The 142,253-nt window shown below is 41.0% G+C and overlaps 9 protein-coding genes across 17 annotated transcripts in view; 6 read left to right on the forward strand and 3 right to left on the reverse strand.

The window, feature by feature from the left end:
- The first annotated feature begins 6,558 nt into the window (after positions 1 to 6,558).
- syf2 (SYF2 pre-mRNA-splicing factor) lies at positions 6,559 to 44,078 on the forward strand. Of its 2 annotated transcripts, XM_046062756.1 has the most exons (9): positions 6,559 to 6,772; positions 7,664 to 7,781; positions 8,689 to 8,734; positions 33,815 to 33,913; positions 37,222 to 37,347; positions 39,207 to 39,324; positions 41,654 to 41,744; positions 42,375 to 42,473; positions 43,618 to 44,078. In XM_046062756.1, exons 2-9 carry the CDS (start codon positions 7,699 to 7,701, stop codon positions 43,781 to 43,783), a joined length of 828 nt encoding a protein of 275 aa, XP_045918712.1. In that variant the 5' UTR covers positions 6,559 to 6,772; positions 7,664 to 7,698; the 3' UTR covers positions 43,784 to 44,078. The 2 variants fall into 2 exon arrangements, with proteins under 2 accessions (XP_045918712.1, XP_045918713.1); XM_046062757.1 differs by lacking the exons at positions 6,559 to 6,772; positions 7,664 to 7,781; positions 8,689 to 8,734 and adding an exon at positions 33,300 to 33,480.
- Positions 44,079 to 46,991: 2,913 nt separating this feature from the next.
- On the reverse strand, positions 46,992 to 50,165 carry rsrp1 (arginine/serine-rich protein 1). 2 transcript variants are annotated; one of them, XM_046063247.1, is made up of 5 exons: positions 50,002 to 50,165; positions 48,938 to 49,496; positions 48,685 to 48,818; positions 47,443 to 47,511; positions 46,992 to 47,332 (listed from the first exon to the last, which is right to left on the reverse strand). In XM_046063247.1, the coding sequence occupies exons 2-5, from the start codon at positions 49,473 to 49,475 to the stop codon at positions 47,177 to 47,179; spliced, it is 897 nt and encodes a 298-aa protein (XP_045919203.1). In that variant the 5' UTR covers positions 49,476 to 49,496; positions 50,002 to 50,165; the 3' UTR covers positions 46,992 to 47,176. The 2 variants fall into 2 exon arrangements, with proteins under 2 accessions (XP_045919203.1, XP_045919201.1); XM_046063245.1 differs by having other exon boundaries at positions 48,646 to 48,818; positions 50,002 to 50,164.
- A 1,485-nt stretch (positions 50,166 to 51,650) lies between these two features.
- mgst3b (microsomal glutathione S-transferase 3b) lies at positions 51,651 to 53,406 on the forward strand. The gene is made up of 4 exons (XM_046062719.1): positions 51,651 to 51,870; positions 51,994 to 52,116; positions 52,315 to 52,387; positions 53,073 to 53,406. The coding sequence occupies exons 1-4, from the start codon at positions 51,745 to 51,747 to the stop codon at positions 53,171 to 53,173; spliced, it is 423 nt and encodes a 140-aa protein (XP_045918675.1). The 5' UTR covers positions 51,651 to 51,744; the 3' UTR covers positions 53,174 to 53,406.
- A 1,757-nt stretch (positions 53,407 to 55,163) lies between these two features.
- Positions 55,164 to 60,185, forward strand: tmem50a (transmembrane protein 50A). Of its 2 annotated transcripts, none has more exons than XM_046063062.1 (7): positions 55,164 to 55,322; positions 55,884 to 55,989; positions 56,192 to 56,304; positions 56,884 to 56,951; positions 58,979 to 59,071; positions 59,298 to 59,358; positions 59,467 to 60,185. In XM_046063062.1, the coding sequence occupies exons 2-7, from the start codon at positions 55,888 to 55,890 to the stop codon at positions 59,510 to 59,512; spliced, it is 483 nt and encodes a 160-aa protein (XP_045919018.1). In that variant the 5' UTR covers positions 55,164 to 55,322; positions 55,884 to 55,887; the 3' UTR covers positions 59,513 to 60,185. The 2 variants fall into 2 exon arrangements, with proteins under 2 accessions (XP_045919018.1, XP_045919017.1); XM_046063061.1 differs by lacking the exon at positions 55,164 to 55,322 and adding an exon at positions 55,407 to 55,587.
- Positions 60,016 to 63,245, reverse strand: rhd (Rh blood group, D antigen). Its single transcript, XM_046063060.1, has 10 exons — positions 63,074 to 63,245; positions 62,575 to 62,761; positions 62,191 to 62,341; positions 61,930 to 62,077; positions 61,620 to 61,792; positions 61,290 to 61,427; positions 61,085 to 61,206; positions 60,926 to 61,005; positions 60,586 to 60,659; positions 60,016 to 60,390 (listed from the first exon to the last, which is right to left on the reverse strand). The coding sequence occupies exons 1-10, from the start codon at positions 63,222 to 63,224 to the stop codon at positions 60,364 to 60,366; spliced, it is 1,251 nt and encodes a 416-aa protein (XP_045919016.1). The 5' UTR covers positions 63,225 to 63,245; the 3' UTR covers positions 60,016 to 60,363.
- A 1,036-nt stretch (positions 63,246 to 64,281) lies between these two features.
- maco1b (macoilin 1b) lies at positions 64,282 to 77,853 on the forward strand. Of its 2 annotated transcripts, none has more exons than XM_046062846.1 (11): positions 64,282 to 64,736; positions 65,927 to 66,068; positions 67,183 to 67,309; positions 68,695 to 68,818; positions 69,679 to 69,857; positions 70,802 to 71,357; positions 73,218 to 73,376; positions 73,774 to 73,956; positions 74,096 to 74,216; positions 75,270 to 75,444; positions 75,562 to 77,853. In XM_046062846.1, exons 1-11 carry the CDS (start codon positions 64,657 to 64,659, stop codon positions 75,762 to 75,764), a joined length of 2,049 nt encoding a protein of 682 aa, XP_045918802.1. In that variant the 5' UTR covers positions 64,282 to 64,656; the 3' UTR covers positions 75,765 to 77,853. The 2 variants fall into 2 exon arrangements, with proteins under 2 accessions (XP_045918802.1, XP_045918801.1); XM_046062845.1 differs by having other exon boundaries at positions 64,283 to 64,736; positions 70,799 to 71,357.
- Positions 77,854 to 81,335: 3,482 nt separating this feature from the next.
- ldlrap1b (low density lipoprotein receptor adaptor protein 1b) lies at positions 81,336 to 115,461 on the forward strand. Of its 4 annotated transcripts, none has more exons than XM_046062141.1 (10): positions 81,336 to 81,605; positions 96,843 to 96,985; positions 98,081 to 98,193; positions 100,956 to 101,070; positions 102,525 to 102,597; positions 107,166 to 107,261; positions 109,751 to 109,845; positions 110,283 to 110,317; positions 111,012 to 111,081; positions 113,970 to 114,113. In XM_046062141.1, exons 1-10 carry the CDS (start codon positions 81,521 to 81,523, stop codon positions 113,976 to 113,978), a joined length of 834 nt encoding a protein of 277 aa, XP_045918097.1. In that variant the 5' UTR covers positions 81,336 to 81,520; the 3' UTR covers positions 113,979 to 114,113. The 4 variants fall into 4 exon arrangements, with proteins under 4 accessions (XP_045918097.1, XP_045918096.1, XP_045918095.1 ...); XM_046062140.1 differs by having other exon boundaries at positions 81,338 to 81,605; positions 109,751 to 109,884; XM_046062139.1 differs by lacking the exon at positions 111,012 to 111,081 and having other exon boundaries at positions 81,340 to 81,605; positions 113,970 to 115,461.
- A 13,260-nt stretch (positions 115,462 to 128,721) lies between these two features.
- Positions 128,722 to 134,056, forward strand: LOC123979305 (S100P-binding protein-like). 2 transcript variants are annotated; one of them, XM_046063176.1, is made up of 7 exons: positions 128,722 to 128,869; positions 129,952 to 130,025; positions 130,188 to 131,431; positions 131,550 to 131,674; positions 131,927 to 132,027; positions 132,215 to 132,314; positions 132,433 to 134,056. In XM_046063176.1, the coding sequence occupies exons 2-7, from the start codon at positions 129,965 to 129,967 to the stop codon at positions 132,560 to 132,562; spliced, it is 1,761 nt and encodes a 586-aa protein (XP_045919132.1). In that variant the 5' UTR covers positions 128,722 to 128,869; positions 129,952 to 129,964; the 3' UTR covers positions 132,563 to 134,056. The 2 variants fall into 2 exon arrangements, with proteins under 2 accessions (XP_045919132.1, XP_045919133.1); XM_046063177.1 differs by lacking the exon at positions 128,722 to 128,869 and adding an exon at positions 128,985 to 129,134.
- Positions 134,057 to 140,566: 6,510 nt separating this feature from the next.
- Positions 140,567 to 142,253, reverse strand: part of fndc5a (fibronectin type III domain containing 5a) — a 39,173-nt gene continuing 37,486 nt past the window's right edge. Inside the window, exons 4-6 of the mRNA XM_046063341.1 lie at positions 141,692 to 141,781; positions 141,425 to 141,558; positions 140,567 to 140,998 (exon numbers count right to left, since the gene is read on the reverse strand). Of these exons, the coding sequence (XP_045919297.1) occupies positions 140,939 to 140,998; positions 141,425 to 141,558; positions 141,692 to 141,781 (284 nt within the window). The 3' untranslated portion in view covers positions 140,567 to 140,938. The remainder of the gene's footprint in view (positions 140,999 to 141,424; positions 141,559 to 141,691; positions 141,782 to 142,253) is intronic.

Raw genomic sequence — 142,253 nt, forward strand, 5'->3', positions numbered from 1 at the left:
GTAGTCAAGGGCTCCTGGCTGACAAACGCACACACAGCAGCTTTAAAAAAAAAAATCTGTTTCCACCACAGTCTGAGGAATGTTTATCAGTGGTAAGCACACTGCCCTGGAAGCATATGGTGTGGTTTCACTGCTTTGGGTGCACGAGAGGTGAACTTAAGGAAAAATCGTATGATCATAGGAGACCTAAAGGATGGTTGAACATGTGAGTTTCTAGTAGTAAGTCCTGCTCTGTGTTATCCACCTCTTCATCAGATAAAATCACTGATAAGTATACTTGTTTTTCTTTACTTTTGACACCTTCCTCTGAAATGCCATAAAACACATGACCTACATGAAAGCACAGATATACAGTATATATACAGTATACTTAGGTGTACAGTATATGTAACTGCCAAGTTATGTACCAGTAACTAGAGCATTTGACCAGCACAACCAACCAGATCAGCATGACGTGTTCAACCTAGATTTCTCTACTTTCTGGGACACAATTTGAGGAAGACACTCCCTGAGCATGATGGGGTACAAATTGGCACATTATCTTTGGGGCCACACCTGCTTTCATTATAATTTGTATTTCACACTTACGAACATCCATATGTGGGTGTTAGTATTGTCTCATTATAGCCTTTTTTTACACCACACATACTGACGGTGTGGAAGGTAGATAAGTTCACTTACTCATGTACTGGATTTACAGTAAGTACATTTTTAAATACTTGTACTTGCTTTAGTTGAGCATGTAGTGTTTAGTTTTAGTTCATAATGTGTTGTATTGGATTGCATTATGCAGTATCCTAATACCTGTATAAGAAGGTTTTCACTCCCTAACACTGTATGGAAATCACATTTTGCTCATGTAATTAGCCAGTATTTATAAACATAAATATTCCCCCTCTAAATATATATATATTAATGCCATACACTTTGTTAAAAGACTTGTAAGATTGCAAACTCATCATATATACACACAGGCTCCTTGTCTCTGTCAGCAAGGCTTCCAGCGCTCTCACTTTAATGACCCTCACCCCAGTAGGCCTCGTTAACTTCTCCTCAGGACAAATTAGGAGGTGTTACACATGTCAGAGGTCACTCCACTGCTCTCTTATGGCAATATGCAGTTCTCCCAAATTCACAACACATGTTCACATCATCTGTAACCCTAAAAGGTGTTAACTCAAAGTTCAGCACTTCATTTAAATGCCTGGTTACTGCCACGGTTCAGCCTCGCTGAGTCACTGGCAGACAGGGGCAGTTTAATCAGAAAAGAGTTTCTGTAATGTGCTGAAGCCCCCGGTCTGTGACAGACAGCTGTGTGTCTGTGGTTCCGATTAATAGGACTTCACTATCACTGGATATAGGATATTAGCACATGTCTAGTTGATATTTTATATATATTATGATGTATTGTGATATTTTAGCTGCTCTGAGTAATATGGTATTAAAATAATAGCCCCTACATAATAGTTTCATCAGAAGCAGTGTAAAACGATGCATATTCCACCTTCAGCTTTGCTAAAAGGAAAAGCCTTTTTTCTTTTAAATTGTATTGATTTGGTTCACATTGATAAATAGTGCATTAAAATCAGCTGGTTCCAAACCTTTCCAATATGAATCAAATCAAGCACAGAGTTGCTGTTTTCCACTGAAGATTATTAGTGAAATCAGAGCCCACCGGATAGGATTCATATAACACCCGCTCCACTCTTTGGAACAAAGACACTTGTTTATTTTGGTCTGTACCCCGTGATTTCTCGAGTGTAAGTGTAAATTACATGTTGCCACCATTAAATATTAAACCCAATGGAGCATAAATAATTAATGGCATCAATTCTCATGCAACGGTGGCCGAGGAACTGGCCCAGAAAGGCCCCTTACATTAGGCTCTTCTTGAGGTTAGAGACTGTGGCCACCATACCCACTCATTTCTTTTTAGCAGGCATGATGGACGATCGCAGGAAGTTCGTAAAAGAAGATCCCCCCCATCAGAACGGCATCGTCATGGGCAGGGAAAAGCAGACTGCTGAGTGGATGTAAGTGCTTCTTCAACCACAACTAAGTATGTTCTGTGGACCTGAGGACTCTCAAGCTGTGGGCAGGATGGGTATAATGATTGGTTTGGAGGAGAGAATGGTGTGTGTGTGTGTGTGTGTATGTGTGTGTGTTTGTCCATGTTTGTCTGTGTGTGTGTGGACAAAGTGGTACAGGGGAGGTTACCCACATGGCTTCCAAAGCCTGTCAGCTGTTCCCTCTGCCCCCAAAAGTGGTGTGTTTGGGGTGGCTCTGGCATCTCAAAGTGCTACCACTTCAAAAGTTTATTCAGTAAATGGACAGCCATAATTATTGTGATGATAAAAGCTTAAAACCACTGATGGAATTTGATGGTAAATGCCTTTCCTGACATAGACCCAGACAGAAAGTGAAAATGCATATTGTAATATAAGACTAGAAACAAAGCATGATAGTAAACACTGTGTTTATTGTCAAAGTTTGCAAGCTGCTTTAACTGTCCGATAGTGTGCATTATTACTGTACAGTGTACTATAGTGCAGGGAGCTATAAAAGTCTCTCCATACATGGTTCAACAGTGTCTCTCCAGCACACTTAGCCCCCCCGGCAGTAATCAATACAGCTTAATAATAACCTATAATCAGTCTCGTCACGTTGGGAATGATGGTGACTGATAGGCCTCTGCTATCCGCCTGGCGCTCCTGCTGACACTAATGCATCTACTGTCTATGAACGACTGTTTATTACTCAATAAGGACTTTTGGAAAAAGGCTGATCAATAATGAATGGTGCTCCCTTAACTGCGTGCATGGAGGAGGCAGAGAAATAACATGTAAACAACAAAGCATCTTGTCTAATGTGTCGAAGAGTTTTACAACGGTGAGGGTGAAGAGTGTCCCTAAAAATTGGTAACCTACTCCAGAAAAAAAAAGCTTAGTGAAGTTTGTTTGACGAGTCGCATATTTAATAAGATAAAAAATAGTGAAGTGCTCCATGTATTGACCTAAAGCTGTACTAAAAAAAGTTAAAAAATTAATATTTGTAACGTGAAAGGTGTTGCTTATACTGATGAACCCACAGAGAATTATACACTGCAGTTCGTCTGAGCTCTCATATTCTTTTGATTTTACAGTCTGCAACTTTCAGCTCTCGTTTGTGTCGTTTCCAACCACAGCAGGCAGCTGTTTTTAGTGAAAAAGCTCTGATAAAATCACTGTACATTACCTACCCAGCACCAAATGACAGAAGTTAGCAACTAGCTGAACTAAAATGAGGGGGATTAAGGATTTAACTAAAAGTAGTGATGCCCAAATGAAGGATTGTAATGTTTTGGCTAGTCAAGATGGAGCTAGTTCACATGTGTAAACGTTTCATAGTTTACACATCTCAATCATATGTTTTGTATGAAAAGTTTTTCATCAATCATTTTCAGTTATTTTGCAGAGTAACTAGTAACTACAGATGTCAGATAAATGTAGTGGATTAAAAGCACACTATTTTATTCTGAAACATAGTGGATTAGAAAAAATCAAGTAGCATTGATTGAAAAAAACTGGCTAACTGAACTGCTGAGTCACTATCTGTTGTAGAGAATGGGTGAAAGAAAGCCGAGAGCTACGCAAAGTGACAGCAGTGTTGTTATACTGTTTTACAAAGCAACATAGGGCTTGATTCATTTGAACATGACCACCAGTGATTAAGTTAACGGACAATAGATGCTGTGAAGCTGTAGTTTTGCTCTGTAGACCGAGGTGGCCTTCCCTCTAAATAGAGAACCATTTCACATGATCAACACACTTTGATTCTGGCCACTGAATGGTCCTTTTCAGCTGACACTTTCAAACAGCAAGGCGACAGATATATAAAAGCAGCTCTTCAGACCTTAGAAAATATTTTGGGAAACCAAAATAGTCTGGCACTTATGAGAGAGTGAGCGCGCGCGCGAGAGAGAGGATGACACTTTTTTTCAATGTAACTGGAAGGCCGACAGGCGGCATATTGGCCTGTTGAAATCTCATTGGAAGGAGAAAGTGTTTATTTTTTTCCTTTTGGCCACAACTTAGAAACCCCAGAAATCTGCTGTCCTGTCTGCTCCACCATCTGATGGTTCAGTGTTAGCGTCTGCCTCCAGAGTTGTCAGGGTGGGGTTGGGGGCTGGCGGGGGTCTGATTAACTCTAAAAGTGGCTGAGGTTTCCTCAGGTCTTGTTTGGACATACCGAGTCCTTCCTGTGCTGAGCCCAGCCTAACACCAGAAGTAACCCAGTTAGAGCGAGAGGAGACGCCCCGTCGTCTACCCATCCCTGTCAAAATATTTGTTCCACATGGATGGTGGCTGTGTGTGTGTGTGTGTGTGTGCGTCTATGCTCAATAGGATGGTCAGTGGGACTTGTGGCACTCCATGTGTGGGCACTGCCCAGGCTTTCTTTCCTCCCTTTGCAACCACACACACTCACTCATCTCACCTTTGCAGGACGAGTGTATGTCCGTCCCTGTCCACACGCACACACCAGAGTCAGACCACCCAGGCAAGTGGGGAACCATGAGAAGGCCACTTTATGCTCCCAGACAGCCCAGTCCAACCACAGTGGCGCCCCTCTAACACCCATGTTGCCGCTATTACCCACAGAGCCTGTGTGTATGTGTGCGCACATATGCATCTGTCAGTCTATCAGCATGCACTGACAAATGTGTGTGGACGAGGTAGTGACTCTTCTCTTTATATTCTGCTAACCACAGGCTCCAGCACATTTAACTGGGTTAATTTAGTTAAATGACTCCAGTGCAACATCAGACGTTTCACATTTGCTACCTGGCAAACTTTGATGTGTTAGCATCAAGTCCAGCTCTAGCACAATCATTATCCTTGCTAATATTTATTGTGCTGTTGTTTGTTGATAGAAGCAGAATGGGAGACTGGATTGGTCAAAGTGCTGACATTTATGCTGTGCACTTGTGGCTGCGATGGTTTGGTCTGGACTTGTCATGTGACCGCCTCGACCGCCGCTTTGTTCTATCTCTCTCTGTAGACCATCACCAAACCATGATGGAAATTGCCAGGGACAAATTAGCCACATATGCTGAATAATGGTTACAACAATTGATTGGGCACAGCTTTCCTTGGGGGAGTTGTTTTACTGTGATAGAGCATATGCATTTGTGCCTGCAGAGTTCTGAATGATTGTGACTGTGAATTAAGCTTGCGTGCATGCAGAGCAGTGTGTCACATGCCTGTTTCAGCATGCCGGCTGTTGCCAGCATGCTGCATTTGTTTGTGTTTGATTCTTTGTCAGTGATCATCCACTGACATTTTTTCTCAATGCTGTGTCATTCCTGATGAGGGAGGAGGAGACGCGAGGGAATTGCACCGACATATCTGGAAAAGCATGAGTCATTTTCTGTGATGCTTTTCCAACTGAGCCTCCCACCACGCCATGCATGCCATGGCAGCCGTTCCACCTTTGATTAATGACTTCTCCTATTGTCGGTCCTCATGCCTATGATCTTTTAATAAAGTTTGTTTTTACACCCAGAGAGCCGGTTGGACTCACTGCAGTGACTCCTGGCATGGAAGTTGCCCCATCACAAACATTACAGAGTAAAACTGTCAGATTGTGCATACATTTGAAGCAGATATATTAATACATCATTCTATTGTGATCTCTTGCCACTTATTTGATCTGCATTTGTTCATGTTGCATTTACACACTCAGTTTGCTCATCATAACAAAAAATACATAATACCATAACAGAAAGCCTGCATTACAAACTGGACATGTGGAGTTTAATGGTAAACGGGGTCTAATGAAATATGCTATTAGTTTGAATTATGGGAATTGTAGGATCCAGCGGTTTTAGAGTTAGACCCATACTAGGGACTAAAAGTCAGGATATATCTGCCTTTTTGAGAAGTTTCTGGAAGTAAGTAATACTAAACTAATACTTTCAAATGCACCATTAGCAAACAAAGCTTCCACCATAACACATTATTAGAAGCTGAATTTATGTAAAATATTGTATTTGGGGACAGAAAGTCCATCATAGAATGTCATAGTTCAAGTGCTTCTGAAGAGGAGTATGGAAAAGTTCTAAGTTAAAAAGTTAAAGATAATGCTTACAGTATATTAGGTTTCCAAAATTATAGCCTGTTTGCTTTATTTTGTTGATTATGCAATGCACCGTGATTTTGTTTTAAATCATTTTACCACACCAACCTACCAGATGACGTTCCATGTGCTGTGTTTAAAAGTGGTCACGAATGGGAAGGATGACAGTGAAGGAAAAGCAAAGGAAAAATAGTACAAACATGTTAGAAACACTGTTGCCATTGCAGCAGACATGCCAGGAGGATGATGAAACCACCGGTGTGAGCTGTCCATTCAGGGACTTAGCCTCCTATTTATTTTTCTTTCCTGCCTTCTGATTGGCCAGCGAAGGCGTACGGCCAGTGAGCAACAAGCTTCCTCTCCACAGCCCGATGACAGATCTAAAGGATAGTTCCCGATCCCCCTTGTTACAAATAACTTCCTCTGACATGTTTGGGCAGGGTGACAATGTTTTGAGTGAAAACAGCTTTCAGGATTGGATGGGATACAAGCTTTCAACCCCTAGGGTGGGCTACTTCTTCAACTGCTGCTTTATCCCTCTGAAGAGAGAAAACAAGAGGGGCCAGAGAGAGAAAGACAGACAGAGAGAGTCCAAGCAAGGCTGGGATTGAGGACTGCACAAGACAGTGACTCGCCATGAATAAAAGCAGTTGGGACTGTAAGTGTTTTGGCTTTACAATGTGACACAGGCCTGTTTTTTCTCTTTCACTCTCTGTTAGTGCTTTAAAAACAGCAGGAGGAGGGAGGGGACGAGCCGGAGCAGAGGTGTGTCATTGTTGACACAGACGAGGAAGAATGCCTGGACAGTTTTCCTCTGTTACTGTGACTGGATCCACTTCTGTGGTCTGGGCTGTGTGTTCAGAAGCAGTTCCAGGTGGTTGCATGTGATCTGTGTCGTGGGCACAGACAGGCTTTGTGTCTGCACTCTCTCCTCTGGGTCGGAAATCATTGAGCAGAACACGTCCCACTGCTTGGTGTACACCGCAAATCCTTTGTTTTGAGTCAGTGTAGGTATACGAGTATTGTTGCTGCCCCTTCTTTTTTTTAAAGAGTCTGTCACTAATTGACCATTTGCTAAACCCATCCCCCAAACAGCAATTCTCTAAACACAGCTTAGCAACCATAACTAGGCATGGCAGACCTGTCAAGCTTTGAATTTCTCTACATTCAAATGAGGTGTCAGTTGAACCATAGTTCAAAGTGGAGGGTGGTGTCTTTTTTGCCTTTCCAAAAGCCAAACTGAAGTGTAAGGATTGAAGTAAACATTTGCTGTGTCTCAGTTCGGATGCTTAATACACTTCCATGTCATACACTGTGTACACTACGTACTTACTTGTGTAGTGCATGAATTTTTACAGGGTAGTGTTGTCCCAAATCAAACACGACTGCTTCTATTTCTTCTTTTTAATGGCAAATTGCAACCGGACAGAACGTTACTGCCAAGTTAATCCAAAAACATTACTGATGAGCTTCTATCTAACAGCAATATATTGGTACTTAGTGGGAAAAAAACACGTGTATAACTTACATTCGTGTGTGTGTTCACCAGAGCAACCGCTGAAGCTTCCCTCCCCTTCTGCAACGATGCCAAGATGGCGACCAATGAGGGAGACAAGAGTCCACTGTTCCACACTCATTCTTTTGACCGTAATGAGTATACCATCCAGGTACTCATAGTGCACTGCATTTTCTTATAATTGTCATTGTGAATGCAGAAAATTGAATGTGTCTATCTGCACTAAAGTAAGCTAACTAGCATACTGCCTACAGAAGTAGCCAAGTTTTACATATAATGCCAAGGAGCACATCATTAACTAACTTTATGAGGTTACAGGTTACAATTAAAAGCTTTAGCTGACTGTTACAGGCCAGGACCCCTGAACCCAACCTCAACATAAATATGCATCATAAAAAAATCAAGTAGTTGTGATTTGGAGCCAGGAACCCTGCTTACGTAATGTACTGTAGGCTACAACTAGTTTATACTTTTTTAATTTTGGGTGTGGGGTTGCCAGGCAGGGACGGAGATAATTCATTTTAAATGGCATGTTCAATACACGGGAAGAAAGAGGTGCTGGAAAATGTTTGACTTGAACATCACAATTTGATTAAAACGTATTTGTATGCAAAAATAATTTATTAACATGTTCCACAGATTCAAGGGCCTTATGTCTTTAAATGAGATATATAACAATACATGATATTCTCTTTAAAATAAAAATGAGGTATCACTGAAGAATTTTGGTAATAATGACTGGACAATAAACCATCTATCTGTGCCTCATTTCTTGTACATTTCCTGCGTGCAAAGATTCGGATACATGAATGCAGCATTAGAGAACATAAGGAATTCTTGTCATTGAGACAGAGACTAACCTCTCTCTCATATGTGTGAACATATTTATTTGGACACTTCAAGGGCCACTTTAGAGTAGGTGATAACAGACAGCATGACTGCAACAAGGTAGGCTAATTGTTTATTCAAAACTGCTGCCCTATAGTTGCATAGCAAGCAACGGTCAACTCTTTTTTTGTCCCTGTCTCCCTTACACTTTTTCCTTTTCTTTTTATCAGCTGTTCTTTGGGGCAAGTCTTCCTGATCAAGCCCATCGTAACGCTGGTATGTTCCCCGCAATTGCCTAATCAGAGAGGATGGTGAAATCAATGAGGTGGATGGATCCTAACAGGAATCTGAAATGAACACCAGCGCCTAGGATCAATGAGTCTTCGCCTCTGTATGTTTGTATGTGCGAGCGTGAGGCGCTGAAGATGTTCGACCTTCACCAGGACAGCAGTGCGTTTTGCTTGGGCTGTAATGGGCCACTTTTGGGAACTGATAGAGGGGGAGGAAGGGGACGTCAGAAAGGGTGTTAATTAGAGGCCGAAGGTCTGCGGAAGGAGTCAGCCACCACAAGCCACTTAAATCAGAGCACAATCTTTTGAGGCCAAATCAATCTATCTATTGTATGTCAGGACAACTGATCCTGTATGATCACTCATAGCCACCATGAAGGATGCATGAGTTGAAGCAAATGCATATTGATTTAGTCGACGGCAATTGTATTGGAAACCAAAGGCAATAAAAAACAAACATTTTGATGGCGACAGTGGATGAGGGTAGAAACCGGATCTGACATGATAAGATAAGATAAGCAAAAGACCAAAGGAAAACCACATGGATGAGAGGTGAAGAGAAGAGAGACTCTAGAGTGGCTTGTCACCATCTCTTCGCCATCTGGTCCCCATCCACTCTCCCATGACTCCAGTGATGTCACTGAGAGGAGATGGTACCAATTAGAAACCAGACTGAAGACATCTCCGGAACGAGAAATGGGTCTCTGTATCAGTAGTCAGTGGGCCAGAGGCTTAGAAGGATAGCACCTTTGCCACCAAGGTCAGGCATAAACATGTTTGTAGTTATGGCTTTTGATATTCAGTATTGATCCTATAATTGTCCAAAAGAAGGGTGCAAAGCAAATCGTGTCATCATTATTCAACTTTGTAGATAATGGCCATCTGGCTGGGAAAATCCACCACTTTTTAAAGCTCCTCTGTCACCTCAGGAGCGAGACGAGCAGCGCTGGCTCTCCTCTTATTTCTTTATCAGGACCGGAGACGGCTCTAGCGCTTTCCCAGAATCTGTCAGGGCCCGGTGAGCGCAACGCTTCATCCATCACAGGAGCCAGCTTCACAGGCTTTTCATTTTACTGGGGAGGCCCACTTCTGAGGCCAGGCCCATTAAGTTTTCACATTCGTGTCCCAACGCCTGTCATTTGGCTCACATCATCCGAAACACTCTTTCATTCTTGCTGTTTCTCTCTCTCTATACCTCATGTCCCATTTATCTTTATTTCTCAGTTCCTCCCTCTTTGCCCCCCATTGCTCCATCACTTTTCTCACTTCTAATGAGGAGTGAACTCGTTTTGAAAATTATGACGTGATCCTGAGGTCAAAGCTGCAAATGAAACACACGTTTCGGAGCTCACCCAAGACAGATTAACAGAGGATGTACAGAGCTTCCAAAATAAAGGTGCTTCAGTGTGTGCGTGCATGTGTGTTCTTTTTATAGTGTGACTATTAGTTTGCAGTTATCCCACATAAACAGAACATCACGCTGTAATTTCTGGTTTAACAAAACAATCTGCCTTCATCCTCAAGTCACGTGCATACTAAACAAAAGAGTGAGAACAGCGCTGGTCTTCGTCAGCAATTAAGTAGAACAGTTCTCGATCTGCTGAACGGCTAATTGGCCATCTAAACACTATCAGGTTCCTACTATTACTCTATTTCCCTTCCTTAAAAGCATGGCGTGCAGTGTGTGTCGTTCTGGAGGGCCTGATCACAGGCTAACATTGTTGACAGTCAGATTTAGTCTTGGAACAGACCTGATGCCTCAGTCGCTTTTTCCCCCTTCATCTTCTCTGACCATTTAAAAGTGGTTTTGGTATCACTGCCAATCATTCCGCAAACATTTTCCCTAATAGGAATCCGATGACTCAAGGCAATTTATCCCTCATTCTGGCGCTGCCTAAAATTGTTGTGAGGCCACAAATCTGGCATGATAACATTTGGTCTCAAAGGAGGCGAAATGGCGTCTCTGAACTATCCCTGTTATGGGTCTCCACTGTAACACAGTGATGCAACACTTACCCTGAAATACTCTCTTCCAGATTTGTGCCTGTCATGTAGGTACCAAGTATGTCTCATAACTTACACTAAGTATCATTTATTTAATGCAAGACTATGCAACTTTTGAAAAGAAAAATTTATTCAGATGCAATAAAATTTATATTGCTGTGTAACTGACATTATGAAGTCAGTTTGATGACTTGAAGACTCAAGAGAATTTAGCCTAATTGCAAATTCACGGAGTCCTCCCCTGACATACAATATCTATGCTGAATCACGTGATTAAAGGTTTACAGTTCAGCTTTTCTGACCAAACCTTTGAGGCCTAACTTATATATTTAGTCATCTTTCCCACATATTGCTGGCAAAATTGCTGTTTGTTCGCGCACTACCAACATTATTGGTCAATTATAGTAATAAAGCCATCAGCAAGAATGTGTACCTATCACCCGCATGCTTACATGTGCATCTTTGTGTGTGTGTGCTAGTAGAGATACAAAAGCTGTTGAAAACGTTGCTTCGTGGCACCACCAGTGGTCAAAACTGCACAGGGTACTTTTAATTAATTGTGATTTCTTCAATCTCTGTCATCCATTATATGGCTATTTAAAACACATGTTCAGTAGTTGTTTTATATGGCTGGAATTCTGGAATATTAACAGCCATATTGGCCAGAAAGAAAGTCTAGTGTAAACTCTGGTTCAGCCTATTATCGGTATAATCCAGTAGAAATGTATGTAAATGCTGTATTGTAACAAGTAGTATACGTGACATAGCTGTCAAGTAAAGTACAACTGAAAGCCACTAATGATTTTTGAAAATAATCAACAGTTGTTCAGTAGTTTTTATAATTCCTGGAGGTTTCAAAGTCATTAGCACAGAAATAATAGCACAAATTCTCAGCTCATTTGAAAATGCTGGAGGGAGGTAAATTTCACTCTACACCACTGACATTTACTTCCCTCCAGCTCCTTCTTGCAAAACATGCCACACACTTGAGTAAATCCCATGTAGTATTTCTGTAATAGGTGTTCTGATTGTAACCACAGCTCCCAACTCATTAGACGTGAACAGACATGGTGAGGGTTGGGTTTTGCCATCTCATTTGCATGTTTTCATTGTTGTTGTGCCAAGCAGAAATTTGTGGCAATCCACATCAGACTTCCAATAAGGCAGCATTTAAAGTAAACATGCTGAACATTCCTGTGTGTTGTGATTGTGGTGCAGTGTGTTCTCACACGTTCTGTGGCAGCGTTTGAGGCACGAATTGAGCTCTGCTTGTCAATACTCAAGAGTTAGGGTCCAAAGAGAGAGTACTGATTAGGGGTCAGTGGTCTGCAGGCGGTTTATTTACTCATCTCTGCAGCTCGCAGTTTGAAGGGAGGAGCTTTTGAAGTTTGAAGGAGGTCTCTTTGTCGATTTTGACCATTTCTCCTCTCTTATCCTTCTCTGTACCACTCGAACCTCCATCCAGGAAGGAAGCAGTTGTTGTGAAACACTCGGCCGGCTTCCTCTGTACATCATCTATCAGCTCTCTCGGAAAAACAGCAACAAAGACAGAAGTGGTTTTGGACATTTTTCTATCTATCCATCAGTGTGTTTGGGTTATCTTGCAAACCACCAAACATTTAGTGTAAAATATTTTTGCATATGTGCAGCACTTCAATGAAAATACACTTTTATTTAATCTTTCCATTTTGACTCATTCACTCTATCTCTCTCTCTCACAGCTCTTTAAGGTGTTTACATAATGAACATATTGAATTTGTTACTGGGCCCAAGTCTTATTTCCACTTCACTCTGGATAAATAAAAGGATAGACCCTATATTAAAACATATTTTTAAAATTATATGATAATTAAACCAATTAGAAGTTGTTTATGGGCCCGTGCTTGGGTTATGGCCACTTTGGGCATGCCATTGAACAATGTGGATCTTGTTTGGCTGACGTTTGAAGCGGTTTGGCTGTTTGGAGGGTCCTGTTAACTGAGACTTTTAAATAGCTGCTTTTTGAAGCTCTGTCGTACGCTCTGCACTCGACCCGAGGGGGACATTATCAAATTTAACACAAAAACACACATTCTGTTTGTCAGTCATATCCCCTTTACCAACCCGCCCCCAATAAAAAGTCACTGGTCCCTTCTTTCTACTAGAGCTCCACCTACCTTTCAACATCTTCATCCTGACTGGTAAGTGTTGATCGCACTTGGCCATATCTGACATTCCCTTGAAAGGCGCTTGTGAGTTTCATCTTGGTGAATCATATGAACATCCTTGAATCACTTTTAAACAGGCCCAAACTTTGTTAGCACCTTCTTTTCCTCCACAGTCACATTAACTGTTACAATGAAATTTAACTTTGAGAAAGTTAAAACAACAACAACTTTTATATTATGATTATCTCACCTCAGCTTTTAAAGGATCCAATTTTAATATTGAGAATGTCTCTACACCTATTGTCTTGTATCTTGGAGTGGAGCAAAGATGTATGAGAAACCGTGCATCATTGCCTTTCCTCTCGTACATTTCAGAGAAGGCTTTCACAAACCACTGGTAAAAATGTTTGTCTCAAGTTAATGGTTCTCTGCTCACACTTGAGACCAAACAGAACAAACAAAAAGCACTTATGTCAAACAGCATCCTTCATTACATAGGAAAGAGAATGTTTTATTAACTCTAAATAAGCCCCACACCTATCGTAAACACCTATATTACTGTAATGCTATCATTAAATGAGGAAGCCTTTCAGCCTGATAAACAGCAAACAACTCTCCATTTGCCTCTGACTAAAATGATTTAATGGCCAGACTGAATCAGTGAAATTAAGTTGCTGTTTCAGTCCCAATGTATAAGCAGTGTAGCCTGAGCCAATGAGAACTTCCAGTATATTCCTCTAACTCCAGGTAACTGTGACTTCTGAATATTTAGCCCAAAAATAAACATAGTAAAATATTTTCAGACATGTCAAGAATATATCTGAAGACATCAGTAAATATTATTAAAAGAAATGTAATGCCTTTTTGCACACACAGTGCACTCCTGCCCTGCCACACATGGACACGCCCATCTCATTATCACATAAGCATCAGGGCAATTTTAAATTTGGTGGGGGAAATAGATGATGATTAAATATGGGCCAGGACCCAAAAGAATAGGATAGCTCAGTAAAATGAGCCAAAAAAAAAGAGAAAATGATTACCTTTAAAATTATTTTATCAATGGATTGATGGTAAAGGCCAAATATATAAAGATTTTTGCTCTTTTTACCAACATTATATTCATATGTATTCAATCATCTTTGTCTGATAAACTCCATTTTTTCAGTCTCAGGCCTCCATTGGCATAAGGGTGTGACATGTGATCTGTTTTATGGAGCTCAGGTTTCATCAACCCTTTGCCTACGCACCCATAAATCTATCCGCTGCCTCTAATATTGTTGAGTGTTGATGGACGCAGCATCATTGGAGCATCATGCTGCACGATAAGGCCTTGTTTACTTTTGAATATCAAACGACTTATTCCATGCCTATAAAGAACCCACATGTCTTCATGTGTGGGAGGACTCATACCTCTGGTTAGCCATTATCTTACATCAGGTTTAGCATGCTAGGCCAGAACCCAGACCAGGCTTGAAATGGGCGATTGATGTGAAGTGTGTGTGTGTGTGTATGTGTGTGTATGTGTGTGCGTGTGTGCATGTGTGTGTGTGTGTGTGTGTGTGTGTGTGTGTGGGGGGGGGGGGGGGCTTTGTAGGCCGGCTCCATTGGATCGGCACTAGCTGCAGCACTAGCACCGCTAGTCCTGCTCAGGGTATTTTTAACTGTCAGCACTAAAATGCTTCATTCAGCCCCAGCATACCCCCCCACCCACATCGTAACCTCAGCCAGAATACCTTCACTTCTGTTTACACAGCACCACAGGCAGACTTGCCAGCTGTTTACACATGCGCACACACACTCAGACGCACACACACATACTCACACACATACTTAAAAAACGCAAGTATGCAGCATGCTTTTTCTGCTATACACACAGACAAACACTCAAACACAGAACACATCTATGCAAACTCAGTCTCCCTGAAAACATATTCATAGTTTGCAAAGGTGCACACACAAATAGACTCTTCCATTCGTACTGTACACACACACACACATCATGTGATTTGGCCCAGGCCTGTCCCGTCTGTTGGCAAGTTAGAGGAACGGAATGTGTAAGAAACGATGCCCACACATCTAGCAGCCGCCCATCGCTCGATGTTGGCATCGCACACAGTGGGGAAGTGTACCGAGTGAACAGCAGTAGAGGAATGCAGACAAATAACTTGCCTTTATTAAACAATGCTTCTGCAATTAAACTTGCTCTTTCTCACCTTCTGCCTCTCTCCCTATAATCATCTTGTGGAGATAATGGGTGGCACTGTGTGACGAGACGATGGTTATCTGTGAGAGCCAGCCAGAGGGCAATCAATCATTTTGGTGAGACAGCTTTATGACTTCTAATGAATTTCTCCCACGCCACCACCAACGCTAGATATTCAATTGCAGCCAGAAGAAGTTTTTGTCTCCAGGCTGAAATCTGAAGGCATTTGTCTGCCACTATCTGAAGTTGTTCTCTTTTGGTAAAAGAGCTTTTTCTCGGCGTGCTTGAGATCCGAAGTAGACAGCAATTGTTTTCCCACACCTACTGTTCTGAGATGTTTCAACATTGCATCACCCCCTGTGCACAGCTCCCTCCTGGGCCCCTGTGTCTCTCTCCCTCTGTTAGCTCCTGAGTCTGTTCAGTGCTAATGAATGAACGAGGGGAGCTGCGGCTGGGCTTCTCTGTATTTTTAGGGCTGTGTGCCTGTGGTCTATGTGGCCTGTCCCATTCAGTGGAGCCATGGGGGGATATTTTTGGCCACGGGCTGAGTTGAGTCCAGGCCCACACAGAATCGCTGACAGACGCAGGCAAGGAGGAAAGAGGGATGTTTTCCTATTGGGAGGAAACCAGGCCTGATTATGGAGGGGAGAGAGAGAAACCAAGAGAAAAGGCAGATGCGTGTGTGTGTGTGTGTGTGTGTGTGTTTGTATGGAGCAGATGAGGAGAGAGAAAAAGAGATTCTTTTTTGGATTTCCACACCCTTCCTCTTTGTAGCCCACACATTTGAGAGCCTTTTAATTTGACACTTTGGTCTAATGAAGAAAACAAAAAGTGCGTTAATGTAATCCACTGAGACACACACACACAAGGTCAAAGTAACCACACACCACACACGTGTTCACATGCAAAATTAAAACACAATAATGATAATTACTGTAATTGTTTCCCAGTTTTATATTATGTTTTCCCTCCGCAGTTGGTTTAGTTCGTATTAATGATATTAAAGACACCCATAGTCTTATTTATACAGCTCTCCAGATGCTATTTCAGTTGGCTCACTGATTGGAGCGATTTGCATGCTCCATGTAATGTGGATACAGCTCTCAGGCTATGATTCCCCATATTAATATTTAATTGCCATCAAAGTGTGTTTTCAAAGTATAGGGTGGCGCTCCGGTCTCTCAGCCCAGTCACGATAGAGCTGATTCTGGAGCGGGGTGAGGAGCGTAGTGTGGTTGCAAAGAGACGAGTGTTCTGTCATCTTATCCCTCCCTCCTCATGCGCTGGCACCTGTAGCGCCTCTTCAGCAACAGTAAATCACGTGACCATTTCCTCACGAAGAAATCCTAATCCTCGCGACCAGATCCGTCCGGGTGCAAGTAGCTGCCTCGGCCCAAGACATGTTGAAACCCGAGGCGACGGCATTAAGAATTAAAAACGCTAGAAAGTGGTCCCTGTGCGCGCCTTGTTTTGTCATCAATGTTCCATTAGTGTCACTTTATTCCGCGCCTCCCCTCCTTCTGCCCTTAGTGTGTTTGAGTCAATATCGGGAAAGCCGGCCCGTTTCTGCCCAAATGGTTACAAAATACCTTCTTCACGCCTAAAGAGCTGACAGAGGTTATTAGGCTGATCTGCATTCTCAGCAGTGGACAGGGCCAAGCAGATAAATCAGAGCTGCTACAGATATGTTATCTCAAGCCCTGGGAATTTGCTCAGAGAGAGAAAGTGTGGTACAGGCGCTTGTTGAAATCCATTCATTGTTATAAAGCAGCAAATTGAAACCATCTTATCTAGAATAAGTCAAACACACACTGAGACATATTTCTCTCAGGCGTCCTTTCCTCTGCAGTTACCCTGTAATGTCTTGGTTTCAGAGCGGGGTACCTGACTTCCTGGACAGTGGCCTTGGTGTTTAGAGGGCTGTCCTCCAGCAGGAAGTCTCATGGATATAATACCTACGTGTGGCTCCAGCCAGTGGCCAGTGTGGTGATGTTGATACAGAAGCAGACCTGACACACAGCTGTTGTTTATGTTGTGGCTAGCCCAGGTGGACGGGCCACAGCCACAAGCCAACCTAACCCCGAATCCACAGATCTATAGTCCCAACCAGAGCTGTTTTTAAGTCTTTTGGAGGAAGACAAGTCAGTCAGGTCTCTCCCAGTAAGTCTCAAGCAAAGTCCTAACTCCTTTAAAGCAAGTTTTAGTGGAATTTCACATTTCCTGTAAAGCTCTCAATGCTGTCAATGATTAAAATGAAGTCCCTCAAACCCACTTTACTGGAACTTTTTAAAATATATATGCTACACGTAAGTGAGAAGAATGAAGAGGTCTTGATACTTACTGCTCAAACAGCGATGTTGCACCCTTTATTCTTACAGAGATGACTACAGGGTTAAAAAAGAAAGTGAAAATATGATTCAAGACTATGTGTAAATCCAGAATGTTATGTGTGCATATTAAGGTACATGAATTGACATTGAGAACATGAATTCTCTCTCTCTACTCAACCACAACATTGGGCATAACAAAATATGCACACCTTCAGTTTCCAGGTTTCGTTTCCTAATTGTTTCAAGGAGTTTACATGTAACTATTAATTTACTAAGACGTTTCCTGGAACCATTATTATATGTTTATTATATTGAAAGTGGAGTGGACTAGGTGCAGTCGGTAACTCCCAGTTAATTTAGCTTTCTAAGAAAACTCCAGTAATGATAAAGTAGTTAGTTACATAAAAATAAAATAGGTCAGTTTGATTGAGTTCATAAGAAGTTGTTAACGTCTAAAAATATTTACCTGGAAAGAATTTTGTTAGGACACTCGGTTCATAATTATGGCAGGGGGAAGTGAGGCAGAGAACCATTGAGTGATCCGTGTAAGTGAGCTAAGTTTTTTTAAATGCCTCACAAGTTATTAAGAAAAACAAAGCAAATGACAAAAACATCAATGATATGCCAGTCTGTTCAAACAGGCTGTTTTAAAGACCAACCAGACTGCTGTATAATGTATAAAGAGAGGCTGTGCCAGAGCTATGGAGCCACAATGGGAAAAGCTTTTTCACCCTCACTGTTGAATTTTGGCAGATATGCTTAGTTAGATGATAAGACCACTCTCACAGCTATTTGAAGCTAGAGCCAGGAGATGATAATTAGCTTAGTTTAGCTTAGCATAAAGACTGGAAGCAGGGGGGCACAGCTAGCCTGGCTCTGCCCATAAACATTTTGGGTTTTGTGTGGATTAAACAAACAAGATATAGCTTTAATTAGTGAGCTGGTTCCAGTCCTTATGCTAAGCTAAGCGAATCATCTTGCTGTTCAGATTAAAAATTAATTTACAATGAAACTGAAAACTGTATTCTCAGTTAGTGGTTAATTTAAACTCTAATTATTACTACATAGGAAGACTTGTCGGCAACTGATCAAAAGCCCTGACCTCACATCCACAGATCCTTTGGAGGAGACCAAAGAGGTTGGTAACTTAGACAAGAAATTGACTTAATGCTACATCTTCTAAGAAATTCTTACCTACTTTGTAAAAGGATTTCCTAATGAATTATTTTAGAAATTACAGCTTCTCATAAACTCTATCTAACTAAATCTATCTCGTCCATTTTCTGTGTAACTACTATTTGTTTTTATGGCTGTTTCGTAGAACATTGAGGCAGTATTAACCAAATGTGCCTGCTACACTTGTTGGTCATGTTCGCTGTAATTAGAACATAATGGCAGGAAATGTCTTAAGACATTAACATTTACAAATAAACTCCTTTCTAAGAAGTTACTAAGAAACAAAGGAACTGAGAAAATAAAGATGATTATCTGCTGTCTAAGGACAGCTTAAGGCACTGCTCTCCAAGAAGCTTTCAATAAGGAAAATACAATCTTGATATAGTTTTTTTCTGTCATGATATATGAGATTTGTGAACCCATATGCGGCAAACTTCCCAAAACATTGTTAAAGCTCGATGGCTGCATGTACAGTGCATGCATTGAGTTGTACTGATATGCATCTACACACACACAGAGGCAGTAACAGAACTCTCTGCTCCCTGGCCTTGGAGTCATCTCACTACATCAATAAATACAGCAAAATAGCATTAGCAATAATTTCAAGTATATGACCAGGCTCTAATATGATAGAATTAGTATCAGTGTTTTAAGGTTTGGCCATTTAGGTGAAATTCTAAGCCGGGCAGGGAGTAATTTGGACACAGGGAAAATTGATTTTGACCATCAGCACTTTCTCATTTTCAAACAGCGCCTGCGGCTAAATGGGTTAGCCTGTTAAGCACATTACACAGGTAGCTTCTCCTTTCCTCCCCAATGATTATGTGTCCGCCTTGAGCAATTGATATTTCTTGCAAATAAGAAAATTATCATATTCCATGACTGGAAAGAGAGATTAAGGCCTGCTGTTATGGAGTGGAGTCTCAGGACTGAGAGAGGGAGTCCAAGGAACATTTTTCTTTCCTTTTTTTGTGTGTTTGAAGGGTGGGGTATGTGTATCAAATGTCCCAAGCTATATTAGAATTGGGCCGCTGTCAGGCATCATCAATAAAACTATACAGTGATAGACTATAAGTGGTGGAGGGGGGACAATGAGGCATGGAGGGACACTGAGACAGAAGGATGGGCGTTTACTCTGTGCTAAGGCTGAAAGAGCTGGGAATATATACAGTAGGGTGTGTCATAAGAAACCTGTAATTTCTCCACCAAATTGTGAATTGGTCTCATAAGCCATAACTCTAACAAAATTTCTTTCTTTTTCGCTGTTGTGTCTGAATAAAGTTAAAGAAGCATTTCATGCAAATCAGCTGTTATCATTTAATTAATACATTCTTCTTCCAATGAATGACATTTATCTTTCTTTGATCTATCTTATCATCCCAAATAAGCAAGGAAGCCCTGTAATGATCAGTGGGCAGTCACACATTCACTTGGGTCAGTCAGGCACCAAAGAGGCCATGAGGCAGAAGTTACTAGCGATGAGATGTGTGCCATGATGTGGATTATTGAGCCTGCTGCATATCCACTCAGTGGAGCCTTCCCCTGCAGCACTCCCGCCCTGTGGCCTGAGAGGCTGTCTGCAGACTGCAGCTGGAGCCCCTGGCGGTCTAAGTGGAACCACATGGGGGAACCTGATAGTGGCGCTTGGCCAGAAGAGAAGTTAACCTGGGCAGTGTGGCAGGCAGCTTCAGGCCTTTAAGATGGATGGTCACTGCCTTTAGGCCTGACCCTTCTGCATACACGCTCAAACACAATATCATCGTAATGTCATCATACATTCACACATATGTATGTACGCTCATGCATGCCTGAACATAACACTTTCTCTCACTTGCCTTGATGTACACACCTCATCCATCTTACACCCTCTCGGGGGTTTTCTGCGGCTGCAGTGCCCTCAGGAGTGGCCGACCGATAAGGAGCATTTACCGTAGGGCCAGTCGGCATGTGCACAACACCAAACACACTAATGGGAGGGAGACAAAGCCACAGGCCACAGACATCCAGTAAACAGCAGACCACAGTCCACGAGATATATGCTCGCTCTTACATTCAACCATGCAGGTACACCGAGGCACCAACCAGAGTTGTGACTTCCTCAAGTCTTTTGTGTGTTACCGCTTGCTGTGTGGCCAGGGTAACTTGAGTAAGTGTCTGCAGTAGGCTTGTATGCACAAGCAAAGGACCAGCTACTGTGGGATAAGAGTGTCATTAGGCCTATCGCAGTCTTACACCTCAGCACTGTGAAGGATCTTTAATTGGTGGCTCAGTTAATAGGAATAATCAGTCTCTCTCTCTGTCTCCCTCCCTCCATCTAATGTGCTCTGCAGCCATGTGCTTCCAGTTAAGTTGGTGCTCAGCCCTGAGCAGAGGTTAAGTGAAACTACCTGCTCCTCTGTGTCTGGCGATTATTTGCTTTGTCCGCAGCGCTGCCAGATCATAAAACACTTGCGTCCACTTTCCTTCTGCTCTCAAAGTCCCTGAGGTTCATTATTGTTACGCCTGGACGTGTGGCTGTACAAGGCCGCCTTTTTAATGTCATGCTGTGACAGCCCACTGAGGGTTTCACTAACAACACGTACCGCAGGACAATATTTCAACAGCAAGCTATTATGCACTTCAAACCTGTTCCAAAAAGATTTCGCCCCCCTTCATTTACACAATATTGATGATCATCAGTCTGGAAGTGATACAGTAAATAATGAAAAATGAGGTTTCTGCAGGCAAATGGGATGAGACATGAAAGCAGGCTGGAGTGCTGGCTCTGGTTTCCTGTCTGAATGGCTGTTAATTAATGGAGCAGACGAAGGCCATAATTCTTCGCTGGCCCAAGACTGCCACAGTGCCAGGCAGTTTAGTGATCACAATCGTCCACATGCTGCTGGCCTCATGCTTACATTGTTTTAGTGTTGCATTTTTTTCACCTCTATTAGTCTAACCCTAGCCACTCTCTCATTCTTTCTTTATTTTTAACTCACATGTGTGGGGTAAGCAGAAAGAAAGCTAGAGATAGGGACTCTTAAGCTGTAGATCCAACAAAGATCAAACTGTTTTCACCCCCTATCAGTTTGGAAAGCCAGTCCGTTCTAAGTGATTTCCAAAACCGCAGGTGATCCGTCTCTGTCCCTCCCCTTGACTTCATTTGCAGGACTCGAAGATCAAAAGGGCATGCAGCTCTTCTAAGATGAGCTCTAATCGGTTGAACTCCAGCGCAGTCATTAAGTACAGTAGTATGGATGTCTCTGCCCCAGTGCCAGCTGAAAACAGCTCACTCTAAAGTTCTGCTCTCTTTAGCAGACGCCACTCATGGGGAAACATTGGCGCCTCCCATGTACTGTGATTAAAGTAAATGAATGAAATAAGATACAAGGAAATTGAAATGATTAGTTTTATAGTAACCACGACGACTGGCAAGCCCCCACCGCTTCAGAGCAGGAACGATTGAGCCAATAAAGCCATTGCATTCAACTGTAAACGAGGGGGTGGGCAGGCAGGCGAGGAGGGTATACGAGCACATAGCAGAGTAATACAAAAATTACATTGATTATGCATTCCAACCCATGGATTTCTCTATGAAATACGGTCAGCTTTCAAACATGGTTGAACTTAAGGGGTATAGACAGAAATCCCCTAAACAATGTCTGGTTTCGATCACTGACAGACACTGACATTTCTGTCAGGCATGCTACTTCCACCAAAACGCCACTTCAACATCAGTTTTGCTCCCAGTGTTTTTTGGAATAAACACATTTTAAACACAGAATCATGATAGCAGTGAGGGTGAACCAGAATAGTAAACTTGTGGGCCGGAAAGCTAAAACAGCGAGCTGAAAGCCACTATACTATAAAGTTCTGATTAGTTGAGGGGAACTGCAAAGTTGGGTGATAATAGTTCATCACTATGAGCGACCTCTTTCACACAGTATGTCTCTCTTTATTGACTCAATTTCATTCATGTTTCTTGGGGACTTAGTGCCCTTGTTTTGCACTGTCAGCTTCACTCTTCATGGCTGTATTTCTTACTTATTTTTGCATTTTTATACCTCATTCTTCCTCTCTGTGTCGTTAGGCGTGGGTGTAAATGGGACCGCATTCCCAGCGGGGACAGTTAAGTCCCTCACGAGGGGAAGCAGTCAGACCCAAACCTCCAAATGACGAGTGTCGTCTTCTTCCCTCCCCATCCGGCCGGAGCCTGTGAGTGGTGGTTGGTTTGTCCCATCCTCACCACCACTTCTGGGCTGGGGTTCCCCGCTGAGAACCCACAAGCCTGAGCTGGAAGGGCTAGGATAATGAGACACTATGGGGACAACTAAGGCATCTGCCCCTGCTTGAAAGTATGTACGTGAAATTCCCAACCTCAAATTCATTATGCAAATTCAGAGTTTGGGCATTGACACCATTGACTAGCAAATTACAGATATTGGTCATGGTGAATAAGTGGTATATTTCATGGAATATGTTCTGCTAGTACACACGGACTAGCAATTTAAAACTGTTTTTGTGTAGGATAAAGAACGCAGGATCTATCATCTGAATGTCATGTCATTTTGCATGGTATCAGAAAAGGAAATTAAACTGTGGACGATTAGTGTAGTAAATAATGTGTGTAATTAATCACATGAATTAAAAATATCCAGTCACTTGCCCACTCCTCACTCGTATCACAGAACCACCCACACCAACACCACCACTCCCACCAGCACCATCCTCCGCTGCCTTTCTGCTGTTTGATCCCAGGCCTGTGTCCAGCCCCCCAGTGCCCTCTTTCATCCCCCGCCCACCTGGCACGAGAAGAAAGGCTGCTTCTAAACACAGTGCAGAGTGAGCCGGGCCCAGTGGGCATCGTGCCATGCGTACATTTCCACATTCTCTCATGTCTCCCTGTGCTGTGTGTGTGTTTCCTCTCCAGAAGCCATACATCAGCCACTGCTGGGCCTGCGACTCGCCTCGTCCTGCCCTGCTTCTTTTCCGCCTCGCAACACGACTACAAAGCCACAGGGTAAATGGCAGGAGTGGAGACGCTGTACAGCATGACGAGAAGAGAGGGGAGTGGATATTTAACATGGAAGTATTAAAGTGAGCTCAAGTAATAAGGGCATAGTCAAAAGCTCTCTAGTGAATTAAAACATTCAGCTGCACCAGTGAGTGCCATGCTTTGAAACGGAGGGAGGGTGTGGATGTCATGGCTGGTTGCCAAATTGGAAGCTTCAGGGCTTCCTACTAGGGCACAAATTGTCACATGCACCAGTGGCCAAATCCAAACCACCATGACCAAGGGTGGAAGTGACATCATTCTATGGCTTGGCAGACAGGGATGATGGCATTATAATAGCGATGGCGTCGCACTGGAGGAATGAGCCAAGAATTGGTTAACCACTGAGGAAAAGACATGGGGTGCAATGAATGACAAGAAAGGAAAGGGATTATTTGTCTTGTTTGTCAGGTGAAGGTTAATTGATCTTGTTTATAGCCACGCTGGCAGTGTGGCTCTGGGGATGGCAATGTCAGTCAGTTGGTCTGCCGTTTTGGTCCAGACCTAAACATCTCAATAACCGTTAGATGGATTGCCCTGAAATTATGTGTAGACATCAATTAGGATGAATCCTAATGACTTTGGTTATCCCTTGACTTTTCCTCTAATGGTAACATGAGGTTTTGAACAACTACTGGAACATGAAATTTGGTACATACATTTCATGTTTCCCTCAGGATGAATTGAAAATATCTTTGGTGATCCCTTAACTTTTCATCTCAGGTCAAACTGTGTCCAATCCTTTAGTATTTTGTCATAAACCAATGACATTCCCATTAGCCTCAGATGAATTGTTTTTAGTGCTAATTAGCAAATATTAGCATGCTAACATGCTAAACAAAATGCTGAACATTTTAGCATTGTCATTGTGAGCATGTTGGCATGCTGACGTTAGCATTAGCTACTAAGAACAGTCTCACAGCACCACTAGCATGACTGTAGACTCTTAGTCCTGTTCACAAAACAATGTTAATATTTTTTATGCATTACATGTGGTAGGACAAAAAAATGTGTATCATATGTCGTATTATATGTGTATAATAAAACAAAAAAACAAAGACCTTTCCTAAAGTACATATAAAAGATCATATCAATCAGTTAATTGACTTAGTAACTATTAAAATCATATTAAGATGCTAGAGAAGAAATGTCTATTGAAATACCTGACTTATAGTTACAATTTACATACAATACAATTTTACAGCAGCCAAATCAAACAGCACCTCTTCTAAACACCTCTTTTAGGATTTGCTCTCAGGACACTAAAGCTCTATGCTCAGCACTGGGGCTTTCAAACGAATGATACTCCCGAAGCATCCTGAATGTGTGTTTATAAACAAGACTCAATATTATTGTGATGTCTGAGCTGAATTCGATAGATTCCTCCTCTGTCAGTTGTGCTTCCGCTGCAATACGATCCGAAATTACATTCAACAGCAACAGGAGACGGGCAAAGCTCATTCCCTCTCTCTCACTGCCGTAGCGCTCCTGCTGCCTCTCTAACTTCATCATAGGGGCTAGGCGGGCCTCGCGAGGGGCCATGGGAGTCTGAAAACACCCTGGTCCATTACTCAGAGTGAGATGCTAACCTGGAGTTAGAGTGTCTTGGCTACCTCCATCAGAGTCCCATGTCTGGCTAGAAGCATTCCCTCAGAGACTTTTGGCTTTAATGGACTCTGCTAAACGCATTCTCTCTGTATATTACCTTTAGGATTGGCCATATCTGGTTTCTGTATACTCTGTTTACATGTGGCTCAAGCTTGTTCTGCCTAATGCTTCTCCTTTTCTTTCATTCCCGTGTTTTTGTTAGTTCTTGGTGGATAGCTATTCTCTACAAGATGTAGAAATGGACCTCCCGTCTGAATTTGCGCTGAATATTTTCCACGGCGCCCTCACTTGAAACCGTTTGCCTGTCCTGTTCAGCACTCACGCATGTGAGTCTGGTTTTAATGACTGCGAGTCACCCACAGACCCGTTATAACTTGATGGACCAAATAGTGCCAATACCACACTGGAAATTTTTACACTTTAAAAAAGCCTATTCTAACACCAGTAATTGCTTTTGTCATTAATTGTACTTGGTTGTCATGGTTTGGTTGCCCGCCATGGCTCTGTCCTCCTGTCTTTCCTCTTGTGCTTCTAGTTCTGATTCATCATTTCAGTGTGCACACTAACCTCTCCTGTCGTCTCAGGCGTGCCATTCTTCACCTGCCCACCAGCCGTCACTATTGATTTCTAGCCTCAGCTCACTCTTCTCCTCATCAACAATCAGTCCAACATTTTTTAAAGGTAAGCTCATAACCAGTCCTTACTAGGATGTCTCTGTCACATCAGTTTTGTGTTCTTTGTGCTTTTCTGCCTGACTGTACCTGACCATCTGCCTGCCTAAGTAATCAGTCACACCAGAAAGCGGCACTATGAAATTAATTTGTGCATAAATTAGGTAGTTCTGGATGCTTACAGGTTCAGCGGCACAACTAATATGATAGCTTGCTCCATTTTTGGACTGGATTTCTCTAAAAGGTCATTAAATATCAAAGTTCTGACTTCATGTCAAAGATGTATATGTGTTGTGTTACCAAGATTTCTCCTGAAGTTAGCATGCTAATGAGCTAGCCCCTGCCCGTCATGTCTCGTAAAATCACTTTGTACCATAGTACAATAGTATCCCACCCCCCACATAGTTTCAGCTGGGAGTGTGCAAGTGTGAGTTTGCTACGTTACACAAGCTATCTTAGCATTTTTAGTCTAATAAATAAACAATACACTCACAAAATGTCAAGAAAGGTTAAATTCTTAAACCTATCCTTATCAGACAGAAGAATATAACCATTCTGAATTCAAGTTTCTCTCTTTCAACAAACTAATTGCCTTGTTTGGTGGAAATAAATCCTTGAGAAAATATTCTGGCTCGCTGCCTCTCTGATGTCCGACCTCCCGCCTGAACCTGCCCTGTCTACGTCGTGCCAGAAGTCAGAGTCCTGGTCGGAGCCGCTGTAAATCACCTGTGTACCGTATTCCCTGTCATCAAACTGATCTCTGTTGGTCTCAGAGGCCGGGGTCGATCCCACATCACTGGGAGGCTGCTGAGCCCAGTTCCATTGCCTACTCCGGTTCTGGTGCCCATTCCAAACTCAGTCAGCTAATAGGACTGCTAAGTTAGCTGCACGACTAACAGATTGTACTAAACCTTTGTTAATGGCAATTCCGTTAGAATTAATTATATTATTCTGCTCTGTTTCTGGAATCATCATTTAAACAGAGCTGTGAACCAGTGTTACAGTGTTTGCACAAGGTCTGTTTAGTAAGTGTTCTTACTGAGCTTTGATGTCATATGATTTTCATCATGTTCATGGAATTTTCCCAGTTGTCATAAAATTGTACAAAAAATCAGAGCACTGCACTTCATATATGATACGGAATATAATAAATAATAAATAATCTTGAAAGCTTCAGAACAGCACAGCTACTAAATGGACTGTGTATGAGTTTTTTTCTGAACTGCTGTTCCCAAGGTCAAGAATGAACTTTTAAACTCAATTTAAGATTTTGCTATGGTTGCAAAATTTGTTCAAAGAATTAAAGTAAAATAAAACTTCTATGACTTATCTGTGTCACGGTATTACACTTTCTCACATTGCAAATTCTACTTTGACATTATTCCCAGGGGAAAATACTCTCCACCTTGAAAGTGACTAAATTAAGATTTTCTGCCTCACAAAATAAGTTTGTTCATGAATATAAAAGACCTTTTTGAGCTCTAAATAGAGTAAATCATACCAGCCAAGAAGAAAGAGCTCATTTATCACTCAACAGTTCACAGTGTTGTTGTTGTTGACACTTGTTTTTAGATATTTGGCACTGGTTTGTTCATCATCAGATTTGGAATTAGATCATCGGCGCCTTGAACTGCAGATGAAAGGAGCCACTGCCGTTTTTGTGCTAAACAGATTGTTAGTTCTCAGAGCACAAAATTGGGTGGGAATGGGATTCACTTTGTGTGTGTTTGTGTGTGAGGCTGCGTGTGTACATGATTGTGCTCCCCCACATGCATTTTAACACGTGTGTGTGTCTGTGTGAGGTTACTTGATCTGGCATCTGATTTTGCGTGTCAGGCCGGGGACAGATAGGGAAGCCTGCACAGCTGCATGTCCGGAGGCTGTTGACTGGCCTCCTCTTATCACAGCCCGCTACAACAGCGTATTGTGTGGCCAAGTGAGAACTTTACTCTCTCATTAAGGTCACTGGGTAATAGGATGGGAACTTAGAAGCGGAAACCCATGACACTCTTGGGCCCCGCTTAAGGGAAGACACTCGTGTTGAACTTGTGTGTGGGTACGGTGGTGAACAGATGCTTCACAGCAGATATGGAGCTGTGCGCTTTCATATGTGGTGAGAACTTACATCCATTGGTGATTGTGGCTATGGGAAACAGAAATACAATTGCAAAATTAAGAATAAAAATTAAAATGTGGCCGCTTTATTTAATATTCCCACTCAGATGTAATAGAACTGTCATTTCTGGTAAAATATCTGGGATATGGCTCCCTCTTGTGGTAAATGGGAGTTTAATGGGCTGTAGGAGAAAGTGGCTTCAGTCACTGCTTGTTTCATTTCAGTATACTTCAGGATGAACACAAACACTTACCTCTGATAGTCCCACTTGGCCCCTTTTACCGGAATCGCTCAAAGTTTTTTATTGCGTCCTCTGAGTTTATATTGTTGTTCCACTTTAATTTTGATCAGTAATTATGATCATAAAGTTTGTGGATCAGTCTGAGTTCCTTTGGATGACAACTCAGGAGACATCTGTGTGCCCGCAATGTACGGGCCGTGGAGCTGCTTTCCCTGTGGTTGCTGCTAGTGGAAAACCCATAATGGCCTTTAATTGGGACTTTAATTGTGTGTGGTGGAGCAAAAGCATCGACTACAAAACTGGTGGTATTTGAGTGCCTGCATGCGTCTTTTGTGTAAGTATATGTGTCGCTCACCAAATCCTCTTCCTCTGTTGGCCTACGGATATCTTCAGTTGGAATCAGAGCCACTAGTGCCGTGTCAAATCATATGCTTCATGATCTACATGATATTAGCATTGTTTTGCCTACAGGGAAGATGGTAGTTGGTGAGTCGAGCTCAATAAGGACACACTTGGTATTTGTGCTGAAACAAAGATGCTTTTGGTGTAAGGTGTTTTTGAAGGCCTCACTTTCAAATAGCTCTATATTTACGCCATCCATCCATGAACTTTTGATGTGTCAAGCAGCAGCAGCAGCTAAGAAATCACTGGAAATCACTGGGAAAAGTACTAGGGATGGATGATGTTGTGTGATGATTTGCTGTGAGGAATGTTTCAGCTGAAACTTTTCTTGATGACATATGAGACATTGTAATTTCCCCCTAGAACATGTATAGCTACAGTAAGTATTTATGATTCTTTTGGCAACATTGCAGAGAGATGCTCTCTGAACACTCCGAAGTCTTATCATCGTATATGTTACGTTAACAAGCCTGCTATCCAACATTGACTAGATAGGACTGGGGGGCATGTCAAAGAAAAAAAACAAGGGAGAGAAAGGCTGTAGGGGAAGAGTAGTAGAAATGGGGTGGAGAAAAAGGTGGCAGGGCATGTGTTGAACACACAGAGAAGCAGCAAAAGAACAAGAGGCGTAGTGCAGAGAGGAGGATGAAGGAGGGAGATGAAACAGGACGGGTTGTGCCTGTCATGATTATTCTGGCACCAGTGGGAACATTTGGATGAGATGGAAAACAAGACGCCATCTTGTGTTCCATTCATGTCTGCAGCGCCTTGGCCTCTGTTCCCTATACATACGCACATTCACACAAACGCACACTGGCAGAGCGAGGCAGGAGCTTGTGGTTCCAGTCCAGTGACAGCGGCCTGTAGTCAGGGTGGCGACGCTTCAGGAGTAGCTCCTTGTATTGGAGAAGCATGTTTGTGTTGGCCCTGAATTAATAACTTTTCATTTAGCGCGGAAATGACAGGAATAGTAATTAAGGAAATGGAATGATTTTATTGGCCATGATGTTTATATTAAGTTCCAGATGTGAAGCAGCTGCTTGCGCAGCAAGAGGCCCAGCCCTCCATGTTCTATAATCTAGAGGAACTGTTATTAAGAGCAAGATAACAGTGCCAGTTAAATGTATATCAGTGTGTACAAACAACATAGTATCTCATTCACAGCATGTAGCAAACTGAACTAATATAATGTCCGATTTGATTAATGGGAGATGTCATGAAGCACCATGAGGTCTGCTCTGTATTTATAAATGTGCCCCTAAAGTGCAATTTATTTGCAGATATAATGTTACACTATTTCAGGCCTGATTTGCCTGACTGGAAAAGTTAATATTGAGGAGTGACAGTTCAGCATTTTTGTGTGGCCCCAACACATGTGAGATCCACATTGTGCTGCATTAAAGTTCAGTACCCCTTAAATGGCAATGACAGCATTGCTTAGAGCCTCACGTTGCCTGTCACAAAGCCAGTTTGGATTTCAAATTTAGATCAAGCCAATCACTAGTGTAACTTATGATGAGCACTAGAACATGAATAAACAGAAAGACTCCTTTGCATTTGCCTTCACCAAGCTATTATTAAGCTGTATTTGACTTCCTCTTGACTGGTTTCATCTGTAATGTAAGTTCTGTGTAGCTGTTCAATTATTTGAAGCTCCATTAACTGTTGCTGAAATGGAAGCTACTAAACCGTACCTTGTGTTAATACATGACATGAACATCAAATATGAAGTAACAATTGTTACTACATAAGTTCTTCTTCTAATCAGCTTTCTGTGCAAGCAAAACGTGTTGGAGCTTCCAGGCCAGTGAGTGAATCCACCCTGAGGGGAGTTTGGTTAACAAATGAGAATACATGAGAACTGTAAAGGGTGTGTAGACGACATAAACAAAGAGATGAACAGCTGTTGAAGAAAAAAAACACATCCATAAGACACACTGTAAACGCTCATGCTCATTTGGTATTGATGTCTTGAAATTACAAAGTCATATACACAACTCTGAAAGTCTCTCTTCCTGTTCTGCACGCTGCTGTTGTAAATTTGGATTGACTACAGAGGAAATGCTCCTTTGCTTCATTCTCTTTTTTTCCCGTTACTTTTCTGTTTCTCTCTCTTACTCATTTGAGGGTCATTTATTATGAAGATGTTTGCTCTTTTGCATGGCAATAGTAGAGCTCTGCCCATTACTGTAGCCAATGATGTTTTGTTCTGTTGTGATGTGCTCCCATCTGGTTTCCAGTGAAAATGCATCACTCCATTAACATTGCCTGTGATCTAGAGGATGCTTTAATCTAAGACTATAAACTCCACTTAATTACATCCTCCAAAAGAGCTCTATTAGTATAATGCAATCAAACAGGGAGCACATCCATTTTGGCAAGTCACACATGCTGAAATGGCTCTTGAAAGTGTTTACTTTCGTCTTCTGATCAGATCATAGAATCATATCTGGAGGTCCTAGGTTGTGTTCCAAGGTCCTAGTTGATACTTTCATTTCGAATTTTCAATTCAATTTCTTTGCAGCAAAAACCACCATTACAATTACGTTTAGGGGAGTCTAAACAGACTCTCTGTGTGGTACACTTATGACTTTATGCTTGACCTTTCATGCCTCTCATTATATATCCTCCAGTCATATTCATAATTGCTGTCTGTGTTCATCGTACCAGTATCCATTAGTCTAGCAGTATTTTTTGATGAATTTCAACTTCAAAGGAAGCAAGATGGCCGGGTTTAAAATTATACACAAAGACATTACTGTAAAATACAAGATGCCTGGCAATTACTTTTTCCACGGTGCCATGATAAAAAAGATCTTAAATGCACAGAACTGATGCAGCATTACAGCAAATAAGCAAAAAGCTCCATCTATTCTCATGACTGGGGAAGGCCACGGGCTGATGGAGGGACTTTTTTTTGCTTGTGTATGACAGCATCTCATCTTACATAGTGCTAACATCATGGGACCGTAGGGTGTCCTTATCATCAGTAGTTGCCATTATTTGCAGAACTGTTCCACTTGTTGTCAGTACCTATACAATAGTATACTAGTTACTATACTAACTGTAAAAAACTTCAATTAATAGATTTTATTTGCTTACTGAACTCACCCTGCCAATGTTTTTGGACAGGCGTTTATTTGGGACAGGCCTTTAATTCCTTTGCCATGCAGGTAAATCTGAATGAATAGTACTTTAGTGCTCATTGTTTCTGTAAAATTGGGACGAGTAGTTATACCAGTAAATTCTTTTACGCCACCTCTTTGGTACTATTATAGTAGGTGCCTCGTGTTCTTTTGTAAATGTAAAACTGATGCTTTAGACTTTTGAAAGGCTAACACATATTTCAAGCTGTCCTCATATAATTTGCATGTAGCTTCCTTTTTATGGTCCCTTACAGGGCACTAGATCTTTCTGCTCCTGCACTTTTTTAGAACATAAATTGACAGTGTTGAACTATTCACAAGGTCATTCAAAAGGGAATAATGTCTGAAAAGCTGAACACGGCGTTATACATGATGAATAAAGGTAAATAATTTGGTGATTAGATATAGATGTGTCATAATTCTGAGGTTTTCAAAGTGGGAGGCGGGTTTCCCCAGTGGGGCTCCAAACTGTGGGGAGGCTCATTGAATGGAAGTGAAAAAATACTACATTAGTTATCAATAGAAGATCACATAGAATAGCCCATGTGTGTGGTTTGGCTAATGAGATAGTTCAGAGATACAGTAGTTTGGGGGGATGTTAACTGACTTTTCCACTTTCCCAGAGTCAAAAACTAATAAAACCCTGACCTTCTTATTTATTTGATGTAGACTTAAGTTATGTCAAACAGTAATATTTGGTTATCTTGGCAAAATTGTGCCTTGTGAGGTTAAAACATATTTCAAGCTGTCCTCATGTAATTTGCATGTATTTGTGTTTGCATGAGGCTCAGTGAATGGTAGTAAAAATTTATTACATTAGTTGTCAAAAGAAGATCACATCGGTAATGAGATAGTTCAGAGATACAGTAGTTTTGGGGATGTTTACTGTTTTCCCTTTCCCAGTGTAATACATGCCTGTCCTTTTTAAGTATTCGGTGTAGTCTGAAGTTGATGTGAAATAGTAAGCTAAATTAAGCTATCTTGGCACAATTTTTGAGTGTCTATGTGATCAATTAACATAATCAGGAATCAGGAATTGAGAGAAACTGGAGGTAAACTACTGTGAGGGGGCACTTTTTTACAAGCTTTGTCTGAGGGGAGGCCCACAGTCTCAGACTTTGAAAACCCGTAATCTACAGCAAATATGACAATAGCAAAATCCTTAGGTTTTGTCTTCAGGTAAAAATAAAAGATTTCTCTGAATGTGAAAGAAATACAGTTCACATAATAGGACTGGTGTTGAAATTACTTTTCAGTCACGCTAAGGACGAAATTAAGTGAGTGATGAGTGAAGTCTTTATGAAATTTATATTCAGGATATATTAGGATAAATATTATTATATAAGTTCTGAGGAAAAACCTGTAAGGTGAGCTTACTAGGCAAAACCTGGCAAAGCTAATTTTTAAAATGTTTTTGTTTTTTTTGTAATTTCAATCCATTTAGCAGAAAACTGCTCCAAATGAATATATTCAGTCATGTCTGGAGAAAGAGCTGGAGCTCTCCAACAAAATAAACATTTATTTATTTAGACATTTTCTGACAAAACAATGAAATCCAACGTTTATATTTTTCGTAATATCCGGTGTGAACGTCAGACATCCTGTCTTCTTCCTACGAGTAGCGATAGCACAACAATGGCGTCCTGTAGTGAGGTTAGTACTTTCTCCATTTTAATGTGAAATTACCCAAAGTATTTGATGCTGTGGCAGATTACAGTCGAGTAATATGATTCCTTAGAGAGCGATGTTTCATTTTGCCGGCGGAGTTTGAGTGTCTGTTCCACGTTTGTTTACAATCTCATGTTGTTGTGCTAACCGGCCTAAGCTAACCGATGTTAGCGAGTGCTGAGTAACGTTAGCTCGTCACAGACTGAGACATCCTTTTCCTTCGCTGTATATTTCTGCCACACATTTTCTGCTGTCTTGCCTTTGATGCAAGTCTCGTTTTAAGTCGTATTTTCCATAGTGATAATGTCGTTATTTCCAGGAGTCTGTTACAGCCGCTGGAGAAGAACAGACGGACGCTCTTCCGTCCCAGAAGAGAGAAGCGAGACTACGAAAATTTCGAGAGTTACATTTCAAACGGGTGAGTTGTTTAACAGTTATCAATCTTCACCTGACTAAAGCTAGCACATTTACGTTATGGAGATAAGTGTACTTTCTAGTGCTGCCACCAAGTTGTTTGGCTTTGTGATGGTGGTAAGCTGGACACGCAGCTGTGAAAAACACTGTGAACACCAGGAGCAATGTTAATGTTTTAGTGTCAGTTCAAGAAATATTAAAGAGGTGGTATTATGCACATTTTCAGGTTCATAATCCTATTTAGGGATTGTATCAGAACAGGTTTACATGGTTTAATTTTCATAAAACACCATATTTTTTGTCATACTGCACATTGCTGCAGCTCCTCTTTTCACCCTGTGTGTTGAAGGTTTCGTTTTAGCTATGGAGTGATGGGCCCAATCCCAATGTCCCCCCTAAACCCTGAACCCTCACAGACTTTACTGACGTCACTTGGAAAGTGATTGAGTTTAAGAGGCTGCAAGGGCTCAAAATACAGGAACAGGACAGCCCTTTGCCACTTTATCATAGGGCTGGATGATATGGCCAAAAATTATATCACAACAAAAAGTTTCATATCTTTCGATATCGATAATTATCACAATAAGTATCAAATAGTTTATTCTTTCAAGTTTAAAGGCTGATTTTTGCTCCTGAGTGAAAGTTGAAGAAACCTGATGGTTAATTGTGGTTTAAACTTTTCTTTATGGTCAACACTTGATGCCAAACAGTGGGTCACATCACAGATCTGAGATAGAACATTCAAAATATTTATGATAAAATCTTTGTCAACAAATATCTTTAAGTAAAATTAAGTAAAACCTTTTTCAGTCCTTTTCCCTCAACAGAATAAACATCTTAAGAAAAATTAAGTCCTAATTCGTGTATGATTCAAGTGAATAAAATCATTTATTGAATATTTATTGAACATTTGTTATATTGTTATTGAAAAAAATTATATTGCGATAATTATTGTTATTGTTTTATTGTCCAGCCCTACTTTATCATGTTACCTTGACGACGCTGAAACACGTTGCACATGTTTTATTTTATGTTTTTGCCTGATTTTTAAGTCCTGCAGGCTCTTGCCCTACAGAGTGGAGGAGAGGTAAATGTCAATATATATTTAATATTTTATTTTATTTTTAAAATATTTTATAATCAATACACTATTGTTGGTCAAACAGCATCATTAAGCAAAAACTAAAATAAATAGTTGAATAAACTAAGTGTGTAATAAGGTGATTGCATTCCTCTGACTTCATGTGTTCTATGGACCATCTTAATTTAAGAAAAGTTTCAACAATTTTAACATCAGCGTAGTTGTTTATGCTTGTTTGTTTACTGTTTTCTTCTTCTCTTATAACGCGAATTTGCCGTGATATTTCTCTCGCTTCCGGGCTTCCCCTGGTAACCCCCGTGTTTCATGTCATACCGCTATGAACTGTGGGCAATTCCCTCAGCCAAAGTCTGCAGAAATGCGGACTTACGAAAAGGGTCTATAAAGGGCTCAAAATGTCCGCGAGAGAGCCCTCGTGCACTTGACGATTTGACAATGGGACGGTCCTAAGCCCTCACGGACTTCCCGGGAACACGCCTCAAAGTCTGAGAGTCTGTGAGGGTGGACATTGGGATTGGGCCATGCATCTTGTCTGTAAATGATCTTGGCTGGGAGTTGCACATGCGCAATTCCTAGTTAAGGACTACTAGCCAATCAGAAGCAGAGAAGGGCGGGCCAATGAGAAGCCGGTAAACAGGGCTTTGTTTCAGCTGAACATGTACCCAACCAGGTAGCAACTTCCTTGGTTGGAACTATGCAGTTGCAACGCAACTGTTTCCCAAACCCCTAATTTGAACTATGGAGGTACCTAAGTTGGTAACTTACATGGTACAAACAATCGTTAAGCGACGCAGCTGTTCCCTAAAACCATAGTTCCGACGAACATTCGCACCAACTGTCGTAAGTTGCATAGTTCGAAGTACAGCTCCTGACCTGTGGTTAGAAGCTTAGTTCACAGTGACTATGTCACAGATAGCAGAAAATGCAATGTTAGGTGGATATAATGTGTTTTAAGCAGGCAATGTTAGATAATCCTGCTGGACAAACATATTTAAGGTGAAGATATTTTTAAATGTAGTTGTAAAAGTACTTTTAAATGTATTTGTCGGGTCATGGGTAGGGTTGCATTATTTCAGTACTAAGTAGCCTATCTGTAGACCATCTACGAACAACAGGTGTTTTTCTCACAGATTACCCATCTGTTCACAATAACTTAATTTAATATTAGTCACCCAGTACAAAGGTTAAAGGACAAAACGGAGAATGTAAAGACAAGACTTTTATTATTACCTTAATGTAGGCCTATATATTTCCAGGCCTCTAAGGAAGATGGGTGTTCTCTAGTCTTCATTACAAACATAAATATAAAAAGGGACAGCATACAATCCATGAAAGTACTGTAATGAATAAATCTGAGAGTTTTCATTGCCTTTATAACAAAGACAAATAGAGAACTCACGGGAGTCGAACCCATGTCTATCTCAATAGAGAAAATACGTAAGCTCAGACACTTATCGTACTGAGCTATTCTCAAGACCTAGATATCAGCTGCGGCCAAGATAGATCACGATAGTGTTAGTGTTGACACGAAGATACTTGCAGATTAAACCTGTAACTAAATATCTTGTAATCGCAAATAGTTAAGTTTTTCTTGTAAGTTATAGACTATATGTAGGCTAAATAAAAGGATTAGGTTATATATTATTTATGTTGTTGATTTCATTAATACTATTGTTTTTTTCTTTTTATTGTCGGTATGACTATGATATGAAAAGCTTAAATAATAAGTTAGCATAATAATGTCACTTAATATTGGCCACAACTGACATATTTAGGCAGAATATGACAACGTTTTGTGAGTTTCATGCTGTGAAAGTTAGACGAAGACACCTGGAAACATGTTAGTTCAAATTACATGTTAGTTCAAACCACTGTGGTACCAACAAGGTACGACAGTTTTGGGGAAACAGTCATACTTCAGATGTTTGTTAGTTTAACGATGCATCGTACGGGAAACGCACCCCAGCTTGGCAACATAGACTGGATCAAGAGTTTCAGAGTGGTGAGTTATTAATCTGCAAAAAATGTATTTTCATCCATAAAGTTTTAACTGAGCTCTGTCTCTACATCACAGTAACAACTTTGTCCATTGACTGCCTGGAGGGTAGCTAGTGTTTGGAAGGGAGAGGAGGTGTGTGCTGCAGCGTTCAGGTAGACCCCCTTGCAAACAGCTGCTTGTACAACATGTTGACATCCATTATTTTCCACTTTAGAATGAAGCCCGCAAGCTCAATCACCAGGAGGTTGTGGAGGAGGACAAGAGACTGAAACTCCCCGCTAACTGGGAGGCTAAGAAAGCCCGGCTGGAGTGGGAGCTCACAGAAGATCAAAAGAAAAAGGTATTTGAGTTTAATATTCGTAGTAACTAGAGCCCGACCGATATGGGTTTTTGGGGGCCGATGCCGATATTAAAGTGAAAAAGAGCCGATTTATGAGCCGATATTTTGATTTTAAGAATGATTTGGATAGTAGATCCCTTTACTGTATAAAGTACAGTTAGAACAGGCCGATATTGAAAGCTCGCATGTACGTGGGCTATAAAAGCTTTTCCTAAATTATTTATGTTAATAAAATCAATTACAGTTCATAAAAAGTGAACATGTAAAGAATTGCACATAAATAAATATTTGTTGCTGGAATGTGCAACTTTTTCAGCCGTCTGTAAACAGACAGTGAGAGAGAATAAGCGTGCCTATTTCACTTTACACATAATCTGCCATAATTTCAATGTAGCACATTCATGTCTAGTTCATCCCTTTACCAGCACTCTTCTAACCAAAGCTACGTGAAACCATTTAACCACCATCTGTCTAAATCATGCCGTCTATGATGCAGAGACCTGCTGTTGAATGCATCTAATACAACGTGACTCTCATCAACGAGGACCTGCAACTTTGAGATTTCATTTAATTAATGTTATGACTATAACCAGCGCCGCTCTGACTACAACGTTTCACATCTACAACGTCACAAAAAGAGGAGCTACAGGAAGCCGTGTTTGATTCTTGTTTAGCTCACGTTTATTTACATGTCCGCTCTGGTTTAATCATTTCAGACACGCCGACTAACTGCAGACAGGCGGCTCGCAGATATATTTAGAATAGGTCAGAAACTATAGTTTAACAGCTCATTACGACGTTGGTGCTCCTCCACTGATAAACACGGCATTAGCTTTGTGGCTAATTTAGCAATGGGCAGCGTTAGCTGCTGTAACGTTACATCATTTTAGAGAATACTTAGAAGTGATGAACTACAGACAAATGTAAACCGTTCACTAGAACAGCCACACTGTTTGAGAATAAATCTACAGTTACGTCTGTCAGCAGCTTCCAACACCCAGCTACTATAACATTAACCTGCTGTGAGCTGCTAGGAAGCCGGGGGAGTGCAGTGAAAAACGGGAGGGTTAGCAAGTCATAAATGTTTTCAGGAGAGGAGAAGTGACTGGGTCTGTTTTTATTATAATTATTAAAGTCATGTAATTAACTTGACAAAAGACCGACTCACCGCTAACACACCCCTCTGCTGTTTCTAAAGGCTGCAGTAAACTCAGGTAAACTCCGGTCAGCTGATTGTTTTCTTCTGTGGTTTTTGTGGCGGGGCAGTGTTGCTAACAGGGGAGCTGCAGCTGGTCACCCTCTGGTGGGCAAACTATGCAACACCCATGACATGATTGAAGGATCTGACTCTATGTTTCTTGTTTAATAGTCATATATCTGCCGTTATAAACGGCCGATGACGAATAAAGGCAATCAGCTCATATCGGCCGATAACATCGGCTGGCCGATATATTGCTGAAGGTATATTGAGGAAGGTTACCTTGGGGATAAATTGTCTGTACCGGCTATACTGACTGACTGCAATTTACATGCGTACAGTCAGAGCCTAGATTTTATATTAATGCTCCCTCTAAGAGAAAAATAATAATGATTCAGTGGGTGCTCTTGGAGATCCCAAAAACCTTCACCAGTAAATTTTGAATATTGCCACAGACCTAATCTGGGGACATGTCTGTGGCGATTCAGTCGCCTAGATCATTGTTATCCAAAGTGGGTTAAAATCAAGGGCAACTGGACTTGTTGTTTTTAACCCACCTTGGATAATCTAGCGACAGGTTACTCATGAAATATCATGTCAAGTAGTCGGATACATTAAGTCCAGCTTTGTGTGTATTAAAAAACAAATAATTGGCTGTCAGGAATGTGCTGCCAGAGGGGAGGACTATGACAGAGTGAAACTACTGGAAATCACTGCTGATGATGCAGAGCGGTGGGAGAGGAAGAAGAAGAAGAAGAACCCAGACACAGGATTTGCAGGTTGGTGGCATTTTTTCCAGTTAAGACAGACATGGATTGGTTGCACTTGATTATATGGTACGAGACATGTCATAAAGCGGGAACAAATTCATTAGTGAAAAACTAATTGTCGGAGTTAGTCAGCCTGGTCATCTTTTTGTGTGTTTTTAACTCAAAATATAAGATCACAGGTGTGTTCTCAGATTAACTTTAGTTTATTACGACACATACCATGAAAAGGTGTTTTGTCATCTGATAAGTCCTTAAACGTATTATACTGTTACTTCAGCTGGACTTCGTGGATTGTATTTCATGTCTCACCAGTACATTCAAAGTGCAGTGTGTAAGATATGGCCAGAATATCTGTTTAAGCATTTAAAAATTAACTAACAACAACAGAATGTGAAGAAATAACTAACATTATGTCAAAGATTTATATGTGTTGCAGAAATATCTGCTGAAGTTAGCATGCTAAAGAGTTAGCCTCATCCTGTCTTGTAATGCCACTTTGCACCTCAAGAGGCGATTGTCCGATAGTATAGCTCAGGCCTCCCCCAAAACCATCTATGTTTGTTGGTCTTTCCACCTTTCCAGTAACCATCAACTCTGTTGGTAAAAATATTCTGGCTCTACTTGTGACTCTTCTCCATCGTCCCTGGAGTCCTGGTCAGAGCCGCTGTAAACCACCTCTGTACTGTATTCCCTGTCATCAAATTGGCCTCCGATGCTCTCAGAGGCTGTGTTTGGTCCCGGTTCACTGGGAGGCTGCTGGGCCTGGTTCCGTTACACGTAGGTTTTGATGCTCATTCCAGACTCAGTCAGCTAACAGGGCCGCTAAGTTAGCCGCACGGCTGTAGTTAGCTGCAGTTGTGACCTGATATGGGATATGCTGCCTCTATTTTTTTTTTTTTTTAAATTGTGAACTGGTGAGGTGGAGAGTTGGGGCTGCCCCTGAATAGTCAAAGATTCGATGCTTCGATAGGCAGAGCCTGATTTGACTGCCAATCTGTCGAATCATCGCAGCAGCGTTACGAAAGGAGGATCCACATAGAAGTAACATTTTTCTCCCAGTATGTTAATATACAACCTATTATGATGTAGATATCAACATATAATGCTGTACATAAAAATGGGTGTATATGTGTGTGTGTGTGTGTGTATATGTATGTATGTGTGTGTGTGTGTGTGTATATATATATATATATATATATATATATATATATATATATATATATAAATAAATAAATAAATAAGTGCATGAATAAATCCAGAATTGTAATCCTTAAGGTAGGGAGTGTCAGTGCGGGTGTGTGGCAGAAGAGGAAGAAAGAGGTGGTACACGTGACTGTCAGGGACAACCCTATTGAGAGTAGTCTCAATTCTTACACATTGTACCTTTTAAACAACACACACATTTGTGCTCCCATTTAGTCTCACTGATCAGCATGCACACAAACATTTCAGCCTTGTGGTGGTAAGAGGAATAAGGCTGCCATCTCTTGATTATTCACCACATGCTGCCGCCAGCTGTGTGACTCAATTAAGCTCGATGTACAGACAAAAGACTGCGTTCTTATTTGGCTTTCTTAAATACTTTTTCAAAATTTAAAGCAAAATCTACACTGATCTCTTTATCGATCTAGAGGAAATTTCTGTGCCTTTTGCACCTCGTGTGATCCAGGTTGGCAGTCATTATTTGTATCACACTGAAGTGGGTTTCACATGCTGATTGCATTGACTGGAGAATTTTAAAGTCACGTCAGCAAATAGCGATTGGATCAAAAGGCTTTATTTTTAGGCATGAGTAACCCAACCCCTCTGTCACGCAATAGAACCTGAGTCTATTCATTTAGTAAAAAGTAATTTAATACAGTTTACTCTAAACAAGTGGTACTCCGTGATTCTTGTCTACCATTCTGTTCTGCTGTGCCATGGCATGTGACCACTTGAAGTATTCCTACTTTACTTCCTACTTTATCTCACAGTGAAAAGTTGCTGCCTAAATCCTCCACAGCAGCAGCGTATAGGGCAACACTGGTTGCATGTAAGGACCCCTTGGGATATTAATCTCTAACTGTTCCTGATTTAATCTACTGAAAGAAGACTTGCTGTGTCTCCTAAATATGGCTGCCATCTGTTGTATCAAAACCTCCACTGAATTAAAAACTCTGGGGAGAAAAGTATCACCAGAGGGGGTTCGAGAGTGGAAGGGAGGAGGAGAGTTGCCTCTTCATCCCCCTTAACCAGCCGCAGGTTATGTTGCTCAGTCTTGTGCCTGCTTGCTGTTTGTTCCAGTAATTATAACCCAGACTGGGTTTTTTTTCTCTCTGTCTCACACAATGGACTGCAGGTTATGCCGAGGCCCAATTCCGACAGTACCAGCGACTCACCAAGCAAATGAGACCAGACCTGGAAAGCTACGAGAAACAGAGGGAGGAATAGTGAGTCAACCCTCAGTCCCATCTTCCCTTTCTGTGACACTACTGTATCTGCGCAGCGCAAGAGGAAATGTCCCTTTTGTCCCTGCGTAATACCTGCCAATTTAAATGTTATTTGTGGTGTTTCATGAAGACCCCGATGAAGGCTATAAGCCGAAACAATAAAGTTATTTCTAGATTTTTTTTTTGCTTTCCCACTAACAGGGCCATAAAAATGATACATGAGGACATCTCTAAGGATCCTATTAAGACAGTCACTGGGAAATTTCTAGTGAAGTAAAATAAATTAGTAACAATTTGCTTTGCTTTCTGCATGTTAACTTCCGTACCCCCTAATTTGCCCTGGGGTTAGTGTTGACATAGCTGCACACTCCGAAAATAATTTAAAGCTTTTATATTGTAAATAAACTTTGGCATGCACGCTAAGGTTAAAGAGTTTGGTGCCTGCGGATTTTTCGCTGTTAAAGCTGACGTGGGCTGAACCGTGAAAGATGCAGCGACACATTTCCCCTGAAGCCACGTTATCTTCTCTCATTGGGACAACGATGGGATAGAAAAGTCCATTTTAAGTATGTTAAAATGGTGATTATCTGTGGTTTGTGTGTTTCTAATTGCTTTGCTGGTGCTCCACAGTGGTGAGGACTTCCACCCCACATCCAATAGCCTGATCCACGGCACCCATGTCCCCACAAAGGACGGCATTGACCGCATGGTGGAAGATGTTGAGAAACAGTAAGTCAGTGAAAAACAGACAGTAGAAGAGAGACACCATATCTTGCCCTGATCATCCATTAATTTATTTTCACTCTCAGCCTGCCCATTAAGTATCAGCCTGGCCCACTGGGCAGACCACTAAGGTGAACCTTCTGTTGCCAGTGAGAAATTACAAGAAGCACTCGACTGGGCTAACGGGCTAACCTCCCATGATGGAGATGTTTGACAAAATAATGAACTGTACACAAGGCAGGTCATATTAGTCATATGTAAAATATTCCTCTTGACTTTATTTAAACCTGTGTGATTTTAACCTTGCTAATTATGATTTGCTTAAGCAATTCGAACAACCCACATACATTTTTTTATATGTCTCAGAAAGACTGTGGGTTCAGTCAGATCTGCACTGCCACTACCACAAACGTAGCATGCAGATAGGTCTGGGAATAAGAGACCATCTCAGTTGTAATAAATGATATGTAGAAGAAGTGAGTCTGTGACCTCTTTGCCAATTTGGAAGAGGGGGATGTTTTGTGTGAATCGGAGCCCATCTGACATGAGAAAGTCAGCCCCAGAGTGGAAATCCTGATTAGAAGGCAGTTCATTATTATCTGCATGGAGTGATGCTTTTGTAAGTGGGTGTGTGTAGATGGTTTGGCAAGTCCTTATGAAAGCCACATATAAAGTGCTATAGAGGCCACTATAAAGACACAACATAAAATTATGAAAAGGTGACTTTGGTGTCACATTTAACTGACTGCTACTTCAGACTGATCAATTCTTCGCTACAGAAGTCCCTTTCACCTTTGATTGCCCTGGTCTTTCCGTGAGCTGTTCTATATTTGGGACAGTCTGAGGCTTGTGTTAGAGATGGGACTGTGGGGCATTAGACAAGGATTTCGTTGCCAGGGTATGACGCACACAACAATGCTTTGAAGACGCAGTGAATCAAGACTGGGAGCTCACAAATTGACAGTATTTTCCTCTTGAGTATGTATGTGTGCGTTAGGTTTTCCATCGCCACTCTCCTTGCCAAATTTAAATACAACCCGCCCCCAAAATGATTGCCTGTAGCCAATTACTGTTATTGGATATGCCATGGATAGTGGCCATGCTCTCTTGTGAAATCCTCCCCTAAGCCGCCTCTATTTGCGATTGTCAGGATCGAGAAGCGGGCCAAGTACAGCCGACGCAGGGCCTACAACGACGACGCGGACATCGACTACATTAACGAGAGGAACGCCAAGTTCAACAAGAAGGCGGAGCGTTTCTACGGCAAATACACAGCAGAGATCAAACAAAACTTGGAGAGAGGCACGGCTGTCTAGTGGGTCCAGTCTCCTCAGTGGACGTGTTCACTGCTTCTGTTTTCTCTTCATGTAGGAGACGTGGATGCAATTCACAGTTCTTGCAGAAAAACAGGAATACAAAATTTGTATTAAAAGGTAAAATGGACTTTGTACTGTCAGGTGTGTTTTTTTTTTTTTTGTTTGTTGTTTTTTCTCCATCCTAAAGATAATTCAATTATTTGTAAGATGTGTAATGTGTGGTGTTCTTTGTACAGCATTAGAAGTTATGATTATACTTCTTTATTTTTAAATAAACGACTTCCAATTATCCGGCTATCTTGCACACTTGTTGGTTTTTCTGTGGGTTGTTCTGCGTGTGGTCTCATGACGGGAGACATTTTGAGCGTGAGAATGAACTACCAGCACACCTCAGGGCATGTTTAGCAGAAGATGCCAGCCCAAAAGAATTTTAGTGTAGGTGCACATAGAAACAAGGACCAACAATAGAGCAATTCAATTTATCCACTATCACCGACATCTCTGTTTAACCAACTTGCCCCAAGCTGCGACATGAGCAGGAAAGCCTTGTGACTGGAGAAGAGAGAAGACAAGAAAACAGGTTCCCATGCAAGTCCACCATTCCTGTGTGAATGTTGGGGCATTGCACCCTCTACAGGCACTGATCTGTGAAGGCAAAGTCATACCAGAGTTGAATTAGTTATATTCTGTTTTATATAGATGGATACTGTATATAAATAAATCTGGATGAGTCCATCTTTTCAGAATAAATTTATGGGATGGCACAATGATACATTTATGTCAATGGTTGTCATAGTGGGGTCCCCAGCAAAAAGGGAAATCAATTGTTATAATTCCATCCACAATTAACACTGAAAGAATGTAGGTATGTCCAGGACAAAATGGGACTCACGTTACCTAAGCAACGGATATGAGAGAGGATCATTACAGAGACCTGCCCCGTCAACATCCTGTATCAAGCGGGCGGCCCCGTGTTCCGAGCTGTCAGCGCAAGACTCCAACAAGATGAGAGGAGGTGGACTCTTGTGTTTTATGTCAATGATGCTTGGTGCTAAAAAATGTCAGTGTTTTCGAAATGTCAGACTTTTTATTTGTAGCTGAAAGACATTTTTATCCTCTTGTTGCTGCTGTTCACATTCAACCCAGACGCTAATTCAAAAAATGCACTGCAGAGCGTTCAGGGTGTAGAAGTGCAGCCTGTGTGTGTGTATATATATATAGTATATATTATATTATTTTATGTTATTTATTTTATCCCAATATTTTAACACAGGCTAATTATCTGTTACGGTCTGTGTGTGTAGCATAAAGGGACTACAAACTTTTCATTATACAACCTTTATACACATTCTGTAATAAAACATCTAAAAGCAAAAATCCTATTACATGGGGAGACAAAATTTTATCTAGTGGGGTTCTGTGGTCTAATTTGTGTCAGTGTAGGGCTCCTTGTTGTGAAAAAGTTTAAGAACTGGTTTATGTTTTGCTGATGAAGGGTGGGGGAGGTATTCGATATCTGATTCTGCTCTAGAGCCATTAGGGAGTGGATCAAGTGTTCAGGTTCATGATATTTTTCTAGTCTTATCTGATCAGCCCGAGGATATTGGCTTATTCACTGTTGTGTCTCACAGATAACCTGACAACTTTGATTCTTTGAAGGCCAAGTGCCAGTTGAAGTGTTGCCTGTGAGGCAAAAATGGGTATGATTTAAGGCTAAACATAAGAAAATGTCTGGATAAATAACCGTTTGTCAATGGGTGAGTTTCTCATAGACACAAAAGCCTGCAAGAAGCTAAGTGGTGATAATTGTTTTCCTTTTTATATATAGGACTATACAAAACATAACTCCATGCGTCATATGAGAATGACAATACAAACCTGCCTGTCATCTCTGCCTGGTAAAACTAGAGAGGACTGTGCTTTGTTTGCATATTATTCTTGTGTATCGAGGAAACGGTCCCATCTCCCTGCTCCAGTATCTCTCCTACTCCGATTCCACTAAGACTCACTGCACTATGTATCTTATCTCCCATCAAAGTGATTAATCAGAATTACAGGTCAGTTTACAGCAGGAGACACGCAGTCTGGCAGCCAGACCTGTTCAAAACTGTGATTTTACTTTTATTACATCAGATTGTGACATTATCTGAATATCAGCTTGGAAAATCTTGATTCAATTGTATTACTCAATAGATAACTTACCTTCTAGCAATAATTCACTAGTATTTTTAACATATGCCAAGAACCCGTCAAGATTAAAACACACAAGCTTAAGGGTAAGTAAGATGCCACAACAGCAGAATATATCAGGTTACTCAAGAAGGAACATGTTCAAATCTTGTGGAAGCAGATAGCTGATGGTGACTGGGGCAGCGATTCCTAGACGTGGTTTGTTATTTGCAGCCGACATTTTGTTTTGTCATAGTAGGAAAAACACAGGTGTAATTAATGACCCTGCTCTATTCATGGGTCCTAGTAAGCACAATAATGCACTATAACAGGTCCCTGAGGCTAAATGGAATTCAGCCATGATTAATTTTATTTACACCAGTGCTTTTCCTACTGTGACATGTCAAAATGTCTTCCATGAAAAAGGCTACTGCACAATTTGATCCAGAGAGCAGAGCCAACTACAAATCATGAGAACGGTGTGGCTCTACTGTGGACTCTACTGTCTGAGATATCATGGTTTCTTATTTTCAACACTTCAGTACTGTAATACAGCAATGTATGGATCATAATTTTAATCTTTTGGGGCCACTGCATCAACGACTTTGCCATTTTGTGACACCTCATTTAAATCACCACACAAATTGGAGATGATTCAGAGGTCTGGAAAGAGGCAACTGCATCCACCCATCTATTTAACATCTGTGAAAACATTAATCATGCATAATACTGGCACCATGTGGTCATCAAAAATTGCAGCTGACATTTTCCACCACATTGACTTTAATCGCAACTTTAACGTTGTGTATTCAGGCACCCTTAATCATGTACCCTTCCTTACCCCACTGGAATATCTGAATACACCATTTACGTTGCTCTAGTACCCAACTAGTAGTATTGCTGTATGAATAGTTACGTTTTCCTCTACATTTAGTATCTGATGACTATTGGAAACTTCCCCTCAGGTTTTCAAGCTCTTAATGGAGTTATGGAGTGCACCTCAGTGATTTATGAAAGTAGTAAAAACAAAAACCCCCACTCTTATCAAATAAATCTTTATTGAATCCAGAAAAGATCTCAATACACAACAAAAAGGTAGAGGGAAAAAAAAAAATCCCACCTGAAAGAACTCGTCACTTCTTCTGACTTATCTGAAAGAAAACCACCATGAAACACATGTACAAAATATTTACAGTATTTACAGTGTCCATGTACTCTGCCACACTAGTGTGACGTGGAGTATGTGTGTTTGCGTGCGTTGGTTTGGCCAGATTTCACAGGAATCCAGTGGCCATAGGGCTTCCTGCTTTCATAGATGTCCACTCTTGGAGTTACCTTAGCACAGGACGGAGCTGCCACTGCAGGTCTGACCACAGAATTCTAAGGGGACAAGATTAGGACAGATGTTAGAAGTGTTTTTATGGTGATGTAAAGCAGTGTTGGTTGCTAAACAAACACTTTAGGGGGAAAACGCAAATTAAGTCACTTACATTAATGCTGAAAGAAATCTTTTTTGGGGACATCGTTGGGCTGGACATATCAGGCTCCACATCACTGCTCTGTAAAAAGAAGAAGAAACCGGTAGTTAGTTTCGGCTGTGTAAAACTGATTGTCAAGTGAGCTTTGACAGTTTGTGAAGTTCATATGTAGATTATAGCTTCCATTACTAGTATAGCACTTCTATCGCTTAGATTAATTTTTAAGTGTTAGCTTCAACAAACTGTAGCTCTCATGCACCCTCCCCCCAAAAGGCTAGGCTCGACAATTAAATGAATGCATCAAGGACAGACCTTAACAATAAAAGCAAAAAGGTATATCAAAGTAAAAAGGATGTTTGTCTACAGTGGCAGAATGATGGCGACGTAGGTTTCCCAGCCCCTCAGCACACGGCTCATGTACCAACTTATCTTTGACATACGGAGAGGTGTTCTTCATCTGTTTTTAGCTCTTGAGAGGAATAGTCACTATAATGCAGTCCACACGCCTGCGCTCCATCAGCAAGTGGAGGATTCTGCTAAATAACGACCCATTTCAACTGCAAACATAAATACATTTGTAATGTCAAAATTCTACTGCCTATCTCTATAAAGTGGAGTCAGTGTAATACAATCTGAATTTCCTTTGCATCATCTATGTGTGTAGTTAGCATTTGTCTGGACTCTGTGCATCATATCTAAAATGTGATGTAATCTACATTGTGTGTGCTTAACTGCAAACCTCTAGTTGCTAAGCTAAAACATTGTGAACATTACAAGAGTTCGATTAACCTTTCACACAAACACATTGTCGTCACCCAAGTCACATGACAGCCCTTTAATCCCAGGTGCCGATGAGTGAAGGAGACCACTGTCATGTAATCTATGAAGACAGGAATAAATACAGAGAGTATGTGTGTTCCCTCAGGGGTCCAAAGGTTAACACAAGACAGGAAATTCAACACAACACTGTATACAATACTGTGAGTCCATTACCCATGAGGTAAAGATGCATTAATGATCAGTGCATTTTTTGTGTGGTATGATAAATGACTAGCTATCCAACATTCCCAACACCCTCTAATTTACATGTAGTCCATGATAGAAGGAAGGGGAAAAAAAAAAAAAAAAAAAAATACCTTGTATCTACAACCAAGCCTGATCTGTAGTGTGTGATGTGTTCCTTGTGAAACTGACATTCACTCTCAAAAGACCCACCTGTGACAAAGTCCTTTCAGGGTCTTGCCTCACCCTCACCTCTGGCGGTGCCACCCATTTGGACTCCAGCTGCTCTGACAGGAGCGGTTTCACACTCTCAGGAAGTTCCAGCTTCTCCACTCCTAGGATCTTCATAGCATTGGCCTTTGCAGCTTTGAGGAGTTCCCTTTTATCTGGGGAACACAGACAAGTTTTGAGAGAAGATTTAAATTATATAATTCGATATTTGCCAGCTTCAAAATCTGCCTCTGAGCAATAAGTTACTATTCCTTGTTTTATCAAGTCAACTTACCATCCAAACTCAAACTGACAGATCGACCTGAAGATCTGGACCTTGAGCGGCTCCTGTAGGTTCTGGGTGGGGATCGGGTAAACCGCCTCGCTGCCGTCCTATACCAAGGGCTGGAAGACCTGGAACGGGACCTGTAACGTCTGTGGCGCGAGTACCTGTCTGATGTGGGTAAACGGCTGCAGGAGCGAGACTGGGCCCTGCGGTGGTGTGCTGGGGAGTGGCGGTAACGGCCACGGCCATATCTGTGATGGTCGTCACAGCGACAGCGGGATGAGCGTCTGTGGCAACGAGGGTGAGAGCGGGACCTGGAGCGAGAGGAGGACCTGCTGCTGGATGAAGATGATGTTGAGGAAGATGGAGACCTATAACGTCCCCTGTGGCTGTCACGTCCCCTGTAGCGGTCAGAGACGGAGGAGCGGCCGCTGCTCTTGGATCTGGAGCGAGAAGACGCAGGGCTGTCCTGGTCAAAGATGACATGGATGCCGTCACTCTGACGAGCTTGGGCCATGTCAGAGAGAGTGTCTTTTCCCTTGGCCATTGTCTTGCTTTCTGGCACAGGCTGAAATGGATACAAAAGTCTGCGTAAGTATTTCGAGAATAAATTTTTAACAGTAATTAGTAAACCTTTGATGGACTGACTCCATGTTGGCCTAATAGCAATAACGTGCGTCATTACATGTTTTAAAGAAGTGCTTTCATAATCTGCCACACCTGTCTGTCTATGTTTAAGCCTGTGGCTGCACATAAGTTGTTTTCTCAGTGCTGCCCCTAGCGAGCAACGTTGCTGAAACTCGGCTGTTGTGTAACTGCAGTTTCTGGAAATTTCCACAATGACGCAAGCTAAAGATAGCTTGACTAGCTTGTGCTAAAGTTCGTTGTCACTCCAAATGAGTTAATACTCAATTGTTACGTTTATGATGAAAACACTATTGACAAAAAAAATTAAAACTACATGTGCAACACTTTAATATTCGCAAAAGCAGATTAAAAGCGACGTTTACACGTAATTGTAGATTGGCAAAACAAAGTAACGCTAATGCTAACTTAGCTGACGTATTTCTTACCAGGTCGAATTGAATCCTTTGTTCTGATAACGTCGAAATAAACGATGTATGTCGAGAAAGTCGTCCTCTAAAACAGATCACCAGACATTAACTTGTAAATCATAAATATGTTGCTCTCTCCTCTTCGAAGTTGTAGCTCGTGCCGTCGTCCCTCGAATGAAGGAGAGGTCGGTGGAGCAACTGGCTTTAAGCGTCTCTGGAAAATTCCACTCACGTGATGTTGCGGACGATTTGGTTCTTTTGAATGAGTCGCGGTCTTAATGACTGTTTGGTACGAATGAATCGAGTTCATTCGCTCTGGGCTAAAGTTATTACTTTTTAATTTCCACAATATTTATTATCCAAAAGCGACCCCATGTACCCTCATTATCTACTAATATCTACCTGGTTTAGGGAATTAAGGAAGCCGATACCACATCGGCTCGTTCAGACTCGGAGTTGTTCAAAGCAATCCAATCATTTGGCCCGACAGAAACCAGCAGAGAAGCAGAAGAGGTTGGATCCACTTTTCCAAAACAGAAGAAGAAAAGAAAATGTGCTATAATGCTGAAAAAACCTTCACTGTCTGTTGTTTCTTCACACCTGTTGTGAATCCATATATTATATGTCCCACATAGTGGAGATAAGAAAAAGCATGTAGTAACGCATGCATCAGTAGCTTCCTATCATAGACCGTATGATCAGTAGGCATGTTTGAGAATCAGCTTTATTTGCAGGTATGTGTACACATACGAGGAATTTGACTCTGGATCGTACATTGCTCACGATGTGCTTAGTCATACAATAATAAAATCAGACAGAGACTACCATATACAGAACACATAGGCTATATAACCTCCACACTATAAAGAAAAACAATAGACAGATCGAATAGTGTCCAAAGGATGCATATGATGGTGGCTGCAAGTGAAGCCGCAGTTAACCTAACATCCTTATATGGGCTACCCTTCTTATATACAGTCTATGGCTTCCCATAAGGCTACCATCTCCTCTTATATACAGTCTATACTTAAAGCTAGTGCTCTCCCCAGCTGAGACTAGTCGTCTTGATTTGACAAAACTGATGGAGTGAGGGAACACAATCTGTGTTTTAAAAATGCAGATATACAATACCATTAACAATGAATCAATTTAATGCACATTAGTATGGGCAAACCATAGACTATATGTAATAGATAAGAAAACAGAAGAATTTCCTTTTTTCGTCAGCTGACCTGCATTTCAGACAGCGTTTTTAAAAAATCATAGTCTTTTGAGAAAGAGACCCTGAGCAATCAATCAGTTTTAATTGTAGAAAAATAAAATGTACATATAGGCTACATGAAATTAATAATATTCACAATCCATATACCTCAGACAATACAGCATTAGTAATTATTTAAACTTTCTTTAATTTTAAGCCTAAACATAAATAATTAAACATTTTAGTTATTATGCTGAATATGCTTATTGTTATGATGATGATGATGATGATGATGATGATGATGATGATGATGATGATTACAATTATTGAGGGACGTAAGATGGGGGAATTGTGGGCTGAATTTGATTATGCAACAAAAAATATTTGTGGTATTGCCCTTTAAATGCAACCAAATCAGGCAAGCGATCTCGCGATCTTTTATGTGAGTTTACTTTGTTGCTTCCTGCTTATCCAGTGGGCCATTAATATATAACCTCGCTTATCGTGTTGGTTGCTCGTCTCTGTCCTTTGATCAACGCAGGAGAAACTATCGTGGAGAGATGGACGTTCTGTCTGTGTTGCCGTCCAGCTTTGGATATGTCATATTTACCTACCTGTACAGCTGGATTATGCTGGGGTATTTAGCAGTCAAAGTCGGAGGTGCCAGGAAGAAGTACGACGTTAAGGTAACATTAGGTGAAATTTCACTGTAGTGGAAAAGACTGAAAACAAATAGGGGTAAAGTTAAAACTGGACGCTTATGAGTGTTTTGGAAGCGTCATAAGTCCGTGTCTCTGGCTACTTTGCAGTATCCCACCATGTACAGCGACAAGGAGCAGGTTTTCAACTGTATCCAGAGAGCCCATCAGAACACCCTCGAGGTTTACCCTCAGTGGCTTGTTTTCCAGACCATTGCAGCTCTTGTCTATCCGGTATGTATATTTTATTACAAATAGCCACTGATTGGTTAAACATGTGGGAGGGGCAAGCAGTCCTTGTGATCTTTGGCATAAATTCCCTGACAGAAGATAAAAAGGCCAAAAGTCAGTGTCACAGTGATAAAGCATATTTTCACCAAACTGTATTTCCCTGCTGTTTGTAATGCTTTTTTTCTTTGTTCATAATCCCAGTTATCAGCATCTGTGTTGGGTGCTATTTGGGTGACCAGCAGGTTTTCCTATGCCTGGGGCTACTACACAGGAGGTAAGCCTGGCAAAATGTTAATGTAATGTGGACAATGGAGGACAAAAGCACCAAAGCTCAGTTCACCCACTATTTTTATGTCAAATAGGGTTTAAACACATAATCAATTTAAAAGACATTATTTACATATACTATATATAATACCATATAGAAGCTCTTAAGGAAAAAAATAGGTAGTATAATCACTTGTAGCCTACTGGTGGCTGCTTTGTACTGATCACTGACTGACTTACCACTGCACTGCTAGAAATTAGGTAGGCCTAGGTGATACAATTCCATTACTGAACAGTTTAATTCAGTCTTGGAAGGGAAGAATTAATTTTTAATTTCTTCATATAATGCTCATAACATTGTAGCAATAAAAGTGGAAAGGCTGCAGTCCAGGTGTCACAGAGGTGACAGTATAGGGCTTGTCTGAGCAATTTTATTGCCCCTCACCTACTTTTGTTTAATAATTTACAAAAAATAGCATAACGTAATGGAAGAGATTAGATACATACGTCTGTGAGGTCTAAATTTTGGTAATTGTTTAAGTTACCTGGTTTCAGATCAAGGAATACACTGTTAATGCATCTGCAAAATATTAGGTGTTCAGAATTTAAAACCAGTGTGCATTGTATTCATTGTTGTTTGATATAAACCTGCTTTGAAAGTTAGCATTGTCCTGTTTTATGTTTTATTCCAGATCCAAGCAAGAGGATGAATGGTGCCTATGGCTACATTGGATTATTTGGTGTCATCATTCTGTCCATATCTGTAGCCTTGCAGTTGCTTGGAGTCTTTTAAGATAGTTGGTCATCTTGTACTTGCCCTTCTGACGTTATGTCATGGCTTGCATGGCATTTTCAAATGTATCCGCTGTAAAGTAGTTGTACAAGTGCTTAAATGCTCATTTCAAATTATGATGCTAAACATTTTTATATAGACTACTAATTTGATACTTTATATCTTTATATGCCAATATCTGTCATGAATGTCTACTGCATGTAATCGTCCACGATAAAGATGATACAGCTCCACATGTGTTCTCTATAGTGCTCTGTTCACAGCTGCGGGGATTACCATTGAATAATAAAAGTTTCAGCAGCAGGCATGAAGACACCATGTGACAGACACATGATGTTTCAGGCACAAATCTCCCATCAGAGCATACAGCAAAAAGCGTGGAACAGAATCATTCCTATACACATGATGTTTAAATAATTTGCTTATGGTAAGCAAGAAGTCAGCTTATAGTTGGTTCATTTTGGGTCTTTTCGTATATATGACAACATGTGGAAGAAATTTAAATATTTTATGAATATGTTTGTGCTACTAGTTTGTCATTGTTATAGAATATTCTTAGAGGCTGATGCAACAAAGACAGGTCTAGCTTGGAGTCATAAGCTGACCCTACAGGTGTTCATTGACTTCCAGCTCTAGTTATTTCTCTCATAACTTTCCTTGTTAGGGAGGCAACAGTTAAGGTAGAGAAAGTAGCTCGGGTGTCAGGCCAGCATATATCGTTCTCTGTGAATCTTACACGGTTGAGTCTTATAATAATGTTTACAATAACTTACAGACTCCACAGAGAGGACAACTCTTGGATATACTGTAGATTCCAATATGATATAACATTGGAGAATAAACATCATCAGATAGCCTAGAGGTGTTGTTCTAAAGATAACCTAATAGGGAAACACACAGGAAACTAGGGGAAAGACAGAAACATAAAAATCCTTCAGATTTGTTGTTGCATTCGCCATATTCACTTGTTATATATGCTGGCACTGTATCTGCTCGGCCAGGCTCAATAACCCATGCTCTGTGAAGGGTTCATCCGTCTCCAAAACTTGTTCACACCTGGAGCCTGGCTCACAATATTTCTTCAACAATTGATAGATCACAGGTCTGTTGTAGATATGAACTCAAACAAACAACCGCCACGCTGAGGCTGAGCAGCCTATTTGCACAACTGACATTACTGTATTTGTAAAGAGCACAATAATACTGTTTTAGGCTATAGCCTGATTATAATTTGAACTAAAGTTAGCAATATTTTATATACAGTACTGTATAGTGTATTTTAATTATACACCATGCAGTCAGTTAATTTGTACAGTAATTTAAGTGTTTGAACCAGCTGTCCATTTCATTACTTTAAAGAAATGCAATAAATATACAAATGTCAATTCTCATCTCATATCTCATATTTATAACTATTTTATTATAATATAATTTTATTTATATTTACGTATTTATTGTGTTTTCCTTGTGCTTAGAAATATACTAGTTTCGTGACAAATGTACTCGTGTATTCTTTTCAGGCCCGAGTCCAGCATGTTTTGCAGTAATAAAGCAAAATCGTCAGAAGTAAATGTGAAAGTAGACGATCTCTACAAAATGCTCACCCACCGCGCTCCCTTCATGAACTAGTGCTAAGCTCGTACCTTCAATGTAATGAACCGTATATACTATTTGTGCGCGGCTATTTTTATTTTTAAAGGATTTTCGTTGGAAGTAATTAACTACGAAGTCGGTTGTGTATAGTTTGGTGGGTGTTTGTAACATAGTTATCTGATATATTAATAACGAGATAGTTGTATCAAACTGAAGAAAATGCGCAGGCAGTACGTTGTTTTAAAATGTATAGCTTTTAGTACGAACCATTTATCTAGTGGCGCTACCCACATGTCATATATAAGTTTATGAACGTATTAATTTCCGTACCGTACATAAAGTTACCAACTATAGAACTATTTAAGTTGGCTATGTGCTTGTGGTGTCGAACAAGCCGCCATTTTTCCCACAACACCGGAAGGCACCAATATCAACAGCGTCTCCGAGGTTCCCTCATCAAATGGGTGTGGATGAACTGCGCATGTGCATGACCAAGCTCTTTGGGAAGCTAAGTCGGATTTACCTAGGGGGTCCAGATCAAAAACCGAAAAAAAAGGTAAGAATCCCTTTGAATGTGACATTACAGTCAAGTAATGCTGTTAGAGAGTGTGTTTTTGCTTGGTGCTACCGTTGTCGTCTCAGTCATGCTTTTATTTTTCGCGACTTCGTAGCGAGCACAAACCTTCAAGGAAATGTTTGCTAGTGCCAAAGCGATGAACAAAAGAATCCGACGACACATCCGCGTTGTTTTTATCTACTGTATGAACACACTTTATGTTTTTACAACTATATAGTGGATACCTCGACAGCCTTGTTCTCGAGTAAGTTAAATGTCACAGCGCTTTACTGTAAAGATGTGGGTGACTTGGTGATTGATAGTTGGTGCGTGATATATGAGCATCATTCTGACAGTAACGTTAAGGCAACAGCGACTGCGCACAAACATGTAACGAAACCTTTTTTTAAGAGTTCTGACATCAGTTTGAGGAGCAAAATAAGTTGGCAACTAGATTGTATGTAACGAACATATGTGTTGTCGAGATGACTGGGTATTTCTATAAAGTTTTTGGTGTTGTTTTCACTTCTACGCATTGCTGAACCTAACGCCCTTTCCCAGAGTCATGTCGGGGTTTCTGGACGGAATCCGGTGCGGAGACTGCGAGTGCAATGTGGACTGGGGTGAGAGAAGAAACAGCATCGCATCGATAGCTGCTGGAGTTTTGGTATGCCTCTGATTTTCTCAATTAAGGTCAGATAGACTGGTCTTTTGCAGGAAATGTAGGCTACTCTAATTTTTGTTCCTTGGTTCTTTGCCTCTAGTTACTAAGTTAATTATTAGTGCAGACAAGATGTAGATTTATTACACTTTTGCTGACGTGCATGTTCATACTTGCCACTGAAAGTTAGCTGTGGATCTTGTTGCAGTTCTTCACTGGTTGGTGGATCATCATTGATGCAGCAGTGAAATATCCTGACGAGGGAGAGTTTCATCATGCCTATCACACCTGTGGGGTCATCGCTACAGTGGCGTTTCTCATGTAAGTCAGGCTTGTTGACAGTTACCGTCACAGGAAATGTTAGATTCTTCAGTTTGTCTCAAAAACTCTCGCCACAAGGTTTAATAGTTTGATGTTTTTTAAGCTTAAAGCCCAATTTCCAGGCCTTCCTCAAAGTATGGAGTTTGTAATGGAAATGCTATAGTGGTTGTCATGTGACATAAGTATAGAGTTTCAGTCATGTGATAACTGGTGGTGATATATTGGGAAGGTGGGAGGTCGTTACCCCAGTCTCTGTTCAAGGATGGTCTCTCTGGTGTTGGATGTGGATGGCCTCCTTAATCTTCTGACTCCTGGTTTATGACTTTGAATCTTTCACAGTCCATGCTGTGAATGGTTTTGGTCCGGGGTTCACAAACAGGTCTTATCACATGCTTTGAAATTCCATATTTAGGTCACATGATAACGACTAAGTCATCTCCATGATAACTAAGCAACGCCATCTGCTGAAGAGGGTCATGACTTGGGGCTGAATGCTTCGGAAACAATCAGGTTATAGTAACTTGCTAAGCAGCTTCTGATACGTTTGAAATCATTTTCTATCTCATCTGACCTGTCCAGGATAAATGCTGTTTCAAATGGCCAAGTGAGGGGAGACAGTTACAGCGAAGGCTGCATAGGACAGACAGGTGTGTATGATGGTATACACTTTCACCATTTCCCCTTCATAATGATGGTTTCCTCACTGGATATTTTAATACTGTCACATCGGGTTTCTCATTATCTCTGCCAGTCTCAACTTGGACCAGAGCATCTGCAGATTAATTCCATGTCCTATATGTTATGATCCATTACAGTTAGGCACGATACGAGATGAATAAATCCTGTTTTTGTTTATCTTAACTGTAAGGAAGCATGGAATGACATTTGAGTGAGATCCAAATAGGGCTGAACGATTTAGGGAAAATATCTAATTGCGATTTTTCTGCCAGATGTTCTGATTGTTTTTTTTTTGTTTACATTTTCTTTATTGAAGTTTTGCTAAAGTTCAATATTCACTGCTAGTCTATTTTTGACAGAAGACAAGCCATGTCAAGCAGCACAAAGCAGATGAACCAGGCAGAGAGTCAGACCATAGACTGTATATAAGAAATGGACGTAGTCATCGTGACATCACCCGTTGGTTTGTGGACTGCCGTTTTGAAGCCTCGAGTTTGGCCGATGGGTCGCTGTCCTGTGAGCTTTTGCAACCAGGAAATGCCCAGAAGTGACGATACGGCGGAGCTAACGGCCATGTGCGGAGCTAGCTAGCTAACTTGCTTAGCTAGGTGCAACTGTAACTCACGTTAACTGTCATTTTAACAGGGCTGATAACTTTGTCTAGCGAACAACAGTCTTAAAACTAAATGTACTCACCAAAGAAAGTCAACAGCCAACTCCTAATAAGCTTTTTCAACGGCGCTGGTTAAATTTACAAAGTGCCGAAGGTACGAGTTGGCTCTAGCCGGATTGACAGTTCGCCATGGTAACGACTTGTCAATCATAGATAATCCCGCCCTGAAACATACTCTGTCTATTTTAAAATAAATGGGACCATTATTTACTAAATCAACATCATTTTGTATTGAAGAAGACTTTAAACTAGTGACTGAAACCATAAACTCATTATGAAAGTGTTTACTGAGGTAATTATTCAGGTGAGAAGTAGGGTCATTTTCCCATTATCTCTAATGGAGCCGGACTTTTTTTTTTGCAACCAGAAGAGTCGCCCCTGCTGGCCGTTCGATAGAATGCAGGTTTCAGGAACTTCCGCGTTCGCATCAGATCACTGACTTAAAGCTTCCCGCTTAAGTCAGACACAGAACCGCATAGAGAATCTGTTTGATTTTCAAAATAAAACGCACACCTTGCTGACTCACGATCGTACATTAACAATAAACACAGTTAAAACAGACAATTTAACTACGTAGCCTACTTAACCATAACAGAAGCATAAAAATCAAGGACAACTGAACAAATAAGCAAAATCTGAATATGTCAGCAAAATCAGACGGGCAAAACGCTCTTATTCTGAAGTGCTCCAACATAGCCTGCAGAGAACGGAACGGGCTCACAGAGAGCTGTTATCCGTAGTTGAAGCACACAAAATGACAAATGTCAAAGTGCAGTCCAAATGTGTCCATTCCTCGATTTCATTTTTTTTTATTCCTTTAGTCTATAAGGGTCCACGGATCAAAAGAATCATAATGGCTTTTCACAATAATTACTCCAAGTTGTGAAAACTTCGCTCACTGTCTGCTAACTTCTATCACACTTTTCACTGCATCCTGCACCTGCTGTTGGAAATGCTTGTTTTCATTACCTTGCTACCTATAAATTAAAAGTTCGTAAGCTGTCTGTTAGAGCTAGATCAAATGAATGATTTGTAATTGATATGTTATTTCATTTTTATACAATTTTGTGCGAAAGAAATTAAAGGCTTGTCCGATATGGACGCCTGTCCCAAATATAGGCAGGGTCAATTCAGGGATATTAGCAAATTAAAACCTGTGCTATTAATCAAAGTTTTACAGGATACAAATAACTTTCTCCTTGGGGGCTGTTTTCATGTGTTAACATTAACATTACAACGTACATGCAGTAAAAAACAAACCCAAAAAGAAGTGCTGTGTGTGTGGTCACCCAGAAACCCACCCTTTCTTATCTCTGCTTGCAGGCGCTCGAGTGTGGCTCTTCCTTGGCTTCATGCTGGCTTTTGGCTCCCTCATTGCCTCCATGTGGATTCTGTTTGGAGGATTCGTAGTGCCTCGTAAGTCCTGTTTGTCTGGTTAGCAACTTGCCCTGGCCGCTCAGTTAGCAACAAGTGTGTTGTAAAAAAATTTGTAGAGACTAAAGAGTATGATGCAATAATTAAATATACATATGCTGCAATGTCTATGGTGAGCAAAATGTTGCACAGTCCAGTCATGAAAAGCTTATTTTCTAAATGTTGTATTATGTAATTTTGTAACCTGTAAATCTGTTGTCTTTTGCAGAAAAGCCTGTTGTGTACCCTGGTATTGCTGTTTTCTTCCAAAATGCGTTCATTTTCTTTGGGTAAGTTAACAGTCCTCAGCGGCGTCTTACGTCAAACCCATGCTTACACTTGAGCACAGGCAATTTGTGGAAACATTTTTCTCACACTTCCTTTCATTTTTCTATTAGGGGTTTGGTCTTCAAGTTCGGACGTACAGAGGATCTGTGGCAGTAATGGACTCTGTGTGTCTTTATGTCCACTGTACAACTCTGCCTTCTATATTGTATTACACAATATGCTTTAGTGGCTATTCACATTATATATAAACTTTTTTAGCTTTCAAATTATCATGTTTAATTTATATTGTTTGCTGTATAATGGCTAAATCATAACTAAGCACAAATTTTCATAGGTTCCTTGAAAGTTTGAATATTTTGTGGCAGTGGCACATCTTTAAATGTGTCTGTTTGCACCCAGACTGTGTAGCCATGTTGTTATAATGGTTTACAATGTGTGTGTATATAAAAACAAAACAAATCAACTGTCCAAATTTCTTTTGGGTATCCTTACTTCTATGGCATCCTTTACTTTGAACTGTGTCTTAAGTGAAAATAACATGGTACATATTGAGGGCAATAATTCATAATACTGTACACATTTACTGAATGTAACCATATGGGGTTGTTTGTATTTTTCCTGAAATAACACAACGTGAGCTCTGAAACTTGGCAGTTATCTAGATTCATTATTGAAGGTTTATTCGCTCACATTGCTGACATGAAGGTTTCAAAACTGTAGGATGTTGTATGTGTACTGGATATTTGTATTTGACTGTAACACTTGTTCATTTGCTTGTATAACATCCGAACCATGTGTCTAATAAATTAGTCTTATATTCATGCTTCCATATTGATTGTTTTTTTGTTTTGTTTTTTTACCCCCCTCATCCCACTCTTGCACATATAAAAACATCGAGCTACTTTGCACAAAGTACGAATAAGTGTATGAAACTATATACATTGACATGAATGAACACCAAAAATAGTTTGCACTTCCAGGGTCAGTCTTCTTCTTTCTCCGTGTTCTTATTTGCGCACTGCCTGATGGGGAAACTGCAAAACATGAAAATGTTTTTTATGAATTCACCTTGTTGAGGTATAGCACAACAAAAACCAAGTAATGTCAAGTGTGTTACTTTTTATTATCACTATATACAATTAGAATAAATAGCATCTTTTCAATGCAAATATAGAATTATCTTCTGCTGGACATTTGGTTGTAAGAATATAAAAGACTTGATTGCCTACCTCCCAGAAAGCCTGATCGTCAAAACATTTCTTGTCTTGGGGTGGTCTCCAGAACTTCCACTTGAGTATGACCCCTATAAATATAAGTCATTATGAAAGCTCACAAATGGAAAACATACTGTGTAATATGGTATTCATCTACATCTGTGGTTGTCAACCTGTATATTGTTGCAGGATAAAAAGCTGGATTTCACTAAAATACTGAAAACCTCAAGTAAAATGCTTATGTTTTGTCAAATGACACTGTTAGTGGATCTGTTGCTATAGAATACTTGAAAATGGACTTTCTGTCTTGTGCCAGGTTGTTGATAATAGAAACTTTACTAGAGAGAAAGCTCACCTGTAATGATTCCCATGGACAGACTTAGAGTGATGGTGATCAGAAGAGTATAAATGTGAAATACAGCAAACCGGATTGCCCTACGAAACAAAGGACCAGTTACACAGGGTGTCACTTTTTTGTGCGTGTGGGTGTGTCATGTGACGGTTGCATTCTTACGTTGTGTGATCGTCTTTAATCTGTATGAGGAGATGTGCTAGCCATCCCAGTAGACCAGGGAGTCCATGTGTGCTCAAGATGGCGCAGGTGTCATGGCACTGAAATGCAAACAGCATGTGGATCTGGAAAATAAAGAGTTTATGAGCCCCTGTGGTGTGAAGATTATTTCATCAAAAGGGGTATGTGTACATGTGGGGATCAAAACCTTGAGATACCGGAACCCAATGGTTGATACAACTGCAGCAGTGAATCCAATTGTCATGGCCTCCCATGGCTGATGAACCGCCGACATGGAAACCCCAACAGCAACACCGCCAGCAAGCATGCATGACTGCATATGGATCTAACGGAGGAGTGAAGATATATGCCCCATTATAGGCTAAATCATATGTCATGCTACCAACTGTACTGATTGATTAGATGTTCTGGGTGGCTTCCATGGTAACAGGTAGGAGTCCTTTCACTCCAGCCCATATATGACTCTGTTCATGATAGAGTATAATGTTGTGTTAACAAATCAAGTGTCATATCCTACCGGGTGGAGTTTTCCCTTGGGACTGGAGAGCACGGACACGGCAGCTGCTGTAACAGCACTGACAGCCAAGGCAAGGTAGGTGCTGCATATGGCCGCCAGCTTTGTCCCAGGTGTGCGATTGTCCACAAGGACTGAATTAAAACTGGGCCAAAACATCCAGAGAAACACAGTGCCTAGAGAACAGAGGATTTCTATTGAGACTCTGCTCTAGTGAAGGGTTTTGATCTTAAATGTCCAGTGGAAGTATAGCCATCCCACTTGCTGCACCATCCTACCTTTAAAGGTAACATCAGAAAAATAGCCTACTTACCCAATGTGGAGAATAATCCAGTTTTGCTGTCAAATTTCTCTTTTTCAAAACGCTGCTCCGATCCTTTCCTATGCAGGACCCAGGTCAGCATGAGTCCAAAGAAGGCCCCAAAGATGTGAAGCAGCATGATGCCGTTCAGAGGCTGGACCTGTAGAGTTAGAAAACCATAAATATGAGCAAACGTCCAACAAAGATCTAACACAAGTAGAATGTACTGAAGAATTAATATAAGGGTGAAACACAGGATTCAAAGGTGCTTACCTTCAGCAGAGTCTGGAGGAGCCATTCATTCAGCACAAACCCTGACACCTCCAGCAAGGCGATGAGGATGAGGTGCACAGGGTTGGTCTTCCCCATCACAGCTCCAATTGAAATGAGGGCAGAGGCAGTGCACATCTCAGCAACTACTAAGCTTTATTGAAACATTATTTGTAAATTAGAGCTATGAAATACGTAGCCTATATTATGTTCCTAATATATTCAAAGTGTTGTTGATGCTGTTGAATGCATCTCATTTAAGTGGCATTTTCTTTTGCCACAGGCTGTAGATACTGATTAAGGACAAATGGATTCAGTAGATATTTGTTCAAACAGATGTGTGTCATCAAATTTTAAATGTGGCAGATGCCGCAGGTGATGACCGACCTTCTCAAATTGATCGGGATCTTTCCTCTGTGATACCAGGACTCAATGCCATTGAGTATGATAGCCCATTGGGTGGCAATGACAGCCACAAGGAGGTTGAACCCAGAGCCACTGAAACCATATCGCACTAGAAAAGTGCCTAAGAAGCCAAAACCTACAATCACCATCACATTCACATCCTGGAACTCTGCAAGAGAAATAAAGTAGTAGGTTTTGAAAACTCACATGAATCACTATACAGTCTTATACAATACTGTCACCCAATTTTCAGGAGACAAGCCCAGTCATCTGCTCCTAAAGAACTAGCAACTGTAAGAGCTTATCAGTGCCCAACAGTAATAACTGCAGCCCCTCCCCATACTCCAGGATTCAAGTATATAACTTTGTTATGCTTTCTAAATAAGCAATATGAAGTAGATATTCGAATGAAACATGAAATATCTATATTTCAACAACTAACTGTCTCACTCCCTCCTGCCCCTCCAAACTCACTACTTACCTGGGTAAAAGCTGCTGAAGGTAATTCCATCTACTTTTACATTGCTTTCGATCTCAATGTAAAAGGCATATATGGCAATGAACCCTATCTGCAGAAAAAGTAGCAAAGGTGTCAGACGGGAGCGCAGACTTGGTGCGTACTGAGGACCCATTGGAGATGTTTGCTGCGCACTTCTCTTCTAGCCAGGTACAAACTAAGAACGACCGGTCCACCCAAAACAACCCCACCACGGTACCCACCGCCCATACACATCACCCCGCCCCCTCGGCGATACACAACCACCCACAGTGAAGCATGTTTAGCCTTGAACAGGGCACAACCCAAAACACATATTTTCATTTCAATCAGCTTGGCTGTGAAAAGTCTGTCTTGAGTGAAGGCTGAGTTTGATGCTTGAGGAAAAACGCTTTATTCGCGGTTTAGGTCATTAAAAATATCTATACATAAATGTTGATTAGCATATTTAAGTGCAATCATTATAGTTAGAATGCAAAAAATGATCTCTTTGTGGCCTGTTTTCTAAGACTAGGCTATAATATAACCATATTTATACAACATCGACACTAGTTAAATTATTAGGCTAATTGAAACTTTAAAAGTCTATGTCATTAAATATATTCACAGACCGCAAACATGTATGAATTAGTTTTATATATTTGCTATGAACATGTTAAGGCCACTGCAGTTAGTCTATAATAAAAAATAAGTTTTGTTTAAATTTTTTTTTAAATATGCCATATCTTTATTAAAAACCCCTCTTCTTTTTACATTTTTGTCATGCCACTTTCTTATGGCCCTAAATACAACGGTAAACAAACAAAAAAACACAGGTAAAGATAATCATATTACAAGCAAGGATAACTGCAACACACACTTCAAACTCACGCGGACGCGTGCGCAAACTATGCACAGATTTTAACCTGGTAACAAATCATAGATGGCATAAAGGCCGTGGGGCAAGTCTGCCAATGAACCACACACAAAGGCCCTGATATAAATAACCCCCGTATGTTGGAATGGGTGTTTTGTATCTGGCACAAAGGGAATTTTGTCCCAAAGACTGCATAATGTTCTGCTCATAATAAACAAAAGGAAGAAAGCTCCGAGGAAAAAAAGCCCGCCTCCGTGATCAGTTCATTGGTCAATCAGCGATGCCCAATTTGTCCACAAACATCTGATTGGTTTAACCGGGAGAGCTTCCACACACAGCGGCCCTCGCCTCCTCGCTCTCCCCTGTTGTCTTTGGCGGAGGAGAAGTGAGCGACCGGTAACGGCGCAACATAAATGGCTCATCTCTGTATCCGTCAAAGAGAGAGGCCTCTGCGGATCGATTGATTGGATATACCAGCTGTCTGACAACTGGACGTAAAATACAGCGCGATTTGGGCTTATTGAGTCTGCGCTAACAGAAAAAGAGGAGGTTCCCGAATAGAGTCCTTTATTTATTTCTTTGTTTCCAGCGGGGAAAAATAATAACAGCGAAATATATCACAGGCACTTCATTTATTATCTCTGTCCGCATACACAAGAAAACTGGATAAGATTACAGTGGTCACTCGAAGGCCAAAGCCAAGGGGAGGAGGATGAAGCGGCGCAATGCGGACTGCAGCAAACTCCGGCGGCCGTTAAAACGGAACCGAATCACTGAGGGTATATACGGCAGGTAACTCATATGGAGCCTGGCGGAGGGTTCGTCCTCACGACACTTGTGGGGGGACACTGAATGGAGATGCTTGTGGCTTGAGAGCTGCAGAACGTGAAACTTCATAACGTTACCATTGATGTCAATGAACTGCCACCGCTAGCTAGCTTATTAACCTAGCTAGCTGAGCGTACTGTATGCTAGCGGTATGTTTTCGTAGTATATTAGCAGATAAGCTAGCTGTAGGGCTAGGCCCAGAAACAGCCTGTGTTGAACCATGTCCGAAGGTCTCTTTCACAGTAACATTGCTGTTTAAAATAAGTTATAACGACGTTTGGATACTAATTAAACAACCCTGACTAGCTACCGTTTGCCTACGCCAGTTGTCATCAGCTAGCTGCGTCAAATTAGCCGGTAACTTACGTTAGCTAGCACCACAGCAGCTTTGTCTGCTCATTGCCAACTTCTCTACATGCGCCTTACTTATTAAGTAATAGTGTATATTAACATTAACTTTAAACATGATTTGATAAGACTGCAGTCAGTCTGACTTCTGACGTGCTTGTGTTGCACTATTCAGTTTGGACAAGTTGAAGTTGCTTATTTGTCCTTCCCTACCACTCCTGACAGGTCCTACCTTCATGTGACTTCCTCTGTGTCTGATAAACCAAATGTTAAAGGCCATTACTTACACACGTGGCATCTAGAACTAGGGATGTAGGGCAGTTCTTGAATTATTGAACAGGTGCCCCCATCACAAAACAGTCAGGCTTTGAGATCAGAGAACACCCCTGCTGTGTCATTTTCTGTGTCTCAGTGCTCTGACAACAAAAAAAAAGTCAACTGCGATCAAATATATCTAATTCTATCTATCTAATTACATTGACATGAATTGAATGAATGGCACTAGGAAAGAACCAGCAATATTACACATGCAAGCCTTGAGAAATAAATATACTGTAGTTTGGCACTGTTGCCACATGTTCTATGCAGCATCACATGAGAACATATCAAAGCATTTAACCTGTCAAACAATGACACTAGACTCCAGACAAACATCTTACACATATATTGACTGTTGAGGGTAGAGATGAGTTACCATTCTTGTTAACACATATTGCATTGCCAATATAAAAACACTTGTGAAAGTTGTAGTGCATTTGTTTTCCAAAACATCTTGTGTCATACAATTCTTCTCTTAATTTCTTTAGTACCTTCCTGTATCTGAAGTTCCTGGTGGTGTGGGCACTGGTGCTACTGGCAGACTTTGTGCTGGAGTTCAGGTTTGAATACCTCTGGCCATTCTGGCTCTTCATCCGGAGTGTATACGACTCCTTTAGATACCAGGGGCTGGTGAGTGGCTATGTCTGGATTTTTATTATGCATTCTTAAAGGTGGAGAAAGAGCAATGTCTCAGACACAGTCATCTTTTGAACCTTTTTGTTTTTCTCTGCTCAGCTCTGCACCTTTTTGAGATGTTGCACTAAAGTAAGCAAGTGCAGATGTGCTATAATTATGAACATTCTGATTTTCCTATTGAGATGTTTTGAATGTCTTCAGTACCATAGCACTCCTGTCACACTCACTGCATTTACATTTGACATTAAGTGACCAGGTTATTGTTGCCCAGAACAAGGAAAGTATTGCTTTGACAACAGTGTGGTTAAAGGAAACACATCGTGCAGCATCTTTTTATCCAAAGTAATTAAATCCAAAATCAGACTAAACCTAAAATCCAAATAAGAGAAAAGGTCATAGCTGAACTGTTATTGGTTATTTGTATAATTCTGACAAATGCACACAGTAAGACAAAAGTGTGTCTTATACTTGCTGTTGTATCACTGCACCTTCATACAAACATCTTGTTGCTCTAGAATAATTTATGAGTAACAATCTTAAGATATGTCAGTGTTGATTAAAAGATGTTATTTCTTGCCTCGTCTGATTTCTCCTAATAATTTGATTTCTTGTGTGCATTGTGTACATTGACTCTGAGAAAGCCAAATCCCAAACAAAAGGAGAAGAAACATATAGTATGAACATAATGGACATACTACAGATCTGATCAGGCTTGCAGGTCGTCATTGACGCTGGACAGCTTGTTCTTATTGAAATGCATTGTGTAGGTGTGTGTTTGTTGGTGTGTCTGTGTCTCACGGAGATGCAGAAGGAGAGAACCAAACATTTAATATTTGTAACTGTTTTTGGTATAATTTTAAATTGAAATACGGAGGTTAATCACCTAGGACCACATCACTCCCATTATAAATGTTTAGATATGGCAACCAACCCTTTTTATGAACTGGCGTCCAATAGCTTACAGCTGGCTCTTAGCCTCATTTTTTTTTTTTGTCTTTCGTAAGGGAATGGTTTTGAGCATGACATAGTAACAACTACAAACAACCCACGTCTCTCTTTGCTGCATGTGTTGATGGTTTATCATAACCATCTCTCCTCTCCCCAACAGGCCTTCTCAGTATTCTTTGTGTGTGTTGCGTTTACTTCGGACATCATTTGCCTCCTCTTCATCCCAGTGCAATGGCTATTCTTCGCTGCCAGTACCTATGTGTGGGTGCAGTATGTTTGGCACACAGGTAAAGCCATCCAATGTATAAGATGTCTTGATGTTTGTTAGTATAAACACGGCAAATGAGAAATTTGCACATACCGGCACTTGATGATGTTTTGCGAAAGGCTCATGGTGTAAATCAAGAACACAAGATACCTCGTGGCTGTGACCTCTGTTTTGTTTGCACTGTTTGTGACTGTGCAAACAAAAGAAGGATGTAAGAAGCCTTATGTGTATTTACATGATGGATTATTAAGATAAATAATTCTTTAAAGTCAGAGATCACACCAATTCTTAGAACTTGCACTGTTTTGTGTTGTTCTTCCACTTAGTGCTTCATGGCAAAGTAGGTGTGAAAAACATTGTGCAACACCCATGCACATTGTGTTATCTTATTTACAAATAGATGGCCTGCTTCTTAGAAATTTGCATGGTGTGTGTAAGTGAGCTGCACTCTGCGGATTAGTTGTCAGTCTGATTTTAGCGGTATCCTCCTGTGTTGACCAAAGGCCAGGTGTCAGATTGAAATCCTAGTGCCAGCTGGGGGAGGGAGAAACACACAGTGGTCCTCAGTGGCTTTCGGAGTCCTTCAACTTCGCTCACCAGTGACATTCTCATTCATAGGCTGTCACAAGAGTATTAATATCTCTTACCACTCCCCAGCCTGGTGGTGAAAGTGTCTGAGTTTATTGCAACCAAGGAGACAATGGGTAGTGTCTGTCCTGACCACCCTGTGTGCTCGGTGTTATTGTGGTCTGTAAATGCCAATACAGAGTGTTGAGACCTTTTCTGACCATGTGTGAGAGGGACAGGTTTCTATTCATCAAATCTTCACACTCATGACTAAGTTTTGTGAAGGTGTATACTATCTGCTGCTTCATCAGCTGACATGTCACATCACCTGGTGAATTTCAGTGGTATTTTGGATGGTGGGACCATTTTCTCTCAAACTGCAGACAAAAATATAAAGCATTAGGATAGCATCAAGAGCAGAGGATGGACTCTTACAGCAGGGGTATGACAAGAGTCCATAATGACCTTGCCAATGTCTGTATTTAAAAAAAATTAATTTGGGAGAGTCAAATTGTTTTCTACTGGTGAGCACTAGGACCAAGCTAGTAGCATTTGGCTGCTAGCAGGGCTGGGTTTAAATTTTTCCTCAATGTTTTTCTGTCACAAAAATAACCTTAAACTCATTGTTGTAAGAAATAGACATATAAGAACTTTGCCTGAATACAGCACAAAATAATGATTGTCTTATGAAATGCAAAGTCAGCAATGACCAAGCATTCTGTGCCAGTTTCATTGGGTTTTAGTACTTATTGCTATGGACACAATTCAGGTGGGACTCACAGTACTGATGTTCGATGCCCATTAATAACATGCTTTTGTTGTTGTGTTTTTTTCCAGAGAGAGGTGTCTGTCTGCCCACCGTGTCTCTGTGGATACTCTTTGTTTACATAGAGGCAGCCATCAGATTCAAAGACCTAAAGAACTTCCACGTGGATTTGTGTCGTCCTTTTGCTGCACACTGGTGAGACACTTGTCTTTTTAACTGGAGGTAGTGGAACGCTGTGCTTGACAGATGTGCTTTGTATGCACCATGCAGCATGTGTCAGCATGGTGCCGAGGAATGGTGTGAAGTAAAGACAACATTATATTAACTAATCTAAATTTTCACACAGCCTCATTCATTGCTACAGACTACATAAAGTCAATAATGTCACATGATGGGCCACATGTGGTGGGCCACATGCCTGTTTTTTCTTCCCTTTCATAAATTTTTCCATTTTATGTCAAAGCTTCAAAGAATTTTATTGTGCAAGTACAAACTATTAAAATGGTTACCTCCTTTAGCAGGAGGCAGTAGGTGTGGATACATTTGCTGTGCCATTCAGTTTTGTGTGCCACTGAATTTATTTATTATTTATTTAGTTATATTAGTCATAAAACTGTATATATTGTTACATGTTATGTGTGTTTATTATTGTGTTATTATTAGTTTCTGTGTAACAAACTACAGAAAAATATGTTGGGTTTCTCTTGGATTCATCCCAGGGACTCTTATTATGAAGAGGCATTATAAGGTTACAGTCTAAAGATTTATGAAAAAATCCTGAAAGAGTTTAAAGTAGCACCTCTACAGTGTAAAGGTCTACAATTTTAATCTAAGGTGCCTTTTAAAACCGTCGAGCTGGATTTGGATTTGACAGTGTTAACCAATATTATGCTGTGAAGTTGGGCTGTTACCATACATAATGAAGAATGAAAAGTGATTGATAAATTAAGTGTGTTTTTGCAGCAGTGTTTGCTTGATCAAATCAATACTTTGTGATTATTATGTATGACCAAAGAGTAGACTTATGAGTGTACTTCTTGTCTCCATCTCTGTAGCATTGGCTACCCAGTGGTCACGCTGGGCTTCGGCTTTAAGAGCTATGTGAGCTATAAGATGCGCCTCCGGAAACAGAAGGAGGTGCAGAAAGAAAATGAGTTTTACATGCAGCTCTTGCAGCAGGCGTTGCCTCCAGAGCAACAGATGCTTCAGAGGCAAGAGCGAGAAGCAGAAGAAGGTAAGATTCAAGCACACATACATGCATACTGTATGCATATATGACGCACCTGGTTCAGGAAATCTGAGGCTGACATACACTATCTACTATGACTGAACAATAAAATGACATTTGATAAATTGGACAGATTAAAAAAAAAAAAAAAAAGGAAAAAAAAAAGAATTTCTTTGTTTTAAAAAGATCTGCTGGTCACTCTTACCTGCTGATGGAGATGGCAGATCAGGAGGTTCTGAAAAAGGCTGCAGTGCTTGTTGGTGATACAGAAGTGATTTGGTCATGAAAGTCTTGTGTGGCACTGCTCCAGTAATGAAGTGTTGCCCTTCTTTTGTTATTTTGTGGTACATGAATGTCTGATAAATACAGACAAGGTGTTTGATTTATGTCTTAATTTGTGTAAAGTTGGTTAAAATCATAATCATCCGTAACTTTTTTTAGATCTTGTTAGGCTTTGTGTTTGCGTCACAAATCTATTTAGTCAAACAAGCCATATTACTCCAACATGCTTTCCCCCCTCTATTTAAAGTCTGTGGTTGTAGGCGCACCTGCCTCACAGTTTAAACAAACACACTAAGCAAATAATGATCATAAGAGTCTCTGGTCATTGGGTGTGATTAGGCAAAGCTCTAATTCTCTCACAAAGTGAGAACCAAGGATTTTTCACAAAGAGAAACAAGAAAGATCACTTAAAATGCAACACAGCCTTGTGGATGTGTTGTGCAGCTGTAGGTAAAGTCTGGCTGTTTTACACAAGTAACACTTAAGGAACAAGTGGAATCGGCTGTCAGTGCTCGCTCACACTGGTTACATAAAGTCAGGTTTCAGATATAAGATATGGAGAAATAAACATTCGTCATGAGATGATAGAGAACTTCAGGAGACTCTCATGGCAGTTGTCATATATAAAATGTGAATGCCCTACAACTCCCTTTTTATTCATACAGCAGCAGCAGCAGCAGCTAAAGGAATATCTGAACTGGACACACCTCCAGTGTCACAGAATGGCGCCCCAGCCAACAAAAAGACATCGGCACCACTGCCGGAGTTAGAGTATAGAGAAAAAGGGAAAGAAGGAAGGGGCGGCGGGGACGCTAAAAAGCAGCACAACAGCATCTTTCCAACATCAGTGGACTCTAAACTCCAGGAGATGGAGTATATGGAGAACCATATGAACAACAAGAGACTGACCACAGAGCTGGGCAGCACAGAGAATCTGCTGCTTAAAGAGGACAACAATTCCTCCTGCTCCTCCTCATCCTCATCCTCCTCCAAAAACTACAAAAATGCTAGCAGCAATGCCGCCACGCTCAACTCCTCGCCCCGCAGCCATAGCACTACCAACGGCAGCGTGCCCTCCTCTGCACCATCATCATCCTCTTCCACGGGGAAGAATGAGAAGAAGCACAAGTTAGCTGTTGGGAAGGGGACTGGTGGCTCCCACAAGGATCCCACAGACAACTGTATTCCCAACAACCAGCTGAGCAAGCCAGAAGCACTTGTTAGGTAAGAACCACATGCTCATACTTATTCATCTAGACACATTGCACATACACATTAAGTATACTATGCTATAACATACTAACAAATAAACTACTGACAAAAACCTTGTGGTTACATATTATGAAATTAACAATTTTAGGAACTTAAGCCTTGCCTTGAGTGTGAGACCAAATATTGTCTCAAACTCGAGCACTTTTTCTACAGACGTGTTGAAGTTAGGGATGTCGTGGTGGTCTTTGATCCTGATACTGAACAAGACAAATTGTGCTTTCCATTTCGCTGTTAAAGCAGACCTGCATTAAATTTAGTAAAGTAGTCTAAATGTTTGAGTAGCTCTGCGTTAGGGTAATATAGCCTCCATCACAGCTGATCTTCTGATGGTTTCCTGTAATATTTTGTAGCATGGTATTTTGTATAATATCTCTGGTCAACAGGGTCAGTGTGTATCTGATGTGGCAGAAAGGTTTGAACAGGATTTGGACAACCTCTCATGTCAAGCATGAACAGAACACTTGAGTTTAACCTACTTTATCCAATAGCAGTACTTTCTAAGCTTGGAATGGTTTCTTTTTCTTGCATTACTTTCTGCTTCATTCTGGCATATCTTTAAGTGACACTCATTGGCCGGCTGCTGTTTATTTTATGGTTTCTTTATTTTATGCTTCATAAATCCTAGTGTTTTTATGGTATGCTCCGGTTACATTTTGACAGCTGTTGCACCTGGAGCAAAGAAAGGACCAAAAGGAATCGTGCTTCACAGGATATAGCCCAAACAGATGCATCAAAAAGTGCCTGAATCAGCCCCTGTTCTGACCGGCTTGTGACGTTCTTAGCTGTGCCCAGTCTAAAATGGACACAGAAAACCCATATTGCAAACAGATTATCAATAAGAGTGTCTCTTGGTCAAATTTCAAATTTGGTCCCGCCTTCAGCTCTCATCAAAACTTCATGACTTGTATGGTAAACACTATTTTCTAGCACGTGTTACACTTTGTGGATTTCTGTCATTAGGGCCTGAGGATGAAACGTGTGAGGACCCTATTAAAACTGAAGGAATTCCTTTTTCTCCCAAATGAGTCGCATTTTTGGTGGCCTAAACGTGATCAAAAACTCACGAAATGTTGCACAAAATTCAAACGTGGTGAAAATTCAGGTGTAATATGGTTGTCACGCATGGGCATGACAAAATGGCTCGCTTGCACTCCCTAAAAAACGTTAAACATTTCAACAAAATGTATGTATGGCAGATGTATCATGTCCAGACCTATTAAAAAAAAAAAAAGCCTCAAGGTGCGATGACCCTAAACCCACCAGGAAGTCCACCATTTTTAGTTTAATGATAATTGTTGGTCTTCTATGGGGTCTGTACTTTAATGAACTCCTCCTCTGATCATCTTCAAACTTTGTCGTGCAAACTAAAGCCACTGATGATAAAAAGTTGTGCTGTCTGAGTTTCCGCCAAAGGACAGTCCGTGGCGTCAAAAATTGATGATTCGCCATGAAACAGGAAGTAGTTACAACTTAAGTGAGCATCTGCACCAAATTCAACATTTTGGCTCTTTGCAGCGCTGACTAAAGACATGCATGCTGGACTTAACATAATGCATGCTACGCTTCAAAACTTTATCATGTCACGTGACATTAAAATCTCACGGGAGCAAGGTTGCTGCAATCGCTGAGTCCGGAGACCGCAGTGACTAATATATAGAGAATAGAAGGGCCTCCCCTGCATGTAATGATACTAAGGTATGACATTACATTGAATGTGCACTTTTATGCTTTTTATTTTTATAGATCATGTTGAATGTCCTGTATGCAACATGTCACTGTGTCTCTCCTCTGTTCATTCTCCCACTGGGACAGATTGGAGCAGGATGTTAAGAAGTTGAAGGCAGACCTTCAGGCCAGCCGGCAGGTTGAGCAGGACCTGCGCAGTCAGATTGGCTCGCTGGGCAGCGCTGAGCGCTCCATACGCACTGAACTGGGCCAACTGCGCCAGGAGAATGAGCTGCTGCAGAACAAGTGAGTGAAGCTACTATTCACCCGCACTAGTGATCCCTTTGGTTTAGGATCACTGCTAATTGGGGCAGTAATTATCATCCATCAGTATGAAATAACACTGTAGGAAAAAAGCACTTGTCAGCAGAAAAATCATTAGATAAATGTTCATTTCTGATCTGGAAATGAAGGTCCCTCATTGGTGCAGACTTTTCAATCTCTCTTTACTTTCAGTTTCAAAAGGATGACCAGATGAAATCCCAAAATACCAAACAATTTGGAAATGCTGCTTAGATAAATTCTATACATGTGAAACAGTGATGGATACATACAGTACTAGTCAGAAATACTGATCCTGCCACCCTGTATTTACTGTTTGATAATGTGCTGTTCTTCTATCTGTGTGTCCGCTCACTTGTAGGCTCCATAATGCTGTGCAGGCAAAGCAAAAGGATAAACAGGCAGTGGGCCAACTGGAGAAGAGGCTCAAAGCAGAGCAGGAGGCTCGAGCCACCGCTGAGAAACAGCTCGCAGATGAAAAGAAGCGGAAGAAGTTAGAGGAGGCCACAGCAGCCAGAGCAGTAGCACTAGCAGCAGCTTCCAGGTAGCCGCACACAGCTGACATATGAATTTAGTTTTTTTCTAACCGTTTTACTCCTGACTTGTCGTTTGTGTCTTTAAAGTTATGCTTTGTTATTAGCATCAAATAAAATTCTGAACTTTTTTCCCCTTCATTCTCACAGAGGGGAGTGCACAGACACGCTGCGGCGGCGAATCACTGAATTAGAAACTGAGTGTAAGAAACTAACAATGGATAACAAGTTAAAGGAAGACCAGATCAGAGAGCTGGAATTGAAAGTTCAAGTAAGGATATTTATTCATTCAATTTAATGCATTTGTCTCTTTGGTTATTCATGTGTAATGCTTTTTGCCAGGTGCAGTAGAGGAGGTGTGTGTGTGTGTGTGTGTGTGATGTCAAATGTGCAAATTATTAAGAAGTTTTTTCATACTGCTTAGCGATTCATGAAAGTCTGGATTCCTGAAATGTGAACCTATTGCTCATGTACATTGCCAGTTCTGCATATGTCACTGCATGCAAACAGCTTTTGCAATGTGGTGGACCAGAGCTAGTGCTGTAGATAAATGTGACAAAGCTTCACACAAGACAGAAGTGATGCAGTAAAATGTAACATGCATATGCATATATCACGATGGGGCATTTCTTACAAGTTTTGTTCCACATGTAGTGCCCCAGAATTAGCTAATGCCGGGGTGTACAAGTCAAGTGAACACAGTGTAAAAACTGTAAATATTCAACTTGTTCATGGCAGCATAGACAATTTTTCTAATTACTTTTTGTCTCAAAAAACACCTTAATTTAAGACATACCACTGATGAAATAATATAACAATCTGGAATTGATAAGCAGAATAAGACTTTCTAAAATGTAACTATATTCAACTCTAGTGTTAAGCTGCACGATATGGTAGAAAAAAAATCACATTGCATTTATTTTGACAGATATTACAATTTGCGATATGATTCAGGATTAGAGGGAATAATCATTTTTACATCACAATTTTAAGTTTCACTGAAAAAAACTACAAACATAGTTTATTATATCTGGAGAATGGGATTTGTAGGCAGGGGCGTCTCTGCAGCACTACAGTACTTCATTATAATGCTGTTATGTTACACATTTTACAGTTGTAAAAAAAATAGAAATTTTGATTTGGATATCGCACTTGGCCATATTGCGATTTTGATAATATTTCTATTAGTTGTGCAGCTCTACCCTAGTGTTTGTAGAATGTTTTTTACTAAACGCAAATGTCAGTCTTTATTTATGTCAAACAGAATTTACATAGTGCTGAAGCATCCAGCCACAGAATGTAACTCCCTGTGCCCATCTCTCAGGAACTTCATAAATATAAGGAGAATGAAAAAGACACAGAGGTGCTGATGTCAGCGCTGTCAGCCATGCAGGACAAGACCCAGCACCTGGAGAACAGCCTGAGTGCAGAAACCAGGATCAAGCTGGACCTCTTCTCTGCACTGGGAGATGCCAAGAGACAGCTGGAGATTGCACAAGGTCAGCCTGATTTCCATAAACAACATATGTATTCACACACCTACAAATATATCTGGGCTTGTACCACATCCTCAAAGTTTTACCTTGTGTTTGGACTGACATGTTATCTATTTTCAGGTCAGACCCTGCAAAAAGACCAGGAGATAAAAGATCTGAAGCAGAAGATAGCCGAAGTGATGGCTGTAATGCCCAGCATCTCCTACACAGCCGACACCAGCAGCATGACTCCTGTGGCCCCCCACTACTCCTCCAAGTTCATGGACACCAATCCCTCCTGCCTAGACCCCAACGCCTCAGTTTACCAGCCACTCAAAAAGTGAACGCTTCGTCCCGCCCCTTCCCTCCCTACCATTTTTATTTTTGCTGCAGGCCCCACCACCTTCCAATCTGCTGTCTGCGGCTGAGAACGTTGTTTTTCTTGGGTTTTTATTTTTCTCTTCGCCAGGTCAGAAGGATGTTGTATTGTGTGACTGTATTTGTTGTAGTTAAAACAAAAGACAAAAAAAATCAACTTAAAACGGACATCACATGTCAACTAGGACGTCCCGTTTTTTTTTTTTTTCTCTCTTAAGTGTCTAGTGAAACCTCACAGAATCGGGTATGTATCTTCATCTCAAGGGTGTTGCTCTCCCTTTCCCGCCACCACCGAAACCACCTGCAAACAGTTGCCTGCTCTTTGGTCCTGGGGAATAGCTGCTTTTTTATTTTAGGTTGATTTTTCCCTCCTAAAATTTGGAAAATGGAGGTCTCCTTTATCATTCAGTCATTCAGCCTGACTTGTATCCAAATTTCTGTGACGGATTGTTTTCTCCCAAGGTGTGGTGACATCTGTACAACCAGAGGAATGTAGACTCTCGCCCTGGTTATGTTTAATTTATTATTTTTAAGACACCAAATCAACCCTGCCCTTAGCTGCTTTGGGGTTTGGTGGTAAAATTTTAAAGTGTATTGTGTGGTTCTGTTTGTTCACTCTTTAAGACCCGAGTGTTGATTTCTACAGGCTGAAAGTGTTGATTGCAACAAATTGGAAAAGATCTTGTGTTGTAAGCAGAAACCTAGACCATAAGCCGAAATGAACCCAAGCAGCTCCTAATGTTCTGCATCAGTGAAAACAGTAGTCTGGTTCTCCCAGTGTTTGAGTTGAAGACAGTCCATAAAGAGAAGTCTGTGTATGTAAATGTACCAGCTTCCCAGTGCCTTGAGTTGAGGACATGGATTGAGTTTGATAATGAGATACAGCCCAACCCTTCTGAATTAGTGGTGAAGCATCTGGCTAAGCTGGAAAGGATAAGAATTTGACCTCGCTGAGTGAAGTGGGACTGAGTTGCCTTCAGACACTTATTTGGTTTTTTGGCTCCGTACTGATTTCCAAACCGGTAAAGAAGCAGATCCGTGTCCACTCGAGGTCAGCTTGGTCCCATATGTAAGTTACATTTAACAGATAAATTAGATACCAAATCCAAGACTTTTCAGTGTACTCCTGTTTGCCTGTTGTCAGTGTGTTGACATGTTGTTAGCCACCACAGAGTCTACTGCACACAGGTCTCCGGCTCGTCACATGTCCACTCGCAGAAGCTCATCTCCCCCAGATCCCTCGGTTCAGCTGCTGCCCCCTTGTTTCTTTTTGATTTCCTATTTTTACAAGTTGCACTGTAGGAAACACATTCTGTTTGAAAGGGAAAACTGTAAAGATGGACAGTGCAATGAAAACGAAGCTTTGAAAATGCCAACTTTGATGCAGCATTTATTATTTAATTGATCCTACACTTCAGTTCATGTGCCAAGACTGGAATGCTTGTTTCTCTAGTAGCGTGTTGAAGAATGTAATGCAAATACATTGGCTGACGTGTTTGTCAAATATCCAGTTGAATATCACTTAATGGAAGTTTCTGTTAAGCAGGTAAAGAAAGTGGTCACCTGTTTGTAGTAGACTGCGTAGTTAAAAGTAAGGGACTAGAAAGTCAAGTTTCTTTATGTGAATGTTACAGTATTTGCAACTGTTGGGCAAGTGGCTGTTTTTAAAGCGGCCGTCCTTCCTGTTTGTGGTATTATTGTTATTTTCTATCAGGGAGAAAATCGCTGGAGTCTGATGTGGTTTCGCCATCATCTGAAATGGTCGTGTGTGTGTGTGTGTGTGTGTGTGTGTGTGTGTGTGGTTTTCACCTACTGTAAGAAGAAGCTTTTTCTTTTTTGGCTCAGATAGTCATTGGCTCCTGCAGGGGGGAAATGTGAAAATTACAGTTTTAGTCAGTTGTTTGGTCGACTGATTGTTGAAAGTATAGAGAAATGGTTTTTGTTTTTTGTTTTCTATGCCCAGTCACTGCTCTGTTTCTCCCCAGGTCTGACCTTGGCTGTGCTCTCGCTCTGTGAGGTTTACAAGGAATAAACTTTTTTTTTCTTGCAAATTGACTTCTCTCTGCTTGTTGCCTTTACTCCAACCATATGTCTAGATATTTCAAAAGAACTCGTCAGGTTTGACCGAGTTTGTTTTGTTGTTTTACACATTAAGTTCAGTTTATTTGCTGTCTAAACTTTGTCATCTGGGTTAGTTCAGCTTTGGCCTGCTTTACAACTGAAGTTGTGGGGGGTTTAAAAGAAGTGGGAATTCAAGAGGCAGGGGGATGCATTGAAAGACACTTTTGGTTTGCATTATGGGAAATGTAGGATCCAGTGTTTTTACACATACAAGACACTACAATTCAGGATATCTCAGCCTCTGTTGCTTCAATATTGGCTGTTCTTTTATTAATCTGTCCCTAGCAAGTCCCTAAACATGGAAGTACAATACTACAACGCTGGAGTACCCAGAACCACAACTCTTGTATTTCTTGAAGGAAGTTCCTTTTTTATTGAGTGTCTTGGCTCTAATTAAAGCCTTTGCTACATTAGTGTAGTTGAAACAAGACAATATATTAAATAGGTGTTGTATTCAACTGTGAATATTTGCCAAAAAACTAAAAAAAAACAAAACATCTTAAAACAGTTCCTAAAATAGTTGATCTTAATTCTGACATTGGAGATTAAATGCACCATCATATGATTGCCACTAGGAGGCAGTGTATATATACACAATAGGTTAAAAGAAATAATCTCACACTGATTATTAACTGTCAAGAACCACTAATTCCCTCTTTTTTTTTATGACCAGAAAATCCCATTTAGCGCTGACAAAAAGAATTTATGAATAATTTGTTCATGCTAATGACTAATCACAGCTAGTCAAAACGTGATGACCACTAGTGCTCCCACAAAGCTATCCAGCAGCATTGGGCTGGGAGGTAAATGAAATTGGGAGTGTGCACCATTTAAATAATGCCAGAGAGGAATGGTAGTCCTTGATGTGAAACCTGAGTATTTAAAAACACCTTTCTTCACTCCCCTCTTTGTCTACTTTTCAAATTTAGAAAGCTTCACCATCAGGAAGTTTCTGTACTCTGCTGACCTCTGGGCTTGAGATTTCAGTCCGTGATGGAACCATAAAAGGGAGCAAATTATGGGCTGCCACACATTTTGATATGAGAGATAATTTTCTATCTAATCAAATGCACTTGGAATTTTTTGGGAAAGGAGATAAAGAATCCCTTTGCCAAGGACACTGAATTTCAATGCATGAAAGAAGCCCCTCTGCTCAGCATTCTGTCACATGCCAGGCTTCCCCCAAATACGCCTGATTAACCTGTGCAGCGAGACAAATGTGCGTAAATCTCCTCGCTTATTTTCCCTGCATTAACCGGTGCCTGGGTTGGGGCATAAATTTGTGTTACACTCAATCCTCAATATTTTATTGCGCTCCTTGTTCCTGTTTGGCATCACCCTGTTTGGCAGAGTCAAGCATGTGGAATTAACAGATTATAATAGGTCCTTTCTAGCAGACTACATTTGGCACAGCTGTACTCGCAGTGCCATTAGGCCAGCACATCTACGGTAAATCCAGCTGTTTGAAGAGAAGAATCCCTAAATGAGAAATTCCAGGTATAGCTCTCCTGATTCTCTTGACCCACTCAATTAACATAAAGTCAATGGGCAATTTTCTTGGTAGCAATACACCCCCCCCCCCCCCCCCCCCCCCCACACCTTTATACCTGTCCCTCCAGAATACAAGGACGTGGTGAAACAGATAAAAAATTTATTGGTTTCATTAAAGCGTGTGTTTTTACAGTGTGGGTGAATAGATGTGTTTATATACTATACAGCCACGGGTATACTCCCATGTCTGATGCTGTGAGCCTGCGAACTTTTGTTTGTCTTGTGTATAAATAAATCGTGTATTTCGTCTTTCGTACTCCTCTTCACATTGAAGAATCATCCCTGTTGAATGTTGGGCGACCTGCTCACGTGACCCCCAGCCTTCTCCTTTATGTGCAGTTTGATCCCTCTTCTCTTTCCCAGCAGAAACTCATTGATTTTTCATCCCCAAACACACTTACTGTAAATATTACCCATGTTGCTGCTTTAAAAGAATGTCTTGCATGCTTCAATAACTGCCAGATTTACTAGTAGAGAGCGCACTCATTTGTCTCAAGCCTTTCAGTGCAGCGTGGTCATAGCTGCCAACAAAGAAACGTGATTTAAAAGGAATGCACCTGCCTCCATTCAGAGGAATCGTTTGGTTAACAGTGCTTCACTGATGAAGTGATAATTCTCCCTTGGAATAATTTTTTTTTGTACAGAGGCTTCAGATTAAATATAGTGGTGATTTTGCCTAATATGTCCTCGGGATATATTAGCCTGTTGCACTTTTGTATCTGAGTTTGACATCTCCTATGAAATCTCGTACTGTGACATTTTTGGAAAGCCATTCTCCTGAGTTATTTGATGGGTGATGATTTAAGCTCAGCGAAACTCAATACAGAAATTGGGTGTGGCATGATTTAAAATGTTTTAATAATAGATCAAAATACAAGTTTCGGCACAGACATATTTCCTACTTTGAGGATGATTTTCACTTTTCACACAAAATGCTTATTGTCACAAGAAGAACAGTCTGCAATTAGCAACACTACAATATAAATCAAATAATCTAAATAAGACTAAGTTACTATGTGCTATGGACATATTTTGGTTGATACTCTAAAGGTATTACAGTTGCATGATGGTGTTTGCTAAATTGTATGGCATATCTCACTAAACATAATCTAACTGTCTCCTTGCATCACCGAAAACGTTTTAATGCTATATGGGACTATACTGGGACTATAAAAATTGGATCTCAGAAAAATTACAACAATCTGAATTTCGAGGAGAGGACCCATAGGGCCTTCCTCCCTGCAGCTGTTCACTTGAATTATGAGCCATCAGAACACTTGGGCAGAATATGGGGGATTGGGTTACATACAGTAAAGCAAAAGTAATATTATATTAAGTGACAGGCACTGAAAATTCATTTTTGAGACAATAAATGGGACTGTGGAAACAGAGGAGTAGCTTATGTCTTTTAACCAGCTGCCATAAGAAAAGCATCCACAACAAAATAATATAATAATAGATAATGGTCAGAAGTTAGCTCTACCAATGATGCATAATATGGATTTCGCTGCTATATCGACCTAAAAAGGTGAGTCAGGCTGAATTGAAGTATTTCCCTCCAAACTATATCTGGTTTTCACAGTACTGACATTTCCACCTTAACAGACGATGGATTTTAGGAGCGCAATAAAAAGAAGGCATGCGTGGCTACATTAAACGTGAGAGGTCTAACCACAGCCCGTGACGTGACTACCAAATAATTTGTCACAAAAGGCAGCGGGAGTAAATCTGTACCGTTTAGTAACAGGAACAACAGAAACAGCAGCACCGCCCGCCCAGGCTGCCTGCCTTGTTGTTGCAACAACCTCACTGGCGTGATTCCACAACTGGGCGTCACGCGCACATTATCCGGTTAATTTACATACATAACGCCGCCCAGGAGGACGAACATGATAATTCGCCATCGATTGAAAGCTAACAGTGCGGAGGGGAGAAAACACTAGCCGAAAAAAAGTTTGGACGGGAGAGGGCTGTTTTAAACCAAGCGAAGTGTTTCGACACAAACGAACAGGCGCTTGTCGGGCTCTTTGCCCCACTTTTGGATTACGATATGGACGCTTTGAAATCCGCTGGAAGGGCAATTATACGGAGCCCCAGTATCGCCAAACAGTCGTGGGGTTCGAGCAGACATAAAAGTGAGTATTCAGCTGTTCAATACATTAATACGAAGGCGTTAGCTGGTGCTAATTTTGCCAAAATCAAAGCTAACTTGGCTAAACCAAGCTAGCCTCGACAAGGAGCTAACATTACAACCGGCGTGTACTTAACGTCACTTTACAACTCGTCTGCGGAGGTCAGCAGCAGTTGTTGGGGACAAGATAGCTGTCAGTACGGGGGGTGTTTAATAACGTGAGACTTAGTAACTTAATAAACGAACAGTTTCAGATTAGAACGAGCATTTTAAGTCGGAAATGTTTTGGTTATGCTTTCGAACTTGACGCTCAAAGTGACAGCAGCGCCCCGCATCTCGAAAACTGACTCCTGTTGAGGCTCTCTTTCTGCGTACAGAGTAGCAGCAAGTTCAGCCCCTAAAAACTGGTTCTCTCCGCACATCTTAACAAGCCGAATGAGCTGCTCGCTTTTTTTGTCCAGCCGGACCACAAAAGCAGCCGCATTTCACGACAAAAGTTTGAGAGTCCTGTGAAATCCTGTGGTTGTCTGCCACGTCACTCTGCCGACGGACACGGCTTTGACCTTTACACCACGGGCTCGGCGGGGGCCTGAAACACTGCGGGGTGGACTGTTCGTGGGGAGAGAAGCAGGGGAGTCACGAGAGTGAAAAGATGAGTGGTCTTCCTCCTGGCACGGCTGCAGGCTACAAGCCTAGCAACGCACTGTTGCTAGGCGAAACACTGAGGGACAAAAAAACCGAGAGGCTGTATTTAAGGATATAAGGAGTGGCTGCGGTCTGAATCCTATAGAGGCTGCAAGTCCATGCCAAGCTCGAATTAGGGTTTAATTATCACGATAGCCACCTTTTAGATTTTACTTATATATATATATATATATATATATGATTCAGCTGCTGCTTGTTTTGCACCCTCAATGTGTACGATCATCACCCAGGCAGCTGAGCACTGACTAGCGGTGCTCTCACATGTAGGCTGAGCCACACAGACCCTTTTATGTTTCCTTACACAAAGGGGGAATGTCCCCTACTCCCATGCCCCCCCCCCCCCCCCCCCCCCCCCCCCTTTATTTTTAAAATTATTATTTCATAGACAATAGAGCAGTTGGTAGCAAGATGTCACACGTGCCAGACTGTGCAATCCATGCTTTGTTTTGGTTTCTCTCCTCTCTGTGGGGAGTGATGCTCAGTACAGTCCCTCCACATCTGTCCTGGTAGTCCTTGCAGAAGGATAGCGACCAATCAGTCCCAAAAATGCTTGGAGCTCAGGCTGATGGTGATTCTACATTCAAAACCTGAGGCAAAAGTCATCCTTCCCCAATCCCGCCTTGCTGCTGCCCCCACAAACTGACAGTCAAGCGAAGAGACTCTCACCCCATTTTATATTTATCTGAGGTTCCTATTTGGATTATGGTCTGTGAACTGTTCATTTTTCCTTTTTTTTTTCAATCTGATGATATAATTATAGGCTTATTGTTGTCACCAGTGAATTGCAAAGTCATGAGTAAAAAGCAACTTGTTTCATCTTGTAGTGTCAGTAAGCTCCTGCTCCAAGGTGGACCCTGTTTTGTTTTTTTAGCATGAGGTGAATCCAGATACTGTTGTAATTTAGACCACAGAACACAAATTGTAGTAATTCCTATAATAGTGTGCCTTCTGACTTGGGATGTGGAGCTCAAAAATACAATATGCCTAGATTTGACAGGTCCATAATTTGAGGCAAAATTTTGCCACATGTCTCCCGTAAGACTGCCTCTCCCCTCCTGTGTGTAGGCTTGGCCTTGTCAAAGCAGCTGATTCACGTCTTTGGCATGTATTGGCACTGCATTCCTTTGTTGGCTCTTAACAGGTATCGTTTTTGTAAAACTGCCCTGTGTCTTCTCTTCAATGATCACTGCATGTCAACATTTAAAGTAGGCTGACATTAGAGCCTGCTTTGCTCTATTTACCTTGCTTTTGCGGTTCTGTGCCTCTGCACAGGCAAGAGTGTGTCAGTTATGTCATTTCCTGTATGGTTTTTGAACAGCTCAGTTGCTTTTGGCAGTCTGCCTTAAATGTTTATCCACGCTGCCCTCCCGTTACTTCCCGAATAGTTCCCATTTTGAGGAGAGGGATGGGAAGGTGGTGGTGGTGGGATGTAACGTCAACCATCTTTTTAGGTCACGAAGGTACTGTTTATTTTCTTTGCCAATGTGAAAAGTGTGGGAGGCAGAAAATCCCTGTCTGCATTGAAGACAGTTGGTTCCCTCCCACGTTTCTGGTCAAGGAGCTGTCTTCTGCAGGGTTGTCAATATTGAGGCAGCTACTTATCAGGATGTCAGTCGATCCATGCGGAGGGCTAATGGGTTTATGGCATAGGATCTTAAACCATTCGTACTGCATCGTATTTAACACCTAGATGTGTGTGCCAGTGTTGATGATACTGTTGTAGTTGGCGTAGCTGGTGACTCATTTGCATTTTGTACAGAATTCAGATAGCGTCACTACAGTGACAGAAGTTGGGGTTGGTGTTAGATATGCCATAACGCTACAGATGGAATAATGGTTAATGACAGTAGCTCTTAATGACCTTTTAAAAAAAAAAAAACAATCCTAAGTACAGACATTGTGTGGTCTGCACTGGCCAGTCCCCCTGCACCTCTGGCCCTGCCTTGGTCAGTCAGCACTGTGTCCCCTTCACAAAGTCATCCAAACGGGACTGCCAGGCTGTAATGGAGATTGCTTCCTGCAGGATTTCTTTATGGATTTATGGTCCTGTTAGATCTTCTGTATCTGTAAGCTGCTTCTGTGTGTGGGGAGTCACATGTGAGCGTGTGTTTGTGGACAGAACTGCACAATCATGCCTTGTCAGTGTTTCTCCCTGAGGACAATTTTCAATCTTGTGGGGAAATGAAATGTTTTACTTCCTATTGTTTGAGCTGACGCAGCGGGGGAAAAAGTAGGAGACAGGATCAGAATTGTTATCATTACACCAGAAACTGCCTCGGCTAAGTTAAGGTGTAAATTGCAGTATGATGAATTTGTGAAGCAAAAGCTGATCTATTTGCACCTGTTATTCACTTTGCTATAATGCATTCAGTTACCTGTGATTTAGAAAAAGGTGCATCTGTTATAATTTCAGAGTAAACACAATTTCCCTTTCTGTGTAACAAAGTTAGCTCCAAAAGACATCTTACAGTTAAAAGAAAAACACATTCCTGGCAGAAGATAATTAAGGAAACAAGCCCCTACTTGTTTTTCAAGGAAATATACAGAACATGTTTTAATTTGCCTCACTTTATCGCAGTACTTTGAAAGACTGTGCCACCCAGTGAAACCAGAAGGGAAGTCTGGGCCGGAAGCACAGTGGCTAGCCAGTTCACCTTCGTGGTAAGAAATAATTGATGTAATCTCCTTCAGCAATATGTGTGGACATATGATCAGTGTGTGTGATCACAGTTCTTAAACTTCATTGTCAGTAGGGAATCTTGGTGACTAAATAAATGCCATATGAGACTTTTACAGCAAGGGGAAGGCCTATAAATCCTAAGTATATTTAGACATCTATCCCAGCCTGGTTGGCCTTTAAGTGTCCCCAGCAATTACAAGTCCCTCCCTTTTAATCTTTTAATAATATTAGATGGTACTGCAGTCATGTTGGACAGCATTGCTCTACAGCTCCTAAAGCATGAGCAAGACATTACCGGGCACCTTCAGTAGTAATAGCTATCTTTTGTCTAATTTACCAGTCAAACTGTGGAGGTTTATGAATGTCTTTTGGGTGTTTGGTCAATAGACAGGAATGAACCCCCCCCCCCCCACACACACACACTCGCATGTAATTCAGGTAAGACTTGTTCTGTTTTAGCACCCGCTCTCAAACTGATTCATGTTCAAAAACTGGTCTTTTCTTTTTTCTCAAGGCCCCACTATATCCAAGAGCTATGACTTGGAGACTATGACTGTTGTGGCAGTGGTGGTGAAATCATATGAAATCTCACACGACACACCCTTTAATCTAAACTACAGGGGAATTACTTTTATTAATGGAATATTCCTTTAACCTCCTCATTGACCTGCCTTTCTTGCTTCCACCTGTACGTCTGCCCCTGCTGCCAAAATGAAAAGTTGAAACATGTCTCTGCAAAGAAGCACATAATCATTTTGGAGTAAAGGCTGCAGAGAAGAGATCTGCAAGAGGGATTGTGGTCTGTGGTCCTGTGTGTCAAACACGGGTCTGGTTGAACAAGAAGGATATTCATCAGCCCTTGGGGCGATATGTGACTAAACAAAATTAGTTTTAATTTTATGCTGTTATTATTTTACTGGTCTGATGTTGAGGTCCTTGTAGATACTCTCCACCTGAGTCAGGCTGGGTCCAAATTATATTCAGTTGAATTAGTTCCAGGTAGGGTCCCATTTTATTGCTTTAGGTCTCAGTCTGAAACCTAAGATATTCATTTTACTAACATATTTGGCAAAGAAAATCAACAAATCTTTCACATTAGAGAAAGTTGAATAAGACGGTGTTTTGCATTTTTGCTTAAAATAATGAATCATTTTGGCTGTACTTTTTTCGCCTGTTGGTGTTCAGTCTCTATTTTCACCTTTTCCGGTCAATCACATTTACGATGGCGACCTTTTCTGACAGTTTAGTTGTCGTTTAGATCGGGATAGGTTCTCCACAAGTCGGCTCTCACTTTTAAAAAATAGCTTCATTTGAGTTACAATAGAAACGAGCTGCTCCTGTTTAGTGCTTTAAGGATGTGTTTTATAACCCTTGTTGAGAGTACATTCTGGCCTCAGCTGGCCCAACAGCCGTTAATCCCTGACTGGCACGACCACTCATTTCTTCTCCCTCTCCTCACTTTCTGTCTTTGAGTGGATTTAGCCAATACTGAAAGACACGTGTGTCTCAATGTTATGACTTAATCCATAACTATAAGACTCTTATCTGCTGCAAATCCTTTCCTTTACCCAACTGGAATTGTTTTGGATGGTCATCAAATTAAATACTGATAGTTACGCAGTCATGCAACACTTCCTGTGTATTATTGGGAATGCTAATATTTAAGAATATCCTTGACCTGCTGGTGTGAAAGATGAAATTAAAGGCTCACCCTGGGGCTCATTGATGTAGGGGGGGAAAAAAAGAGGTCACAGGCTGCTGGGCATAAAGGATCCACGCTCACTGTTTGTCTTACTTACTTTTGTATCGATTGCTCCTTTTAGTGAACTGGCCTGTAGTTTGTCTCTGCGGCCATTTGTATCTAATGCTGTTTGTGCTCTTGTGTATGTCACAGACTTTGACCTGGGTTTTTACAATGATATGTAAAACATGTCCTTTCCACAGAAGCAGCAGTTGAGAGGGGGAACAATAGTACTGGATCAGTCTTTGTACCAGGCAGGGACAGACAGTGACAATCGCCTCGTGTGGAGTAACACACTATTTCCCTTTGACTAACACTCAGCCTTTCTTTTCCTAACAATGCTCTTTTTCAGCCTTTTCCTGCAAAGGCTGTGCATCTTTTTTAGGAAGTGGTGGCGATGGTGCTCGTCTCTTACCTGCACTGCAATCGACAGCTTGAACAGAACACATGAGGTTACATACAAATACAGTACATGGTTACAGGAGACTCAACCACAGAAGATAGGCCGCAATAGAAATGTAGGACTTAACTTTTTTGTGGCATAGTTAGAGGTTGTCCAAGGCGCTCTCTCAACAAACTTTGTGCTGTGTCTCTGTGTATCCCTCCAGGCGTCTTTCCTCATCTGAGTCAGCAGTTTCTAAATTAGCCCAGAGTGTCGTGATTGGAATCTAATAATGCTGGAATAAGTCTTTTTCGCACGTGTCTTGTCGTTGTGAGATAAGAGAAGGTCAGCTCAGCACAGGCCTAGGTCAGCTGAGGCCTTAAATAGCTAAAGATACATGAGTAAATTTTGCTTCAGTGTTAGGTTGCAATTCAGCTATTACATTATACTGGGAACTATTGATCTTTTAGACAATCCCTTTGTTTTCAAAGTTCGTCTTATTCCTCTGTGCTATAGACTTCCATTGTTGTCCAAAAGCTATTAAAAACACATCATTGAGCCACATTGTTGCACTGGGTGACATGTTCCTTCATCATGATGAACATGGGTACTGTAGTTTATTTGGAGTTGATTCCAAACACACCGACCTGCTGCTGGAAGTCCTCGCACATGAATCTGTCTGCTGTTGAAAAGAGTCCCTGACAAATGTGGTCAAACTGCATGTTTTCTTTAAAACTACAGTGCCCAGTTGCTTTAGGAAATTTTTTCAGGGATATTGTCTGTTTGCTGTTTGCACCCAAACATGATGGGCTTGTCTTTGACATCAGGTGGTTCCCTTTCACTGCAATTTATTTGGGTTGTGAATTACCCATGACTTGCGTCCCTAGGGAGCGGATTGTGTTACCTCTGTCCATAGTTTAACACTGATCCTCTGAGAGGATCACATGAAAGGCAGCCAGAGTACACACCTTTTCCCAAGATCCCAGAGTGACGCACATTTTCCAACCAAAGCAAGAATTTAGACCCTGTTAACTTGCCAGGTTTTGGTGCTTGTTTCTTTGTTTCACAGCTAATGGGGTTTAAAACAACACAGGCCCTAGTAGAAATTTATTCATTTACCAGTGTTTAACAGAAGGTATACAGGTGGTCAGGAGTGTGTCCAGCCAGACTGAAAACAATGAGTCATTCACAGTTAGGGATCCAGAGGGCTCAGATGAATGCACTGGGATTCTCTCCTCTCGCTCATTCACTGCGACACCACACGCAGAGCTCTCAGAAGCTCCTTTCAGATCTCGATAAAAGGGGAAACTGTTGCAGCAGCCTCGACTCGTGGAGCCCGCTCGAGATGTGGAGTGTTGGTGGGGCTTTGACTGTTGACCTGAACGTCTTTATTTGTGTTTGTGTGTTGAACCAAGCTGGGCCACAGTACTTCTATTCCCCCACCCCTTCCCTAAAATACCCAAATAATCATTCACGACAGACCCGGTTGAATAAATATAAATGCTGTGACGTAGTGTGTTAACACTGCAGTGGCTTACTCATATACTCACAGCTTTACTGTATCACTTGTATTATGTTAGTAACAAGGATGTAAAAGGATTTTCCCGGATTCTACTAGAACATTAACTCCTACTATTTGATGTGATTCAAAGTGTGTAAAGTCACAGTAGGTCTGACTCAGTCACACCGAAGTCATGTGACATGCTCAGCTTTGTCACCTTCAGATTGTTTTTTGTTTGAGGAATGTGTCACTGACTGGGTGGAAGTGTGGGCCTTTTCATCTTTAATTCATCTTTGTCTGTCCTCAACTGTTGGACGATCAAATCTTGTTAGAGAAGCATTTTCATCCATTTTCAAGCAGTGAAGCACTATTAATGTTGGCTGGAAGCAAGCTAGACCGCAGTGATAAAACGACTACGTTGTCAGGATGGCACTGTGGTGATTTGTGTTTTTATGCCTGAATCTCTGCGTGCACATCTCCCTCACTGCCAGCCCCAGAGTATTAACTCCATTATTTAGCCTGCACTCACAGCATAGCAGAGCGCTCCTGCTGTTTCCACGGTGATTCAACTGTTGCATCCCCTCTAATTGTCCATTACATTTGTTTTGTGTACATATGTGAATCTACAGGAGGAATTTGGCTAGTTGCCTTCATTTGCATAAATGTTTCCTGGTATTTGGTTTATTTCATGATTACCTCACTTCCTTTTTCTCTTTTATCAGCTTGTTCTTCATTTATGAGTGTCCCGCTGCCTCTACATGTTTTGTCTACATCTGAATCCCTGTCTGTCTCTCTCATGGGGCAAAGCCACGAAGAGCAGATCTTCATATCACTGTCACTGGCTGTTTACGGGGAGGGCGATAGTGATCCTCTCTGACCATTCCTTGTCCAAATCGCGTGCTTCATTTCTTCTATTCTGGCTTTGACCAGAATACCCACCAGTACCCCTGCTCTGATGCCGCACAGGCTCAGCCCTCAAATCCCTTTGCTTATAATTCCTGAGACCTCTGTGCTGTCTTGCGTTTCCAGATCTCTTGTTGCATCAAAAGGGCCCAACTGCCTCTGTAGTTTCATCTTCATTAAAACTTCATGAGAAGTCCCAGCTTATCCATAGACTCAAATGCTCAGATGTTAAAGTAGAGGCTAAGACCTTTCTAGCGCATTTTCTTCCACAACAGTCTTGTGTAACCATCAGAAAGGTTCATACCATTCGCTATCGATAATTATCACGATAAATGTTAAACCATTGTTTCTTTAAAAGGCAGATATTTGCTCCTGAGTGAATTATGGAGAAATCGGAAGGTTAATTGTGTGGTTAAACTTTTCTTTATTGTCAAAACATGACAAACACTTGATCACTTCACAAATCTAAGGTAGAACATTCAAACGAAAACTTTTAAACAAAGATGATTAGTAAATCTCTTTTTCAGTCCCTTTTTCCTCAACAAAATAAATATCTTAATAGAAATTAAGTGCTAATTCGTTCATGATTCAAATGAATTGAATAAAACATTTAATATATTTAATATTTGTAATATTGCTATTGAGGAAAATTATATTGCGATAATTAGCATTATTGTTTTATTGCCCAGCACTAGGAGAGCCTGCAGATAACTGTTAATAGATGTGTCATTTTCCATATCAGAGAAGTCTGGCAAAACAGATGTAATGGGAAAAGATGGTATGATGTGGTGTAGGCTCAGTCTTGAATAATTCTCTTAGATTTTGAGAAGGTTTTTATATTACTTTCCTTGAAGTGGTAATTCAGTTGAAACGTGTCATCACAGATTTTAGGAACTTGAAATGTTGGTTTAACACATTCTGACATTGTCATGCAGTCAGTCTTCGTGAAGAAACCTTATTGCTTTAATGACCTCTTATCGCACTTTTGTACAGGACCATTTAATCCAGAAGTCTGATTACTGATATTTTTTTTTTTTAGCCGTCTGCTTTTTACGCTCTTCTCAGTTGACAATGTGATATTGAGGTTTTAAAGGTTTGTAGACTGGTACTACAGTTCAGATGAGGTGAACTGCAAAACGAGGAAGAAGGTGCATTTACTTTCTTTATTCCTCTCCTCCTCACCTGGCTGAGCCTTGCCAGTGGAGTGTTGAGACTTGTCTGAAGCAGGAGAGGACAGAGGGGATGGGAGCAGGTTGCCATCTGACTGGCAGAGAGGACTTCACACTGGCTGTGTGATTACAGGTTGAATCTTGTGCTTCAGTGAGTGGCTGCCAGTGGGTTTTTATCAAGGGCTGTGAGTACGGCACCTCTACAGTTATGCTAACTGTTATCACATCACAAACTACACATGAAATATCCCACTAGAAAGCTAATCGTCTGCTTTTTAACAGCCAAAGCAGGAAACGTATTTCAGCCAATCGTGTGGTTCCCCTGACGTAAAGGTCTGTTACACTATTACTGTGGTAGAAGTGACTAATGCGTAAAGTATAACCCATCGGGAAAAAATGCTTTTTAATATTAATAATACTTAATTTGGGGCAAAGTTGTCAGACTTTTTCAGCGATTTTTTTTTTTTTTTTTTAAATTAGTTTTTAGTGGTGATTCTATTCATGTAGTTTTTTATGTCCCGGTGACCAGTAAAACTGCAGTTCTGGCAATCTCCCCATTCATTCAGATAGGAGCCTGGTCTTGTTACTCTGAAATAACGGCCCGGAGGCATTGCCAAGATGGCTGCCGAGTGGCATGACTTGCTTATAAGGACTTTGCACATACGATGAGCCAAAGAAATATGACATAGTTAGTACTAGTAGTTAGCACTATTGTGCAACATTAAAGTGGTTATATTATGCTCATTTTCAGGTTCATCATTTTATTTAGGGGTTGTTTATCATTTCATTTTCAAAAAAACACCATGTTTTTTGTCATACTGTACATTGCTGCAGCACTTCTTATTATGATATATACAACACTACCAATACATTGGTTCCACCAGTAAAATGCCAAGTTATTTGCCAAGATAAGGCCAATCTCCTGCGGATGATGATGGATGTTGGCAAAATGCATGGGCACCGTGAAACGACTGCAGTGGCTGCAATGTTTTCCTTTGGGGCAATTACGCCCGTCAAAATTACATCAACAATTCTCGCTCTGAAATCTTGTGAGAGGTGAGTTGTTGGAGGAAGACGCCAGTGGAACCGTGAGTCAGAATTGAGTGGAGTGTTTGAGTAACCTGCTACCTGTTGTGATCGAGTAACCTGCTACTTCCACAGGACGCGGCTGCACCACGTTTTGCTTGCGCTGCAGCTTCCGGAGCTAGTTGCGGCCATTCTGGACAGTGCTTTGTCTAGAATATTTTTGATGGAAGCCACGTGAAGCAGCACAAAGTAGATCAAACCGGGCAGGAAGTCAGACACAGAAACAGCATACAGAATTTGGTCAATTTTCAAAATTAAACACCCTGTGCAGACTCGCGATTGTAAATCAACAATGAACAGAATTAAAACAGACAAAAAAATAAACCATTTGACTTCGTGGGCTACTTTACCCATGGTAGAAGCACCAAAACCAAGCCCTAATTACCAAATCAACAAAATCTAAACATGTCAGCAAAAATCTTTGATTCTGAAATGCTCCCTATGGGATACGCACTCATGCAGAGAACAGAAGAAAACCAGGTCGCAGAGAGCTGTTGCAGGTAGGCTCAGTAGAAGCACAAAAAGGACAAATTAGTAACAAGCCAGCAACTTGATCCGCATTTGAAACACCTCCCATTGAAAGATGTTACCAGGTGTCCCTCATAGGGATGCTCTCCATGATGTTGTCAGACAGCTGGTATAATAGTCTCAGCCTGTCGTGACAAAATTAAGCACTTTTTGTTGATGTAATTTTGACGGAAGCAATTGCCCCAAAGGAATACATTGCAGCCGCTGCAGCCAGTTTGTAAATAGCGCAGATTACAAAAGCTTGTTGTACCTACGAGACATGTCAACCCGAAAATATGTGAAAATAGGGCCCAGGTTTAAAAGCACCAAAATTACCCTTTTAAGTCTTCCAGCTTGCTGGACGAATATTAACTATGTTCATGAATATGTATGACTAGGTCCAGGACGTTTCAAGTGTGTTTCCACGCAGATGCCCGAGCAAAGAAGATTGTTGATATTCTGTTTGAGGGATTTAATACTTTATTTAGAGGACCAACCTTTTGTGCAGAGTCTCATCTGAGAGTTAATCCAATGTTGACAGATGCTGGGAGTGGTAAATTCATCATTTGGCGGTCAACCAGCAGATGTTTATTTTGTTCCCTTTCACTGAATCTTTTTCCATAACACAGATTCTTTCTCGTGTGTGTGTGTGTGTGTGTGTGTGTGGAGGTGAGCTGGGCAGCTGTAAAAAGTTTTCCTGAAGATCTGGGTGCAGATGTGAAGACTTGCAGAGCAGAAGCAAGAGCGAGACCAAAAAACCCCACTTACTCATTATCCACATTATTCTTTGAAGATGATTGGCTAAACAAACCCTCACACATCTTACACCCACTGATGTTGGTAGGAACTGCAAGCATCTACCTGCCTCCCCAGTCCTATCCCCTTCCACCCAGCAAACATCAGTGCTCCTCTGCCTGCTCTCTCTGGCTCATTTACTGACAGTGTCACCCGGGCGAGCAGCGTTCATTGACCAGCCAGAGCTCCAGCGTAGCCAAGAAGCCTTTGAAGTTGGCTCTAATCAGCACCGTAGCTGCAGCTGAGAGCCGCCATAGAGGGGGCTGAGGCTGATGTTGGGTGGGGGTTGGTTATGTGAATGCAAATGTGACCAATATGAAAATGGATTATTATTCCATACAAAGCTGCACTCTGGGTATATGCACCCATCTAAAAATAGCCCTGGTTCATGAGTTGCTCATTTGAACTGCCATTTTCTTTTGAAGAAAGCTCTTTTTATTGCTCACTAAATCTGCTACAGTGAGTTATTTCCCCCCCCCCACAATATTCATCTATTTCAAGCAGGCTGGAGTAAAGATTTCCCATCATCTGCGTGTTCTGGTCTTACAGTAGCTATCTCTGCCGGGCCACAAGCCCACTGCTGCAGCTGTGTGCAGTATGTGAATGACATCTCCCCAAAGCCCTGAATCACTGAGAGCATTTTCAAAGCACATCGGACAGATCGTTGAAATCTAGTGAAGCAGACCTGTCATCAAAGTTTCCCTTTTGTAAACACAGGAAATCTCTGGACTAGGTGTTCACGGTTGCTTTTACAAACACGAGCACGCACTAAAGGTTAGAAATGTCATGGTAGCTGAGGTCAAGCCTGCATTATCTCCAACATGTTTCTGTAACTGTCTGCAAATGTCCTAAGTGGCTGCTCCTTGTAATGGACATTTATAGTCCACTTGGACCACTTGGTAACTTGATTTAGGTCACAAATAGTAGCTAATGATTCCTCACCGCAGATTATATTACAGTGCTACTTATCTAGGCACTAATGTAACTACAGGATCAGCAGAGGACAGCCTGATCTCTTCCCAACACTTAGGAGCTCCAAGACCTTGACCTTAGAGTGGGCGTTCACACTCAGACCCACCCTTTACTTAAGTATGGGTTTGGTTAGAGCTGCATTTAGACCATTATAACCACTCACGGATGGCTTGGTTTGGCTGGAGAAGAAAGAAATATTATAGGTCTGCCTGTGCTTTTTTGTAAGTGGTTTATGTTCCCTAAAGGATATGGGTTCTTAAGCCAAGAGATAGTGTTCACAAAGTAGAAATGCATTCAGAAAGCTTTAAAAACACTTGACTTACTGGGCTGACTACTGGCCGTAGCAGTTATAAAAACACTTTGAAGTCTTTTATTGTACATTTAGTTTATTCGGTACATTATTTAATCAAATTTATCAAAGCTAATAAAAAAAATAAAAAAATGAATGTATTGTTCAATAAAAGCTTAGTTTAAATAAGCAAGCTACACCTTACAGTGGGTAGAATGGGCTTGTTAATTTAAAAACCGTGCATCTTTTCCTAAAAACTAAAGCGCTCGAGCTATGAAGGGGTAAACAACATAAATCTTTATTTTAGTGCTATCGCATTAATCAATTTCAATGTGAATTAATCCTGTCGGTTGTTTTATTGGTCTGTGAATTGATACAAATGTCCATCACAATTTCTCCATGCCCAGGTTGACACATTTGAAGGTCTTGTTCTGTCTGTCCTAAAAGCCACCACCCAAAAATAGACTAAAGGAAGAAGAAAACCAGCAAATATTCACATTTGAGAAGCTAGAACCAGTGATTTTATTTGGGATGTGTGCCTGGGGAAAAAAACAAACAAAAAAAGCGATTATCAAAATTGTGGTTTTCTGTCTATTGATTAAGCAACTTTAGTATAAGATGGATGACAGAAGACTTAACTATTATATAACCCAGCATTTCAGACGCATGAAAGAATTGTAAAGCACATGAGCAGAACCTTTTTAAAGCTGGCTGCGGATCTCCTTGGACAAAAACACGGTGGCGGTGACCACAGGATTCTGTTTAGATCACCCTGGAGATAATGGGTACCAGGAAGACCACCCAGGAGGAGGGGCGTGCTGTTGATTGTGTTTTCTGATGGACCTTTTTAGAGGCTAACAAATGGATATCCCTGCCCCCACTCTCTATCACACCTCACAGTCCATAAAACCTTTATTGGCTTCAAGGAGAAGTTAGCATGTTTATTGTTGGTAGAAATTTTTGATGTATTGTGTGAACTTCTGAAATTGTGTTTCCTCTTTGGCTGTATCAGAAAACTGTTTATGCAGCTGGTTCCTCATTTACCCATGTTTGGTCTGTTTGAAAGCTGCTGAATGTTGAAGATCTAGTGTGAACTGTCAGCATAATTCCAACATGGGTCTTAATGATTTGGCATTATTTGAAAGGCAGGTTTTTGTGTTTTTTTTTTTTTTTTGTATTTTCTCTGACTGCTCCTCTGTAGTGTAGTGTTGTGACCAGGCAGCTGGCTTCATACTGATATAATCTTAAGAGAAGGACATCGCCTTGAGCAGCTCACTCTGTGTTCTTTTGATAAAAAGAAATCAAAACCACAGCCTCAGTGTTTTATTCTCCCCCAAAGAATTACAATATTGAGTCCTGGATACATGTCATTCTCTAGTACGCTGGAGGAGACAATCTTTTATGAATGACTTTTCCGGCGGTAGTTGGCAGGATTGTAAATGAGTTCTGGCAAACAGTCGAGAGAGAGCAGTTTTATCCTTCGAACATGTATTTGCGCCTAGTTTAAAATAGTAAAAGCATAGTTATTCAAAATACTACCACTGATTTTTGAAAGTCTACAATGGTTTTAGCTGCCAAAAAAGCTGCATAAAACTTTCAACCTCACAGCAGTGACTACAGCTCCTTCTTCACAGTTAACGTCTTTAAGAGAAGAGACTGTTACTGTAAAGTTGGAGCTGTAGTCACGGCTGTAAAGTTTTGCTTTAGAAAGTGTTGTATTTGCTGCCTGGGGTGAGGGGGGAAAAAAAAATAAATAACAAGCTGCGACTCTGTTTCCAAATCCAAACAAAGATGGCATCCAAAAATATATTTATTTTCACTTATATTTGTCTATATTGATGTTATTTCATATTTTCATACATGATAATGAGTTTTATATTTATTTTTTAAGTACATGGTTAGAGTCTTTGAGGGTGGAGCTACCTTCAGAACGGCAGTAAGTGTTGGTAAACAGCCCTCTAAGTTTTTAGGTATCCTATTTCTCAGAAAAACAGATGCTTAGCTCTGTGATGCGAATGTAAAAGTTATACATGACTGTCTCAAACTGGAGCTAATATGTGCTAACATTGTAAACCCCCGCTACTTTCCCCTCACTTTACAATGCAGTCCAGATTAGCAGAACTCCAATTCAGAATGCCAAAGAGATGAGCGGCCTTTTTATTCAGATTTGATAGAGAAACGTTGGCGCTGTATTCTTTATTTTAACAGTAGCACATTTCTGATTTATTTTAGCCAGTGAAACATGCATTCCATAAGAGCACTTGTTTTTGCCTTCCTGCAAGGAGAAATGGCAAAAGCATGTGTTCATAATAACACACACCCAAAATGAGGTTATGTCTTGGCTGCTGTTGTAGCTGATGCTGCTGAGTTGACCGTCCTGCAAGTGCTGAGAGAATGCTGTGCTGTACTGACACATGTCTGGCACGAGGGCCTCTTTAGCCTGCCTTACAGTACAGCATGCAGGGTTGGTGGTGAGCGGAAGTGTCACTGGTGCGTGTCTCTCATCTGCAGAGCTTCCAGAGAACTGGACGGACACGAGGGAGACCCTTCTGGAGGGCATGGTGTTCCAGCTGAAGTACCTGGGGGTCACGATGGTAGAGCAGCCTAAAGGAGAGGAGCTGTCTGCGGCTGCTGTCAAGAGGATAGTGGCCACGGTGAGAGGCAGTGCACGCACTCACTCACTCACTCACTCACTCACTCACTCACTCACTCAACTAGAATACCTTAAACACAGGGCACCCAGAACTTCTTGTCACTGCACTGCAAAAAAGTATTCCCAGAAAATGAGTTCCTCTCAAGCACCTAGAATGCCACTTGGAAATCGTGGTCGTCTATAAGTTTTCTCCTGTGTATGAGCTGACTGACACCTCGGTGAAAAGCGACTGGTTTGACGCCTACCCCCCCCCCCCCCCCCCCCCCCCCCCCCCCCCCCCCGAGGCCCAGGCTGACATTTAGAGGAGGATGCAATTAGTTTGGACACTGTTGCTGAGTGTATGGCTCAGCCAGCTTTATCATGGTAGAAAAGGCTTAATGTTATTGGATCTGGCAGCTCAGTGGATAATGAAGTTAGCGGCGGCAGAATGGTGGGACTCGGGACACGGTGATGTATGGAGAAGAATGCAGAGGCTCTGATTGGGCCTAATCTGTTGGCTGCCCTTGGTGTCCCTTTGAAAAGGATGTTAGACTGCTGAATGGGATTTTTTTTAAACATGTCATATTGTGTAATAGGTGGACTTGGTGTAAGGTAATATTTTGTCCAGCAATAGTTGGAATAGATGTAATTTACTCTGGATTGGATTTCTCACTCATACACATGCTTGGTGGAGTTAAAGTATATTTATTCATATTTGTTTGTGTGTTTGGTTTGACAATGCCAATGTTTATTGGCATGTGCATATTTCCTCCTGTTAATCAAGCCAACAGCTTTACAGTGTTTGGTCCTAAGGTCTGTCACATCTTCAAGGATGTAACTTGATTGGCATCTTTTGACCTACAGTCTAAATTCTGTGAAAGCTTGATATCAGGAAATTTGCATTGTAACTTGATTCTTCTAGTATATCAGTATCCCTGGCATCACTGGAATTTTATTGACTGGACTGATTTTAAAAAAACCTGTAGTCTGAGTTGCAATTTACATAAATGCAACGTTGGCCCTTAGCTAGATTCATTTTTCTTTTTTAAATCTCTGTCTTTCCCTCTTTTCTCTTGTGGCCTCCACCCTTTCATTCTCTGTCTTCACTTCCTTCTAGGCCAAAGCCAGTGGAAAAAAACTCCAGAAAGTCACATTAAAGGTCTCCCCACGAGGAATCATCCTTTACGACAGTGCCTCCAACCAGCTGATAGAAAACATCTCCATATACAGGTCAGTCCTTCTCTTTCCTCTGTTCCTAACGCATTCTGTGTCCCTGACTCAGTCGGGCGGCCCCAGTTATGACATACTTTAACCCTGAGCTTGTCCCTATCACCAACACTAAAACAAAAGTTGTTATTCCCCCTTTGCTCTCATCCATCACTGGATGGGTGTGAGTGTAAGGAGGTGTGGTACTTCAAACTAACGTAAACAGTTTTTGTGTGTGTGTGTGTGAGAGAGAGAGAGAGAGACTGTCTATCAGCAGTATGTGTCATCAATCTTAACTCTCTTGGGAGCATTACAACAGCTGTATGTCTGAGCTTGACACACACACACTCACTCACTCACTCACTCACTCACTCACTCACTCACTCACTCACTCAGATCTGACTTGCCTGCCACAGCCTGCACACTTAAAGCTGCCTAACCTCCTTTGGCCTTGAGCTTATGAGCCAAGCTTGAAGCACTTTTCTAAAATTCCACATTTATGGGTACATATCAAGGAGAGATGGGACGTTCCGTCATTTTTCCAAGCATGAATCGGCTTATGTTGAATATTTTCTTCTAAAAGCTGGCAGATTGAGGACAAAATCTCAACTGTTGACAGTTTACTGAAGTTAACCTAGAGCAGTTTGACTGACAAGCTGTCTACCACTGACCATGTTTCTGGCTTTCCAGTGTCACCGTTGTGTAATATTCTGTCTGAGTGGTTTCATACCACCCACCGGCTCAATTTTGCATCACAATTTCTCAGCCAGACAGCATATGCATATCTATATTAAAAATCTGGTTTCTCCAGTACAGGGCTGTTTTTTCATTTTTTTCCGATTTAACCTGATGAACATTGCACACGAGTCCATCAAAGGAGGGGACAGGCAAAATGAAAAACAACAAATGTCTTACCCTTTGATCAAATTTTAATTGATAAGTTGTGTATGTAGCTATAAACTTTTAAATGCATCCAGACACACTGAGATCAAACATCAGTTGTAGGATTTTCTGTGCACTGATTCAATGTTCAACAATTGGGGCTGCAGATAACAGTTAATCCGATGATTATTGTTTCGATTCATCATATGGTCCGTAAAATATCAGAAAATATGGAAAAATAGCTGACCATCAGTCGAATAGTTAATCCAGTGGCTGTTGTTAATCTTCACGTTTTAGAAGCAGGAACCAGAGAACCAGAATTGTCCATTATCAGTTCCTGTTTGTAACCATCTCTAAATTACTTTTGATTCTGAAGAAAACAGTGTCTTTTTTATGATTCATCAGCAGTTGTATGGATGTTTATTTATCTAGCACATCAGAGATAATAATATCCTCAGGAAGTGTAAATCACACGGCTTTGACTGAGTTAGGACTCTATGAAGAAGTAGCTTAAGTACCTTAATTGTCTCCATCAGCTATGTGTCACAGCCGATGCAGCTGCTTACCTTGTTGGTAAAGGGGCTAAATGAGCAGGCCAAACTTCCTGTTTTTCTTTTTTTTTAGAACACTGTCATCATCGCCTCATGTCTCCCTCTGTGCCCTCCCTTCACTTCTATTGCACCTCCCACGGGGGGCCAAGCTGCGCAGTTTGAAAACCTACAGATTGCATACATCCCCCCTTTTTTGCAATGCATCTGCAGTAAACTATTAGTAACTACTACAGCAATTAAAAGGCAGACTGCGTGAGGTGAGTCCAGCTGCGACCTCAAGATGGTGTGAAGACATAAAGCACCTGGTTGTATCTTGCACCTCATTGGAACTCTCCTCCCCAGACATCTGCTAAGATGGACGACCAATAAAAGAAATGGATTTGCCTAGACATCCAATTTCCCTGACGCCCTCCCTCCCAAACATTTGCCCGTAAATCTCGGTTGTGTTGTGCAGACGGCAGCTGTGATTCTTAAACCTTTCCAAACTTTTCCTCTCTCGCTATTATTTCTTTCTTTATCATTTCCGCACCTTATATTTCTTAGTCATTAGTTAACAGAGTGTGACTATCCCACAGTAATGTTGGAGCACATTGCTGATGCTCAAATGAGAAATGAAGGACAGATGGCAGACATTCATTATAGTCTTCCTCCATCGTTTTGCTTGTCACACCCCCACTGGCCAGTGTACCCATCACTTTGGTGTTAGGGTAATGACATGGTGATCAAATAGTGGGGAAAAGCTATTTGTGGAGCATTACAGCTTAATCTAAAGCCCTACACTGCACCTGAGACTGAAAAGCAAGACTGATACCTCTCTCACATGCGTCACAGAAGAAATCTCAGTGTAATAGATGACCTTCTACACAGCAGCAACATAGGAACACTCACCTCTGTCTGTGAGAGCCTTTTCATGTACCTTACAGGGGCCAGGCTCCATCTAAAAGCTATAATTTAAAACTGTGTCTAGGTTGTTAAACGGGCGGGACACAGTGGGAGTGTGATGTAGTAACTTGTTTCGAAAGGAACGGCATCCCTTTGGCGAGACGGCACAGATGTCCACTGCACACGTGTTCAGTTCAAATTCATGACATTGTTCAGCTCAGTACCTGCACACAGCTGGGGTGTGTATTTGATCATGTGCGGAGTGGTGAGCTTGTGAATGCCAGGGATTTTATTTCCTTATAAGAGTTAAGGGAAATGCTAGATTGAACAGTTTGAGTCAGATTGCTGGACTGGCTTAAGGGCTTAGTGCAGATGGAGTAGCACGATGGCCCCACTAGATCTGTAATGACTCTATAAAGTGTGTATTTAAGTGTGTTCACATCTGTCCCCCCCCCCCCCCCCCCCCCCCAGAATATCATATTGCACGGCGGACAAGATGCACGACAAAGTGTTTGCCTACATCGTCCAGAGCCAACACAATGAGACCCTAGAGTGTCATGCCTTCCTCTGTCCTAAGAGAAAAATGGTAAGTAAATGAGTGCTTGCAGTATGTGTCTCTGAGACATCTACTGTGTGAACAAGTAGGCTGCTTAAACAAGGGTCCAATAACTTATTCATGTGAAGTGACCCACCTTCTGTCAGTGGTCACAAAGAGTTTGAAGCCATCTGGATCTTAATATTAGATGTAGTATTTACAGCTCTTTCCATTTCTCATTTCTAATTAGGGAATAATTGAACATTTTAGGCAATGCGTTAATTTTATTCTCGTGTCTGTCTGTTTAAATATGAAGTTTCAGCCAGCGGCAGGTTAGCTTATCTTGGCACAAAGATTAAAAACTAGGGGAAAGGGGTCGCCTGACTCTGTCCAAAGATAACAAAATCCACCTACCAGCAGCTCTAAAGCTTACTAATTAACACGTTGTATCTCGCTTGTTTTAATTCATATGACAATCGGAATGTAAACAAGTTGTGCTGTTGTGGGGGGGGGGGTTATGTGCTGGACTATGGCAGAGAGCAGTGACTTCCTGGAGTGTCCACTGGATGTCTGGAAACCTCAGTTACTTGAGACTTGAGAGTCTTCATGCACCTGGCCAAGAAATAAACCCCGCCAATAACCCCTAATAAAACCACCACTTGTTTTTGCATTTTGGTTTTTGTATGGAATAATCAACTTAAATAAAACATGTCAGTTAGTGAGCTTTAGAGGTGCTGGTAGGTGGATTTTTTTTTTCACCTTTGCTTCCAATCGAAGCTCTATAGACGTGAAAGTGGTTCTGATATTTTACTAACTCTCAGCAAGAAAACAAATTTCTCAGAATCTTAAATTACTCCTTTTTAATGTCATTAGTTACCTATAAATAAATGCATAGTGACATGAGGCTACAGGCTGTAGCTACAAATATAGACTACAGATTCTTTATGGTGCAGAATTCTGCATTCAAATATTGGATTCATCCTTTGCTCCTGGCAATCTGTGGAAAAGCACTTTATGCAGATACAGTGTGTTGCAAAGAAACCTGAGAACAACTCCACTATCACTTTGAGCCACACTTGTATGTATGCAAATGTCCAAATGTTAAGTCAGGAAAAAGACGAGGAGTGAGAACAAGAAGAGTGGGGATGCTCTCATCCCTCTCTGGCATTCTCTCCATCCCGGGAGGTTTGCTGAGAGAGTGAGCCACTCCCTCCTTTTCCTTCCCCTCACTAATTTAGCTCTGGCCAAAAGGCCATATATCCTACCAGTTACATAAACAACTTGTCATAGAGCTCACCCGTTTCGCTTCCTCCTCTTCAAATGTCTGTGAAGGAACCATGTGTTGGTGGTCAGTTCCTGTCTTTATCAGGGTCCTAGCTCCTCGAGTTTCGTGAATTGTCCTCCCGTATATCAGATGCGTTATTCAGAGTATTATTCATCATCCTTTTATTCTTTCACTTTATCACTGTCTCACTCTTATCTGTCTCTCTGCCTCCTTCCAACAGGCCCAGGCGGTAACCCTAACAGTGGCTCAGGCTTTCAGAGTGGCGTTTGAATTCTGGCAGGCTGCCAAGGAAGGTACGCATGGTCACCCCCGACGACCAGAGGAGTGTGACGGATGAGTGAAAACGTTCCTCTCTTTGCTGTTGCTATTCTCTCCGCTTGCATACATCCTTTACCTTCCTTCTTAGTGGCTAAACAATGATCCTGTCTTTCCCTCTCAGCATGGAAATGTACATTTTCTTGTGTCTTCCTGGTGACGGCCTTGACGCCCTCTAGAGGGGCACTATTCTACTGTTCCTGTCATTCACTGTTGTCCTTCACAGACCTACGCACATTTACACACACACATACAGTAGATGAATGTCTCCATTGATTGAACCAGCCCACCACCCCTCGTGGTGGTTAAATCATTGCCCAGACAGCAGAGAGATTGTTTTAGTTTAGTGACACCTCTTTATTATAGGCAACTTAGTCATGGTTAAAGACTCATGTAGGTATCGATATAGGGAGGAATTAAGGTTAGCCTGGGGCAGAGGTGGAGTGACTTGAGTAAATCTTCTGTTTCCCTTACAGTGAGAATAGGAATGTGGGAGCTGGGTTCTTCCCTGGTTATATCTTATCTTTACTGCGAAAACTCTCTTTTTCTCCTCATTAGTTTTATGTTTTTCAGTTTTTATGTAAAAGTTGTAAAAAGCGTTCAACCTCCTTAAATGCATTAGCACCTTTTTAATAGTAGACTTCAGTGAGGGAGATCAGCAGACAGTGCGTGTTCAGGCTCCACCGTGGACACAGCAGGTAATCAAAGCGCAGTGTGAGGCTGGTGTCACACACATTCTTTTGTACAGCTCAGCAGAACATGCATGTAATTTACTGCATGTATGACTCCAGAGTAAATGAGCAGTTCTTGCCACATAATGTTGGTCTCTGCACCCGCCCCCCCCCTATCTTCTTCATCTTTACATGTGTGTGTTGCCTTGTACGTGCTCTTTGAATTTTGTGATTATCCATTGTTGCTGTCTGTGTTGTTTAGCACCTGGCGTCTTCACCTCACCTTCCCTGTCGAGTTATTTTCTTTTCCCATCGCAGCGCTCGCTTCTGTTTTTATTATAAGGAGCGAGATGGGTGAAGAAGAGGAGAGCGAGAGAGGGGGATGGTGGATGAGGAGAGAGGGCAAGAGAGCATGAAAGGCGGGGCACAGAGGGGTGATGGGGGGGAGTGTGTAAGAGAGAAAGGAAAATGATTGTGCACGTGTGTCAGTGGGAGCTCAGCCCCCCTGACAGATTCAGTGTCAGTGCCATTGATCCTGTTTCACGCGAAGGCGAGCTTATTTATTCAATTCATAGCAGCCTTTTTTTTTATTTACTCCACATTTCTACCCCTTCTTCTACTTCTACTTCTTCTGTGGTGTTTAGGAATGTTTTAATGTGGCCACATTTTCATTTTGGGGAGGGATTATTTTTTTTTTTTTTTTTTTTACGAAGGCCACAGGCTCCTTGTCTCACGCCTCTTCTTTTAGTTGATTGTATTTATGAGTTGAATATTAAAATCTGCAGCCTTGCGTGCACTTTCCTACTCTCACTGTTCTTCACCCCTCCTCGTCGTAATTTTCTATGAGGGCCCAGTAACCCGTTTAATTAGCGAAGCTGTTTTCTTTTAGTTCACTACGGTGTCACTGATGAAGGAAAACTGATGCCTAGCTGGTAGGGGTTATGCAGGGGAAAGGAAGAGGTAGTTCTCATGTGGTAGAGAAGAAGAGAGAGCGATACGGAGGGGGAATAAATCCTTTCGTGTCTGTTTCATTGAAGTTACAAGCCCCCGGAGGATCAGGGCAGGAAGAGGGGTCTATCTACTGTATGTCTGTCTAGTTTGCTGCTTCTGCTTCTTACAAACTCTCCTCCACCACCCACAGTGGTTCTCCACAGCCCACCACACATTCCTGACCCACATTCCTCTGTATATTTCAGCTCCCATCTCTGTTCATAGAATATTCACTGTAAACACCACAGCTAGCTTTGAAGTGGTGTATCTTTAAGTTGCTTCCATGTTTAGCAGGAGTTAGTTGCTCAAGTCAGACTGAGAACTACTCACTGGAAAAGCCATGGGGGGGGGACAGTTGCCCAGGGAAATGTTTGTAACACCGCCATCACTAAAATACCTGGGCTCATGGGAGATGGCATGATGAAATAGAAAAACACCTCCTTGCTGTAGGCAATTCTCTTCAGGATAGACAGAAATGGATATTTAATCTGTAGCCACAGTGTTGAAAGCCTGAGTTACAGTAGGTGTCTTCTTCTTATCACGCTTGCTCAGAAGGCTCATGTTTTCTTGTGACTTTCTTGTGATATTTTAGTTAAGGCAGAGATGGGTGTTTATGTATACATTTGTGAGGTAGACTCAGTTGTTGTTGTACATTAAAGAAATATGGGCCCATAGAAAATCGCTACTAACTGGCCAAATGTTTTTAGAGTGATGCATTTTGGTCCTACTTTGAGGACTAGGGGTTAAAGCATTTTATTAACTTTCTTAACTTGGGAAACCACTCCTGTCTCTGCTGATATCTAGGAGAGCTCCAGAGGAGACCAAACCTGCCTAAGTAGGCAGGAGATGGCATTCAGGCTGACACATTCTGTGAGGAGAGACGTTTTGAAACAATATTCTTACTGACAGATTGTTTTGACAAAAACTGAGTAATATTTCCTTGTGCACATGGGAAAGAAAGAGGCTGTCCCTACAGAAAGTGATCCCAACAACATTAGACTTGTAACAAGGAAAATACAGCTACATATCAACTGTTTCTGATTCGGATTCTGTCAGAGCCAACAACTCCAGCAGTAATAAATCAAACTTTGATTGCGCTTCTGTGCCTCATAATGCACATGAGGGTCCTCAGTGAGAGCAGACTAAAACTTATTTAAAACTTATTTAAACACAATCATGTCCCCCTGGCTAGATGTCAGCTGCATAATGAAGGATATCTCAGCTTAATTAAAACGGGTGAAATATTTTTATGTGCCGTATATATTATATTATTTTTAGCAAGGCTATTTCAGATAGTAGTGGCCTATAATTTTTGAATGAAGACAATACACAATATGACAACAGAAATATATTGTTGTCATATTGATGCAGTGAATTTCCCAAGACTGTGTGACACTGCGTAAATAACAACTTCCCCCCTCATGTTGGACACATTAGTTAACAAGGGGTGTATCTGAAAGATGAATTGGACAGTGGAAGAGAAGATCCCATGTTTGTCATGGAGCGGCACACCACAGTGCACAGAGGGTTTGAAACGTGTCTGTGAAATATGTGCAAGATAGAGCATCACCATTATAGGAAGTGTAAAATGATATGGTTGGGTTGGTCTATTTCCCACAGCTGAGTGAAATTACTTCCTATTTTAGGTTGCATTTATTGTTTACAGCTTACTAATTTACATGTTTGTAATTATCTTATAATTCATGTTATCATCATATTTTTGTATATATAACCGTAGTAGGTAGGGCTGAACAATTAACTAAAATATTATTGACATTGCAATATGGCCGAGTGCAATATCCAAGCCGGGTGAGCTGCAATTATATGATAATGGTGAAATGTGTTGCAACATACCATTATAAATCAAGCATTGTTGCAGAGATGCCCTGGCCTGCAAATCATATTCTCCAGATGTAAGGGAACTTGCTTTTTTGGTACAGACCAAAAATCACATTGTCGTCATTTTTATTCTATTTAATTTTTTTCTTGTGAAAGTTGAATTAAAAAATTCCCATAAAATCGTGACTCGTATCGCAATATTTTTTTGCATCTCGTTCAACCCTAGTAGTAGGTTACCTTAATTATTTACCTACACGCACACAAAACATACACATCATAAAGTGATATTTTGGCATCCAAATTGCAATTGCTTTACAATATGTCATCGTGATTTCTACTTTGCTGCTCTGAGTGTAAAACAGCAACGTCTCACCCGCTCCTAAGAGTAGTCCTGTTCCTTACTGAAAGTCTGAAAGTCAGTGTAGGAGGCTTTATAGATTAGTCTCAAGTCCCACTCGGCTGTAGGAGTGTTTTTAAGTCCTAGTTTAACTTTCTGCGCAATTCCTAGGAATGATTCTGAAATGCTTGATAGATCTGGGCCCTGAAACTACTCTACTCTACTCTTGAGTTTAAGAGAGCAGGAAATACAGTGAAAGCTGTTGTCAGTTGCACTTGGTGACCTGCACTGTGTGGAAAACCTTCTTCCTAGCAGGTGAGCATGTTTGGAGCGAGCAGAGCTTATTATCCATCTGACCCAGATGCTATGCCCACTCTATTTAAATGCTGCTGTTCCTGTACTAACTGCTGTATTGAACGATGATGCGTGTTACAGTGTTCGCAGGCCCTCTAGGTTTCTGCTGGCAGATGGCATGAGTAATGGCCTAAACCTTATCTGCCAATTTACTGCCGCTAATTTGTTTACACACATTATATGCTTGGTTAGTGAAACATTTAATACCCACATTTTCAGCCGACAAGTAAACCGTTCCTTTAGCGATGCACGTCAAGGGCACTCACCCTGTGGTTACAGGTTCCTGAATCATAGATTCACAGACTGCTCTTTTTTCTTTCTGTCTTCCTCAACCCCCCTGCCGTTCCCCACACAGAAAAAGAGAAGCGAGTGAAGTCAGGTTCAGACGGAGAGGGAGCCAGCAACTCCCAGTCGGACAGCTCGGCCAGCCTGGGCAGCCTGAAGGGAGGAGGTGAGTCATGTCACCCATCATTATGTCTTTCTCTCTCTCACTCTCTCTGACCCTCTATGTCACAGCAGTCGTAGCCTAAGGGGAAGTAGGAGTGTTCAGCCACTTGTCAAAGGTTTGCTTATATTGAAGCTTTATGTCATCTGACAACAATCAGCGTTTTCTAGGTTATTTTTTCTTACCAACATTATTACAGTGAATAGCAAATTATATTTTTAGACGATTATGTAGGATGATGATGATGGCAACGATGTTGCTGTCTTTAATTTGAAAACATTAAGCCCCATTGGCGTGTTGTAGAGCCATTAAAAAGATATTTTGTTTCATCGATCCCCGTGACATTTTATCATAATGAGAGTTGCTCATTGACAAACTGTTAATGTGTTTTAAAACTGTGAGAGAATACGATTGTTTGTGTAAAAAGCAGGAAGGAGGCCTGCATTTTCTGTGACCACATTGTTCATCAGATTTACTAAGATTCCAGGACTTGAGACTCACGACATGCTTTCTAAACATGCGGCTGACCTCCAGTGAGCCAGACAACTTAACCCTAAAGGCGTTATTAGCTCCATGTATTGTCCACAGCCTAAAATACAATGAGATGAGGAGTATCCTGTTGCCAGTGGCACAATGGCTGTGTACACTTATTCCTCATAATGCTTTCTTCTTAGTCTGTTTTGCGCATACCTTTTCCCCGTCCCACTTCATATGCCAGTGGCCTCTGTATGTACCATCATCCTTTCTGTACTAGAGGTTTCAGTTTGAGAGAGAAGCACTGCTTTTAGCAGGCAACATCTGAAAACATCAGCTTTGTACTGAGTCCCCCCCCAACCTCACACCCGCCCCTACCTCTGCCTGGCCAGGTGGCCTCCAGCCAGAGAGGGATCTCTCTAAATCTGTTCTGACACTTTATTTGGGGCTGTAGCCCTGAATGTGTAGTGTTTTATGGCCGACACAGGTTTCAAGGATGATCCGCAGTGAGAAGACCCAACAAAGTAGGACTTGGAAACAGATTCTGGCGGCAGAGAGGCTTGGTGTGCGTTTTTGGACCAACATTATCCCACTGACCATTTGGCGGGGTCATTCGGCTGCCAGCGGATTGTATTTCTGTGAAGCAAATTGACGTAATTGTACAGCGGAGTAGTACATGGCAGAAGCTTCTGAGTGCCTTTTGAAACGGACAAGCATTTCTCTCTGGCCAGAGCTTTTCACCGCTAGCCCTAAGGCAGTGATTGGGGACAGCAGAGCTTAAGAGCTATCGGAAGGTTACATTTGTGTACCCTTCACTTTGGCTGATCAAATGACATGCCACTGAGTCAGGGGGAGTCTCAGGATCAGTGGTGTTGTCAGGGGTGAGTCAGCTTTATTCACGAGACATGATCCTTTCAGTTCTCCCTCCCGGTGCCAGGCCTCTCACAGTGGATACCAAATATAAATGCCACTTCTTACTGTGTGACCCTGATTGTTAGTGGACTTTGCCTGCATGAAACTGATCATCCTTTTAATCTACTCATCTTCACAGGGTTAACTGTTAGAACAATTATTTTCATAAGTGATTCATCTGACGATTATTATTTTCTGAATTAATCAGTAGATAAAATGTCAACAGAAAAGTGAAAATGCTCATCACAATTTCCCAGAGCCCAAAGTGACATCTTTCTCTGGCCAAATGTCCAACACAATCATAACTGACAAAGAAAAACACAATATATTTGACATTTTTGCTCAAAATAAAACTGAAACTTTTAACCGGTTATAAAAATATTTGCAGACTAATTGTCTTTCGATCAGTTTAGCGACTAATTGTTGCAGCTGTTGTTAAATATGCCAGCTGGGTGTTTCCTCCCAGAGCCCCACTTCCACCTTAATTTAGGGGGCTTTACAACAGTCCCCTGAACAACAGTCCCAGTCACACAATACTGCCTTCTTCATAACAGCAGAATAAAGGCCTCTCTGTTGAGGAGAGCGTGCATGACAGTGAAGTTGTGGTAGCATTAGAAGTGTCATGGAGTTTTCACTGTTCTACTAAGACTAAAGACTAGACAGAAATTAGTGTTGACACGCATTATTGATACACATTAATCATGAGGCAAGGCCATTAGGAGCCAATCCCATTACAGATCAGCGGTGTCGCCGTGGTTAAGCGTGCAAGTCAGGGGGTTACCGTGTGCTCACTTATCATAAAGTGACAATACACAGATGGCTGCATCGTGATGTTCCACTGAGATACGTTAGCGGCTTAAGAAAGAAAAGTGGACCTCTACAAATGGTATGGACATAGACGTGCATGCTGCTGTTTCTGTTGCATGGGAGTATGATGATTACAGGATCCAATCAGATGGGTACTTGGAGCATATTATTACACTGTTGTCTCTGGGCTAGGGATGTAATCTAAAACGTTGAGTGTGGAAGGTTGCATTTATATGGACATTTTCTAAAAAGTGGCGTGTGTGTGTGTGTGTGTGTGTGTGTGTGTTTATTTCGTATTACAGAGGTAGCCACGGGAAAACTTCTGGATTTGGCAGAGGGAGCCAACGTGGCGCTGGTCCACTCAGGAACAAAGCAGACCGACTCGGATCCCTTTATGGTGCATAATCACGAAACAGAGAACAACAATACTGTATGGGTAAGACAAGGGTTGGGCTGGTCAGTGAGTTTCAGCTGTTTTAGCATGATAAGATGGGAAGGGAAGAATGCCATGCAGGAAACACTGATTAATTAGCCCAGTGATGTACTGTACCTACTATATTCAGAGAAGTGAACTCTACAGTTATACCGCTTCTATGTGGACTTAGACAATAGCCTATTGAACAGAACTGGACTCATCAAGTGGCCACATAGTTAGAGAGGGTGTCGGCTGCAAGTAGCCTAGATTAACCTCATTTTAGGCTTGAGAACAGTGGCAACAGGGTGACTGTGTGCATGTGTGAGTGAGTGTATTAACATCTTACAAATAAGCATTGTTTACTTATCATCTCTCGACACTTTTGTCTTTAACCAGTATGTTTATGTTGTATCTGGCAGGAGTTGGAGGACGGTCTGGACGAGGCTTTCTCAAGGTGAGAATCGGTGTGGATTTGGGTTTTCCCTAAAGCTGGGGCTCTGCTAAAAAGCCACACAAGCTGCTGTTCTGGAAATAGCCGCCTGTGGTTTGGGCCGCCCTTGTAATAAACACTCCCTCTCCCTCTGCTCGGCTCGGCCCGGTGCACTCCCACAGGCAGGAGACAGGCTCAGCTTACAGGCCCGGGCACATCCGACATCCGCCCTGAGTCATGCTGCTGTTGTAGGCTCCGTTTACCATCATGTCAGGCTCACACACTGATTTCCTGAACTCAGAAAGCTTCTGATCACAAGTGGATGTGGCTGAGGAACACATAGTTTATGATTTATATCCCAAACCCAAAGTAACTTATTTTGCGGTGTAAAATTCCCATTGTAATAGAATAAAAGCACAATGACAAGAATCTGCGGTCAGGTCTCAGCATTAGCAGGTTCAAAGTCTATGCCCTCAAACTAATCAGAACTGAGTCCACTGTGATTAATGTTTGAATTTAGTCTGTATCGGCGTGTGTAATGGCACACTCCGATAAGTTGTGGTGGTCTGCAGCAGGTTGCAAAGTGCAACTGTTAACAGATGTTTGTTTCGGACCACCACAGGGACTCGTTCAGCACTTTGTTGGTGCGTTTATTTCCATTGGCTCTGCTTTTCATTCCCTCTGTTAATTTGATGGTCATTCTCTCGCTTTCTTTTAGTGAAAGGGAGGATAGGCTTCACGGTCTCTGTAATCAAGCGCTAAGAGGCCATTTTAGCCCGGTTTATCAGGTGATTATTTTTCTGCACACACTGTAATTACACCCTGACGCCGTTAACCTCCTGCTCTGTGATTAATGAGGATGCTCGCAGCATAAGCAGAGATGCATCCACATGTAGATTTCTGTAATGGAAGGAAATTCAGGGACCCGCGAGCAAGGTTGACGTCTTTGTCCACCAGGATTAGCTTATTGTACTGGTTGATGTTGGTGTCACAGTGGAAGAGAAAATTAGAGACACTTCCTCATTCTGTGAATGAAAATGTTACAGAACAGCACACATAGTTTTGCGTGAGACTGAATGAAGCTCCGGATTAAGGGATGGTTTATAGTTGAGTAACATAAATGTGCCTTGTCATCACTGTTCTTTCTGAGTAAGCTCTATCTTTCAGGAAAAAAAAGACTATAAACAGCAGAGATCCATGGGTCAGAGGGTGTAACTTCTAGAGACACATGCACCATACAGTATACAGCTACTGTGAGACTGGGAAAGATTTTATTTATTCTTTATACTTTCCTTGTGACACTCCTCAATTTGATCAAAGTACCCTGTATGTAAATATCATAGACACGGGCTCCTCCCTCCCAACATAGAGATCATGTAACAGGCCAGGGAGTTGTGGGCATCACAAAAACATCCCTCCCTTACTGAAGCACCAACATTTTTATTATGAAGGTTGAAGTGACTGTTACTAAGTTTAATTCATTTTCATTTTTTGATGAGTGACTATTAAATTCACTTAGATGAGCCGGTTTGTCACTGTCCTTTTCAGTATGAACTGCAGATAAATTCAGGTGAAGATCGTTTGTGTTGCTATTAGAGAGACTGCACTGCCACCTGCTGGCGGAGTGTTGATTACTGATGTCGATGCCTATGAAGTGCCTGTTGATCACAGTGGGGAAACAGTCCAGTATGGGTTCATCCCAAGTCTCATATCATATTTCATTGCACCTCAATCCTCGCTTGAACTGGATGTCTTTTTGTTTCGCCGTTTTTCTTCCCAAAGCTCTTATTTCTGCTACAAGAGCAGCCTTCACAGAAGTCTTTTACACACCACCTTTTTGGATATCAGTTATTGATTGGAGGCTGCAGCTGATTGGATGGATCTGATGCATCACAACATCACTGGAGTTTCATATCAGATTAAACGCCATGATCATATTCTGGGTTATTCAATAATCAATTCACAGAATATCCATAAATACAGATGCAAACAGTGAATAAATAATAGAAACACATTCTACCAGTAGAAATGATCCTATGCTTCTGAGTAGGACACAGTATAAATACACAAGTTGGTCTTCATGTGCAGGTGTTTGTTAAAGTTGGTAAAGGTTGTAGTAGTGACAAAGAGACTGCACTGCCACCTGCTGGCGGAGATGATCCATGTTGTAGATGCTTTAGAAGTGCCTGTCGATCACAGTGGGGAAACAGTCCAGTATGGTTACATCCCAAGTGTCTTATTTCATATTTCCTCGCTCCTCAATCTTTGCTTTAACAGGTACAAGTTGTTTTGGCCCACCATCTTGAAGGCCATCCCAAAGCTCTAATTTCTGCTAGAAAACATGCTGCTCTGTCAGTGACTGTGCCTTAATTAGTATTAGGACAGATCACAGACTCCATCAATCTGTGATCAGAAACAGACGTCGCTCCATGTGACACTTCAGAGCAAAGGGCGTCTGATAGTTCTAAAAACACAATTCCTCGTTTCTTCTCCCCTTACGCGGTTTCCTTGCGTCTCTTCATGCGTCCCCGGTGGGAGGGACTAAAGCTGATGATACACGGGTACGATTGCTCTGAAAGTTGCTCTGTGTATCATCAGCTTAAGAGCAAGGAAAACACACAAGTGAGGGAAACATGGATGCAATAAAGAGACTTGGGATGTACCCCAGTATGATGTATGTATGTTTTCTTTCCAGCAAAGACTGAAGAAAAATAGGCATGTTTACTAATAATAATTACGGTCAACCCTAATGTCTTATTTTGGTCAACTCTAATCATAGTAATTTGGACTAAAAGTCACACTGGCCATATAAACCCATTCACATTATCACAAAGCTGTTCAGAATAGTTCCGACTTTAATTTTTGCCTGACTTGTGATGTTTCCTTTGCACCCCTAGCCGCAGTCTGGATAGCTTTGAATCCTACTCAGGTAACGATGTCATTCACTGGATCTAATGACTTCCACCTCATTCTCCCGTAGTCTACCCACTATTCACGCCTCTGCCTCATCTGTCTGGATATCAGTGTTCAACCAGGCTGATTAAGACTCATGTAGTTTCATTTTTTCTTTCAAGGCCACATACCATTAACAAGACACCAAGGGGAGAAACTCCTCCATGTCATTCCACAGTTTGATCCACTCCTGAGCTTCATGTGGCAGGTTCACTGCCGCAGAACCTGATGTAGTCTGCCACTGTGTACACGTCTTCATCACAAATGTTTTGTGTGTCCCCGCCTCACATCCATCAGATTTGCTCCCCGTTAGTGGCATGCCAGTGGATGAGATGGTGTGTGTGTTAACATGTAGGTCTGACATGTTAACATGGTGTTTAAAAAAAAAAAAAAAAGGTTTTGGACGTGTGTTAGGGCGGCTTCATGTTGCGTTGCCATGAATAGCTCACATAGGGAATCATTTTATTGCCACATGTTGCTTTGCTTTTTTTAAAATTATGATTCTTTTCATTACAAGTAGAGATGCCACTGTGTTCTTCTGTGTAGCCTATGTTCATGTCCATAAATTCTATACACACTATAACCAACGTTGTTCACTAAGTTGTTCACAAGCTTTTTGTGTAATGAATTGTAATTAGTAACATCTTGTCATTAGTTATCTTGATCACTACCCAGGTTTCCTCGTAGCAGCTAATAAAATGTCTCTTTTCCTCTGTTCCTCTAGACTCGCTGAGTCTCGCACTAACCCCCAGGTCCTGGACATTGGGGTAAACCCTCAGGACTTCAACACTGAAGAGTGCCTGTCCCCAGGCAAATGGGACCAAGAGGACTCAGAGTTCCCTGCACAAAAAGACACTTTTGGGTTCTAATGTGAAGCCTCTGCCAAGAAGGGAAAACGGAGAAAGACGAGGGGAAATGGTGGAAACTGGAGAAGTGACAAAACGAACATTTATGGCATCAGTAAGGTTTCCCGTCTTCTCCTTGCTGCCAAGTCCTCTCAGTGCTGCTGTCTAGTGGCTCTCTGATGCTCCTGGATCCACACAACCACAGAAGGACAACATGAGCAGGGTTCTCACGGAAAAGGCCAAAGCAATACAAACCAATTTATCCCTTTTCTATGAAAAAACATGCAGTCATTTAATGTTTGTTACAGTCAGTGTATTACTTCCTTTTTTGTGTATGTTTACCTGTTCACTGTTTGTAATGTGTTTGTGGTATGTGCTTGTGTACATTGTGTTAAAGAAAGTGTGTGTGTTTGTGTATGTGTGCGGATGTATAGTATATAAATGTACAAGGTGAGATATGAGAACTATGACGTGAGTTACGTTTGGAACAGCTCATCAAGGTAAAGGTCATCAAGGGTACTGTCACATATTTGATTTACTTAGAGATGGAGAAACTGGATTAGAGGGAAAAGTCAGCAATGAACAAGTTCCCATAAAGTTACTACCTATGTGCTTCAAGAATTCAGCCTTTTTCTGGGCTAAGCTTTAAAAAAAAATTGTGTGTATGTTTTGATCAAAGAGTGTTTGTGTGAAAGTGAAAAAGAACAAAATGACAATCTTATTTTTTTTTTTCTATTGCAAAATCTATTTTTGCACTCAACATTCATCCATTTTTAAAAAGCACATATTTCATATAAGGGAATTTTAATGTCCATACGCATCAAACTTATTTTTCAGGCTTATATACAGTGCCTCTATTCAAACTCCCACTTGGACTTGTTCATGCTTTATTGTTTTACAACTTAGAATCACAGGAGCATTCCTGATGTTGTATTCACTGTGATGTTGACTACAGTCTTGTACATCTCAAGATTTCCCAACGTTGTAGAGAACTGTGAAGCCCCCTATATCACCACATTTCAAAGAAAGCCAGTCATGTTTCCCACTCTGGCTCATTGACAAGAGTTTGATGGGAAGGGAAGTCCAGAGTTGTTTTGTCTTCACTTCAACAGTACAGTCTCTTTTTTTTTGACCATGTCAGTAAGTTTCATTAATCAACTGTGATTCAGTGTTGGAGCAATAAAACATGAAGTCCAAGGGTGTGAATGTGTTATAGCGGCACTGTACCGCTGTATGTTAAATTATATTGTTGCATTGACTTTGCTAGTTTATTATTTTTTTCCCGGGGAGTGTTCCCAGTGTTATTTTTGCAGTTTGTTTATGTATGAATTTAATTTAATTCATTAAATAACATAAATTTCAATCAAAGTGTAACAGAGTATGTGTGATGTTTATTCCAGAATCAGATTTGCCAGATATACCGCTTACTCCAAAAGCATCATGGTATCACTGTTACCTCTTTGTGAGTTTCTTGCATCTTTAGTCTCAGTGCAACCAGTGTACAAGCTTGGAAGAAGCACTTTTAACAGTGAAATTTTGTTTGAAACTGTATTGAACCAATGAAATTAGACCTAAAAAGATAATTAAATGGCGATGAAGATTAAATTAATCAGCAACTACTCTGATAGTTCATGTTTAATTTTTCAAGTAAAATGTCAGATATTCTCACACAGTATTCACATAGGGATTAAGGCAATGCAGATCGTAAGTTATGTTCTTAAACTTGAACTGCCTTTTGTGCTTCTTTATTTGCTGTATATGTACATGTTTAACACCAGTTCAGCAAACATAAATGAAAGATATGCACAAACAGGCACATGAGATCCTGTTGTTGTTTTACAATTTGGAAGATTAATAGCTCTTCTGTCAGTTTATTAGTGTTATTATTGACAAACAATCAATTCATCCTCGGGATTCTCTTCAGTCGACTCTTCTTCACTTTAGCAGGTGCATGCCAGGTGCTTCATCAGGTGACCCATCAGCGGCTGATATCTCCTCAGCTGGACCGTTACGGGCTGCATCTTAGCTGACAGCATGGTTCCTCTTCAGCTGAGCCAGTAGTGTCTTCATCACCAGCAGAGCTGCTGCTCCGTCAGGCATGTTTGAAATGCCGTCAGAGGAGCGGCTGAGCCTGCGGCATCAGAACAATATTTAGACTCCTCCTCAGCCTCGTTGTCAGGAGTTAGTTACTCCTCATCCATCTGGCAGACCTTCATTTTATCGATGTATTCGTCCTCACTGAGTAGAACATGACAGTCGATACTAAATAAATCTATCCAATCACGAGTCTGACAGACCTCTCCCATAGTTCAGACTCAGGGCCAGTTGCCATCTGGTATTCCTTTGAACTCTGCAGGAAAAAAAACATTCTGCTACTTCCTAAATGTTTTAACCATTTAAACAGTTCAGCCACCATTCTGAGCAGCCTAAGTGTTGTTTCACCTTGAAGAACGTGTCGGTGTAGCTGCCAGCAGGGAGGAGGTGGTCAGCTGGCTGGCCCGGTATGTCTGCATTACTACTCATATAGAGGGTGACGTCCTACATCAGGTCTGTGGTATGTCAGAAGCTGTGCAGTCAGATCCAGATATAATGGGTTACTTACCACCCAGTACTCGCAGGGTGACCCAAACAGGTGGTTGGTCGGTGAGAAGGCGAGAACACAGCCAAGACACCGCATGTCTATTGCCTCAGAGACTGGGGAGGCAGTCAGCAACCGCAGGGACAGAAGAGGAAATGCAGAAGACTAATGGTGCGTTCCAGTTGTACTGTTTATTAATCATTAAAATACCATTAACATTAGGAGAAAAAAAAAGACAAAACATGGTTTGTATGAAGTCATAAATTTATTTATTTAATCAAAACCATTAATCAGTGTTAAGTTTCTCAGGTGAATAAAGCTTAAGCTACTTAAGAATTTGAAAAACGTTTTTCAGATTTCTAATATAAGCCAACTGCAAGTGTGTGTTTCTAACACACATCCCAGCTCAACAAAACAATACATTTACACATCAGGAGGATAGCGTATACAAGATCCATACTAGACATAGTGAGCTACCCTACCCTAGCCTTCAGTTTGTTGTTGTCAACATTGTGCCATATAGTGTAACAAAACACAACAATCTTACTACCTCAAACGCAATAAAACACTAAATTAGGGAATAAGGACCTTGATCTGCTCTCTGATATTAATTCACATTTAACATTATCCTGTACCCTGCGTCTTGGCCACAGAGCTCTCTAAACTCAAAATCTCCTTAAAACAAATTCCTTTGTGGTATGCAAAGCGTGTATGGTTGCTTCCATGGTGTTGCCGCAAATTTCTTTGCAGCAGTTTTGCCAGCCAAGATAATACGACATAAAGAATAGGAAAGTTGTATCCCGTTTCATCACTCAGTAGCCTAGTCTAGATTAAATGCAGGGTGAAAATGTCCATTCTTTCCAACAAGAGCCAGAAATCTGTTGACTGCTGTACAAAGAAATGAATTGATCTTAAATAGTGAGACGAAGAGCAAATACCTGTCAACTAAGCACCCCCCCCACGCTAAAATTGTGGTGATCACACAAAAACATGCTCCCATTATTGTGCACTTTTATCAGATCAGCGGTCTTCATTAAACAATACAATTCACTACTGTGACATTAAACACAGCACGTGAGGTTTCATCAACATCCTTTTACTTGCAGTTACTCACACCACCTTGCATCAGCACGTGACGTCAACCAGACAGCAAAACTATGTCAAGTTTGCATATGTAGTTTCTTGTTTATATTTTCTAAATAAAAGCAGAGAATTAGCGTCATATGGACTCTTGATAGTGCACTATAAAACATTAAAACAGTCAAGGCACTGAATGCGAGACAATGAGACATTAACAGGAGAAATTCTGCGCGTGTTCTTTGTATGTTTACTCGGAAGTGTGCTGGATTTAAGAGAGCGTAGCCTGCCCACAGATAGGCAGAAAAACTTGACAGAAGCAGCTGAAGAAAAACATAGACACGGTCAGTTGGATAGCAAGGACGCGAGGAGGATGCGTGTCGCGGCGTGGTGCTTATGTTTGTGTAAGTAGCCAAATGTTTCATTTAGTTGATTAACTGAAACCAACGCATGTCCCGTGCACAGCAAAGACAGTTGTTCAAAGTGAATCCGCTAACTCAGAGTTTCTGACTCAAAATTGCACCACTCGGTGGGTCATATCTAACTCAGCCGTGAGGAAACTGCTGAGTTGTTTCGTGAGATCGTAGCCTACACAATGCCTGCTATATAAACTGTTATTTTAAAAGGAAGGTTTTAGCGACATTTTAGCGTTTCAGTTAACCGCTTTATTTAAAACTTTTCCTAGGGTCCAATGTCACCTGTAGTGATTTGGTAAGCAGAAGTTTGTGGAGGTCTGAGTGTATGTAGCGTTAGATTTAGTATTTTCTATGTATGTAACTTAGGCATATTTACTGTATGTCAGTATTTCCTTTGTAACGTTTCCCGAGCCTAAAATATCCGGATAAAGTTCTTTATTATTTGTCAGAAGCGATCACAAACTATTGGTAAGAAATGTTTTTGTTGCTGGTGTTACATGTTCGTGGTTTAAACCGCGTTCCTCCGCGTTTGTTTAACAACACTCACGCGTGGGCTGCCTCAGCTTTGATTCCCATTCATATGACAGCGTGCATTGCCTCATTGGTAGCGCGCACACACCCGGAAACACTACACTCTCGCTCGTGTCTCCGTCTTTTTTTCAAATCACACGAAGAGCTGATCTTTATAATAACCTCATGGATTTGTAACGTAGAGGTTTTCAGGTGTTCCTGGAGGTTGTCTCTGTCTGCTAGTCTCTCTCGCTCTCTGTATAAAGATAACTCTTTCCACCAGGTAAAAAGGACCGGCTGAGCTATAATCTTTAAATATAACCCTCAATCGTGAATCACTCTGAGGCATAAAGAACCTTTAAGTTACAAGGCTGAAGCTGCAGTCACCTTTTTGCAAGTGCAAAACTGCATTGTTTGGGTTGTACTGTCTATTTAATTAGGAATTTCACCAGGTAAACACGACGGGTGGGCTATAATCTTTCAAATATAACTCACATGAACCACACATTTAAGAGACTGTGCGTGCTCCCGCGGGCAAAAACCAGTTTCTGGCAGATGAATGCTTTTTAGTGTAATTGGTTCATCTGGGCGGCCCTTATTCGGCAGTTCAGTTGTAATAGTGAAATGATAGGAAGGCTTAGAGGCAAGGCAAGCAGTCCAAACAGAAATATCCATAATCCTTTAACAGGACCACGGCAGGAAAAGGTGCTGGCAGGTTCAGATTCAGGTGGAAGAGGCTGAATGCAAAGGCACAAAGCAACACTGACAATCTGGCTACTGACAGGGGAAAGGGGCTGCTACGGACAGTATAATGACATGGAGAATTGAGAAACTGGAGAGAAGATAATTTCACAAACAAATCTTGCTTCTGGTGACATATTTGTCTTATTGTCCCCAGGCTTCCTGCAACTTTGCAGTGCACTGAACATTAACTGTACAGTCACTGATGATGACCAAACAAAGTACAGCATCTCAGATGTGTCTTGGGTCTCAGATGCCAAGGCGATGAAGTGCGAGTACTCATGGACAGGTGTAAGTAAGACAAGACACAACAGCCCACTGTTTCTGACATGATACATTTTCAGTTGTCCATATTTCAGAAAAACCCTATTTTAACTAATAACATTATTATTATTATTATTATTATTATTATTATTAGTAGTAGTAGTAGTAGTATTAGTATAAGTATGTTTAGTATAACATTGTTCTATTCTATTTAAATGTGCTAGTAAGCAGTGCCACTTGGCCAGCTTGCACAGTAGCAGGGCCCAAGCACAGGCTCATCTGAATGACTCATAAAGACATTATGTTAACTTGCCGTGTGATGGCCGAACTTGTTACACTGTATCCTCGCTGCGACAGACATGTGCCTGAGAGTTTTTGTTAATGATTTGTGTTCTCTACTAATTAATTTTTCCTATGTTCTATGTTAAGACGCAAGTGATTGCGAACCAGAATGGAGAAATGCCTGAGCTGGTGTTGACAAACAACATTAATACTCTTGTTATCTTGAAGTGCCTCGACAACATTGTCTTCACACGAAGCTGCGTCTCAGAGGTATACACTTTTAATCTGAAACAATATTTTGACCAACTTAAGGCATGAGCTCTTTTTATGCAAAAATACAAGATGTTAAAACAATGCAGCAAATAACTACTCTCTGAATTTTAATAATAATATTGTGTTAGGAGGTTGAACAGTTAGATGAAAGTTTCTTTTGGCACTATGGATAAGATATGATAACTTCATCATCAGACATCAGAGGTCCGAAAAATGTAAAGCCAAAGACATAGATTTAAAAATGTCGTTTTTCTGCCAAACTCCAGACAATAACAATCTCACTGTATTGTCCCTTTTGTTTCTTCTCAATAGGGGACAGAATACACAGCCAACTGTACTGGTGAGTATTATTTCCTGTCAGAGGTAACGCTGTATGCAAGGGGTATTTTAAATTATAAGTAGATTGTCACTGTAAACATTTTGTTCAACCATTTACCTTGTGTAAGATTGTCCCGCTGTATCGTTCATAGTCATAGAAGATAGTTTTCCTTCATCTAATTTGAAGTGAAATTTGTATTTCCATTTTATCTGATATAATATAATGATATTCTGATATAAAAATGTCTTCTTTTTACAGTCAACTGCACTCTAAAGGCTCTCAGACTGTCTCAGAAAGACAAAGGTAGGGACGAAAAGTCATAAATGATATAACATAATAATAATCCTTTGTATCACATATGGTTTACATCCTAGAACAGATGTCAGTTACAAAACAATTCTTACAGCAACAGCTATTTATAAAGAGATAAGAAGCATTAGCCATTGTTAATGTAAGATTATATCATGTGTCTGTACTTCCTGTTTGACTTGAAGTGACAGTAGGGCTGGACGATATGGCCAAAAATGTTATCACGATAAAAAGTTTTATATCTTAATATCAGTTAATTAATTAGTTGTCATTTCAAAAGTTACACTGGCTTTTCCAAACGCAAAGAATGCCTTTTGTAGGCCTGGGGCACCACTATTTGTCTCACTATGTAGACAAGTTAACCGTCACTCTTATCACCATTTAGGTTAGAGCAGTAAAGTACAGGATAAATGCTTGGATTTATTCATTTCTGCTCAATGACTGCATGTTTAAGCCCATTTGCATCCCACAGATTGGTTATTGCTTGTGTTCTATATACATGAGTGTAAGAGGGCCACACGGCTCCCATTACAGTCGAATTGTGCATGCACTGTAGTAAGCTAAAAGAAAATGGTTATTTAATGTAATAACTGTGTTATTTGAATGAACAGTTGGACTTTTGAAATATAATAAAATATTGTCTGTTGGTAGATTAACTGTGAAACTCTCTTTTTTTACCTGACAGAGACCCGTTACTGGATACCTAGTATTGTGGTTCTCATTATCTTTCTGCTAGCGGTGGTGGTGCTGATGTTCCTTGGTTTTCTGTACTCCAAACACAAAACTTGCAGGTATTTTTTATTACGTCAGTATATAAAGTGACATGCATTGCCACCATCTCATATGTTTTAAATAATGCTTTGTTGTCATTATATGCAGCCAACTGGGATGCATCTACACTGTTGTGACGAAACAGAGCGCTGACCCAGATGCATCTGATGTGGAGGCGGGGAATGAGTAGAAAGACCGTCTTATTTTCACCTTTCTAAGATATTGTGATTTAATCAAATTCATCTTGCCATTTACTCGGTTACAGGATTTGATACTGTGCCTGAGAATGCGCCTTCCAGTTTCATTGTAACTCTGTTTATTATCATGAAGTATGTAAAAGTATACCGTCATCTGGAGTAGTTTCTTAGCATATAATGTGTAGCACCTTTTAAATCTACTGAAAACTATATTCATGCTTTTTAAATTGTCTTCCGTACATTGTTTTAGTAGCTGTGTGCCTTTCTGTAGGGAACCATGTTTCTCCTGTCCCTCTTTAATCCATATTTTAGCAATCTTATTTATCTTATGCATTCATGTCACAGTTTACATTGTGTTACCGTCACTGTTTAATCACTCAAGGACAATCATGTGTACATTCATGTGAGTCAGGGAAACTATAGATGTTTTATCACTTTCGACTTAAGTCAGGACCAGTCAGGACCCTGTACTGGTGTTAACTGGAACCAAAGCTGTGGAAGCTACGAGACTTGTAATGCAGTACCAGGGGGTGCCCTTTCAGTGTCCTGTAGCATTACAGTAAGCCACTTTTCAGTCATTACTCGCACAGAGACGTACAGATAGTTTCAAATGTAACAGTCTGAAAAATATAATATCTGAGATAATATGGTTTTGAAATATATTAATTTAAACAAATTGTATATATATTCATATATATATTTATTGTTGGAAATACACTAAATATAAGTGAAATATTAAATGATACCTGATAGATATTTATTTATATATAAATAAATAAATAAATATATATATATATATAGTGTGTGTGTTTGTTATAATGTGTATATATTATGCTATATAGATGATATATATGTATGTGTGTGTGTGTGTGTGTGTGTGTGTGTGTGTGTGTGTGTGTGTGTGTGTGTGTGTGTTGTGTGTATATATATATATATAATTTTATACACTAATTATAAATATACTACAGGGTTTGGATACAATAATGTGCGAAATATAATTCTATCCAATACACGTTTGTTGTGGAGCGAGAGATAGTGAAGATAAAGTTCTTGGATTGCATTATTATGTGAGGTGGTCCAGACATTATGGTCTTAAATTGTACATCATGAGTCCTTGTCTTAACCGTGCCTGCTTAATGAAATTTGTAATTTATATCATTCGTCAAATCATGTTTTTGTATCAGCACTCTATTCCAGCTGTGTCACTGTGATGTGCTTTCTTTGTCAAAAAAAAAAGCATTAAAAAGCTGCTATAAAACAAAACAAAAAGGAGTTTTTATTGTTGGCAAATACAGTAGCTGTAGGCTGTTTATAGTAAGAAGGTGTGTCCTAATATGGGGCAATTTTCCTCAACCAATGAAAGGTGGGTGAGGTGTGGTCAAGTCTTGTGGTGTGACACAAACTTCAGTTTTTTTGCAGCAGCTATCTCACAGAGAAAGCCCCTGAGCGGCAAAAGTATTCAACAGGTGTTAAAACTATTACCTTACGTGTTATGAATCCTACATTAACATGGTGTGATCATGGGGGTGTGACCTGTTCAGCCAAAGAGAAACAGGCTTACTGTTGCGTGTTATGTAATAGAATGTGGTCACAGATAAGCAAATGTAGTTAAGTGGCACACAACAAAACTTTTTTTCTTTGTATTGACAAAGAAAAGTTTTTACTAAACTTTATCACCTGCAGTGACTTTGTCATAATCAATCAATTCCCAAGACTTACAGCCATGATGGCGGTTCGGTGAGGCTGTATTTAGACACAGAAGGGCTATCATCATGCTAACATGCTCATCAGGAAAATGCTAACGTGCTGATGTTAACAGGTATTTTGTTTACCATGTCAATCATCTTGGTGTAATGGTTAAGAGTACTTAGTATAATATTAGCAACATACACAAGTGGGAATGTCATTAGCTTTGCAGGAATTTGGTCACAAAGTAACATTGTGAAGTTAAGGGCTCACCAAAGGTATTATAATTCACCCTGTACACAATGTCATTGTAGTTCATCTTATAGATATTTAGATATTTCAGTCTGGACCAAAGTTTTGGACCAACCTAATCAAACCGCCCCACCATGGGCTGTTTTCAAATACGACTCTGTGTGCATTTATATTGACCCTCGTCTTTTACTCATTTTGAATAGTTGCTTAAAAGTGTGTAAGAAGCTGAATTGAAGGTCATTCAACCTGCTTATTGTTGAGACAGGATGTGGTCGAGGCTTCCTCACAACAGAACCTCATTTGTTGTTTTGGACAGTGATATATTACCAAAACTAAAGTGTCCAGACTTGTGGGAACTCTAAACTTTATGAACTAATCGTAACTCAGAAGTCATTGTTTGGATTGAGAATCTGAGTGTGTGTGTGTGTGTGTGTGTGTGTGTGTGTGTGTGTGTGTGTGTGTGTGTGTGTGTGTGTGTGTGTGTGTGTGTGTGAGTGTGTGTGTGTGTGTGAGAGATACACATATGGTTGTGTTTTCACTTACGGGAAACAATGCTTGTGCAATGTGGGAATTTCCCCTTGTAAAGAAAAACAAAGCGTTTGACATGATACACTTAGATACACTTGCATGTATCTAAACCCTCATCTTACCTTCATGCCTATATGCACAAGTTTTCAAATGAGCTTCATCTGAAACTGTTTACCACCAAAGACATCTTACAGTTCGTTAGTCATCCCCGTTTCTCTGTTAGTGTTACTCTAGGTCAAGTGAGTCTTTGAGGTAAGCATAGCTGTGACGTGATGTGTAGCTTGACATGTGATCTCTCACCCAAATCCAGCAAAAGTGGAAGATGTGTATTTGCTGTCCTGAACAACATACTGACACACCCAATTCCTATTGCAAACAAATGACCTGAATCACTCACTCAGTGAGGGAGTGTACTGGACATGCATTACTAATGGAAATGGTACTGGCTTTTTAATTAAAATTACATCAGAGCACTGTATAACGATTTCGTTAGGGACAAGGTACAAGGTAGTTTTATTTATCATTTTACAACACAGGGTTGTACTACGAGATTAAGTAGTTGTAGTAGTAGTAGTAGTATACACACTAGATTTAGACAGAGTAAGTTAATTCAGATTTTTACCTTATTACTTTCTAAAGGTTTATGTCTAAATGTCATCTGATTCTCTCAATATTTAGACATTTTTATCATTTGTCATCAATTAACATTACTCATTTTTACATGTTACAAATGTTGTTCCTCCAGACTCGCTGGGACTCGCTCTAACCCCCACGTCCTGAACGGAAGAGTGCCTGTCCCTGGGCAAACAGGAGTAAAAGGACACACTGGACACACAAGAACTTCACTGCACAAAAAGACACCTTTGAGTGCTAATGTGAAGCCTCTGCCAAGACACCAGTAAGGTTTCCCACCTTCTCCCTGCTGCCAAGTCCTCTTACTGCTGCTGCCTAGTGGTTATGTGATGCTCCTGCAACAACATGACCACAGAAGGACAACATGAACAGGCGCAACATGATGCTGAAGAAAGTGTGTGTATATGTACAGTATGTGAGATGTAATTAAATGGATATGTTGAGAACAGTTCATTTTGCGAGGTAAACATTGACAAGGCTGCTGTCATACATTTTATTTAAAGAGACTGAGAATGTGCACATTTAATATAATGGATTTTTAAATTATGCTTCTCTAATGTTGACAGCGTCTTGTGCCTCGACCCATGTTGCAATTAAGGCTTTCATCAAAACTGGACTTGTCAAATTACTTTTTGTGAAGCAATCGTTCAAGTTCAAATTTATTGTCATGCATTAGAAGCAGTGCAATGAAAGCTTGTGCTCTAGCTACCTCCCTGCAGTGCACAGAAGAGATACGAATGGATACACAAGTACACACACTCTCATCTAGAAAACAAACTCACCATACAGATGACAGTATGAGACTCCTGCAAAAAGCCATTTAAACCAAGTGTTTTGTCCCCAGACGTTGGCTGGTCAGAATATTCCTCTCAGAATATTCCAGGATGTTTACAGTGATAAGCTGGTTGAAAAGGGATACGTTCATAAACCACAATGCATACCTGTCCTTTATTTCTTAAAAAGAAACTGCCCCTTTTTTCATTTAGGGGCACTAGTATAAAGTTGCACAAAATATTCTCAGAAGTTTCTTCAGTGTGCAGGTCCTCAGACGCAGACTTATGTCCCCAAATACAGGAGAACTGGAAACAAATATTTGGTCTTGTTTCAAAGGTACATAAAAGTCAGATAATTCCAGATCCTATTTTGATCATTCTTGGACCTTCTGAGAATTCAAGTAAACTCTTGATTCCCCAGCAACAGCTCTTATCCTATGGCATTCCTGAAGAAACTCTTTGAAACTGTTGAGTTAGGTGAAGATTAGAAAACCTAAACAGCACTCATGGGTAGAAGGGAAGGGAAGTAGGCAGTGGGCCAAGGCCACATATCTGCTTAGAAAATAATGATCCCCATTGAGGGAGCACCCAGATTTTGTGAAGATTATTTTATTCTTAGAATAAGATTCTGTTTGCTGCCACTCAAACTTCTTGCACATTTTTTCAGAATCTAAAGTTTGTGAAGTTTGCCGGCAAACGCTGCTTGAGTGTTTTGTTTTTTAGTGTGACTAAACTGATAGTGCTTCACAATGAAAACATCTGAAACAGATTCACCTTGAATGACTAAACTATGAGTGATTTTCTAATTTCATTGGCAGGTGGAGTGTGCTCATTTAAATGTTAAAATTTTGATTTTTTGAGTTATTAAATTGGCTTTGAGGTGAGATTGTTTTGCCAATTACTAAAGATATTGAATGTAGAGTGAGATATGGACTTGTGCTTAAGGTCCACTTTACTGTGAAGGAGGGAATCATTTCACGACATTCAAGTGTTATCATGCCAAAATACAATTTGCAGACATACATTTCACAATTTGTGATTATATTTTACCACCTTGAGTGATAATTGTTTCCAACAAGAGTGGACATTGACACAAGCTATTTTGAATTTTCACATTTGATGTGTTGTATCCCTGCGATCCAAACTTTGATATGAGGATTATGCTCTAGAATTAAAATTACTGGATTACATGTTATCATGTAGAAAATGAATCTGTATTTATGATAGCTTTTTCCTGGTGGTTTCTTTCTAGTCTCTGTTTTTCTGATTAATGGATATCTTAATATGTTTGTGGATTCTGGATATATTTGTGGATTGTACGATATGTCTCTCTGCTGAATAATGGAGCACATGTCCATATTTGGACCTAGTCTGGTTCAAATATGGGGATGCTGTCTGAGGAGAGCTTTGTTCAGATCTCAGCCATGTGGTTGGTGTGGTGTTTGGGGGACATGGTGATTATGTATTTTCAGACCCTTGCGGGGCCTCACTAGGAGATTGCTGTGTAGAGTTCTTGTCGCACTTTCAATAAGGAGATGTAGCAGGTGGATATATTACACTGTATTTGGTCAAGTCCTGGCTAAAGTTTGCTGCTATTGATATACTCCAAGTTGCTCCGAAGTTAGTATCTGTGTATTTTAGGTGTTGTGGTTTCCCCTTCAATTCTGTCATAGAGGTCTTTAAAATTTGGTAGTGGTGATGTAGGTGATGATGACCCTGGAGAGTCAGGGAATGGCATTTGTTTCATGTCTCTACTGTGCCTGGTCCTCCTGCCTGCTCCTGGTCAGCATTCTCCTCATGGCTGAGTTGCGTAGCATCCCATTTGTCTCTTCCAAAGAGGCCTATGCAGCTGCCTGTGTTTGTCCTTAGCCGGACAATGCATCCAACCCGGTAAGCGGGGTCACATTTAACACACATCATCCCTGTGAAGTGTGAAGAGATCACTAGGAGCCCAACAGAGGAGGTGGATACAACGACACACGCCAACCTTTCATATCCTCAAATGGCCCTTTGTCTGCTGTTTTTTTAAACCCAAATCCCAGAACGTCCCACAGATAAATCTTTCCGGTACTATCCCCAGTCAGCCAGTCACCAGTCAACATGGTGGTAATGACTGCATCTTCATCATTCACTGCCCTGAACTTTCCTAACAGACCCCCCTTACTAATAAAAGACCAGGCATGGATGTTGCCATCAGCAGAAGTCAGCAATGTGGCTATTCAATGCCTCTGGATCTTTTGAGTTTTTGTTATTTTGTAATCTTCAAAATCTGAACACTGACCATTGGTTCAATAAGAGGTTTGAAGGGATCCAGATCCAAAGAATTAGTAGACTTATGAGAGAGCATTCAAATACATGTAGAGCTGTGCCTACACAAGCTGTCCTTCTGTACATATTGTTTCAAGTGTCTCTGCACGCACATTGTAAACTGGATATATAATAAAAGTCACAAATATAAGCATATTTTCACTGAGCCTCAGCCCAAGTACTCAAGACAACTTGCTTCTAATAGGGACATTCTGCTGAAACCGTGCCATTTCCGTTCCCAGGACATAGAGAGTGCATGAAAATGAACTTCAAAATACATTTTATTATTAAACCAAGTGTCCTGTACATTGATCTAATTGCAAATGCAATATATAAAACTTAAACATTAATAAAAACTACCTAAAACACTGAAAAATAGCATTTGTAACCTGTCCCCACTCCCTAAAAGTAAGGTTATCCTTTACCATGAAATGGCCTATAATCATTAAAATCCTTCAGAAATCATGCTGTTTTTGTTTGCATTGTTGTGTGACTCCATGCTGTTCAGCATGCGCAAACAAGTGCACTCTCAAACTCATACAGAGCAAAATACTTTAGACAGCTTTCACTGTTCCTCTTGTTTCTTGGTCATTTGTAAGATTTCATATTTTGTAGGCGATGGCTGATCTTGTAAATCCAGCGAAAATGGCGAGTTTGGTAAATTCAGAGGCCGCTAATAGCCGAACAAATAAAAATAAGTTTTTAATGTTTGAATTTTAACAGCGCCCCCCATATTTGACTTCCGTATACACGTTCTTGTATTAATTACCTGCGTGCCGCGCGTGGCCTAGAGACTGAAGCGCGTGTGATTGAGCGGAAGGTAGATTTTTCGGTTGGTTGATTTTCAAAAGGAGCTCCTTTTGGTAAGTTTATTTTAGTGATCTTACACACTGGTAAGACATTTATACTGAATTTATTTGTCTCGCATAAAGTGATCTCTTTCGTAAAGTATGAGTCACGTTAAGTTCCTGACGCTAGCTAGCTAACATTACCTAAAGTCTGAAGAAAGTATTGCTGCTAGCATTAATGCCCGCCGAGTCTTTCTACCGCTGAGACCGTCTTTTGCACGACCTTGAGTAAAAAATAGGTTTGCTTAGCTGAATGTTGGGAACTCTTACTGTTATCAAGGTAACGTAACAATATAATGACGTTTGCAATTTAAGTGCGACTTCTAATTTTTCACATCACCAAGCGTAACGCTAAAAAGTACTGGGCTTCAGTTAGCTACAAACTTAAAGCTGACGTTAACCTTACATTGAGGGAAAAAAATTAGTTAACAAGAAGTTAAAACTCATGACAGGTTAACCCTGAAACTTTTAGCTGTTACGCGAAAATAATGTAACGTTAGTACATAACATACAAGTTACAAGGATGCACAACTTACCAGATGCACTGTAGCGAGAGTTTGGGGCCCGTCTGCCCACAGAAGGTGTGATAAGTGCCTTAAATGTAGGAAGAATCAACATTGTGTATCTGGTATTTTTAGAAACGATTTGTTTTTATCTTTTTTTTCTTCTTTGATTTGATTATAAACCCCTGTGGGTTTGACCCAAGCTTGGCTGCACATCATGAGTTTGTGAATATAATGTATAGCAAATGTGCATTTCTGCCCTAATTGAGTCCAGATTTAGTGTTTGGGGGTATTCATGCACTTCTTATTAATGAGGCCTCCAAGGAACCAGTACAAGTCTGTTTAAACATGAACCCTGAACCAGCATTGTATTTTGCTCAGTCTGAACATGCATTAAAATCGAATAATAACAAGGTGATGTTACAACGCAAAGTAGCCATGTTTACTTTTGAGAGAGAACACTGTTAGAAAACACTATTTCCATCTGACTGTTATCAAAAAGCCTTTTTGATGAAGTAGTAAAGACTCATTGTCTTTTGTTGGTAGCTCAGAGGATGACTGTTTGTGTGAGACAGTTTGTTTTCTTTCTTTCAGACGCTGGGCTTTGATGAAAATGAAGAGTGGCTTCGAAAGGGAAGAGGTGGTGGACATGGCACATAGAGTCAAAGGTGAGTAAGAGCTAAAGCCATGTTGGACTGATGAGCTGTCTTATTAGGGGGATCATCTTGTTCTTCTTAAGTGAACAGACATATATTTGCTTTCCTTGAAATACATAATTTAACTGACTATCTGATGTATGTTGTTTTTTTCTTGTTTTTTTTTTTAAACAGACACCATTTTCAATAGGCTCACTCCACCCAAATTCCAGCACTTGAAACCTCTTTCTGTATATTCAAGGATGATCACTTGTGACCCAAAGGCCAGTGTGCATTGCCCGAAAATGTTTTGTAATCCATTTATTAATTTTAAAATTGAGGTAGTGAATAATTGTGCTGCAAAAAGGAAATTAGATGATTCCAGTCCCGATGATGGTTATGAGACTCCAGCAAAAAAAGCCTCTAGTCCAAAGGCTTTGTCCCCAGACGACGGGTGTTTCATGGACTATTGCAGCTCTCCTGCAACACAGGATTCTGTGTCACCTTTTGCCGTCTCTAAGCCTGCATTGTTGGATAAGAAACAAGCTATTTGGGGTGAAATAAAAGAAACTGAGAGCTCTCAGCTACACTCTGAGCATGTGGAACGTGGGTCTTCAACAGAGACAGGTGATAGTAAGGGGACTGGACCACAAAGTTTGAAGTTTGAGAAGTTCCTCTTAAATTCGGCACCTGCCTTTGACTGTGATGTTGACGACATCTTGTGCCTCAATCCCTTTGGTATTTGTACTGCTGGAGGATTGTCTGATAATGTCGAGAGCTGCAAAAGTCCAAGTAGCAACCCATTTCAAAAAAAGCCAGTCTTAATTTCCACTGTGGCACACGGACAAGAGTTAGAGAGAGGAGATGGGCGAGTGGGGAAAGGACAAGAGGAGCTGAAGAAAGTTGTGTGTGAGAATGTAAGAGATGTAGAAGAGGACATAGGTTATATCTCCATGTCCTACAAAAAGGAATTAGGAAAGGACCCCTCTGATTCAGTATGCACTCAGCGCCATCCAGCTACCTCGAGCCCCATGTTCAAGATAGGTGATGTTAAAGCACCAGATGATGAGCGCCATGCTGAAAGTTCTTCTAAGACAGATTGTCATAAACAAGCTGCTCTGTCCGGACAGCACGTTTCCTTTACAATCAGTGATTCGTGTCCTGTTGTAAGTGATCCGCTGTTGGAGTCTGTGAACTCGCCTGTGGAGCTTTTAGATGGAGATGTTGAAGAGGAGTGGAATATTGGTCCCCCCACGTTTGAATCCTCAGTGTGTCACAGTGTCACAGTGAAGTTGAATGCCGGTAGTGAACCGAGTAGACATGCGTCAGAGGAGATGCAGGGAGGTTTGAGTGAGTCTGTTAATGAGTGTCAGGCCACACTTGGAGAAGACGACACACTAGACACCAGTTATGAAACTACGTTACCTCTACAAGTACAGGTAAGCTGTTTCACCCCCCCTTGATGTGGTCCTGCACACATGCAGTCGTGTTTATCATGTGTACAGTATAGTGTGTATTCTGTAAGTTCTCACACACAACCTTTTGTTCTTTCTCAAGGTGAAATCAGTTGTGGTTGATCCCAGTCAGCACACCTCCAGCAGTAAACCAGTTACGCCTCCTCTGTCAGAGCACAACGCCAAGCCAAGCCCAAAGGAGAACAGAGGCCATGTGAGGAGACAAAGGTATAATTGCCTCTGTCACCTCTAGGGGGAGCAGTATGACCATATAAAACACAATGTGGAGGTTTTGGTTGTAAGGGCAACTGTGTATCCTTGATGATAGTCCCATATTTTTACCTGCCTGCCTTTCTGTGTCATCAGTGTCTGTAGGCCCATTGAGCGTGGCTTTGCTTTCACCCTACTCAGATTTCTGCCTGGAGCGTGGGGTGTCTTTTGTGGCTGAATGTGCTTGTATAGAGATTTTGACTTTTTCAGGCCGGTGATCTTCGACAGGGAGGTGGACTGGGAGCGTGAGAAACGGTTGTATGTCCATTCGGTCACCAGACACATAAATGAGAAATCAGGATCAGGCCAAGGTATGACCCTGAGCTCTACCACAAACACCAGAGAACCACACTGAGATGGCCTTTAATGGGATTTTTCATAGCTGTCGATTGCACCATTAATGCGAGAGTAGGGCTCATTGATATCATCTAAAGTCTCTATCTATCCATCCATCTCATCGATTATTATTTTTTTCTTTTTTAAATCCGTTTCCTGAAGATGTCATGGCTGAGCTGATGAACCTGATGACCCATGTGGCTGACCAGACACCGGACACAAATGGCAGACAGTGGCAGCATCCCTCTGACCTCACACGCAGGTACATCATCCTCATTGGGTTTTATAATTTTGAAGAGGTGTGGAATTAAAATACTCCTAAGGCAGATTTGCTTCAGCCAACATAAAATATGTGGCTTGGGATCTGTGCTTAATTTCAGAAACTACCAAAGACGGTTTGGAAACATGACGCCAACAATGGCCCTCTGTGAATGGCAGGCCAAGAATTTTGCAGCACACAAGCGCTTTGCCAAGGTCCCAAAAATCTTTGAAAGAAGTCCATTTCCCTAAATTAGGCGTTGTGGAATCTTCTTGTGAACAGATGGCACTTAACTTCTTAAGAGATCTTAAGTTGTATCAGGTATGAAGTGGGCCTCAGATCAATGTTTGCACTAGTTTTGCTTAGTTGAATTTGTGGTGTGTATTTTTGGTTTGTCAGTTTGAGTGTTTCTCTGTATTTTTCTTTTGAACTATGCATGTATGTGTATATAAAAATTAATGCATGTTTTGGTGTTGTAATACTGACCTTTAGTGCGTTGTCTTTTTACTGTAAGAACTATGCCTGTTTTAATGTGAATATAAGTATGTCTTGTACTTCCAAGTTTAACATTTGTACTTTTTGTTGTGAGTGCCAACGGATTCCCCGCTCATGGTTTACTTCCTCTGGATATGATGCAAACAGTCCAGACCTATACTGACATGTTTCTTAACTGTTCCTGGTAATTTCTTTCCTCTTATACATACAATAGCCTCCCATCAGTTTCTGTAGATGATCCTTCAAATGACAGCAGCTAGCAGAATAGAAAATGATAAATTTAAATACATTTAGGAGGCATGTTGGATTACATTGTATCAAGTGTTCCTGTTACGTTGTCCACCCTTGTACATCAAGCCTCATGTGTGGATCAGATGGGAGATGTTGGTTTAAGGTGTAGTGCAGGGCAAAGCTGAGTAGATGATTATGTAAGTCTGGAAATGTTTACCAAGAGGTTTTAGTCCAGTCATTCATACAAACCTCTAGAGATTTATGTAAGCAGGCATCTCTGCATGTTTAACTCAAGACTGAGGAAACAAACAAATATTGGATTACTTCTTTTTACAACATGACATTCAGCATATCTTTGAATTTATAATGTGATATAATGTTTTAGGCAGGCAGAATTTGTTTAAGTTTTGTGCTCCATACATTGGCATGGTGTTAGATGGAAGTGTTTATTAAGGTCAGTGCACCCATATCATATGAGCATTTTTCAACCATACCCTAAGTTGTAATGGGGGAATGTGTCCGTTAATAATGTCCTGGCTAATATGGATTTTCTCAGACCACTGGCCATTTTTAACAACTTTTATTATATCTAATAAAATAGGAAATCTGTTCACAACAAAGTCTGTCAATTATCCATAACAATCCAGAAACCCTGATTTTCAGGTTTTCAAAAGTAATTTTGTGAGGACCACAAACAAAATTCCTTTGTACCTTCTTTTTGGGGTGTCAGCAGAAGTTTTAGTTGTGGATATTTAAAAACCTGCCCACTAATGTAAACACTACCACTAGGGGTTAAATGGTCAAATGTTTTTAGTGATTTGTGTGAACTGACCTTTTTAATTATAGAGCAGCAGTGACCACAATGTACACCCAGCTTTGGTTAAACCCATTGTAAGAAAAGTGTAAGTGCCACTGAGTGGAGAACTCTGTCCATGGAGTCAGAGCAGGGCTGTTTGTGTGAGAGCGAGGCAGTGCTGTTGATGAAGTACTCAAAAATAAAGCCCACTCTGTTCAATTTACTACTGTCGTCATCCTCTGTTAGTATTTGCTGACCAATGCGGCATCTTTGTCAGCATTATTTCAGAGTCTACTTCGCAGCCTTAGAGTTGCTGTGCACAGGTACAGGCTGGCAGAAGTGACCCCAGGGAACCCAAATACATGGAACTCATCAGCATGGGTCCTTTCTGTTGAATAATGCAGGCTGTTAAAGTAATCCTGTCTGTAGAGATAGCAGGGCAGTCAGTCCCTGACCAGCCATCCAGAAGGCAGAGGTGTGTGGGTGTCAGTAAAGGCCTCGTGACACATGCTGTCCGGACTGCAGGGCACGTGTGCAGGCGAGCAGCCACAGCACCTCTGCACAGCTTCCAACAGTGTTTTACCTCTCCAGAGCCATGAACAGGATCTCTGCAGCGATGAAAGCTGTTTGTGTTGGTCTGACATGCCTCGCAGTGCTTCTGCAGCTGTGTTGGGTTTTGTCAAAACAAACTGCACGACCAAAAACAAAAGACTGAGCTATACATGGCATGAATGCGAGATCATGCGTGTCAGCTACAAAACCCTAGCGCCTCGTTTCTGCTGCTCAGCCAGGGAGTCCAGCCAACGATTGCTCTTGTATTGATGCATGGACAAACAATCTAATGTGGGACCTGAGTAAGATCCAATCCATGTTGGGTTTTCTATTTAAGTCTCATTGATTTTGAAGTGATTGCAAATTCAGCCTAGTTTTCTTACACAAGTTGCTTACTTGTTTAGCCTTAAACCATGTTGGGTGTGTCTCCGGAGGCGACTCCATCCCTCCCCTGTAACAGTAAGATGCTTTTATTTATTTATTTTTTTGATGGAGAAAACTCTTGACAGTTGAAGTCTGGGATTAACACGTTGTATTAACAAAAGAGAGAACTTGACATCCTGGATTCTGTAAACTGTTTAAAAAACTGACTTCACCATCCTGATTATCTTATCCAGAAAGGTTGAGACGATCTCATATTTTCATTCATTCAGCGACTTGCAATTGAGAGATAGATAGATATATAGATGGATAGATATAATCAGGTTGCACACCTCTGGAGCGTACCAGGGGGTTAAGTGTCTTGCTCAGGGACACATTGGTGTCACAGTGGACTTGAACCCGGGTCTCTCACACCAAAGGCTTATCCACGGTGCCATCACCATCCCGTATTTTGTTGTTATTCCCAAACAAAATCAAACGCATAGCTTTGTGGAAAATATTAGATATTTTTATTTTATTTAAGCATACACAAGTAAGCATACACCGTGTTCTTCATAATTGAAGTTGTGTAACCTTGTGCATAATCGTTATACCATGCTAGCCCTCATTATGCAATACCTGCTGTACACTTCATACAATGAATATAAACATGATGGCACTAATAAAGCAGTTCATTTTTCTAAACCATGCTTCTTCGTGGATCTAATTCCTATAGTTAAGAACCCATAATGAAATAGCTTCTCTAACATCACAATGATGTGTTTCAGTTTCCAGGTGTGTTTCGAGTCTCATACAAAATCCACATTTTGTAAGTTGTTAGGAAAAATCCAATGTCTCTACTGCCCTTTCGTCTTGTTGCAAAATAGTCCATTACTGCTACTGAGCATACTGTATTTTTCCGGCATACAGTAGCATGAGAACACCATGTGCCTCTCACACTGAAAGACAGTCCTCGGTGTGTTATTAAAAGAGTGCTTTACCACCGCAGGGACGAAAAGGAATGTTGAGCGCTTACAGTCGTCACTATTAGCTGAGTGTGACTAAGGAAAATTATTTTTTATTCGTGGTTGACAGTTTAACCTCTCCTCGAAGAAACACCAGTAGTGGCTGGATGTCCTCACGGGATCCAAATTATTTTGGATTATTATTATAAATGATGAGTTTGTTTCTTTAGCAGTAGGACGAGTTGGATACCCAGGTGTCTTCCACTAATTCAGTTATTTAACATTGTCATGTCAGGTCACTGTCAAATGATAGTCCACACAGCTGTTAACCATCAAACTGAGGCTGCTGGATTAGCCTCTCTGTGTAGAAGATCTCACTCAAACACATTGCTAATGTTCAGATCCTTAAAGGAAAAGTTTGACATTTGGAGAAAAATGCTTATTTTACTTTTGTGCCAAGAGTCTGATGACAGGAGAAATATCATATGTAGCTGAAATACCATAGTAGTAGCTTGGCAGCTTAGCATAAAGACTTGTAATGGGAACAGCTTGCCTGGCTCCATATTCTCCTCAGTTTACAGTCTTTATGCTAAGCTATGCTAACCAGCTGCTGACTGTAGCTTTACATTTAATAGAGGTACAGAACTAACTCTCTGCATGAAAGCAAATAAAAGCATTTTTTCAAAACTGTTAACATTAAAGTTGGACAACAAACTGCCAGAAAATAGGATGTTAACAATAGCCCTACATTTAAATCAGTAGCAAGGAATACAATATTTACAATGGCAACCTAGAGGAGAGTATTGTAATTTGGAGTTGGTGATACGCATAGTTTGTATTACCAGGGTGATGTTAGGTTAATGTTGAACATTTGCCGGTTTTCGTGGCTGTTACCTTCAGTAGCTCCGTGTCTAAGCCTTGACTTCTCCCTGATTTAGGATATGTTGGAGAGTGTGGTGGGAAAAAGCCTAATTTAGGCAGACGTTTCACAGTTTTGATCACCTTTAAATCAACAAAGATGACGATGCAGTTGAGATTACAAAGAAACTGAATGTCTGTCCAACGCACCTGTCACTACAGGCGTAGTTAGGGGCCATCGTAAAAGTGCAGTAAGACCCATTTCAATCTTCAATAACCTTTTTGTTTTTCAACATACAAATCTCAAACCACTGCCATTATAGAGAGTGACAGCCCTAAAACATTTCACATCTCAAAAAAGCAACACAACTCAGCTAATCATGTTTATCAATAACCTATTTCCTTAATTACGCACATTCCAATGTTGTAATTTCAAGAGCTTGCTCATTTGTAAACATATTGATCTGTCATCTGTCTTGGACATCCCTTCACAGCTTTCACAGCAGTTAGTTTGTGAAAATGCCCTTAGCAAATCCCTTACATCATTATAAATATTTACTGTATTATTATAGATATACACTTCAGCTTGAAATAGAGAGAACCTGATCCATTGGGAATGAATGAGGCATTGACTTCTATAGTCAATACAATGTTTCTGGAAGTTCTTACCTCAGTCTCCGTAAAAGCAAAATATAAATCGCATTTAGGAAATGGAACACAAAAATATTTTGGTACAGTGCTGATTTATTTTGTGCATAAGATGACAAAAAATACTTCAAACATTTACAAAATATTTACAGAGAAAATGCACAGGACATGGTCCCAGCACACCAAATCAGCTACCTTGCCATGACAACCTTGTACTGACAGAGGGGCTCCTGATGCACTGATGGCTCCCCCCATCAGACATATTCACTAAATCTTAATAATGTTTAAACTTTATCTCACAAGAAATGCAAGCTATTGAAATGACAACTGTGAAATGTATGCACATAACTGTGTTAAGAGATTTGTTTCACAAACTAATAGCTGTGAGAGGTTAAAAGACAGATGAGAGGTGATTTGATGTCAGTATGTTCAGAAATGACGAAGCCACTGAAATTAGAACCTTGAAATGTGCATATTTAAGGCAATCATTTTGTTTTGTTGTCTGAGCACATGTCTGAAATGTTTAAGAGCGGCAACTCTCAGGATTTGTATGTTGGAAAAACAGAAAGTTATTGTGCCTCAAAATGGGTCAGCCCTTAATTACGCCTATAGTGACAGGCACATTGCACAGTTCTTTGCGCTCTCAACTGCATCGTCATCTTTGGTGATTTTGAGTTGATCAAAACTGAGAAAGACTGGGAGAAATCAAGACTTTGAGCTACTGAAACATTTCTAATTTTGCCATATTAGGAATGAACTTTATTCAGCTGAACCAATGTGTCAGCTTTAATAGACTGAAACCTCTTATGTTGCTAGTTTTACTAATTCAACTGAGGTGGAAGAAAGTAAATAATAAAATGCAGAAGAAAAATATTGTTGGCAAACTTAAGACATGGCCCTCACTCAAAGAAATCATCCAGGGAGACGATCATCATCATCTACTGCTTAGATGAATGCCTATCGATTGGAGAGCCAGTGTTCCAGGGAGAAAATGGATTCAGCCTTCAGAAGTCTTTGGTGAAGCGCTGATCACTCTGGGTAAAGCAGCAGATAACCATTTCGAGGCTTCACCAGGTTTGTCCTGGCAACAGCTAAGCGTCCGTGTTAATCGGTACCTTTTCCCACTTTGTGACTTTAACTTAAAGCGGCTATGCTCCTGACATGAATCAGTGCTCAGTGGAGGAGCGCAAGCTTGAGCCTTTCAACTCTTATTAAGCGAGGGCATTGCTAGAAGCCTACCAGTGCACTAGTCATCATTCTTCCCACTCCTTCCTTCCTCCACAACCTTCCTTCCTCTCTTAACCGCCTCTCTTCCACCACACTCAAGGCTATGGGAGTTGTGACGTGTTGTTTTTGTGTGCACACATGTATTTGTGTCTGAATTTACAATGAATGTCTATTCATAATTGGCAGATTGAGATGGAGTCCGTGCAGAACAAGAGTAGCTGGTGTGTTTATCGTGCTGCCTGTCAATACAGATCTCCAGCGGCTGAATGGCTCTCAACCATTAAGTTTGGATCATTATTTAAAACATCCAGCACTTCGCATCATTTTCCCTCATCAAAAAAAAAGTATTTTCTTCTTGCACATGAACAGCACAATGACATAATGTAATTTAAGTAGATAATACAGGAGTGTTATAAAAAAGCTCATTACTGACAGGACTAAGCGATTTATTAACAAAAACGAATCACCTACATTTTCGCCAGTCGCGGTGTCCTTTTACATTAGGAGTTGATACATTTTCCACATTAGTCTTGTCGCGCTTCATTAAAGCCTGACACGAACAAACAAATATGAAATAAAAAATGTATTTACACATTAAATGCCAACCATTTCTTCCAGATTTTCAAACTTACCTCAGCTAATGTTTCCTTGTACTTTGCACACACATTTAAATATCATGTGAAAGCTAATTAATATGACACAAAAGTGAGATATAGGGCCTTCCATCTTATTAAATAAACCATATGATATTATTATTTTTAAGGCAGCACTACTGAGATTGAATCAGCCCTCAAACATACCATTTGCTGAAACAAGTTCCCTCACAGTATACAGTGCACAGTACTGTATGGCGACAGTTGATCCCTTATCCTTGTTTTTATCCTGTTCAACATGGAGTTCCAACACAACTGTTGACTGTGATTTGTGAAAAAAGTCTTGATAGAAGCCCTTCTGTTCAGGATGTCATAAAGATGTCTTAGGGTTTAAGGTTGGGCGCTCTCCACGCTCTCCATCAGAAACAAAAGTTTTTACAACAGCGCTGAAATATTTTTCTCTGAAAGTTCAGGAGAGGGATCACCTGCAAATGAGGCTCAGGATTCATTCCCTCATATTCAATGTGCAGTTTGTTCATCTGTCTGAACGTTGCATGCTGGGAGGTTGAGCATTTGGACAAAGAGGCTACAGAGTCCTTGCTTCCGTGCTTCTCCGAAGGCCGTTATTGCTGATAATTAGGGATCTCTTCAGCGTCTCTACAAAGGCAAGTCCATTTCTCCGGAGACATCCACAGAGTCCTGTCCCTTTTAAAATTCTTTAATTAGATGAATGCATTGTTCTTTTTCCTCCCTAGAATGCTTTGAAATTCACCGCGCTCAAAGAGAAAGACACGAGGAAATACTAAAGGGCTCATCCTGGATGTGGAATGTAACATTTCAGAAATCTATAATAAAAGCATAAAAGAAGTAGAAGAGGACAAAAGCGAATATGAGAAAGATGATACTAAATCATGCCCGTTATGGACCTTACTGTGTATATGGGTTCACATGAGAAGATGCCTTTCAATATCAGTGCGTGAGTTTCATCTTCTCTGACAAGACTGTGTGATTCAGCTCTGGTGGTGAGCTGAGTGATCCCTCTAAAGCTGCTCTGGCGTCATCACAGCACGTCTAAGAAATGGCTTCCTAAATTAGCCAGGTGGAGTCTGGATTCCCTGAGGGGGAAAAACGAGCTCGCCAGAATGAAAACATTCCCCAAAGGACGGCAAAGAGTTTCTGCCCAAGGGAAGGACCCAAACGAAACAAAAAATAGAGAAAATCGAATACCAGAACAACAGGACTGCTCTGGTGGCACCTTGTTAAAAGTGAAATACTGGAGTAGTAAAACCAAAACTACAGGGTACGCTTAAATGATCTACAGTGTTTACCTTCAATTAAGAAAGTGTAAAAAACAAACAGTTAATAAATAAGGTGTAAAAGATGAGAATAATGTACAGGGGACGATTGTGAGCAAAGGGGATGCATCTCAGTGCCCCCCAGGTTTGGAAAAATGTACAAGTTTGTGGTCGTTAATGTACTGAAAGACGGCGAGAAGAAAGAAGTGACGGAGGGAGAGATAGAGATTGAGAAGTTCTCTGGGTCTGTTCATCGGCTTTGGTCCCTGGGGTTGGTTTATCTGCAGTCTCTCTGACTCCGGAGCCATTTGGCCCTAATCTCTCCAGCCCCATGGTACTATAGGTATTGAGCCCACCGCAGCCATTGAACTCGCGCCACAGTCACTCCACCACCGAATCTGCTCTCAGACCAGGACCGGCCAGGCCGTGCCTGACCCCCGGAGTCCTGCAGGTTCACTTTAGCGCCAGGCGCCATGCCAAAGGAGAGTAAGCGCCGCCGAGGGGCCCACAGTCCCAGCCTCATCCTGACAAGCAGATGGGCTTAAAAGGGGCTCGCTTGTTTGTGAGAACACAAAGTCTTTTGGATAAAGAAAAGACGTCCTGGCAGTCACACCTCAATGATGTTGACAGATGGCATCCTATTGTTGTTGTTGTTCTTCTTGGGGAACTGTGGGAGGAAAGAGGAAGACGACAGGTATGAGAAGGTTGGAGGACTCACAGGAATCTTACAATATGCTTCTTCAATGAGCATGAGGATGCCTCTGTGCTTTGGATGCTTTATCGATGTTTATAGCAGGAGAGTAAAAGGAATAAAGAATTGACTTTTGTTTTCTGCACTGGTTGGAGCACAGGAAATGGATATGGTATGGGGCTCTGTGCAGAACTTATAAGAAGCCATGACTTGAGCGTGCTGCAAAGTCATGCACATAATAGTGCCACAATTGTGGTGAAGTGGCCTGAAGCTGAGGTTCAGATGACACTATGATTTTGCATGAAGTGTCAGTGTAAAAAGTCTAGAAGTGGCCGGGACCATTCACCTGCCCGGCGCCGCAGAGGGGGAGGCACCCGGGGAGAGGAGGGGGTTGGGTTATACCTTACTGCGCAACAGCCCCCCAGTCGGATGTTCAGGAGTGCTGCACTCTGAGGAGTTTTTGGCTTTGTCCTTGTTGTTGTTGGGCTCATTGTCTTTGATTATGTCATACTGGCGACAGAAGAGAGCGATCACACCTGGCAGGAGGGGGAGAATGGATTCATGATCAGACATCTAAACGCAAATGCAGGACTGTCCGTTATTTTGAGAAAGATTATGACAGAAACACTGGGAAACGCTGATCCTGGTTAAATAAACACATGTCCTCACCTGCCCACATGATAAGTACCACCACGATGATGATGAGCTCCCCCGCCCTCAGCTGGGTGGTCTGGCCCACTTCCTCCATCGTCACTTCGTCTGAAGGAGTCAAGGGGCAACACGTTTATCTGACTGTTACTGGAAATGGATTAGGGTTGAGCAAACATTTCAAATTCTGTACCATAACTAAAAAACAGTAGACAATTATTGAACATTTGGCACTGGATGACATGGAGGAAATTAGCTTCAGACACATATTAAATTATTAAATTAAAATGTCCCATCACACTGCCTGACTGTAAAAGACACAAGGTCAATGTGCTATTGATCTTTCTTAAGAGCCCATTATTATGAGCAACCTTTTCAATTACATTTTCTCTTGATGTTGCCAACACAACAGTATTGTGCATTGTCTCACTTTCTCAGATGGTCTCAGAAGTTTAGGTCATTTCCCTTTTACACTCACTGGCCTGTCATAAAGCTTTTGCATCGTCACAGCCTGTTTTATGCCTTTCACTTTTTCTTGAGTCGTCAGGCGTTGTTTACAGGATGAGGAGCTAATTAGCAGCAA

This window comes from Micropterus dolomieu, linkage group LG11, assembly GCF_021292245.1.
Source record: "Micropterus dolomieu isolate WLL.071019.BEF.003 ecotype Adirondacks linkage group LG11, ASM2129224v1, whole genome shotgun sequence".
NCBI classification, from domain to species: domain Eukaryota; kingdom Metazoa; phylum Chordata; class Actinopteri; order Centrarchiformes; family Centrarchidae; genus Micropterus; species Micropterus dolomieu.

Coding starts and splice junctions, on each gene's coding strand:
- syf2 (XM_046062756.1), top strand. CDS start 7,699: ATGCCAAGATGGCGACCAATGAGGGAGACAAGAGTCCACTGTTCCACA. Junction 39,325..41,653: donor CCCAGACACAGGATTTGCAG/GTTGGTGGCATT, acceptor AATGGACTGCAG/GTTATGCCGAGGCCCAATTC. Junction 42,474..43,617: donor GTGGAAGATGTTGAGAAACA/GTAAGTCAGTGA, acceptor TGCGATTGTCAG/GATCGAGAAGCGGGCCAAGT.
- rsrp1 (XM_046063245.1), bottom strand. CDS start 49,475: ATGGCCAAGGGAAAAGACACTCTCTCTGACATGGCCCAAGCTCGTCAG. Junction 47,512..48,645: donor CTGAAAGGACTTTGTCACAG/GTGGGTCTTTTG, acceptor TTCTTTTTACAG/AGCAGTGATGTGGAGCCTGA. Junction 47,333..47,442: donor AGATTTCTTTCAGCATTAAT/GTAAGTGACTTA, acceptor TTGTCCCCTTAG/AATTCTGTGGTCAGACCTGC.
- mgst3b (XM_046062719.1), top strand. CDS start 51,745: ATGGACGTTCTGTCTGTGTTGCCGTCCAGCTTTGGATATGTCATATTT. Junction 52,117..52,314: donor TTGCAGCTCTTGTCTATCCG/GTATGTATATTT, acceptor TCATAATCCCAG/TTATCAGCATCTGTGTTGGG. Junction 52,388..53,072: donor CTGGGGCTACTACACAGGAG/GTAAGCCTGGCA, acceptor GTTTTATTCCAG/ATCCAAGCAAGAGGATGAAT.
- tmem50a (XM_046063061.1), top strand. CDS start 55,541: ATGTTTTTACAACTATATAGTGGATACCTCGACAGCCTTGTTCTCGA. Junction 59,072..59,297: donor TGGAGGATTCGTAGTGCCTC/GTAAGTCCTGTT, acceptor TGTCTTTTGCAG/AAAAGCCTGTTGTGTACCCT. Junction 59,359..59,466: donor AATGCGTTCATTTTCTTTGG/GTAAGTTAACAG, acceptor TTTTTCTATTAG/GGGTTTGGTCTTCAAGTTCG.
- rhd (XM_046063060.1), bottom strand. CDS start 63,224: ATGGGTCCTCAGTACGCACCAAGTCTGCGCTCCCGTCTGACACCTTTG. Junction 61,793..61,929: donor TGGATTATTCTCCACATTGG/GTAAGTAGGCTA, acceptor TCTGTTCTCTAG/GCACTGTGTTTCTCTGGATG. Junction 60,660..60,925: donor GTCCATGGGAATCATTACAG/GTGAGCTTTCTC, acceptor TTATATTTATAG/GGGTCATACTCAAGTGGAAG.
- maco1b (XM_046062845.1), top strand. CDS start 64,657: ATGAAGCGGCGCAATGCGGACTGCAGCAAACTCCGGCGGCCGTTAAAA. Junction 69,858..70,798: donor AGAGCGAGAAGCAGAAGAAG/GTAAGATTCAAG, acceptor TTATTCATACAG/CAGCAGCAGCAGCAGCTAAA. Junction 73,377..73,773: donor AATGAGCTGCTGCAGAACAA/GTGAGTGAAGCT, acceptor GCTCACTTGTAG/GCTCCATAATGCTGTGCAGG.
- ldlrap1b (XM_046062138.1), top strand. CDS start 81,521: ATGGACGCTTTGAAATCCGCTGGAAGGGCAATTATACGGAGCCCCAGT. Junction 96,986..98,080: donor TCAAGAGGATAGTGGCCACG/GTGAGAGGCAGT, acceptor ACTTCCTTCTAG/GCCAAAGCCAGTGGAAAAAA. Junction 109,885..110,282: donor AGAACAACAATACTGTATGG/GTAAGACAAGGG, acceptor TGTATCTGGCAG/GAGTTGGAGGACGGTCTGGA.
- LOC123979305 (XM_046063176.1), top strand. CDS start 129,965: ATGAAAATGAAGAGTGGCTTCGAAAGGGAAGAGGTGGTGGACATGGCA. Junction 130,026..130,187: donor CATGGCACATAGAGTCAAAG/GTGAGTAAGAGC, acceptor TTTTTTAAACAG/ACACCATTTTCAATAGGCTC. Junction 131,432..131,549: donor CGTTACCTCTACAAGTACAG/GTAAGCTGTTTC, acceptor TTCTTTCTCAAG/GTGAAATCAGTTGTGGTTGA.